The sequence below is a fragment of the Sporothrix brasiliensis genome (assembly GCF_000820605.1).
Source record: "Sporothrix brasiliensis 5110 chromosome Unknown Cont12, whole genome shotgun sequence".
Taxonomy (NCBI): Eukaryota; Fungi; Ascomycota; class Sordariomycetes; order Ophiostomatales; family Ophiostomataceae; genus Sporothrix; species Sporothrix brasiliensis.
The window spans coordinates 431,355-567,739 of NW_024467131.1; the positions used below are offsets into that span (position 1 = coordinate 431,355).

General features: G+C 54.3%; 35 protein-coding genes and 1 non-coding gene across 36 annotated transcripts in view; 22 read left to right on the forward strand and 14 right to left on the reverse strand.

Annotated features, from left to right (window-relative positions):
• Window positions 1-6,673: 6,673 nt before the first annotated feature.
• SPBR_03881 (uncharacterized protein) lies at window positions 6,674-22,487 on the forward strand (the record flags this gene model as incomplete). Its single annotated transcript, XM_040762169.1, has 11 exons — window positions 6,674-7,764; window positions 7,828-8,656; window positions 8,720-9,040; window positions 9,107-9,300; window positions 9,382-10,439; window positions 10,653-11,066; window positions 11,128-12,201; window positions 12,394-13,085; window positions 13,230-13,292; window positions 13,349-13,419; window positions 13,490-22,487. The coding sequence occupies 11 exons, from the start codon at window positions 6,674-6,676 to the stop codon at window positions 22,485-22,487; spliced, it is 14,805 nt and encodes a 4,934-aa protein (XP_040623305.1).
• A 184-nt stretch (window positions 22,488-22,671) lies between these two features.
• On the reverse strand, window positions 22,672-23,712 carry SPBR_03973 (RTA1 like protein; the record flags this gene model as incomplete). Its single annotated transcript, XM_040762261.1, has 1 exon — window positions 22,672-23,712. The coding sequence occupies one exon, from the start codon at window positions 23,710-23,712 to the stop codon at window positions 22,672-22,674; it is 1,041 nt and encodes a 346-aa protein (XP_040623306.1).
• Window positions 23,713-24,416: 704 nt separating this feature from the next.
• On the forward strand, window positions 24,417-26,722 carry SPBR_03914 (uncharacterized protein; the record flags this gene model as incomplete). Its single annotated transcript, XM_040762202.1, has 2 exons — window positions 24,417-25,900; window positions 26,026-26,722. 2 exons carry the CDS (start codon window positions 24,417-24,419, stop codon window positions 26,720-26,722), a joined length of 2,181 nt encoding a protein of 726 aa, XP_040623307.1.
• A 3,306-nt stretch (window positions 26,723-30,028) lies between these two features.
• SPBR_03894 (uncharacterized protein) lies at window positions 30,029-33,270 on the forward strand (the record flags this gene model as incomplete). The annotated part of the gene is made up of 4 exons (XM_040762182.1): window positions 30,029-31,889; window positions 32,108-32,769; window positions 32,809-33,186; window positions 33,211-33,270. The coding sequence occupies 4 exons, from the start codon at window positions 30,029-30,031 to the stop codon at window positions 33,268-33,270; spliced, it is 2,961 nt and encodes a 986-aa protein (XP_040623308.1).
• A 916-nt stretch (window positions 33,271-34,186) lies between these two features.
• Window positions 34,187-35,290, forward strand: SPBR_03967 (cyclin-dependent kinase; the record flags this gene model as incomplete). The annotated part of the gene is made up of 2 exons (XM_040762255.1): window positions 34,187-34,223; window positions 34,302-35,290. 2 exons carry the CDS (start codon window positions 34,187-34,189, stop codon window positions 35,288-35,290), a joined length of 1,026 nt encoding a protein of 341 aa, XP_040623309.1.
• Window positions 35,291-38,877: 3,587 nt separating this feature from the next.
• On the reverse strand, window positions 38,878-39,174 carry SPBR_04022 (uncharacterized protein; the record flags this gene model as incomplete). The annotated part of the gene is made up of 2 exons (XM_040762309.1): window positions 38,878-38,930; window positions 38,982-39,174. 2 exons carry the CDS (start codon window positions 39,172-39,174, stop codon window positions 38,878-38,880), a joined length of 246 nt encoding a protein of 81 aa, XP_040623310.1.
• Window positions 39,175-46,821: 7,647 nt separating this feature from the next.
• Window positions 46,822-48,180, forward strand: SPBR_03951 (cyclin; the record flags this gene model as incomplete). Its single annotated transcript, XM_040762239.1, has 1 exon — window positions 46,822-48,180. One exon carries the CDS (start codon window positions 46,822-46,824, stop codon window positions 48,178-48,180), a length of 1,359 nt encoding a protein of 452 aa, XP_040623311.1.
• A 5,704-nt stretch (window positions 48,181-53,884) lies between these two features.
• On the forward strand, window positions 53,885-54,685 carry SPBR_03996 (uncharacterized protein; the record flags this gene model as incomplete). Its single annotated transcript, XM_040762283.1, has 1 exon — window positions 53,885-54,685. The coding sequence occupies one exon, from the start codon at window positions 53,885-53,887 to the stop codon at window positions 54,683-54,685; it is 801 nt and encodes a 266-aa protein (XP_040623312.1).
• Window positions 54,686-54,874: 189 nt separating this feature from the next.
• Window positions 54,875-55,867, reverse strand: SPBR_03980 (uncharacterized protein; the record flags this gene model as incomplete). The annotated part of the gene is made up of 1 exon (XM_040762268.1): window positions 54,875-55,867. One exon carries the CDS (start codon window positions 55,865-55,867, stop codon window positions 54,875-54,877), a length of 993 nt encoding a protein of 330 aa, XP_040623313.1.
• A 2,207-nt stretch (window positions 55,868-58,074) lies between these two features.
• Window positions 58,075-59,859, forward strand: SPBR_03933 (uncharacterized protein; the record flags this gene model as incomplete). Its single annotated transcript, XM_040762221.1, has 1 exon — window positions 58,075-59,859. One exon carries the CDS (start codon window positions 58,075-58,077, stop codon window positions 59,857-59,859), a length of 1,785 nt encoding a protein of 594 aa, XP_040623314.1.
• Window positions 59,860-60,890: 1,031 nt separating this feature from the next.
• On the forward strand, window positions 60,891-62,004 carry SPBR_03965 (uncharacterized protein; the record flags this gene model as incomplete). Its single annotated transcript, XM_040762253.1, has 2 exons — window positions 60,891-60,962; window positions 61,039-62,004. The coding sequence occupies 2 exons, from the start codon at window positions 60,891-60,893 to the stop codon at window positions 62,002-62,004; spliced, it is 1,038 nt and encodes a 345-aa protein (XP_040623315.1).
• A 1,103-nt stretch (window positions 62,005-63,107) lies between these two features.
• Window positions 63,108-63,938, forward strand: SPBR_03993 (extracellular scp domain containing protein; the record flags this gene model as incomplete). Its single annotated transcript, XM_040762280.1, has 1 exon — window positions 63,108-63,938. One exon carries the CDS (start codon window positions 63,108-63,110, stop codon window positions 63,936-63,938), a length of 831 nt encoding a protein of 276 aa, XP_040623316.1.
• A 2,528-nt stretch (window positions 63,939-66,466) lies between these two features.
• On the forward strand, window positions 66,467-72,621 carry SPBR_03884 (proteasome activator subunit 4; the record flags this gene model as incomplete). Its single annotated transcript, XM_040762172.1, has 2 exons — window positions 66,467-72,496; window positions 72,559-72,621. 2 exons carry the CDS (start codon window positions 66,467-66,469, stop codon window positions 72,619-72,621), a joined length of 6,093 nt encoding a protein of 2,030 aa, XP_040623317.1.
• Window positions 72,622-74,411: 1,790 nt separating this feature from the next.
• Window positions 74,412-76,728, forward strand: SPBR_03913 (uncharacterized protein; the record flags this gene model as incomplete). Its single annotated transcript, XM_040762201.1, has 4 exons — window positions 74,412-75,467; window positions 75,557-75,638; window positions 75,735-76,568; window positions 76,682-76,728. 4 exons carry the CDS (start codon window positions 74,412-74,414, stop codon window positions 76,726-76,728), a joined length of 2,019 nt encoding a protein of 672 aa, XP_040623318.1.
• Window positions 76,729-77,571: 843 nt separating this feature from the next.
• Window positions 77,572-78,976, forward strand: SPBR_03948 (uncharacterized protein; the record flags this gene model as incomplete). Its single annotated transcript, XM_040762236.1, has 2 exons — window positions 77,572-78,122; window positions 78,187-78,976. 2 exons carry the CDS (start codon window positions 77,572-77,574, stop codon window positions 78,974-78,976), a joined length of 1,341 nt encoding a protein of 446 aa, XP_040623319.1.
• Window positions 78,977-79,030: 54 nt separating this feature from the next.
• SPBR_09261 (uncharacterized protein) lies at window positions 79,031-79,240 on the forward strand (the record flags this gene model as incomplete). The annotated part of the gene is made up of 1 exon (XM_040767387.1): window positions 79,031-79,240. One exon carries the CDS (start codon window positions 79,031-79,033, stop codon window positions 79,238-79,240), a length of 210 nt encoding a protein of 69 aa, XP_040623320.1.
• A 1,550-nt stretch (window positions 79,241-80,790) lies between these two features.
• On the forward strand, window positions 80,791-81,612 carry SPBR_03994 (uncharacterized protein; the record flags this gene model as incomplete). The annotated part of the gene is made up of 1 exon (XM_040762281.1): window positions 80,791-81,612. The coding sequence occupies one exon, from the start codon at window positions 80,791-80,793 to the stop codon at window positions 81,610-81,612; it is 822 nt and encodes a 273-aa protein (XP_040623321.1).
• An 811-nt stretch (window positions 81,613-82,423) lies between these two features.
• Window positions 82,424-86,802, reverse strand: SPBR_03887 (uncharacterized protein; the record flags this gene model as incomplete). Its single annotated transcript, XM_040762175.1, has 5 exons — window positions 82,424-82,680; window positions 82,710-82,927; window positions 82,967-83,409; window positions 84,244-86,186; window positions 86,328-86,802. The coding sequence occupies 5 exons, from the start codon at window positions 86,800-86,802 to the stop codon at window positions 82,424-82,426; spliced, it is 3,336 nt and encodes a 1,111-aa protein (XP_040623322.1).
• Window positions 86,803-89,674: 2,872 nt separating this feature from the next.
• SPBR_04000 (uncharacterized protein) lies at window positions 89,675-90,418 on the forward strand (the record flags this gene model as incomplete). The annotated part of the gene is made up of 1 exon (XM_040762287.1): window positions 89,675-90,418. The coding sequence occupies one exon, from the start codon at window positions 89,675-89,677 to the stop codon at window positions 90,416-90,418; it is 744 nt and encodes a 247-aa protein (XP_040623323.1).
• Window positions 90,419-91,604: 1,186 nt separating this feature from the next.
• SPBR_03930 (uncharacterized protein) lies at window positions 91,605-93,453 on the reverse strand (the record flags this gene model as incomplete). The annotated part of the gene is made up of 2 exons (XM_040762218.1): window positions 91,605-93,349; window positions 93,405-93,453. The coding sequence occupies 2 exons, from the start codon at window positions 93,451-93,453 to the stop codon at window positions 91,605-91,607; spliced, it is 1,794 nt and encodes a 597-aa protein (XP_040623324.1).
• Window positions 93,454-94,945: 1,492 nt separating this feature from the next.
• SPBR_04009 (plastocyanin-like domain-containing protein) lies at window positions 94,946-95,500 on the reverse strand (the record flags this gene model as incomplete). Its single annotated transcript, XM_040762296.1, has 1 exon — window positions 94,946-95,500. One exon carries the CDS (start codon window positions 95,498-95,500, stop codon window positions 94,946-94,948), a length of 555 nt encoding a protein of 184 aa, XP_040623325.1.
• Window positions 95,501-97,875: 2,375 nt separating this feature from the next.
• On the reverse strand, window positions 97,876-100,854 carry SPBR_03899 (di- and tripeptidase; the record flags this gene model as incomplete). The annotated part of the gene is made up of 1 exon (XM_040762187.1): window positions 97,876-100,854. The coding sequence occupies one exon, from the start codon at window positions 100,852-100,854 to the stop codon at window positions 97,876-97,878; it is 2,979 nt and encodes a 992-aa protein (XP_040623326.1).
• Window positions 100,855-104,997: 4,143 nt separating this feature from the next.
• Window positions 104,998-105,530, forward strand: SPBR_04011 (IM17 NEUCR Mitochondrial import inner membrane translocase subunit TIM17; the record flags this gene model as incomplete). The annotated part of the gene is made up of 2 exons (XM_040762298.1): window positions 104,998-105,066; window positions 105,135-105,530. 2 exons carry the CDS (start codon window positions 104,998-105,000, stop codon window positions 105,528-105,530), a joined length of 465 nt encoding a protein of 154 aa, XP_040623327.1.
• Window positions 105,531-106,043: 513 nt separating this feature from the next.
• On the reverse strand, window positions 106,044-107,342 carry SPBR_03953 (uncharacterized protein; the record flags this gene model as incomplete). The annotated part of the gene is made up of 1 exon (XM_040762241.1): window positions 106,044-107,342. One exon carries the CDS (start codon window positions 107,340-107,342, stop codon window positions 106,044-106,046), a length of 1,299 nt encoding a protein of 432 aa, XP_040623328.1.
• Window positions 107,343-109,043: 1,701 nt separating this feature from the next.
• SPBR_03975 (uncharacterized protein) lies at window positions 109,044-110,066 on the forward strand (the record flags this gene model as incomplete). The annotated part of the gene is made up of 1 exon (XM_040762263.1): window positions 109,044-110,066. One exon carries the CDS (start codon window positions 109,044-109,046, stop codon window positions 110,064-110,066), a length of 1,023 nt encoding a protein of 340 aa, XP_040623329.1.
• An 831-nt stretch (window positions 110,067-110,897) lies between these two features.
• Window positions 110,898-111,734, forward strand: SPBR_03992 (dienelactone hydrolase family protein; the record flags this gene model as incomplete). Its single annotated transcript, XM_040762279.1, has 1 exon — window positions 110,898-111,734. One exon carries the CDS (start codon window positions 110,898-110,900, stop codon window positions 111,732-111,734), a length of 837 nt encoding a protein of 278 aa, XP_040623330.1.
• A 311-nt stretch (window positions 111,735-112,045) lies between these two features.
• Window positions 112,046-113,886, reverse strand: SPBR_03931 (uncharacterized protein; the record flags this gene model as incomplete). Its single annotated transcript, XM_040762219.1, has 2 exons — window positions 112,046-112,680; window positions 112,905-113,886. 2 exons carry the CDS (start codon window positions 113,884-113,886, stop codon window positions 112,046-112,048), a joined length of 1,617 nt encoding a protein of 538 aa, XP_040623331.1.
• A 430-nt stretch (window positions 113,887-114,316) lies between these two features.
• SPBR_09459 lies at window positions 114,317-114,390 on the reverse strand. Its single transcript has one exon. It is a non-coding gene; the product is annotated as a tRNA-Val (tRNA).
• A 333-nt stretch (window positions 114,391-114,723) lies between these two features.
• Window positions 114,724-116,150, forward strand: SPBR_03947 (uncharacterized protein; the record flags this gene model as incomplete). Its single annotated transcript, XM_040762235.1, has 2 exons — window positions 114,724-115,271; window positions 115,337-116,150. 2 exons carry the CDS (start codon window positions 114,724-114,726, stop codon window positions 116,148-116,150), a joined length of 1,362 nt encoding a protein of 453 aa, XP_040623332.1.
• A 505-nt stretch (window positions 116,151-116,655) lies between these two features.
• On the reverse strand, window positions 116,656-122,271 carry SPBR_03885 (endosomal peripheral membrane protein; the record flags this gene model as incomplete). Its single annotated transcript, XM_040762173.1, has 4 exons — window positions 116,656-118,547; window positions 118,714-121,977; window positions 122,057-122,123; window positions 122,194-122,271. 4 exons carry the CDS (start codon window positions 122,269-122,271, stop codon window positions 116,656-116,658), a joined length of 5,301 nt encoding a protein of 1,766 aa, XP_040623333.1.
• A 557-nt stretch (window positions 122,272-122,828) lies between these two features.
• SPBR_04003 (ubiquitin-conjugating enzyme E2 variant) lies at window positions 122,829-123,543 on the forward strand (the record flags this gene model as incomplete). The annotated part of the gene is made up of 4 exons (XM_040762290.1): window positions 122,829-122,904; window positions 122,976-123,055; window positions 123,156-123,373; window positions 123,468-123,543. The coding sequence occupies 4 exons, from the start codon at window positions 122,829-122,831 to the stop codon at window positions 123,541-123,543; spliced, it is 450 nt and encodes a 149-aa protein (XP_040623334.1).
• A 736-nt stretch (window positions 123,544-124,279) lies between these two features.
• SPBR_03982 (uncharacterized protein) lies at window positions 124,280-125,238 on the forward strand (the record flags this gene model as incomplete). The annotated part of the gene is made up of 2 exons (XM_040762270.1): window positions 124,280-124,311; window positions 124,371-125,238. 2 exons carry the CDS (start codon window positions 124,280-124,282, stop codon window positions 125,236-125,238), a joined length of 900 nt encoding a protein of 299 aa, XP_040623335.1.
• A 1,768-nt stretch (window positions 125,239-127,006) lies between these two features.
• SPBR_04006 (uncharacterized protein) lies at window positions 127,007-127,647 on the forward strand (the record flags this gene model as incomplete). Its single annotated transcript, XM_040762293.1, has 2 exons — window positions 127,007-127,511; window positions 127,637-127,647. The coding sequence occupies 2 exons, from the start codon at window positions 127,007-127,009 to the stop codon at window positions 127,645-127,647; spliced, it is 516 nt and encodes a 171-aa protein (XP_040623336.1).
• Window positions 127,648-129,305: 1,658 nt separating this feature from the next.
• Window positions 129,306-129,956, reverse strand: SPBR_04005 (uncharacterized protein; the record flags this gene model as incomplete). The annotated part of the gene is made up of 1 exon (XM_040762292.1): window positions 129,306-129,956. The coding sequence occupies one exon, from the start codon at window positions 129,954-129,956 to the stop codon at window positions 129,306-129,308; it is 651 nt and encodes a 216-aa protein (XP_040623337.1).
• A 2,221-nt stretch (window positions 129,957-132,177) lies between these two features.
• SPBR_03954 (uncharacterized protein) lies at window positions 132,178-133,461 on the reverse strand (the record flags this gene model as incomplete). Its single annotated transcript, XM_040762242.1, has 1 exon — window positions 132,178-133,461. One exon carries the CDS (start codon window positions 133,459-133,461, stop codon window positions 132,178-132,180), a length of 1,284 nt encoding a protein of 427 aa, XP_040623338.1.
• A 1,915-nt stretch (window positions 133,462-135,376) lies between these two features.
• The window catches only part of SPBR_03957 (uncharacterized protein), a gene marked incomplete at both ends in the record, with an annotated part of 1,260 nt that continues 251 nt past the window's right edge, over window positions 135,377-136,385 (reverse strand). The window contains 2 exons of the mRNA XM_040762245.1: window positions 135,377-135,584; window positions 135,669-136,380. Of these exons, the coding sequence (XP_040623339.1) occupies window positions 135,377-135,584; window positions 135,669-136,380 (920 nt within the window). The remainder of the gene's footprint in view (window positions 135,585-135,668; window positions 136,381-136,385) is intronic.

The following is a 136,385-nucleotide window of genomic DNA, read 5'->3' on the forward strand; positions in this document are numbered from 1 at the left end:
GTTAATATGTTTAAGACGTGAGTTTAACGTTGTATTCGTGTTATTAATAATATCGAGCGTTTATAAATTATCGTAAAATATATTAACGGACGAGATATATAGGTTAAGTTCTTTAAAAAGTCTTATTTAAAAGTAGACTTCTTTAATACCTTATAAAAGGGCGAGTAGTTTTACTTTAGTGTTAAATATCGTAACAACTTTTTATTTACTAACTTTTTAATAAAGAGGAGTACCGAAGAGTTTAAGAAGGACGTCTTAAGAACTATACCTACCGTTAAAATCGTCCGTGTATAAGGAATTAGTGTAAAGTTTAAATCCTCGGTTAATAATATTAAGGAATATTAATACTTTATCCGTAGTATAGTGGATATATAATTATAAGTACTTAATTATTTCGAAATAATAAGGTAATAGGTTAAACGTAAAACGGAAGAGTAAGGAAATAATAAATATAATGTTTAGTTAAATAATAATAATTAGTTAAAGTAATCTACTAATAAGTTTTTAGTAAGAAGTTATCTCCCGTCGAGATACTTCGTTAGTATTTTTAAACAAAGTAAGATTTAATAGTAATAGTGTTTTAGTTTACGGTAGATTTATTACGACGGTGAGTTTTTTTACGTACGTTTTTTAAGATAGTTTTAAACTTAATTATATTCGAATAATTTATATTCTTAAGTAATAATTAATATTATCCCCGTTAATAATCTTAAAGTTACTTTATAAGTCGGTAATAATTTATTACACAACTTATTCTTTATCGTAATTATATACGATATTAAAATCGTTAATAAAGAAAAATAAAATAACGTTATCTCCGGTAAAGATATAAATATCCTAGGATAGTTAATATAATATAAATAAAACGTGTTAAATCTTAACGATAAAGAGATTTTATTATAAACGTTTAAAATAAGGTAGTTTATATAAAACTTTCTTAAGTTTTAACTATTTTTTAATACGGAAACCTAAAGGTTGTTTTATATAAATAAAGACCGGTAGTGTTACGTTTATATAAACGTTATTAATATCGTATTATTTAATAATTATATCCCGTTAAAACGCGAGTATTAAAATAGTACGAAGGGAGCGAATCGTTAAAGTGGTAGTATAAGTTTCTTAAAAGATATTTCTAAGTTAGTCTTCGTAAACGATAATTCGGACTTTAAAGTTTTATAAGATTCTAGTTTTATTAAGTTTGTATATATAAATCTATTTATAATTAATAAACTTTTATTACGGGTTTAGTTCGATAGTTTCTTACGAAACTATATCGTTATACGTTTTAAAGTGGTCGGTTATAGTTTATTTTTATTTTATTATAAATATTCCTTTTCGTACTTTTACGATTATTCTTAAAATAAATAGTAGGTTATTTAAGTATAATTAACCGGACATCTTTTTTATTTAAAGTTATTAATTATCGATTTTTTATATTATAATATATTAACGTTTTAATAACGTCCGTTTAAAGAACACGACGAAGTAAACGTGTTATTATACTTATAAAGACGTTTTTATAAAAAGTATAGAATCGGTAGTAAAGGTTATTAACGTAAAGAATAAAAACGTTAAATTAAAGAATAGTTTAAAGAATAAAAGAAAAGTTAAAAAGAAAAATGTAGTATATAAAGAAGAATTTATATTAAACGGAGTAAATAAGGATTAAAACGGATTAAATAAGTTTATAAACGATTAACGGTTAATAAGTAAATATTACGGTTAAGTAGTATTAAAGTAGAGTTAGTAAAGGAATAATTTTAAGGAATATTTAAAAAAACTTCGAGAAATAATATTTAAATAAAGTCGTTTCGTCGAATACGACGTCTTTTATAATAAAAATTTTACTATTAATAAAGTTTTATATACGGTAAATATTAAATAAGTTATAACCGACGAGGAAACCGATTTAAACTTTAAGATCGAGACGTTAAAGTTTATATTTTAAACGAAGGGTTAACTTAATAAGGTTATATACTTTATAGTTATAAACTTTTAAAAAAGATACATTTGGTTTCTCGTTAAAGAGAAGAAAGTATAGTGTTATCTAGTTATAACTTCGAAAAGGGGTTCGATTAATAAAAAAAGACTACCGTTCGTATAGTTTTTAGTTAAAAGGATAAAGGTATTTTAAAATAAATAAAGAGTGTACGAGTTTTAATCTTAATAGTTTTATTTATAGATTTAACTCCTCCGTTTTATTTAAAGGTGTATAAAGTAGATAGTTTTAATAAGACGTCTTACTACTTAATTTAAGTAGTAACCGTTGGTTTTTAAGAAATAATTTCTTGGTCGTATTTAATAATCTTTATCGTAGTATATAAGTGGGTAGTGATAAGACGGAAAACGTTTATAAGATACGTAATAATAGTTAAGGTTGTTTTGTTAAGAAGGTAATAATCTTATATAAAGTTAGTAGTTATATCGGTGATAAGAATATAACTTTTAAAGTTTTTTAATTTTTCGAAATCGTGGAAGTTAATTACGAGTCGTTCACCCGTTTTACGTATTTGTTTACGGTAGTTAGTTAATAGTTAGTAGATAGTTTTAAACAAGGTATAAGTGTCGTAAACATTTTTAAGTTTAGTAAAACGGGAAATATAAAGGTTATTAACACTATTAAAGAAATGACGTTATACTTTATCGTCGGGATAGTTAAACCGTACGTATTATATTTAAAGGTCGGTAGTTGTTTTCCGTTTTATCGTCGTAGTAAGTAAAAATATAGTAAATATTATTATAGTCCGTAAGGTGTTCTTAAAAATGTAAAGGTTATTTTATCGAGATATAATTTTAATAAAATGGTTATTATAATAAAAAGTTTTAGTTTTTATATTTTATAAAATGTTTTAATCTTTAAGTTGACTTATTAAGACGACGTTATAAAGAAAGTTAAAGTAATAGTAAACGTTACGTAGTTTTAAAGTAGTGGATAATATAAGTAAAGAAAGAGATAAATAAATAGTACTTTTACTTACGAGGTATATATATTCACCGTTTATTCGTAAAGGAATTAGTTTTATATTTAAAAAGTATTAAAAGTCGTGAAAACGGTTAAGATAATTAAAAATATAAACTAAAGCGTTAAAGTCGAAAAGAGTATAAAAATCAAGAGTATAGGTCTTCGATATTATAAGGATAAAGAAACTAATAGTAAAGATATAAGTGTTAGTCGGGGGGCCCGAGTATAGTTATAGGTTTATTGTAATATTCGTTAAATTTGGTACGGGCGGTTTTTTATTTAATTTTTTAATATTATTTTTAATATCTTTGATTTTTTAAGTGATGTCGGGTTTTTTAAGTTTAATAACGATATTAATAACGACACGTTTATTAAGTTTAAAGAATAAAGGTTTATTTTCCCGACGAATATACTAATACTCGGTTATATTATATCCCTTACGTTTATAAAGTTTATATATAGTACTTTTTTTACGTGGATTTTTTTTTTTTATTCTTAAAGGTAGTTACTATAATTTTAGTGTCTTAAATAGTAGTTAAAGTAGATCCGTGTAAAAATTATATTATCGGAAGAAGGTCTTGTTAAAGTCGAAGATTTATTATTATATCTTCGAATGTGATTTAGTTTACGGTAATTTTGTCGACGTTCGTAAATATAAATATTTATAGTTAGTTAGGGAGAATATCTTTAATGTACTTTGTAAGATCTTTTTATTATTATGTAAAGGATATTATTTAAATGAGTTGTTAATTACGGTATAACGTTATAATAACCTACTATTCTTTAACTTAATTAATAAAGTTTATTAATTTACGTAATATAATTAATATAGTTTTATCGTATTTATTTTAAATATTAACGTATAAACGGTTAAGATTAATATTAAGTCGTTTAATAAGATAGTCGAATTATAAAGTGGGATTTTTTATTTGTAAATTTTTTAGTACTATTATAAGTGTCGGTGAAATATATTCTAAGATCTATTTTTTAATATTTTTTTTAATATCTTACTAACGGTCGTAACGTTTTTATATTCGTTTAAGTACGTTTTTAATAAGTCTTAGTAGTTATTCTTATTTATCGTTTTATTAAATATATTATTATATATCGTTATTAATTATAATATTAATAAGATTAATTCTCCACCTTATTTACTCTTTAATTAACTAAAGAATAATTTTAGTTTAATTTATTATAATTATTAAGTTATCGTTACGGAGAACTCGTTAAAGTAGGGTTATTACGTTAAACTAGTTATTTTAGTAGTAAAATAATAAGTGTAAAAGGGAGGCTTTAAAAAGTTAATTTTTATAAATTTTCCAGTTAAACGTGTCGTTAAATAAAATAAGGTTATTAAAGGAGGGAATAAAAACGAGAAACGTAATAAAAAGGTTTGTTTATTTAAAAAAGACAGATATAAGGTTTAGGAAATGTAGATAAGCTTTAAGTGATACGAGTACAGTCGAAGGAGATTGTCGTAAAGGCTTAACAAATAAACGAGGAGTTAACAGTAGAAACGACAATATAAGGATTCAAGAAAATTAAAAAGTATCGGTATATAACTTAGGAGCTAGAGATCTCTTGTCGAGAAACAGTTTTAATGATTTTGACGTTAGTGCTAGTCAGATGACGGTAGAGGAGACTCTTAATTAGAGTAACGAGAAGAAAATGTGTGTTCATTTAGCTAAGTTTAGATCCATTTGTGTATGAGCAAGTGGGGTTACTAATCTAGTCCCACATAGTAGGTAGCTGGGCAGCTCAACAAAATCCCGCGACCGTTGTGTAAAAGTAAACTAAAACTATGTGGTCATTGCCCTAAACTAAAAGGTCGGCAGTCCACACATGACGACAACGATGCGCGCTATAAGACATAGCTAATCCTGGTTTGGATGTGGTCTTATTCCCTTCGGTTCTCAGTCGCCTGGACCTATTTCTTTGCAAATGAGAGGAGCTTGATGCTCAAAGTCGTGATGGGGCACCTGGGCACCAAATCCTGTCTCGGTATGATAGGAACGAAGATGGCCACAGTCAATATGTCTACCCATGTTGTTCCCTCTCGCTCTGCCACGTTTCTGGTTTACATTTGTGCCGTTTTCTTCGCTGAGTTTTATTTCCAGGCTGGCCTCTTATTGTCCTCTCTTCGTCTGGTTTGAGCAATAGAATTATGTTGTTTAGACACTTTATTTGGCGGCGATTTGAGAACGACATTCACAAGTCCCCGCCGCCTGAGCCCAACTCCCAGGATTTATTGATCGCTTGTCTCGCGACTCAAAAAACGACTCAAAAGAAAAAGCAATAAAAAGGTTGTCTTTGTCGTTTTGTGATATCCCACACCTCTTCACTCCATTCTCTTCTACATTTATTTTCGTAGCGCGGGATGCATCTGCAGAACCTTGCTGTCGGCATCTTCTGCATCACTATTGGCTATATGCCGTCGAGGCCCAAGCCTTGCTTTTACACCATGAAGCCACTACGGCCAAAAAAAAAAGAAAAAAAAAAGAAACGAAACGGCGTTTGCCTCTTGGCTACAAGATGGTAGCGGAAGGCGCACCCCACGCTAATTCACGCCTTCCTTGTTCACAGACAGGCCCCTCCTGGCCCGGTCTTCATCACGGTGGACCCCATTGCCAATGGTATTTTCGAGAGCAAGTGTTTGCAATTTCGACTAGTTCGATTGTTGACAACAGAGATGTCACGATCATTCTCTTACACGAGAACAAGAAGAGAAGACCCGAACACAAACATAATCGATACCCCTACATGGAGCGACTGTGGTCAGGTGCCTGACCACTATTTTGGTTCGGCAGGAGCGCTTCTAGAACAGGAAATATCTTTGTATGACCTTGCAGGAAGGAACAAACCACGCATGTTCCCCCAGAAAAGCAGGGCCGGCCCTCGCAGGCCATTTGCTGTACGTGCCCTTTCTTTGGGTTGCTCGTGACGATAGCCCAGATAGCATAATCGCAGCACGTATTGCAGCTTTGCAGCTTGCTCACATGCGTACAACGAGCCGAGCGAGAGGTCAGAGATGATTTGTTAAGAGCTTGCTTAACAACCCACAACTATGGTAGCTCTTTCCTAGACGAGGGAGGGCACCACTCTTAACAAGCGCGTCGATGTGCTCCTTCCCCTAAAGCCCGCAAGCCCGCACTCCGACCCCCCCCCCCCCCCCACCGTCGTACTTACCTCTGCAGTCGGATTTGCGACCCTTTTAGGGGCTCCGTAGCGCAACTACGCTCGGCTTGAGGAGAAAGGAAAATCGAGGAAGACAGCAACAAATGACATAACAAAAACATCACCGCCGCAAAGTGGCAGCCATCGTATTCGCATGTCAATACTGGACTTGGACCCTTCAGTGGAGTGGAACGTCTCCCAGCATGCACGCGCTCCTTTGGACATTCAAGATCCCCAATCCCCCACGCCTGGGAGCCTCCACCCCAAGCGGCCTTATTCCTGTCAAGTCCCCAAAACCGACTTCGTCTCGACGAACCGCGATGGTCTTGACATACGCCCGGAGCTGCAAGCATTAATGGCTTTTTATGTTTGCAATTTGAAGAAGTTTTATGGCGTTTTTCTTTCACCAGCGATATTGCAGCCTTGTCCCACAGCAAAGCGGCATCAACGCTCCAGTGCTTTCATTGGCTGGAGCTTTGACACGATTTGACAGCATAACAAACGCCGACAAATACCACCACAGCCAAATACATAAATATGGTAGACAAAAAACCTCTCTCGATCCTCAATCCAGAGCCCCGGAAGCTGCCTGGACCGGCGCTGCTTCATTTGCTTGTTTCCGGCGCTGAAGATGGCGACCGAACCGATGCGGCAGCTGCATCAGATCACAATGTGGCCAGAGCGCATGCCGAAGCCGTGTCGCAACCACTGGCGCTCGACTACAAAGCCCCGGACGGCACGCATGTGACGCTGTCATACCCGGAGCTGCACAACATTGCCCTTGTTCTTGCAGTCGAAATCAGCCGTCGGCTGGATGCTGTGGCAGATGTGTCGACCGGATCTGCGGTTCCGGCCACCGACGAGTTCGTCGTACCGGTCTTGATTCCCCAGGCGCCGGAGCTGTATGTCTCGCTTCTGGCCGTCCTCAAGTCCGGCGGTGCCTTTTGCCCAATCCAACTGGATGCACCACCAGACCGCATTCGCTTCATTTTGGACGACGTTGGAGCCGGTATCATCCTGACGACGTCGGCCATGGCGGCCAGGCTCCCTGAGGGCATCAAGGCGTCCTTACAGGTCATGCTTGTTGATGAGCTTCATCTGTTTGACGGACGATATGTCGGGCCGGAGACGTCGGAAACCCCGATGTCATCGGCTCGGACTGCTGGCCCCGATGACCTGGCCTACGTCATGTACACATCCGGTTCAACTGGCACGCCCAAAGGCGTCGGTGTCCCGCACGGCGCTGCTACCCAGAGCTTGCTCTCGCACGACCGCCACGTTCCGAGTTTCCAGCGCTTTCTCCAGTTTGCGGCACCCACGTTTGATGTCTCCGTCTTTGAGATTTTCTTCCCTTGGTTCCGGGGTGCGACGCTGGTCTGCTGCAGCCGGGCCGACATGCTCGACGATCTGCCGGCTGTCATTACCTCTCTCGACGTGGATGCTTGCGAGTTAACGCCCACTGTGGCGGGAAGTCTCCTGCAGAGCCGAGCCAACGCGCCCGGTTTAAAACTGCTCCTGACAATTGGCGAGATGCTGACAGAGCCTGTGATTCGCGAATTTGGTGCCGGTCCGGAGCAGACGAGCATTCTTTGGGCCATGTATGGTCCCACAGAAGCAGCCATCCACTGGTACGTTTTTGGCACCCTTTGGAATCGACGAAGAAAAGACCTATAGGCTAACACGACCTGTAGCACATTGCAACCGGCGCTGGATGGAACGGCTTCAGTGAAAAACATTGGGTTTCCTTTGGACACAGTGTCGGCGTATATTTTGGCCATCCCAGATGAAGAGGGTGACGGGAGTGACAAGGACGTCTGTAGAGACCCGCGACTCGCCCAAATGGGCGAGGTCGGTGAGCTGGCTGTTGGTGGCCACCAGCTGGCCCGCGGCTACATTAACCGTCCGGAGCAGACAGCCGCTGCATTTATCGACACGCAGCAATATGGACGACTGTACCGCACCGGTGACAAGGCCCGGGTCACCGAACAAGGCACGCTCGAGTGCTCTGGCCGTCTGTCGGGCGGCCAGGTGAAGCTGCGTGGTCAGCGGATCGAGCTGGGCGAGGTGGAGCAAGCTGTTCTCCGCACAGACGGCTGTCTCGGGAGTGTTGCGGCTGTGATCAACGGCATTCTTGTTGCGTTTTGCGACGTGGGGCCCAAGGCGTTCCTTGCTGCGGCATTCACTGGCTTGGAAGAAGCAATACTGGACTCGTGTCGATCATGGTTGCCTCGGTTTATGGTCCCAGGCGATATTGTTCTCATGCCCGATTTCCCTCGCTTGCCATCCGGCAAAGTTGACCGCAAACAGCTTTCGAATGAGTACACAGAGTTGAATACAGAGCAGGCCACCGAACCGCCACCAGAAGAGTTCGAGGACGACCTCGATTACACGCTGCACCAGGTTGCAAGGTCAGTTCTGGGCTCGACCATCGGCAACACAGTGCCTCTTGCTGCTGCAGGACTGGACTCGTTGAAAGCGTTTCGGTTTGCTGCCACTATCCGCGCCGCTGGCTTCCCTCATGTTAGTGCGGTGGACGTTCTTGAGTCAAGGACACTGGCAGCGCTGCATTCTCGCATACGACAGTCCACACCGGAAGTGTCAGACAACATCGAAGCACAAAATCAAGATTATGTAATAGAAGCAAGTGAGCTTTTCGCCGACAATGAACTGGTCAGAAGCAACTTCAAACTGGAAGATGTGGAGCGCGTGGTGGAATGTACCCCAGTTCAAGTCGCGATGCTGGCGGAGACGCTGGCCAACCCCAGGGCGTATTGCAACTGGGTCGAGCTTGGACTCCGCGAAAATACACCCCGTGAAAAGATTTTCAAGGCATTGGGTCATCAAATCAGCCAACATGAAGCGCTGAGGACCGGCTTTGCCCAGTATCACGGCCGATTCGTGCAAGTTATTCGCCGGTATGGGGCAGAAGGCCAGATACGAACGGTGGACCAGTTGCAACGCGACTTCCAGCTTGATACGGAAGAGAAGCTTCTGATGCCATTTTACGTGGATATTGCAGAGGCCGACCTCAACAAAGTCGGAGACATTCGTGTTTTACTTCACATGCACCACGCAATGTACGATGGCTGGTCTCTCGACCTCATTCTCCGCGATTTGAATTCCGCCTTGCGTGGCGAGTTCATATTGTCTGCAAATCACTACTCGTCCGTTGTCCAACATGGCCGCTCCATAACTTCCGCGCAACGGGAAGCAGCCGAGAATTTTTGGGCCGCGACGCTTAATAGGTTCCAGCCGAGCGCCCTCCCGGAGCTCAATGCAAGACGCGACGTTACGGGGCGAATCCTTACTCGAGAAACAGTACTGTCCTCGGTCGATGGCACACCGGTGGACAAGGCTCACATAGATCGCGTGGCCAATGCCGTGGGATGCAGCACACAAACTCTATTCCAAGCCGCGCTGGCGTGGCTGTGGAGTGGCCTTGTCGGCTCCCCGGATGTCGTTCTAGGAACGGTCACGTCGGGTCGGACCATCCCCGTGGACAACATTATGGATATTGTAGGCCCGTGTCTACAGACTGTGCCGCTCCGAGCAGATCTCTCTCGCATGCGCACAATCCGCGACCTCCTCCTGAATATCCACGCATCCAATCGCGCCCTTCTAGCGCACGCGTTCCTCCCGCTGCCCGAGATCAAGAAAATTGCCGGCATTCGTCCTGGCCAATCCCTGTACGATGTCTTGTTCGTATACCAAGAATCAATGTTCAGCAATGGAAATGAAGACGAATTCGTCCGTGAGATTGACCACAAAGACTACCTGGAGACAAAGATGCTCTGGGAGGTGGAGCCGCAGGCGAAACACGGCCAAAGGAATGGTACATTTCGAATCAGGACAACGTTTTACACTGACTCGTTTCCCCAAGTCCAAGTGGAAATGCTCCTGAAGCAATATGCTGCTGCTTTGGAACATATTGTTGCCAATATGAACGACACTCTCTCCGCAGTATACGCGGGGATTCCTGTAGCCTTACAATCCCGCCACAACCTCGACTACCGGACTTTTGACGGCCACCCTGACCTGGCCCAGCTCGTGCAGGAGACATCAAAGAGGTTTCCTACGAGGCCTGCGGTTTGTTTCGCCACATCGTTCAATGACGGAGAGAACGACGGCGAACGCTCGATGCAATATACTACTGTCACTTTTGACGAGCTCAACAGGATGGCCAATCAAATTGCACGCTGTCTTCGGAAGTCACTCGGCGCAAAAACTGGTGATGCTGTGGCGATTGTCATGGAGAAGTCGGTACTCCTGTACGCCGGCATTCTGGGCATACTCAAAGCCGGGTGTGCGTACCTACCTCTTCTACCAACGACACCGTTGACTAGAATACACACCATTCTCGAACAGGCCGGCGTCAGGTGTATTCTTTCTGATATGAGAACTACAAACGATCTCTCGAGTCTTGATATTTGTCCCGTACTGGACCTGCAAACCGCCGACCTGAAACTGTTCCCTGACGAAGACTTGGAGGGAGACGAAGCTATACCGGCTGACCCAGCGCGGATCGCCAACATTGTCTACACCTCGGGCAGCACGGGCGTGCCCAAAGGTGTCTGCGTCACCCAACTCAACATCTGCAGTAACCTCGATGTCCTGTCACGTATCTACCCCATCTCCCCGGAAATTGGCGGACGGCTTCTGCAGTCGTGCTCGCAAGCATTTGATGTGTCCGTTTTTGAAATTTTCTTTAGCTGGGTGTACGGCCTGTGCCTCTGTTCGGCTACAAACGATGTGCTGTTTGAAGACCTGGAGCGCACTATACGCCTCTTTGGCATCACGCACCTGAGCATGACCCCGACTGTGGCTGCACTGGTCGACACCCAGAATACACCTAGTGTTGAGTTTCTCGTCACAGCTGGGGAGCCGTTGACAGAAAAGGTGGCCAACATGTGGTCGAAGCAGCTGTTCCAGGGTAAGATATTGTACCTCATGCCTTCAACTTGCAACGGGATCGTATGATACTAACAGGACAGGGTATGGGCCTTCCGAGACGACAAACATCTGCACTGTGAAGAAGATGGCCCTTGGCGATACCATCCGCCACCTCGGGTTTGCTTTTGAGAATACGTCGACAGTCGTGCTTCGCATGGACGATGCGAGTGGACATACAGTACCTTTTGGGGCTGTTGGCGAATTCTGCTTTGGTGGCGATCAGGTCGTTGCTGGCTACCTGGGACTGCCATCATTAACGGCAGAAAAGTTCATTCATCACCCCGTTTATGGCCGGCTCTATCGCTCTGGTGACATTGGCCGTATGCTACCCGACGGTTCATTAATGATCACGGGCCGCGTTGATGACCAGATCAAGCTACGAGGCCAACGCATCGAGCTCAACGAAATCAACGCCGTTCTTTGCGCATCTCCAATTGTGGCCAAGGCGGTGACCGTTGTCACCCGCAAAGAAGACTCGCCGGAGTTCAGCTCTGACCAGCTAGTCGCCTTTTTCATGCCCTCGTCGACGTCGCCAAATCGCATATTCCGTGTTATTGATTCACGTCAAGAGTTTTCTGCTTCTCTTTTCCTCGAGCTGCAATCTCGGCTGCCAGTTTATATGGTACCGACATTCTTGATCCCGATAACAGACATGCCCCTGACACCAGCTGGGAAAGTAAACAAAGCTTTGCTGCTGAACACCTTCCGTAGCCTCTCTCAAGAACAAGTGTCCGCTTTTGCAAACAATTATGACACAGCTGAAGATGACGACGCCGCACAGTGGACGGATATTGAGGGGCAGATCTCTGGCATCATTGCTGATGTTTTCAAGCCTGATGCGCAGAGTATCGGCCGCTGGACGCCGCTGGCCAGCGTAGGCCTTGACTCGTTATCTGCCATCCATGTCTCTCGGCGTCTCAACCAGACGTTTCCAAAGTGCCGCCTTGCCATCTCGGACATTCTACGGAACATGTCCATCGCACAGCTGGCACAGTTGATTGCCGAGAAGTCGGCAACGACATCATTTACCTCTGATGGCATTGCGTCAACCGTTTCACTGGACGTGTTTTCATCAGATTTTATGTCAGAACTGCAGTCGAACCTTGAGGAGAGAGGTTTGTCTTCAACCAAACAAGCCATGCCGTGCTTACCACTGCAAGAAGCGATGCTGGTCTCGCCAACACGGGGCAAGACTTATGTCAATCGCATGCTCTTCCGCCTTGTAGAGAATGTGGACGTCATACAAGAGGCGTGGATGGAAGTCTGTGCTCGCCAAGATATTCTGCGTACATGCTTTGTGACAACAGATCACGTCTTGCACCCCATTGCGCAGGTTGTCCTGGACACCTATACGGCTCCCTGGCTGGATCTGGCTACATCTGTGACGGACACCCTTGACACCCTCGTTGAGCAGCACGCACAATCACTCCCCTATCCAGTCGACTCGTTCCACCCCCCAGTTTCTTTTGCAGCAATCAGGGACAGAGACACTCAGTATCTGTCCTTTGTCTGCCACCACGCTGTCTACGACGGAGAAGCCATGGGTCGTCTGTTATGGGAAGTCGAACAGGTTGTCCTCCGCATGAGCGGACAGGAAAATTCATCGGTAATTCTGGATACGGCGCCGAATTTCAGCATGTTCCTTCAGCAAGCGTTGAACCTTCCGTCGTCCACAGACCAATTCTGGAGCAACCATCTTGCTGGGTACAAACCGACTCTGTTACTTGCAAACAGGTCGGCCGTACCGGACAATGGTAGCGGAATCCTGGAGCAGGCTCTCGACATGCCTCTGTCGGCCATCCAGGATCAGGTAAAGCGCCTGGGCTGCTCCTTGTTGACGGCCTGTCAGGCAGCGTGGGCGGGTACTATGGCCATTCTCTTGCAGACGGATGACGTCTGTTTTGGCAACGTCTACAACGGCCGCTCTGTGCCAGTTGAGAATGTGGACAGTTTAGTTGCCCCATGCTTCAACACGCTTCCTATCCGTGCCAACATTTCCGTATTACAGTCCAACCGCGATTTGTTGTCCTACTTTCAAACCCTGAACCCGGACCTTCTCCTGCATCAGTTTACGCCTTTGAGGCAGATCCAAAGGCAACACAGTAACGGTCGTCGTCTTTTTGACAGCTTGCTTCTGCTTCAGCGACCATCACGACCACTCAACAATGATATTTGGACCCTGGAGCGGGACGACGGGGAGATGGATGTGAGTTGGCTGCGTTCAGAAAAGAGCATCTCGCTTGCATTTACTAACCACAACAGCTCCCAATGGTCTTTGAGCTTACGCCGGCCAATGATGAAGACAAGTTACGAGGTCGGCTTCACTTTGACAAGTAAGTTTAAGCATCCGACGACCTTTCCGCAGATTGGTAATGTCTAACAATGTATGTACATTAACTACAGAAATATTGTCAAACCAGAAGCAGCGTCAGTTGTTGTCGACCTGTTTGGCACTCTCCTGACGACTCTCGTACAGTTCTCGTCGTCGCGCATCCCAAGTCGCACAGAGCTACCTCAGTCTTTGCAGGACAAACTTGGCAATCTGCACTTGAACGTGGAATCGTTCGGGAAAGAAGCTGAAGAGAACGGGTCGGACGCCGTTCTTGTCCATGAAACCGATGAGATTTGGACTACGACCGAGTCGGCCATTCGTACAGTATTGTCCCGGCTCGCCGGCGTGCCTGCAGACAACATTCGGCGCGACACGACAATTTACCGCCTTGGCCTCGATAGTGTCCGCGCTGTGCAAGTAGCATCTGAACTCCGAAAACAAGGACTCCAGGTCTCGGCCGTGGATGTCATGGAGCACCCGAGCTGTGCAACCCTGGCAGCATCACTCTCACCACCACTCGTCCAAGTTACAGGAGCCACCACGACCTCCAACAGCTCCGAGTTCCGCACGCCAGACACATCTTCCGCGACAAACACTCCACCAAGTTCATCTCTGTCCGTTGCATCTCCCGGGCCCGTCGAACTACAGACAATAGACTTTACCACATTTCGTGCGGCTGCTCGCCCTGTGCTTGATAAACAAGGGTTCTACCTTGAGCATGAAATTGAGACTGTCTTGCCTTGTACTCCCTTGCAAACTGGGCTGCTCACCGAGTTCGTTCGGTCAAAGGGAAAACACTACTTCAATTTCATCACCTTCGAGCAGAAACGAGGGGACAAAATCCCGAGACTCAATGGAGATATGTGGCAAAAGGCGTGGAGGCAAGTTGCATGTTCGACCCCTATACTGCGGACAGGATTCGTAAGCAAGGATGGTGCAGCGGATGACGACAGCGACAGCAACAGCGATGATGCATTTGACGCCCTGTCTCCTTTTGCCATGGTCCAGATCTCTCCAGAGTCAATGGAGCACCATGCCCGCGTTCTTCTCGTCAATGACGGCCACGACTTTGATTTCAAAAATTGGAAACGCGAGGCAACGGTGGAAACTCTCACCAACCTTCAGCTTCCACCATGGCAAGTGGCTATTGTCGACGGCCGTGTAGGAGACGTTGTGACCTGCCACCTGGCCATCCACCACGCATTGTACGATGCAGCAAGTCTGCGGGTTCTTCTGGACGACGTGACCGCTTTTATACAGGCTGGATACGAAGTAAAGCGGAAGGAAACCCCATCAACAGAGCTGGTCGTCTCTGATATTCTCCACCAAGTCGCTTCCTTGACCGGTTCTTCGTCACCCGTAGCCGACCTCTGGAGAGAAAAGAGTGGTCAAACTGTTGTCAATAGCTTCCCTCTGCTGACTCCGCTCAATGAGTCCCAAGGATATGCTGTTCTGTCTCGTCCATCGTCGCGCTTACTCGACGAGCTACAGATGGCCGTGCGAAGTGCTGGATTCACCATGCACGCTGTCCTCCAGGCGGCATGGACGCGCATTCTGTCGTCTTACGTGGGCGATGCATCGGTCGTTTTCGGTGCTGTTCTCTCGGGCCGCAACTCCGATGCGACTGAGCGTGCGGATTTCCCGTGCATTTCCACGTTGCCGGTCGTCACCCAGAACAAGTCAAGCAATAGGGCGCTGGTTGAGCAGTTGATGCATGCAAATATTCTACTTCACAAGTCTCAACACGTCCCGCTTCGCCAGATTCAGAGATGGCTGGGTCAGCCTGATACCCGGCTGTTCGATACACTTGTCGTCTTCCAGGCCGCCGAGCGTGGCTCAAGCTCTGACAACTGCCCTTGGACCATTTCAGACGAGGAGGCCATTGTTGACTATCCAATTTCTATCGAGGCCATTCCGGAGGCAACCGATCGACCGCTGCTGTATCAGATCACATTTGATACCAGCGTCCTACCACGCGAGCATGCGACCATCCTTCTCAATCAGCTTGACGCTATCGTCAGCCACCTTGCGACCCATCCTGACGGTGACGAAGACGACTTTGTGGAACTGAACCCTGAACTCTACAGTGTGCTGCCTCCAACCGTGCGGGAGCTGCAATCGGATGTGAAGCTGCTGCATGAGTTTGTTGAACGTCAGGCTGAGCTGAGGCCAACAAAAGTCGCTCTGCAATTCGTTACGGCCTTCGACGAGAGCAGAGGCGGCGTTCCGGTTAGCAAAGAATGGTCTTTCGACGACTTGAACACTCGCGGTAACCAGGTCGCCAGTCTTGTGTCTCAGCATGCAGAACCTGGATCAATTGTGGCCATCTGCTTTGATAAGTGCCCCGAAGCCTTCGTTGCCATGTTGGGTATCCTCAAGGCCGGATGTGCTTTTCTAGCTCTGGATCCTGGCGCGCCATCATCGCGCAAAGAATTTATTCTCCAGGACGCGGGAGCACCGCTCCTTCTCACGGATGTGACCAGAGCTGCAGCGACAGTCTCGGATGGTGGCTTGTCTGACATCACACCGGCCGTCACGATACTTGGCATTGATATGGCTTCTCTGGATACGGCCAGCGATTGCGTGGCATTGTCAGGTGTCCGCCGCGCACCCGAGCCAAGCGACGTGTGCTACTGTCTCTACACATCAGGCACGACGGGCACTCCCAAAGGCTGCGCCATCACCCACGAGAATGCAGTGCAGTGCATGCTGGCCTTCCAAGAGCTATTCCGGAACCACTACGATGCCGACACGTCCCGATGGCTGCAGTTTGCTTCTTTCCACTTTGACGTCGCTGTCCTCGAACAATACTGGACGTGGTCTGTAGGCATGACGTTGGTCGGCGCTCCGCGTGATTTACTTTTGGAAGACCTGGCCGGCGCGATTTCGCGGCTCAACATCACCCACATTGACCTGACCCCAAGTCTGGGCCGCCTGCTCGACCCCAACGACGTTCCCAGCCTCTGCCGCGGCGTCTTCATCACCGGCGGCGAGCCACTCAAACAGGAAATGCTCGACCCATGGGGCCCTACCGGCGCCGTTCACAACTTTTATGGCCCGACCGAGGCCACCATCGGCGTCACGTCGTATCCGCAGGTCCCACGAAACGGGCGCGCGTCCAACATCGGTAGACAATTTCCCAATGTCGGTACCCTTGTCTTCCGCCCTGGAATACAGACGCCCATTTTGCGAGGCGGTGTTGGCGAGCTCTGCGTGTCTGGGACATTGGTCGGTCAAGGTTACCTGAATCGCGCCGAACTTACTAATGAGCGCTTCCCAACCCTGGATGGCGATGGAACTCGCTACCGCCATGACCATGGCGACCGTATTTACCGCACGGGCGATCTGGTCAGGATGATGCACGATGGCTGTTTTGATTTCCTAGGTCGTGCTGACGACCAAATTAAGCTCCGTGGGCAACGACTTGAAATTGGTGAAATCAACCACGCCATCCGCCTCGGCCTCGGGGCCAGCGTTGGTGATGTTGCCACGCAGGTGATCCGCGACGAAGACAACAAGAAGGATTTTTTGGTGTCTTTTGTTGTCGTCGACAATCCGGACGGACACAGCCCAGCATCCGACAGTGCTATTCTTTCCCGACAAGTCCAGGCAGCCTGTCGAGAGCGGCTCCCAGGCTACATGGTGCCAACCTACGTGGTTCCGCTGGCCGCAATCCCGCTGTCGGCCAACAACAAAGCAGATGGCAAAGAGCTGAAGCGTTTCTTCAACAGTCTGTCACCGGACGAGCGGATGCACACGACAGGCGCTGCAACAAACGGCGTGGCAGCGCCGACGACGGCGTCAACCGCTGCTCTCCGCGTTCCGCTTTCTGAACACCCGAGCGGCAAGATCGTTGTCCAAGTGCTGCACAAGTTGGGCCTGCTTGACCCCAATCACCACGCCCTCGCTCCACACACGAGCATTTTCGAACTCGGCATCGACTCTGTCTCTGTGCTACGCTTTGCTCGCGCACTCAGACGGGCAGGTGTTTCCTCCGCCACACCGTCAGCCATCCTTGCGCACCCCAATATGGGAGATCTTATCGCTGTGCTGCACGATGCACAGACGAAGCAATCTACCACGATCGGCTCAGTGCTCGAGGCCCGTCTACTGGTTGATGCTTGCCAGCACCGCAACCGCGCACAGGTGGCCCAATCCCTCGGCGTCGCCTCAGACCAGATCGAGTACATTGCACCCTGCTCGGCTTTGCAACAGGGCATCCTCTCTCGAGCCCGCTCTGGACCGGAACACCGAGACACGTACTTTAATACGTTCCACTTTAAGCTCGACAGCACCGTCTCTGTTGAGAGACTGCAGAGAGCATGGGCCACGGTCGCTGCCAGAAATTCTATCCTGCGGACGCGTTTTGTCGCTACAAGGGACGGCATTGTCCAAGCTGCTATGAAACCTGATGCCGTCACCCTTCCTTGGATGCAGCTGAATTTGGACGACAATGCAGACGTAGCCTCGGCATTGCAAGAGAAGTACATAGACTGGGTCGATTCCAGCCGAGGCAACGACATTACCAACCCAATACAACATTTGTCGTTTGCATATCGTGGAGCAAACACTCATGTTCTGCATATTTTCCACGGCCTCTATGATGCGACAAGTCTCGGTCTCGTCCTCGGTCAGGTTGCATCCGCGTACAAAGCTGAACCGAACCGTTTGCCATCATCGTCAGCGCCAACTTTCCTACATGCTCTGGTGCATGGACCACTCCGGAACCACAGCAGGAGCCGTCCATTCTGGGAGAGACACCTGAACGACCGTGGTCCTTTCCAACCCCTCCAGCCTCTAGCTGCTTCGAAGTCCGCTACCCGCGAAGACATTGGCGTTGAGCGCACCCTGTCCTTTGCCGATGTGGAACACATACGCGTTCGTCTTGGTGTGACACACGCAGCACTCGTCCAGGCTCTGTGGTTGTCTGTTCTGTACAAGAACGCAAACAACCGTGCCAGCAACGGCGTGGCCCTTGGCCTCGTCCTCTCGGGTCGAACTATGGATGACCTAGACGGCACGGAAGGTGTTGTAGGGCCCCTGTTCAACACCTTGCCGTTCTTTGCGCCGGCCGCGGAGCTCGAATCGTCTTTTGCAGAACTGGCCCAGGCGTGTCACGCGTACAACGTAGCTACGCTACCCTTTCAGCAGACACCGTTACGAGACATTCAAAAGTGGTGCTCAGCCGGACAGCCGCTCTTTGACATCCTCTTCTCATTCCAGTTTGGAGACGAGTCCGTCGCCGGCACGTCGTCAGCCACCTCAGACCTATGGACGCAATCTGAACCGGCCGTACATGCCGACTATCCACTTGCTCTGGAGGCGGTTTTGACGTCAACCTCGTCGTCGCCTACCCTCCGCCTGGTCCTTGTTGCAAAAGCCGGCGTTGCAGACAAGCCAATTCTCAATCATATGCTCGATGAGTTTGAATCTGCCTTGGAAGCCGTTGCAAAAGACCCGTTCTCATCAGTTATGAGGACCAACAATGGCGCGGTGCATGTCATGGACAACATCACATCCAATCCAACACCTGAACCAGTAACAAGTGATGCTTTCACCGCCGATTTGAGCAAAGAAACCTCTGCCCCATTTGCTTGGAGCGATACGGCTTCAACACTGCGGCGGACAATCGCTTCTCTTGCTGGCGTGCAAGCGGACACGATCAACGAGAATACCACTCTCGTGGAACTGGGTCTTGACAGTGTTGATACGATCAAGCTGTCAGCTCGCCTCCGCACAGCCGGTGTCCGTTTGACCAACAGCCAACTTGTCCGTGGACAATCGATTCTGACCTTCTCGGACATGATTGAGGCCGCAAACAATGAAGAAAGGGCCCCAAATGGGGATGTATCGGCCTCAAAATCCTCTGACGACACCACTATTGCATCCACATCAGAAGCGCTCCGCAGCTACTTCAACTCGAACGGTCGTGATCTCTCCAACGTCTCCCATCTCTTGCCTCCAACACCCATGCAGGAGGCCATGGTGGCCGACATGATTCAATCAAACTTTGCGCTCTATTTCAACAACGACATCCTGGAAATCAACCCAGGTGTAGATATCGCGCGCCTCAAAGCCGCGTGGGCATCTGTCGTTGCCAAACAAGCTATCCTGCGCACGGTCTTCTTCAGCATTGACAGTCCTGATTTTGACATTGCCTACTGCCAGGCTGTGAAGCAGTCCATTGACTTCATAGAAGAGTGCAGCGTTGTGAGCACAGCGGAGCTGGTCACCGTCGCCGACAAGGTTAGGAGACAGGCCATGCACGGAGAGGGAGAATCGGGGCTTTTCCAGCTTACATTTGTCCACGCAAGCGACACCAGACGCTGGTATCTCGTTCTGTCGATTGCTCACGCTCTTTACGACGGACGGTCCCTGGACCTCCTCCACCGCACAGTCGAGGCTACTTACCACCACTCCGACAACGCTGCACCTGTTTCACCTGCTGAGGATCCGGCTTACATTGGTCAGCTCGGTCTCATCCTGCAGTCATCGGGGGCACAAGCAGACGCTTTCTGGCTCGGCTTCCTCGAAGGCGCCCAACCTACATACGTACCACGACAAGATACGACGCAAACGCCAGAGAAAACCGTCGTCCGCCTTGAGTCCACGTCCTCTGTGTCCGTCACCGATCTGCAGGCCTTTGGCAGACAGCAGGCCACGAGTGTTCAAGTGATCGGCCAAGCATGTTGGGCCGCCGTGCTCGCATCCCTGACGGGCTCGCTGGACCTATTGTTTGGTGTTGTTCTGTCTGGTCGCCCTGCAGACGAGGACGACGCTACCGTTTTCCCGACAATGAACACCGTACCAGTCCGTGTTGTCCTGCACGGAACACCATCTGAGCTCCTCCAGTACATGCAGTCCAATATGGGCAGCATTGGCGAGCACCAGTACTATTCTCTTCGCAAGGCGCAGCGGGCCGTTAAAAGAGCGGCAGGCAGCGACAGCTCGTCAGCGTCAGGCATCTTCAATACTCTCTTTATGCTCCAAAAGCGTGGCAACAAAGAACTAAAGGATACAGAGAATCCGGCCATCATGAAGTCGATTGGAGGTGCTTCCGACGTGGAGTATCCTATCTGTGTCGAGATGGAGCTGGTTCACGACAACTCGGGGAAGGATACAGTGGTTTGGCGGACGGCCTGCGATACAGCCTATGTGTCTCGCCATGGTGCCGTTCGACTACTCCACCAGCTCGACGTCGCGCTTCGCTTCATGGTCCATTCTTCTGCGTCTTCTAGTACGACTAGTATTCTCGCGTTCGATGACAGCGGCGTCTCCATCTGCGGCCTCCCACCTTTTAAGCCAAAGGTGTCTAGACAAGCAGAAGAAAAGCTTACCATGAACCCTCCAACCGCAGAAGCCTCGCAGGAAGACTCTGGTGAGTGGACGGACGCCGAAATGGCCATTCGCGAGGTGCTGTCGGCTGTGTCTGGCACACCCGAGAGCGCCATCCAACGGACGGGCCAGACGCTCTACCATCTCGGCCTCGACTCCATCAGCACAATCAAAGTGAGCTCCTTGCTCAGGAAGACAAAGGGCATTGTGTTGGGCGTGCGTGCATTGCTGGCAGCTGGTTCTATACAAGAAATGGCCACCATGGCCACGGCCAGCAAAGAGGACATGCAGAAAACGTCTTTTGATAGTCAAACTTTGTCGACATCAAGTCTTTCGGCGGCGCATATCGAACAAAGTCTGCGCGCGGGAGGCATGTCTCCGGCCGATGTCGAGACCATCTTGCCTGCCACGCCAATGCAAGTGCACATGATCAGCGTCTGGCAGAACACGGGTGGCGACGTCTTCTTCCCTGCATTCTGCTACCGCCTCAAGCCGAACGAGACATCCACCATTATTAGTCTTTATCATATCCACAGTGCATGGGCAGAGTTAGTAGCGGAACTCCCAATTCTGCGCTCCATCTTAATGGCCGCCGCTGTCGATGCACCTGTTCCGTTGTCGCAGGCTGTCATTCGGAACAAGATGCACAAGATGCCGCCTTCTCTGGACGAAAGCAAGGTGGTTCATTCGTGGCCCGCGCTTGGAGACACATCAGCTCAGGCGTCGTTTGCTATTCTATCGGTCGCCCGAGAGGTTGATGCCGGCCAAGTCTCCTACCTCTTGACGCTCTGCATCCACCATGCTCTTTACGATGCCGTAAGTCTCGAGACGATTCTCGGGCGCTTCAAAGAGCTTCTTGTCTCTCCATCAAAAGGAAAAGCCCGGGCCACATCGACAGCTTGGGAGCAATCGCTTTCCCGTCAACTCTCCACTGCGACCACCGAGAGCAACACAGCATATTGGTCGAAATACTTTGCTGGAGCCAACTTACGATCCTCTGTTGAGATCCCCGGAAAAGTGCAGAAACGTGGCCGTGCCTCATTCTACCGCCGTTCCGCGCTCGACGATGTTGCACCACTAAAAGACGGGGCAGCCAAACTCGGCGTCGGTCTTCAGAGCCTCGTGTTTGCCGTGTATGCGAAGACATTGTCCACAAAGAATGCCAGCCAAGACGACGTCGTCTTTGGTGTCTACCTGGCGAACCGGATCAACAGCGGCGATGATGACAAACTGGCGGCGTATCCCACGCTCTGTCTTGTGCCGCTGCTCGTGCGGTCACCATCCACGCGCAGTGTGGCCGACATGGCTGCCCAGATCCAGGCTGACCTTCATGCCCTGGCCGCACCGCCTTCGCCGACGGCAGCAGCGCCGCTCACAGCAAGCCTCTGGGAGATTCGACAGTGGACGGGTGTCGCCGTCGAGTCGTTTGTCAACTTTTTGCTCCCAGACGATCTGGGCGCCGTGGATGCGTCGTCTGGCATCTCGTTGGAGCTTGTCGAAACGCCAGACAAGGCATCCCCGCCACCATCACCCAGTGCCTACCCGTCTCTCCACGGCAACCGCGTCCGGGAGGCTTACAAGGACGCCATCGATGTGGAAATGGCGGTCCGCAATGACACATTGGACATTGGTGTCTTTGGCTCGGCGAGCCGTCTTGGTGATGACGGCGGTGCCGAGAAGACAGTGCAAGCGATTGTGAGTGCTCTCCTGGCAGAGCTTTCAGACAAGGAGTAAATGCTGTGGTGGGTTGAGGAAAGGTGTCCTTTGTGAAATAAGGGTGCAAAATACGGGCAGTTTGGTTTTCATAGCGGCGTAAGGCGCATGCGTTGCGGGAAGGATTCTGTTTCTACTCGGTTTATTTTGTTTCTATCTATTTGTACATTTGCACCACCTCTGTTGTTCGACATTGTTTTGCAAGCTACACCCGCTCACTGCTCTCACCAGAACTAGGTCCATGGCCCCCACCGCGTGCTGCTTTCCGCATGTCTGCAAGAACCAGGGCGTCGCTTCCACTTCCATTTGAGGCGATGCGGGTCCTGCTGCCGGTGCCGGTCTGACGTGTCATGTAGCTCGGATGGGCCAGCAAAAAGACGATCATGACGGCAAGCATCAGCAGGCCGTCAAAGACGTAGAGGAACACCTCGTGGCGCAGGATGTACCCGTCGTTACCCATGAGGTATTCAATCACGCGGAAGACGGAGCGGACGAAAATGAGGGCCGAGGCGACGTAGAGCGCCGTTATCTGGCGCTGCCAGACGGTAGGTCCGCCGGGGATGGTGTCCGCCATGGAAGTGGACGGGCTGCTGCTGCTGCGGCTGCGACGGAGGAAGCGCACGTGGAACACGGCCGCCACAGCCACAAAGACGCCGAAAAAGACGAGCTGGACAAAGAGGCCGGCAAGGATGATGCGCTCGCCGGTGCGGAGGGCCGCGAGCGTGCCGGCGGCCTGGTAGCCGCCACCGCCAGCCTGCAGCAAGAAGGAGAGCACGTCGCCGCAGACAAAGACCTTGGTCAGCCAGCGCGGGGACACGAGGGCGCAGGATTCGCCGTGGACGTGCACGACGATGCGGCCGAGGACGATGTAGATGGAGGCGGCAAACAACGCGGGGGCGACGAGAAGCAGGACCGACTGCAGGATGTAGGGGCCGAGCGCCCACAGGTCGCGAGACGAGAGGATGCGGCCGATATAGCCAGCGATTTCGACTGCCATGTTAGCGACGACGTACGCGGAAGTGGAAGCGGCTGAAAGGGACGAGGCGAGCGGGTTGGACGTACAGATGCCTCCGAGGCAAAAGGGGATGAAATACCACGTCCGGCGGCGCATCGCAATGGCCGCGTGAAGCACGGTGAGGACACCAAACAGACCGACAGCGACCCCGGCCGCCGCAATGCTGGGATCGTAGCGGTACGGGACCCAGGCATTGGGGTCATCCGTGGATGGATGGTCGTTGGACGACATGGCGACAACGAACAGACCGATGCAGTGTTGTCTGGCGAATGCGAATGAAGTGAGAGCATCTTCTTGTTGCTTACTTGTCTGGAAACGGGCTGGCGACGTCTTTTATTGTTGGCGCCGGAACGGGGCGTCGGAACGGGGCGTCGGAACCGGGCGTATTGGACCGTATTGCTGTCCGGCGGTGCTCCGTCGAATACGGCCGTATTCACCGTATTCGACCGTACTCGGGCCGTATTGGGCCCTCTTCTCGGCCGTATTTAAGCTTTGAAGGACCCGCGTTTGGGCGCTAAGCTCTGGGGCTGAGCAGGGGTCGCATATGCGGTGAACGCGCTGTAATTATGTTGTCGCCGCCTGGAAGACATTCCAGCGTCCGTTGACTTTGATGGGCCAAGACACTCCTGACAAAACGTCTCACCGTATTCGTTTGCACAACGACAGACACGGGAGAATGAGAGAATGAGAGAATGAGCCAAACAAGTCCCGATTGCTTGTCGTCGTCTCTTCAGCGGCAAGATGACATCAGCAGAGCGGCCCAGCACGTCGACCACTGGCGGACGAAGAGCACACACCAAATCCCGCCGGGGATGTCTGAACTGCAAAAGACGCCATGCAAAGGTACAAAGCGACGATGGCGAATGAGGCTGGCAAGAGACTGAGACTGGCCTACTAATGTCTGACTTCAGTGCGACGAGAAACGCCCGACATGCATGCGGTGCCATCGCCTGGGCGACGCGTGCATGTGGCCGGCGGTGGCATCGCGCCCGCGCGCATCGCCAACTGGAGCGTCGTCGTCCAAGGCATCGACGCCCGAGACAAGGCGGCCGTCAGCAGCAGATGACCTCATGTCGGCCCTGTCGAGTCTGTACCACGGGTCAGAGGGCGCAGGACATCGAGGGGCGGGACCGGCCGGGTGGCAGGTCGCTGAGGTGGCTGCTCAATCGGCAGGTCAAGTGACAACATCGGCGACACCATCGGCGACAACACCGACACCACCGGCCTTGCCGTTCGAGTTTGATCTCATGGACCTGCGCCTGCTGCACCACTACACGATGCACGTCCACGCGACGCTGGACCCGACAGCCGCGCCCGTGCAGCAGCGCATCTGGCAGGACACGGTGCTGCGCCTAGGCTTCGACCATCCGTTTCTGCTGCGCGGCATCCTGGCCCTGTCGGCACTGCATCTGCTGCTGGAGGCACGCGGCGCGCCCGGAACGGACCGGCGCGGCGACAAGCGAGATCTGACGGCCCTGAAACTGCGGGCAGCGTCCCACGTGGACGCCGCGCTGACAATGTTCCGCCAACGACTCGGCCAGGACGGCCAGCTGCAGCTCCAGCCAGCCGTGCCAGGAGGCACAGGCGCCACAGGACCGGTGGACGGCGACGATGACGCCCCGAGTGCAGTGTTTGTATTTGCTTGTCTGCTGGTCGTGCACAGTTTTGCCCATGCGAAGCTGCTGGGGACGGTCAAGATGCCGTTGCGAGCCGACAACGACAGAGACGACGACCCGGATAACCCCGACGACCCCGACGACCCCGACGACCCAATTAGCGCCCTTGTGGCGTCCTTTCGGCTCATCCGCGGCGTCAACACGCTGCTGCAGCCGCACTTTTTGCGCATCCTGGCAAGCGAGGTCGCGCCGCTCATAGCCAACGCCATGCCGTCATCTTCGTCCTCGTCCGGGCTGACTGGGTCCGTCCACCAAGACGTGCCAGCGTTGGTGCAGCTGCACCAGTGGATTTCGCGCCCAGCAGACGGCGACGCGGATGACATTGACACGTCGTCTGACGCCCACGCCGACGCCCACGCCGTTGACGAACTGCACCGCATCGCAACGACCGTCGACGTCCACGCCCGCGCGGGCCATCGCGGCCAAGCGTCCCTGCTCGCCCTGATGCTCGTCTGGCCGGCGGCCGTCTCCGACGTCTTTATCGACCACGTCGCCCGCCGCCGGCCGCGGAGTCTGATTGTGCTCGCCCACTTTGCCACCCTCTTCCAAACCGGCGCCCTCGCTACCTGCTGGTGGATCACGGGCTGGGGCCGGGCCGTCGTCGAGGCGGTCGAAGCCGAAGTGGGCCGGGCCGGGCAGGGGCAAGGAAATGTGCATGGGCATGTGCATGACGAGAGCAGCAGCAGCCTGCTCTCGTGGCTCGCGTGGCCCAAAGCCGAGATTTTCAGAGAGACAAGCGGGAGGTGAAGCAAATATATTACAGACTGGTATATCTATGGTAGAAAAGGCTAAATGTGGTACAAAAGAGATGCAAAAGTACAAGAGAGAGAGAGAGAGAGAGAGGACAGAGACGGCCATTACTCTGCAGGCACCGCATAGAGCGGCCGCATGTTGCCCAGGCGGTCGCAGGGGCCAAACTTCCACCAGTCGGCGTGGAACCAATAGTGCACATAGCGGAACATCTGCACGACGATCCAGGGGATGGGCGGGAAGGACGCCCAGCGGCCGTCCTCAAAGTGGACGTCGAGGCAGGTAAAGAAGAAAATGACGCCGGTGGTGGCGCCGATGCTGGCAATGGCGTGCTTGGCGAGCTTGGCGCTTTCGGCCGGGAAGTCCTTGAAGCGCTCGGCGCCGTACTTGCGGAGGCCCATGAGCGTCGTGATTTCCTCGGTCAGGTGCTGGGTGAAGACGCCGCCAAAGGCGTCGATGATGGCCCGCAGCGCGTTGCCGTCGTAGACTTCTTTGCCGGCCGCGACGGCTTGGACATAGGCCGTGTACTTTTCGAGGCCGTCGTGGAACTCGTGGTGCTGCGCGACGTTGGTGGCCATGATCCCCGGCTCGCCGGCCATCTTCTCGATGATGGGGAAGAACTGGGTCTCCTCTTCGTGGTGGTGGACGTGCACCACCGTGGCCCAGACCGCGGCGTAGTTGGCAAACGCCTTGACTTCCTGGGGCTTGACGTGCGGCGCCTGCAAGTAGATGGCGTTGATGCCGCGGATGAAGCAGTTGTGGACGGCCGTCATCTCGACTGCCGAGTTGTCAAAGATGTCATTCTGTGTTGTTAGCAGCCGCAATCAACGCAGAGGACAGTGTGCACCGACAGTGTGCACCGACAGTGTGCACCGACAGTGTGCACCCACCTTTGTGTTGATGCCCTCCGGCCGCGGGTCCGGGATGAGCTGAAACGGGTGGTCGGCGTAGACGGGAGCCATGGCGGGCGTTGGTGAAAGGAGCGTGAAACGAAGAATATACCGAAAGACTGAAAAGACGATGTTGACAACAGACGTTGATTACACAATGCGGCGCAGAGCAATTCAACGTTTCTGGAGCGGCATCCATTCTTATTTTATGGCATCTGCTTCGCCGTACTCGTCGTAAGAGGAGGACTGCAGAGACAACAAGGCAGCTCCCCAGAGCGGACTTCGCAGCTTACGGCTGACAAGCGACAGGGTAATTACAGAATACAGTTGTCGAATAATATTCTAATATTCTGCACAGACTCGTACCCTGCTGAGCCCTGGTCCTCTTCTTTGTTCCACTTTTTGACATGGGCGTCCATTGGCCCCTGGCTCCATTCTCACTCTCACGTTGACAGCCCTCCGGTTAGACGACGGTAGTGCTGACATCACGTTGCCGACTGGAAGTCGCGAACAACACATCTTACTGTGCACTTCGTATCGTACTTTATTTCCTTCGTACTCGGTCGGTCTTTCTTGGCTCAGTCCCTGGTGCAGTCGCCCCTGATGCAGTCCTCAGCCTTACATTGTATGCCTGCAGGCGGTGCCTGTGTCACTCTGGTCACAAAGGATTCTGGCCGACGAAGCAAAGCGGACGTCGTGCAGCGACCGCAGAGGCCAGGCTGCGGAAGGGAGGAAGGGACTGTGGTTCGCCCCGGCGTAGGCGGCGACTCCCGCTGTGCCGTTTTCAGAAGGTTCTATGGAGTAATCACGGCAGACAGACCTCCTGCCTCAGTTGGACAACGACCTCTCCCTTTGCTAGCTGTTGGCCTCCTCTTGCGCTATCGCGTCCCTTGTTGTGTTCCGTATTTCAAAGACGTCCAGCGCTGGCCTTTATTGTCCAATCTGCCTCTACAAGATACCGTCAGCACACCTCGCCATCTCATCGTCTCTCGCCGCACTACTCCGTATTGCCGTGTTTGTGCCCACAGAGGCCATTTTGGCCACGTTGCGTTCCGCCAATCATCAGGACACAATTTCAGGCTGACATGGCGTTACGAAACGATGCCTGTGGGACGGCCTCTGGTTCTCTCGGCAGGTAGACGGATGGCCCGCCAGCCAGGCGTCTGGTAGGGCGGATCCAAGTGGTGAGAAAGTAGACGAAAACGATGTAAGAAAATAAGAGCGGAGGACGACGAGACTCGAGACAGACGCAAACTACCTCGCCGCACACCAAAAATAAACAGTACATTAGGAGAAACAAGGTTCTGGACTGGGCCGATGGGACAATGGAAGAGCGGCTCAGCGGACATGGACGAGAGCCATGCCATTGGAACGAGTGAGATTTTAGTGCGGCTGTGGGCGTGGGCTGTGCTTTTGCAGGCAGGCAAGGCTCGGCTGCAGATACTAGAGTTACGAGGTTATTTCTTGACTGACGAAAAAAAAAAAAAAAAAAAAACCAGAGCGCGGAAAAAAACCGCCGTGTCAAAATGGTACGAAGCAAGATACGCAGTATACGGCCCGTTGTATGAGTTTGTTCATGTGTTGTTCCTTTGGCGTAGTGAATATGCCAAATTTGCTGAAGTAATTTGTGCTGCGGGACGTATATTCAGTTGTTTTGCTATCTGTACGAAGTACAGAGTATTTCCAAAGGAATTACTATCAACGCAGCCGCATTGGGCTCTCTCTCTCTCTCAGCTCGTCCATTGGGCAGTCGTACTTCTCTCTTTGGAGGCTGCTGCGTCAGCTTTGTCAAAGGATTCGTCAGTCTTTCTCACACTGCTTTGGGACATCGTACTCCGCACGTCTTGAACGGTTGTGCCAAGGGTCTAGAAGAAATAAGAAGGTGGAGGCGAGTGAGCGTGAGAAACGGGCATTGTCAGCCGCAGGTCACGTCATCTTTTCTGACAAAAAAACATGTGACGATGAACGAGGCCAGAGGCAGGATACCGACGTCGACGTCGCCATGACCATATCGCCCGGGGGAGGGAGCTTCCGCTGGGAAGAGTCGTCTTGCACCTTGAGGACGACAGGAAAGGAGCCATCCAAGGAGATCTGCCATGTGCCGGTACAGAGGCAAGCCCATCGCCGCGTCCTGTCCAAATGACAAAGGCGGGAGAATTCTTCAAACACGTCGAAGCAAGGCTGTGCAAAACACCGTCGCATGAATGTCGTGTCTCGATGGCATGACAATCCATCACAAGAGCACAAGAGCAACAAACCCCCAAGTCACGGTCCATCTCGATCGATGCGTGATGTCGTCAGACAGTCTGGGGAGAGAGAAAGCATAAACAGTTTGCCTTGGCTGGGCCGAATGCTGAAACAAAATGAGGTTCAGTCGGTCGACCTTCTTTTTTGCTCGATGGTAACTGAAAAATCCAGATTCCCATCGCCATGCGGCCTCGTCATCTGCGACCGGCTAAAATGCAGCATGTTCGAAGACGACGTTGCCAACCAAACAAAACCGCCAAGATGGGCGGGCGTCGTCATTCTATTTTTTGCAGAGGTGAAAAGAAAGACGACGATCAGACGGCAGGCATGTGAATGCCATCTCGAAACAAAATACCAGAGAGTGGGAGACTGGATGGAGATGCAATCGTGACAGGAGAGCACGAGAGACGAGAGACGAGAGACGATAAACACCTGTTGTCGAATGCGTCGTGAAAATGTAAAATCAACGCCAAACAATGAAAAGCAAAAACATAAAAAAATAAAATAAAACAATCATACAAAGGAATGCAAATAAACTTTAAATTCAACAAGGCAGGCTACGTGCATCCGACAACGTGAATCTCCCCAAAGAACAGTTCCAGACGTCTGGGTTGCTCCGTCGTCACCTTCACTGCCGGCTCCGTCGATCAAACCGGGACATCCTTGATCGAGCCCTTCTTCCATCGTCTCGCCACTACACCAAAACTAGCGCATCGAAGTATCAATCGAATCGAAATCAAGCGCAAGGAGCCCAAGGAGCCCCTGCCGTCTGGCTGGTCGGCTGGTCCACGAAATAAAGTCGTCACTGTGCCTCTCAAAAAGGAACCGAAAAAGAAAGCAACACATTCGACCTGATCCTCCACCTCGCATCCTTGCATCTCCAGACCAAACTTTGTCACAAAGCGGTGCTTCTTTTGATCAAACAACAGCGTTGACCATCCCCAACTCTATTCCCACCTACCTCAGTCTCTTCCTCGGCACAGCATGGCCAGCACACTCCTTGCCCTGCTGGCCACGGCGGCCGCGGTGTCGGCGCAGGGGCCCACCAACCCGGCGCCGGCCACAAACTGTGCCGCCCTCAAAGCACCCGCCGTCGGCAATGCCACCGTCGTCTCGCTGCAAGCGGCGACCCGCAATGCCGTCCCCGTGCGCGCCACGAACGGCACCCGTCTGTCCGTGTCGCTGTGCGACGTCAACGTCACCCTGACGCACGGCAACGCGCGCGACCGCGTGCGCGTGCAGGTGTGGCTGCCGTTGGGCGGGGGCAGCGATGGCACCGCGTCGGCGTCCGCGTGGAACGGCCGTTTCCAGGCCACCGGCGGCAGCGGCTTCCAGGCCGGCCTGTTTGACGCGGCCCTGGGCCCGGCCGTGGCCGACGGCTACGCCGCTGCGTCGACCGATGCCGGCGTGGGCACGACCGGCAGCTTCCCCGTGCAGGCCAACACCACGTCGGCCCTCACGCAGCAGCTCTTCACCAACTTCGCCAGCCTGTCCGTGCACGAGATGGCCGTCGTGGGCAAGGCCCTCGTCGAGCAGCTGTACGGCAAGCCCGCCGCCCACTCGTACTTTACCGGCTGCTCCACCGGCGGCCGCCAGGGGTACATGGAGGCCCAGCGCTACCCGGCCGACTTTGACGGCATCCTGGCGGCCTCGCCCGCCATCAACTGGGACCGCCTGCTGGCCGCCATGCTGTGGCCCTTTTCCGCCCTGCAGCAGCAGTTCCCGCTCCAGCCGGACGGCTCCGGAACCGAGGTGCCGCCGTGTGTGCTGGATGCCTTCCAGAGCGGCGTGGTGAGCGCCTGCGACGCGCTGGATGGTGTGACCGACGGCATCGTGACGCAGCCGGGCGCCTGCAAGTTCGACCCGACCACGCTCGTCGGCAAGGCGGTCGCCTGCTCGTCGGCACAACGTGGCGGCGGCGGCGGCGGCGGCAGCCAGCGCGGCCAGAACGGCAGCGCCACGTCCGTCACAATCACAAATGCCCATGCCGCCGTCTTCTCCAAGATCCTCGCCGGCCCAGCGTCGCCCGACGGCAAGGCCCTGTGGTACGGCCTGCTGCCCGGCGCCTCGCCCACCACGCTCGCGTCCACCACGCAAAACGGCACCGCTCCCTTTTCGCTCGCCGCCACCTGGCTCAACAACTTTGTGCTCGCCCTCAACGACCCCCGGAGCAACTTTTCGTCGTTTGGGGCCTCGATGCCGGCGGCGCGCAATCGCCTCGCCAAAAAGAGCACCGACACCACTGCCGTCGCCAATGTCCAGGCCTACACCAACATCTTCCAGCAGTCCCAGTCCCTCTTTGACGTCCAGATCGGCACCGACAACCCGGACCTGCGCGCCTTCCAGGCCGCCGGCGGCAAGCTGCTCTCGTGGCACGGCCTGGCCGACCAGCTCGTGTTCCCCAACGGCACCCTCGACTACCTGCAGCGCACCATCGACCTGCTCGACGCGAACGCGGTCGACTCGTTTTACCGCGTGTTCGTCGCGCCCGGCGTGCAGCACTGCGGCGGCGGACCGGGTGCCGCGCCGTCGGATCCCCTGGCGTCGCTCGTGCAGTGGGTCGAGAACAACAAGGCGCCGGACACCTTGCCGGCCAGGAAGGCGGCAGGTGCAGCTTCCAACAGCACCGTCGCCACCAACAGCACCTCGGCCGCCATCACCCGCAACCTGTGCCGGTACCCGCAGATGATGGTCTACGGCGGCAGCGGCGACGGCCGCCAGGCCGACAACTGGAAGTGTGTCGCGGGGCCGAACCAGCAAGTCATTGCGCAGAAGACGGCCTCCCAGACAACGCCGCTGCTGGCCGTATCAAGCGGGGCCTCCAATGCCGTGTCCTTGAAGGCAGGTGTTGCTTTCGTCGTCCTCGTGCAAGTACTGTCCGCTGTCTTGTAGCCTTTTTCCTTTTGTGCCTTTTCGAGCTTTTTGTGTTGTGTTTGTTCTGCTTGTCCTGGATGACGGCTGATTTTGTCCTTTTTGTATACCAATAATGGAAGGCCCTGTTTCCCTTTTGAAAAAGTTTTTTTTGTTTGTAGCGTCTGCTTTCAGTCTCGCATCTGCTTTCAGTCCCGCATCTGGCGCACGTTCAAATTGACACGCTTGTTGCGCATCCAGCCGCGCCACGCCTCGTATCGCTCGTCCGCGTGCTCACCTGCCGGCCACGCGGCCAGCTCGTCGGGGCACGTGCCCTTGAGAACCTTGGGCACGCCGTGCCATGCAAACCGTGCGTGGCCCGACATGTAGACCGCGTCGCCCGACCGTATCCGGATGAGCACGTACGGCTCCTTGTCCGTGCCCTGCTCGGCCGGGCGGCGTTTGCCCTCTTCGAATTCGGCCGTCGGTGCCGCCATGAACAGCGCGTCGCAGCCCATGCTCAGGCTGATCAGGCCCTTGTCGGTTTCTTCCGAGACATCCCGGTGGATCATCATCGTGTCGCCCGGCGTGTAAAAGTTGACAATCGCTGCCTGCGCGTCGGTCTCCGGGAACAGGCCAGCCAGCAGCTGGATCAAGTCCGGCGGAAAGCTGGGCACCTGCTCCATGTCGTCTCCACCCGCCGTCTCTGGATACACCCGGTTGGTCCAGTCGTACTGTCCGCCCAGCGTCACCCAGTGCAGCCGCTTGTCCAGCACCTGCTGGATCGACAGCGGCCGGTGCACCGACGGGTCTTTGGGCGGGAACGTGCCCGGTCCCTGCAAAACATCGATGCTGTGTGCGTTGGCCGGTGGTGGGTATGTAAAAAAGGACGCCCCGTCCGCCGGGTAGGGCAGCTCGTAGTGGAGGTGCATGTTGGTCTGGTGGCGCCGGTCGGCGAGGTCGCGGTGCACCATGCGGTCCAGCAGGCGTTTCTGCACGCGCAGGGGCACGAGCTTGGGAACAATCAGGAGGCCGGGGAGGAGAGGGTGGGCGTATACAGGATAGTCCGCATTGGATTCTCCGTTCTTGCCGTCCTCCTCTTCGTTGTCCTCCATGTCGCCGTCGACGGGGCTCTTGTCGGCCAGAAACGCAGCAAAGGCTGCCTTGATACGTGTGGCCGGGAGCGTGCTCACCGGACGGAAGGACGGTCGGCCACTTTGTGCCCCATCATCCCCAGCCGGAATCTCGTCAATGTCCTTACTCGCCTCGATGACGGCGACCGTCGACTTGGCGTACGTCTTCCATTTGCTGCGCAGATACTCGGACGGCTGCTCGTGCGCGTCCAACGAGGTAATGTCGATGGTCATAACGGGTAGGCAGGAGGCATCGTCGAGGGAGGGGATCGTCTCTGTGGTTGTGGGGGTCAAAATGCTCACAACTAATGTGTGTTGGTGGTCGCCTGATTTTTGTGATTGTGACTTTTCGTTGCATGATTTAATTCCTATTTTTTAATGCCGCTCTCGACCGCCGCCGGTCGTAGTTGCCCCGCCATTCACTTGCGAGGGGCGCTCGTGGCACGATAAGATAAGAAACAGCCTAATAGAGAGACTGCCACACCAAAACGCGCTCCCGACGCGTCGGGCCAGGGCCAGATCCCTCCAATTCTCATTCGTTACAGCGCTTCATGCCCCTTTTCCCCCGCCACAGAATGCCGCTAAAACCGACCGCTGAACTGCTGTGCCACCCAGCACCGCCATGCAAGGGAGTAAATAAATAAATAAACAACACTGCAAAAATAGTACACCATAAGTTGGCAGCCACGACCCAGAGTGCCACGCCTTCCGATCTCGACCACTCTCAGATGCTGCGACCCTTGCTCCTTCCTCTCCACGCCCAAAACGACGACGACACGACGACTCCAGCGTTTCTGGACTTTTTCGACCATTCTGCCTCACGATCCTCCTTAACGACCGTCGACCACCTCCACTCGGCAGCGCGGCCACCGAGACACACTCGTTCTATCCGTCCCCCGTTAGTCGCCAAGGCCCAGCGCGTCCCCTCGTTTTCTTCTTTTCTTCTTTCTTCCTCGCCTGCTTCCCGACGACGCCGCCGTGAGAGACCATACAACTCGAGCGACTGTTAACGCCACGACATTTCATCCCTTCCGAACACCCATCACGACATGGCCCTTGGCCTCTAGAGAGCGTATCCCGCAGACCTTTTTGTATCCATTGTACTCCCTTGCTTCGTTGCACCGCCTCTCTTTTCGCTCCCGCAACAACACTCACCGCCATGGATAATTACCAGAAGCTGGAAAAGGTCGGCGAGGGTGAGTACAGTCCTCAGAATGGCGAAGACGGAACGGTGTGGGGATAGAGAACAGACGTCTGACTACCGTTCCATACAGGCACGTACGGTGTTGTCTACAAGGCCCGCGACCTGACGGCCGGCGGACGCATCGTGGCGCTGAAGAAGATCCGGCTCGAGGCCGAGGACGAGGGCGTCCCATCGACGGCCATCCGCGAGATCAGCCTGCTCAAGGAGATGCGCGACCCCAACATCGTTCGCCTCTACAACATTGTCCACGCCGAAGGCCACAAGCTGTACCTCGTCTTTGAGTTTCTGGACCTCGACCTCAAGAAATACATGGACTCCCTGCCCGTGTCCGACGGCGGTCGCGGCAAGGCCCTGCCCGAGGGCACCGGCACCCGGCTGCACACGCTGGGCCTCGGCGACGACATCATCAAGAAGTTTATGAGCCAGCTCTGTGCCGGCATCCGCTACTGCCACAGCCACCGCATCCTGCACCGCGATCTCAAGCCCCAGAACCTGCTCATTAACAAGGAGGGGAACCTCAAGCTCGCCGACTTCGGCCTCGCCCGCGCCTTTGGCGTCCCCCTCCGCACCTACACCCACGAGGTCGTCACGCTGTGGTACCGCGCCCCCGAGATTCTGCTGGGCGGCCACCAGTACTCGACCGGCGTCGACATGTGGTCCGTCGGCTGCATCTTTGCCGAGATGGCCATGCGCAAGCCGCTCTTCCCCGGCGACTCGGAAATTGACGAGATCTTCAAGATCTTCCGCCTGCTGGGCACGCCCACCGAGGACGTGTGGCCCGGCGTGACGACGTATCCCGACTTCAAGGCCTCCTTCCCGCGCTGGGTGCAGGACACCGAGACGCCCATCTGCCCGACGCTGGATCCCATGGGCCAGGAACTGCTGGAGCTGATGCTCGTGTACGACCCGGCCAGCCGCCTGTCCGCCAAGCAGGCGTGCAACCACCCGTACTTTGACGATCTCGAAAAGGCGCTGCCCGGCACGGCCGCTGCCGGCGCGCGCCAGCACACGACGACGGCCGCAGCAGGCGGTGCCTACAACGGCAGCGGATACCACTAGCAAGGGGTCCTCTGCTAAAAGCGTCGAGTCGAGAGAACGGACGCACGGTCAACCCCCTGACTTGTTTGCTTATATATCTTCATTGTTGCATGTTCCATTGTGTTGTCTTGCCCTTTACTATTTCCTGTTGTTCCTTCGTTTTGTTTTGTATTTTTCTTGCTTTTTACTCTGTCTTCACTATCAACTCTGGAAAGAGGTGCATTCGGCGTTTTTACTTCTCTTTCTTCTTTGGCATGGGAAGGGGTGGGCAGAGCGGGCGACAGACGACTTAATCCTCAAGAGCTGGAGAGATAAGGATCGAGAGCACGTCGTAGAAGATGAATTGACAAAAAAAAATCTTGCAAACCAAAACAACAAGGCGCACCTCACAGCCCGATAACCGCGTGCGTGTAACAACTTCGGACTGCATGCTTGCCACGACATGTGCTAGACACGACGTGGAGCCTTTCCTGTGTGCCAGAGAGATTAAAGAAGACGAAGGAGGACAACAAAATGCAAGCGGCTTTCGGTGCTCGACCTTGCAGTAGAGGACGGGCATACATGAGACCGTAGCGATGGTTCTTTGCAGGCTGGTGTTCCAATGAATTAAAGCAAAATAGAAAGAAAACAAAACCGTGCCACCTCCACCTTCCACCTGTCCTTTTTTTGGTCTCGTAGCGACAGGCAAAGGGACAACAGGCACTGTGCTACATGATATCTCACGACGATGACACCCGCTTGTCTGCACTTCCATCCGGCCTCACCCTTGCGCAATTGTTCAGAGTAGCAAAAAGGCGCCTCAACTGAGACGAACATACGCCAATGTCTCTCCACAGACACCAGCATAGGCGAACGTCAAAGAAAAGAGCGAGCCGTCGGGAGCGGCTGTTACTGCACACGACATACACGGCAGCCACAGCAGCCTTGGAAGTTACAGGAAGTTAAAGGAAGTTACGGGACGTTACGGATAGCACGATAGATTGAACCAGCCGTAGCTGTCGCGTATCGAAAGAAAAATGGCGCGCACCATATCCAGTTGGGGCTGCAAAGGGGCTACAGAAGGCCACAAAACCTCCTCCTCTCCACCATGCCTGAGGAATGTTGACCTTTTGCACACGCTGTCTCACCCGCCACATCATTTTTACCAAGAGCTAAACTTGTGCGTGGGAGGTGGGTGGCGGGCAACTAGAGACAGCTACAGAAACCAGCATTCCTTAGAGAGGGTGGAGCTGGGGGGGTGGCAAAGCGACGAAAACGTTCTTCGTATGGGGGGTGGGTGTCTGGTGTGTACGGAGGCAATTCACGTCGGCTAGACCACAGTTTTCGAGATTGAGTTGTGCATAGTTTTTTGCTGTTCATCGACACATGCACAACATCACGATGCAAGATCTTGATTAACTGAAGGAATAGCGGTAAAGACCGACAGCCGGACGACTGCGGAGGACAGACGTAGGGGCGAGAGACGAGAGAAATGCAACGTGGGAATAGATGGCCGATGCACAGAATCGCCTTGACGGCAGCCGGGATGGCCCTTCCTCTTATCCAAAATACGCGAGACAGTGCAGGAATCAACCCTGTTCACAATGCAGTGTGGCATTCGTGTGGTTCGTAGATTCTGTATTTGTTGACTTTGTCGGCCGAAGGCCAGCCTCGAAGACAGGATATTCCCTGTAGAGAGCAGGTTGTGCTTGCTACACTTTGCGACCTCGTGTTTCTTGAATATTTGCGAGGCATGAACGATCAATGACCGCGGTTTACCTCTTTTTTGATTTATTGAATATACCGAGACAACATCTGGGGTCCAGCAGTCTGGAGTCGAGATCGTACGCCCAAGTGTAAGGTTCTCATTTATGGTTTAAAAAAATTGATTGTGTTACGCTCTTTTGTTTTCATAGTTTGAATTTCTCAAGAAAATTATACTGTAATCAGAAAATAGTGGGTTTCGTTTTCCTTTCTTTCTTGTTTCTTTTTTTTCTTTTTTTTTTTTTTTAAAATTTTTACATTATTAACGTCTTCCTTTCGACTTATTTTAAATGCGATTAGAAAGACTCTCGCATTTCATTATGCTGAAATATCGAGCGGGTCCCTATAATATCTCTATTTGTCGATGTAATAGCTCACGATATCAACATTTGACAAATGAGACTGTATCTCCGTATCTCGACCTTTGATGCGTCGCCCAAACAGGTAGGTGGTAAACAAACAAATTTTGTCTTTTTATAGAACCTACTCACTCCTCCACGCCGCACGGGATGTGCCGCCTGCTGACCCTACGCCCTACATCAACACCGTTAATTACATCTTTCTTTCATCTACGACAAAAACCTGTGCCACATGTCGGCATACGACAGAACACACCAAACAAGACCATGAGCCCCCAACAACAACAGGGTTTGTGCTTCTGATTTCAGAGATTGCAGGCGGGTTGCTGATGTGTCGTCTTTCAGTGCCGACCATACCCTGCCCCTGTTTGTTATGTCTTTCCTTGTACTCTGTTTGTCTGTAGACTGTCTGGAAACGTCTGTATTTTTAGATCACCAAAGAAAGGAACAAGGATGCAGTTGGTTGCCCGAGCGGTTTACCGTGGAACCGATCTGGTTTGTCGAGACGAGTCCGTCGTACTCCGTACCGAGACACCATTTTACCTTGGAAGGCCGTGTTCAGGGTCGTTTGAAGGTCGCTGTGGGATATTTTCAGGACATTTGTTTATTTCCGGCAACGGCAGACTCTCCCGCAGCGCCTCCCGAAATTGGCGGGACTGTTAAAGAAAGTGTACAATGAAAGGCTGTTGACCATTTCGCTGTATCCTATGTGTCCCAAAAATAAACTCGCTCGCACATGCCACAGTGTACGCTGGGCAAAGACAAAGGAAATGTGAGCGGCAGCACGATGCGGCAGCTGTCGCCAATGAGAGGGCCTGCCCGCCACGCGATCACTGCCGCTGGCGCCTGCTGTTTTCCTTTGGCGCTGTGCCTTGGCACTCCGTTCTCATTTGGCCCTTGCTGACCATTCTTTGGGAGGCATCTATTTTGAAATGTATTCCATTGTTTTCTTTTCAGTGCTTCCTGGCGCTTGCCAGGCGCGCCTAAGACGGAAAGGATGTGAGCTATGAGAATTGTTCTTCTGGTGATGCTGGCCACGTTATGGCCGTTTCACGACAATGGTTCACATGGGGGGACAGGCCCTTCGCGGCTGGCTGCCCGTTTCGTGAAGCGCCGTGGTCTATTTCTGGCGACACTTTGTCGCTGTGCGCCTCCCACCACAGTTTTGGAGTGCGTATCGTAATTCACATCCGTGCATCGATGTGCCCTTGTTCTCGAAACCAAAACGGAGCCCTTGGAGGCGATGACGAGGAATCGTTTTTTCTTTTCTTGCATTGTCCTTGTTTTGAAACGGGGGTTGTTGACGTAGAAGCTGCGCCACAGACGAGGAGCGTGGACAGGTGCCAACGGGAGTGCATATTACATGACGAATACGGTCGGGCGGCAAGACGAAATGTAATGATTCTGTGTTGGGACTTGCTATTTTCCTTTCTGAACGTGATTCTCAACTAGATCGCTTTGCTTTCTTTGATATCAACCATGCTGTGACCTTTTCTTCTTCGTCTGCTATTGGGTCTCCTCGATCGTCTTGTAGTCCGATTCCTTGTAGCCCTGGTTTGCTGGGACGTTAGCGGTGGCAGCAAAACAACATGGTATGCCCCAGAACGTACTGTACGGCTCATATTTGGCCAGTTCATCCCAGTTCTTCTCCATGAGGAGCTGGGATGCCCGCTCCAACGAACCCTGTGGTAGGTAGATGCTGTGCTGGACGCCGTGGTCGTCGTTGTAGGTCAGGCAGTTGGGCTGGACCGACCGAGTGGGCCGAGGGATGTTGGCGAAGTCGATGGGGGTGTTTGTAGACATGTTGTAAAAGTTGGCGTGGAATTAATGTGTGATTGTAAAGATCTGTTGACGATGCGATGCCGTATTCCATTTTTGGCAACATCAACTGCGTGCTGCCTTGCCGTAGCAGTGACGTATGTCCTGTTTAGGCAGCCTCGCTCCCCTCCTTCCTTTTTCTTTCCCTCCGCCATCCCACCCTCGCACCTTCCCTCTTTGTGCCGTCTCCCTACGTCACATGAGCAGAACGCAATTCTGGACTGTGCATTGATCGAGCAGGATACAGTAAATTGCCGTCCAATGTCTATATTCTATCGTATTCCATATTGTTGACTGTTGGCAGAGTCTCGTGACTTGGCAGTCCCAGCTGTGTCGATGCGGCAGTGTTGTCTTGGTTTTGACCTGTGGATTCCAGCATTTACAGTAGAGGGCTAGCCTCGGCCTTCCACAGCCAATCACGGCTGGGCTGCCTCTGCACTTCAAATCCCACGGCAGCCACCAACGTCTTGATACTCGAGTCTGGTGGTCAATTTGTCCCTCGCCAAGCAGATGCGACGGCGCCACCGGCAGAAGAGCGAGAAGGAAAACAACACACACACACACACACACAAAAACGTGCGCCCCGACGTGTGGAGAGACAATGGGACAATGGACGACGTGTGACGTGATGCCTCGGAATAGACTCGTATACAAGCGAGTGCCACAGGAACCAGGAACGTATTTTGGACCTTTTGGATTTACCCCTACTCTCAGCCACCAGCGTATGCCGTCGGTCGGCTCACAAAACCATCAAAGACGACGGCGTCGATGACAACACTTCTCTGGCCCTAGTGCTGCAGCGCTCAGGAGAAAGACGATGCCAGCCGCCGCAGAGAAGGGCTGGCGGAGACAGTGCCTGTGTCTTGGGACCGTCTAGACCGTCTAGACCGTCTGGCCCAATACGTCGAGATCAGACGAGGAGCAAAAATGATGGCGAAACTGCCAAGTTTGATTGCTCTTGTAGTCTCGTGAAACTGCTGCTGCTGTGGACCTGACGAGGCACTCTGGTTGACAATCTACGACACGTCCCGTGACAAGACGGCCGAGACTGTCAGCAGGCTCCAACCCGGGATTGTGATGTCGTCACCAGACGGTCAACCGACTACCCGTTTTCCATTTCGCGGTATGCCGTACTTTGCACCCTCCTCTCTCTTCTCTCTCTCAACAAGAGGGTGGGCAAGCAATTTCGGTCTGCACGGTCATGCGCCAGACTGGAGGGTGGGTGTGCACTTTGACGATGCATTATCGTAGCAAGGGATGGTTTATGAGTATCTTACTTTTTCTAAAGTGCTTGCAGCTGGCGATGCTGTACTCGGTGCACCCTATGGCTCCAGCTGGTTTAAAGTGAGACATTCCGTCCAGAAAAGGACAATGTGCTGCGAGAAACTGCGCCGGCACCCCTCGTAGCGGCATTTTTGGGCCTTTGTAGTAGGGCATAGGCTGCACCGCGTTTTTCAGCGATCAGCATCCCTCTCGTGACTGCTGTAGACACGCCGTTACGGTCCATGTCGAGCACTGACGCAGGGCCCACAGCACCCACAGCACCCACAGCACCCACAACACAATGCACAACGCACTGCGCGGGGCACATCACATCACTTTGTCTGATCCTTGATGCCGGCCCTCCCCTGAAGCAGATCATCTACGCTTGTCTCTGCCTCTCTGCCCTCTTATCGTCGATCCTGCGCACTGGGCGTAAGTTGGTAGAGGCCTGAGGAGGCCTGCGACTAGCCGACGACAAAAAACCTGAACAGTTGCTCGTTTCTTCCGCATCAACTTCCGATCCACCAACACCAAGGACCGCGATACAGCATCTTTTGTGTTTTGGTCCTTTTCTAGTCTGTCCCTTTTCTTGTACAGCAAAACAGACCTGGCCGCCGAACATTTTCTCTATTCGCCCCTGTATCTGCCCATATCCCCCACTGAAAAATGTTGCTCTTTCCTTTTTCTGGCCATTTCCACCTGTCCACCAAAAGGACTTGAAAAAGACTTTCAAAAAAAGAAAAGAAAAAAGCAGCAAAACAGGTATGTCATGAAATTTGATGTCTTTCCCTGGGCGCCCACCTACGGCGCGCATGTGCAGGGTGCATGACAGGCCAGGGGGGCGAGAAAAAGAAAAGCAATTGTCAAAGTCGTTCGGCTACTTGCGTTTTCCCCTCTCTGTGTGTATCTTGGCTGTCACTTTCATTCCTATCTTTGCATCCGCCCCCCTGAAAAGCGATGCGGCGGCTCGGCCGGCAGACGAGAAACTGAGGGAGCCACGACGGGTTATTTACGTACGGACCAGCCGTCGGCAAAGCAGCCCACTGCAGTCCACTGCAGTCTACCGTAGTCTCGTCCACCGATGCATGTCTCCTTTTGCGGACGGTGCACAGCACAGGGACTACTGGGCTCTCTTCTTTCTTCTTGAGTTTTGTTCCTGGACCATACCCCTCGTCTCCGGCCGTTCCTGGTTCCTGGTGTCCCTGACTTGCCTCCCTCCCTTGGCTCACGATCCTACGCCCTCTCGATAGCCATTGTGGACTCTGTGCAGCCCTGCGTTTGCTTAGCTTTGGAATCTGGCCGATTTTGGCTTTTTAGCGGTGCCCGCACTTTGGCAACGTGAGGGGGAGAACAGATATTGGTACTTTGGAGACCGCTAATGACAAGCTGCGGGGCGACAGAAACCTATACTTCTCTACGCACATCTCGTGTGTACGCTCGACGGCAATCCCTTGCGTCAGTTGTTTGTGTTTTTCCGTCGTTTCTTTTTGTTCCATGATAAACGATATTCTCTCATGTGCTGCTTACACTCAGACCATACTCAAATACGCATAGGAAAAGGAAAAGCGCAGCTCCGTATTCCGTTGATACTGTAACACTCCGTATGACGAAACACGTCTACCCTATTATTATTGATATTATTATTGACGTGTATCTTATTATTACGGAACAAACGGCGGCCGGACGGTTTGTTTACCACGTCTTTGTTTCGCGGCCAAATGGCCCAGGGTCAAATGTCAACTACTACGATAGTCAGGGGCTACAAGAGGCGAAAAATATCTTGGCCTGTTGGCTGTCAGGCGTAGATTGGTGTCTAGACGATGACAATGGACTGATAGGTCCTTTTGCTTACCACTAGGCCGCCCCTCAAAATGACAAAAGCAGAGAGACGACGTAGGCAGGTAACTTGCACAGGAAGAGAGCACTGGTTCAAGCGATACAAGGCGTGGACCCATGCTCGCCACAGTGTTTCGTGTTTCGTTTGTTTCGATTGTTTGCATTTGGCCCGGTTTGGTACCACGTACGACATACCGTCGTAATATCGTCACCATCACTTGTTTCATTGTTTGGCCTCGTCACAAAGCAGAGCACAGCCAGCCGTATCGTCGAGCCTCTGTGCGTCCCGTTTTTCACCGACCTATTGATTGCCGGACGCAGCCGTCCTCTCTTTGAACGACCGGCCATTCCGGCCTCTTTGCTCCTTTTGGCTCGCACGCATCTACCAGGATGCACCACGTAAACATGCGAGGCAGCCTGGCAGCAAAGTCAGGCTCAAGAGACGGACCAGCAGAATTAACAAAAAAAAAAAAAAAAAAAAAAAAAAAAAAAAAAAACGGTCAAGATCTTGAATTGCGTCGTCGACTGACAGCCAATCGTCCAGAACGGATCGTTGGAGAGGATCGAGCAGCACGCACCATTGGCTCGAAGCGGGGTTTTCAGGGACAGAGGACAGCCAGTGAGTGGCAGAAAAGGGCAACAGGAGGAAGGGAAAGGGGCTCGAGGGGTTGCTGACAGGTGCATTTTGGTGCATTTTGGTGCATATGGTGCGTTTGCGCAGGTTTGAATGGGTTGCAATTGCCAGGGGGAATGGGGGCGGGCCTTGCGCAAAGCCGACGATCTGATCCTCTTTGAAGGAGAGGCGGTGAAAGGCCCCGTCGCCGCTTCAGGAAGCTGTGCGTCGTTAATGGGCGGATGGAGCTACCTCCGTACGAATTATTATCGACGGCCTCTGTGCGCCGCCATTATCGAGAGCTTGCACATGAAACGGGAAGCAACCAGAAGGCGAAGAGACAAACAGCGCAGGGGCGCTCAACCAATGACGAGCCGACAGTGGCTTTTACTTGCATCCATGCTCTGATGCCTCTACGACGTATCTGACAAGGCAACAAGACCTGCCAACGCACACATATGCAGCCTCCTTGCCATTCATTTCGCTCATTTCGGCGCATGTCGTCTCCTTTCTTGTTTTCATATCTCCCGTACTGCCTCGCCTCCCGCGAATTGTGCTCTTCCGCGTCTGCATTCCTCGCTGCGCGTGGGAGATTTCTTCCAATCTCCTATTTTGTTTCCCTTACTGTCCCTCAGACGCATAGGATAGAGGCCGTAGCCTGTTAGCGCTATTTCTCCCTCAAAACAACCGTCTGCCCAGTATTGGTGTCAAACGTCCAATAACGGAGTCTTTCTATGAATGAGTTCAACGGACCGACAGGCACTAGATCGCCGCCATACCAGCCAGTTACAATGATAGGCCACTAGAGGGAGGCGTTGGATGCTCGTCTTCGTCCTGCGCTCTCGTTGGCTGGCGTTGCCTTCCAACTGTTTCATGTGGTCTGGGCCCGCCCGTTTGGGCCGCCAGCAAAGAAGCTGGTTGGCGGTCCAAGCCTAGACTTGAACTTTGGTGGTGGCCTCTCTCAGCCAATCAAATTCCCAGGCTTGGAGTGTTGGCTGTTAGTTGCTAGAAAACAGCAGCCTCTCCTCTCTCCTGTCGTAACCGGCCGTCCGTCACGGCCATTCCTGCCCAAGGCTCCGTGTGCGCCCGTCAGAGAGACGTACTATTGCATCGTACCCCTGACCGGCCATCCAGAGCCACTCAACTTTTCGAAACACGCGCATCTTGGGGAGAGCGCATCGCTTTGTGGTCTCTTGGCCGTCTTTGTCTCCGTGTTATCTGGCCGTCCGCAGCTGCTCGTAGGCCGGCCCCGATTTAGAACAGACCGGCGCCTGGCGTTTGTTTCGTTTCCAGATGCTCGATGGAAAAGACAACTGCATGTTGACCGTAGTTTGTCTTTTCTTTCTTTTTTTGTTTTTATCTCCATCTCCATCTCCATCTCGCCATCTCCGCTCTGCCCTGCAAATTCATTCAATATTAAAGCCTCCTGGCCGGTCCCATCTCCTGGCATTCCATCTCAGCTCGATCCCCCTTTCTCACTACTCTACTCTCTTCTTTTGCTTTACTCCTCAATTTTTTCTTCATCCCTGACGACGGGCCCTGTGTTCTCTTTTTCGCTATCGTCTTTTTCTTCAAGTCGACTGGTTCCTCTTGTTTCTCTCTTTCTTTCTCCTTTTCGCGCCCTCTCTTCGTCCTCCCTTTCCTCGGGTCGTTCGATCTTCAGTGTCTTGCTCAACCTCCCTGTCGTCTCCCTTCCTTCGCCCACTATACCACCGCTGGCCGTCTCTCGCTTGCATTGCTGGTCACTGCACTCGATTCTCCTTGACGCTCTTCAACGCTTCTACAGCCCACGCCCACACATCGACAACGAACTGCACGATCTCCACGATTTACGCCTTGACGCTCTTACGCTTTACGATTTTTCTGTCGACGACTTCCTTTGCTTGTACGTCTCCTCGGCACATTCCCCTCCTTCCTGTTTCGTTATCCCTCTCTTCGCCGCCCTGCCATACCCATCCGTCTCTCGTTCCCGCTCCACTGGCCGCCTTGACAGCCCTTTCTCCGCCGCCCTTGGCTTAAACACGCTTGTCGTTACCATCTCGTGCTTCCTTCTGTCGTTCTGTCGCTTGTCGCCAGTTCTCTCCCTCTCGATTCGTCTCGCAATTCTAGCTTATAAGACTGTCCTCGCTCCCCCCAGCCGTCGTCTTTTGAACATTCCGCTTTCCTTTCGTTCTGCAGACATTCGAAGCTTTGTCAGAATTCCAATCACCTCCAAACCAAAGCAAAAAAAACCAGTCACTCACTCAGTCATTCTTTATTCAGGTTTTTTACATCTCCACAGTCAACGGTTTAGCCCAACCTTCTTTTTTTAGGCTCACACTCTTTTTATCGTCATTCGCTGTACGGATTACTGCCCCGTTGCACCTGCCTCTCATTGCTATTTTCAAGCTCTGTCCCGCTCGTGACTTGCTCTTTGCGTCACCGTTTTCCCCATCCAGCTGCTCCAAAACGCTCGTGCCTACCGCCCGCACCTGCCCCAATCACCCACTAATATTTGCTGTACTTGGAAACCACCTGCTAGAGGCCACAAGCTATTGTCACCAGCTTCCAGCTTCCTGCTATTGTCTATTGTTGCTCACTCGCTCTTTCCTCCATCTTGCCGATCTCTCATCATTTTTGTTTCCCTTTGTTCTTTCCCAATTTTGGGAAACTTTTTCAAATTCCTTTTTGCGATCTCCTTTCCGTCTCTATTTTTTTTGGGAATAGCCTCATCTTCATCTTGCTCTTGCAACCTCTCTTTTCTTTATCATCGCAAGCACTTCGCTCGCACATACTATCCTCAGTGGTTTGTGTCTCGGATACCCGCACTTGCATCACTCCTCAGTTGGCTTCTGCCCTCTCTTTGCATCTCCTGATTTTCTCGTCGCTCTCGACTGGAAAAAGCCTTTTTGCACCCCTTTTTTGCCTCTATTCCACATTCCTTGCGGTCCTCCGTTTCAAGGTTTCTGTTCGAACCTCGATTTACGGTTACTGCATTCCACGGCCTGGCTCGTCTCCCATTCCAGCACGTCGACCGCACAGCCAATCCCTGTGCTTCCCCGGACTTGCCCGCCCACCCAAGTCCCAGCAAAAAAGATCGACACTTGTCCCTCCGCCTCCCTTGCGCGGCGCGACTCTCTTTTTCTCCTGGCCTAGCCTAGCCTAGCCCGCCCTTTGGTGCTGCCCTTCTCCCTTAGGTGCACCCCCCTCCCCACCACCCCTGACCCTGAACAAAGCTTCCCGTTTACGGTCGACCTCAACCACTCGCTGGCACGCCCGCCGCGCCCGACCAAACCACCGCCAGCAACGCAACAAGAGCTCAGCCTCGTGGTTCTCAGCAGGCCCAGTCCCTTCCGTTTGCCTCTCCCTCGCTTGACCTCCCTTCCAAGCAAAGCACAAATTATCCACTCCCCATCGCGACACACCCCTTCTCACTGGTGCCGGTCCCACCTGAATTAACCTCGCCGCCACTTACACGCACACCCCCCTCACTTACCTTGTGTCTTTTGTCTTTCTTGTCCACCACAAGCAACGCAAAAGCTCCCTTGAAAATATATTATTCCTGGGCCACTTCTCAAATCTCATATTTCACATTCCTTTCCTCAAGAAGATCTCTTGTTCTTCTTGTTCTGTGTTCAGTCGTTTCTTTTTTTTGTTAGCCTTTTCCTTTTCATCATCTCCCAACCTTCCCTTGATCCTCTTCAAGAGTGAACAAGGGTTTCTTCATTCTTTGTTCGCATACATCGACAAAGATATATAGAAACGGGACTGCTGGGCTTCACGTTTCCAAGATTCGACTAAACCTTAATTTTCTCGGCAACTTTCGACAACGACATCGAATTCGACTTTCGACCTCGACTTCGATACTCCATCACGACAAACATTACGACATTTGTTTATTTTTTTCAAGCTAGAACGACTCCCCTCACACTCTTCTCACAATGGACTCGACACAGCTCAGTATGGCCGAGCTCAACGCCGCCGCCCTGGAGCAGTTTGTCTTCACACCCGTCAACCGCGACATGATCCGCTACCTCGCCGACGCCGCCGCCAACGTCATCCAGTGCGATCCCAACATGATGCCGCCCACCGCCTCCGAGGTCCAGCGCCGCACGCTACCCACCCCGCCGGGCTCGCCCTCCCACTCGCCCGCACCCCGTGCCGTGCGTCGTGAGGACGGCGGCCTGCCGTCTCTCGAGGAGTTTATCAGCCAGCTCGTCGTCTCCTCCAATGTCCAGGTCCCCACGCTCATGAGCACTCTGGTCTATCTCAACCGCCTCAAGTCTCACCTCCAGCCCATGGCCAAGGGTCTGCGCTGCACCACGCACCGCATCTTCCTGGCCTCGCTTATTCTGTCCGCCAAGTACCTGAACGACAGCTCTCCCAAGAACAAGCACTGGGCCAACTACAGCGTCATCACCACCGAGTTCTACAACTTCGGCTTCTCCCGCACCGAGGTCAACCTCATGGAGAAGCAGCTGCTGTTCTTGCTCGACTGGGACCTGCGCATCTCCGAGGAGGACCTGTATCACAACCTCGACGACTTCTTGGCGCCCATCCGTGAGGACGTTGCCGCACGCTTCGCTCGCCGCCAGCAGCGCCGCCTTCGTCAGAAGCTGCTGCTCCAGCAGCAGCAGGAGGAGGAGGAGCGCCAGCGCCAGATGGAGGCCCAGGCCCAGGCAGATGCTGCTGCTCAGGCACAGGCCGCCACGCGCCAGAAGCGCCAGGAGGAGGACGCCGCCATCTGGGCCGCCGCCACCGCCTCGGCCGCTGCCAACGGCTACCTGACCCCGCCGCGCCGCTCGAGCCATCTGTCTCTGTCGCTGTCCTCGCCCGCCTCCTCGTCGTCCTTGTCCCACAAGGTGGTGGCCACCACGCCCGACGACGCCATCCTGATGGCCATGCCGAGCCTCACCTACAGCGCCAGCACCAGCTCGGCCAACAGCTATGCCTCGTCCCTCAGCTCGTCGCGCTCGCACTCGCGCGCCTCGACGCCCCAGTCGCTGGTCGACCATCTGGACGCCGCCTACGTGCAGTGCAACAGCGAGGACGAGGTCGTCGGCACGCCCAGCAGCATCCGCAGCAGCCACAGCACCAGCAGCCTGGCCGGCTGCAAGCGCGAGCGCGCGCTGACCAACGGCAAAGACAGCAGTGGCATCAAGGCCGTGCCCGCGGCGTACCTGCCCTACGAGATCAGCATGGAGGAACTGCGCGAGATCCAGGACGGCGGCAACCGTGTCAAGCGTGTGCGCGGCATGCTGGGCCGTGTCTTTGGTTCCACTGGTGTCCTGGTTCGCTAGGTGCATTTTACTGTTCTGTGTTTTTTTTTTCTCGTTTTGTTCATTTCTTCTTCTTCTTATTCCCCCTTTTATTTGATTTTTATTTCATTTGTTTAGTTTGGGAAAAGCGAGGCGTTTCGAGATTGTTTTTTTTTCTACGTATTATCATCAAACCGAAACATCCAACTGCGCACGACAACCATAATTTTTCTACTCATTCTTGCATTTACACATATGGCGGATATCTTCAACGTTCTTTGTTTTCCCCCATCTCTTGTCTCTTATTCTCTATCATATCTTTTTAACTCTCATATGTTATCATTTCTTAAATCACACGTCATCAATATCATTATTTATCTCATACACAAAACGATCTATCATTCTAGAGGCTCGCTGCATAAAGACACTATGAATAAGGGAATCCAACGGGGGCATGGCACCCTGGATAATGGGAGAGCTGATTCCGGAGCGGAGTTGTTTTGCCTCTTAACTCTCTTTTATGTTTTCTCTCTCGAGGTCTTTACAGGCCGGTCGCAAACAAATTAGCACGGAACATGACAGGTCCCATCTAGCGTCGTCGCGCACATACGACGTTTTCTCTTTCACTTCGCCTTCTTTTTAATGCTACTTTTTCTACCTCTCCTTCCATTGCTACTTCTGGCAACCTCCTGGCCTATTCTGCATAAGTAGCTTAAATGCCCAACGAGCAAACGGCTTCACTAATTCAACAAATATTTTCTAAAATCGATTTGTTCTCAAAGATAATGTGTCGTTATACGTCGCTGTAGCCACCTTCGTAGCCATTTCGTAACCAGCCTCTAGCAACTCCCCTCCTTTCTGTACGCCGATCATATTCAATGTCGTGATATAACATGGCAACAAGGGACCGCGGGTCATGACTGCCCGTGCTTTTTCTGCGCCTGTTTGGTTGTCCGTCGTTGGAACTCCGCCCCGCCCACGAACCGTCCGTACGGGACCGAGATGAGAGCTGTATGCATACCCGCCCCATCCACAATTTCCTACCTCTCCATTAAGCGTTTCAGCCTCCCCGAACAGTCGACTTGTTGTGCGTGTTTATTTATTTTGAGGTGTGCATTTCTTGTGGTTTTCAAGTTGGCCGTGTTGACGGCCGCAGAAGAGGTCGTGTTGACAATAGACAATGATGTCGTGTCACATAATGTCAATTTTTATTTGGGCCACGACATTGGTCTGATTTAATCTGATCTATTTTTTCTTATTTTTTTTCTCTCAAAAATACACATTACATCCGCTACTATGTTTATGATAATATCGTTTATTGAAAACCAGTTGCCTGTTTACATTTATCGGAAAATAAAAGCAGTCTAACAACAACCATCAACTGTGGGGTGAGGATAGACAAAACTAACAGCTTACATCAAAACAACAAGCCCGCGGGGAGGAGTGCGGGACAAAAGATCAAAAGTTGGAGCAGCCATAGGTCCTTTGGTTCGATGTTGATGGCGGAAAACAACAGAAACCAAGAACAAAAGGCCGCAAGGTGTTGTGGTGGCCGGAGACCCAGCCCAGGCTCGGCTGCGCGCATGCTTGAAGGTGTTTATGATGATACGTGCTCTGGTATTGACGACGGCCTGGTCCAGGCCAGCGGGGGGGAAGGCTGCGCTGGCCAACCGCCGTCCACTCACAACGAACAGGAGGGCTGTATCCAAAACGCGTGCCGTCGCATGAAGGTCGATAGTGGTTGCAGAAGGGGGTGGACGATCGTGATTGGACCAACCAACCTTGCACGCACGCAACACATGAACACCCAGACAGTGGTGTGCTCTCATTTGACAGTGTCCTGCAAATCATCCAAGCCCAGCATCTCCAATTCATTAACCGTTCCCTTCTTGATGGTAGGCATAACAAGGATGGCCGGCGGGTCATTGATACCATGATGGCCAGCCCACCCCCTTTTCCTTTCCTTCTCGCACAGCCTAGGCCTACTTGTCAACGCTCATCAATGTGAAGCGACGGGAACGAGGCTGCTGGGAAGAAAGCATACAGAGGGCACCTTTTCATGTTCATTACCACTCTCGGGTTTAATGGCGCACCAGCACACCCAGCAAGTACACCCTTTCTTTTGTTGTTGTTCGCAGCCTCGTCGTAACTCCCCATCCTCCTCCGATCCTCATTTCTTTTGTTTGTTTATGCCTTGAAAAAGGGCAGCGTCTGCTTTGTCGAGAATAGAGACGAAGCCGCTTCCTCTTTTCGTCCTGCGTCGTCATCTTTGTTCTATCTTCACACCCCCTACGCAAAACGGTCACCTTGCCTTCAGTCCCCTGCAACCGTCGCACTGGCCGGTAGTTGTTTCTCCTCATCCTTTCTAAAGGATGTGGAAACCCCACTCCAATGTGTCGTTTTCGTCGTCATCTCGTGGCTCAAAAGGTCACCAACAAGGCAGCAGTGCTCTCAAGGGACCGTTTTGTAAGCCCTTCGCGACGTGCTGTTCTGCCTTTCAGCCCGCCTGCACGAAAAGCCGCCCGCCTTGGGCCATTCAGGGCGTCGCCCGTTCTTGTTTTCTCTGCAGGGCCTGTCTCACGCAGGCCGACATAGCCTCGCCCCCAGGCCATGTGTTGCAACTTTGCCCGTCTTGGACACGCTGGGTGTTCCAGTCCGACGCATGGAAACGGTGGATTTGCAAAAGAAAGAAACAAAAGAACGTACAGCCTTTGCAGTCCTCTTCCTGCACTGCGCCACCCAAGCCAACACTGATGCCTCATGGCCGTTTTAAAGCGCTGGCCTCGGCCGCTCCAGGCGGCTGTCGCTATGCGCAAGACCGCCAGAGCGACCCGTGCAAACGGCCACATGCATACCATACGCCTGCCCGCAGCGAACCTACTGCCCGGGCATCACGAAATCCGGTGGAAAACGAAGGCGACGAGGCAGGGCGCAAATGGCGACCGACGATGATTATTGTCGGGTACGCCCCTGCAGGATGGGGATACAGAAGTGATGCATCTGCAAGGCAAACCGGCCAGATGAAAGACGCCCACAACCGGTCGAGCGTCAAGCCACATCCTATGTCTGGCGAGGTAGAAACAAACCGCGTATTCTGGTAGGGTAGATGGACGGCCAGCGTTAGCCTTTGCCAAAGCCACTGTAAAAAGAAAAGCCAGGTCGCCTGTAAAACTGCCCTGGCGTTTCGCGCCTCGCCGACCACCGCCCGCCATCTCCACGCCGAATGTCATCTCAGTGGACATTGGTCTGGCCAAAGCTGCGTGGGGCAGGGCACCTTTCCGCATTCAAACGGCACGAATAGCGCGTTTGCTACGTAGGCACCCGTTTTTATGTGGGCGGTGCACCTATTAGGAGCCCTAACTACTTTAACAAGTATCTTACTTGTCTTTGCAATGGATTTGAGTCCAGAATTCTTCTCGCTTCAACTCCTCATTCTTACACACTGCGGTTCAATCAAGATGAGAGAACAATCACTGGTCCTTCACCGCCTTCACGGTCTTACTTACCCTCATCTGCGTCTCAATGACCACACCCTAGACGACAACTTGCCCACCTTCCAAGCTCAACCCGAAAGCAACCGTTTCTGCCCAACACCTACAACGAATGTTGGTGCCCTTGGCGCTCTTCCTCTCGAGCTACTTCAGGAGATTCTCTACCAACTTGACGTGCGCACTCTCACCGATTTCCGACGTGTCAACAGGCGAGCGACAGAGCTAGTTGACTGCCTCCCTCAATATAAAGCGATCATCACTCATGCACGGAATGCACTGCGCGGGATTCTAAGCATCGATACTGGACGGTGGATTACTTGCAGAACTCTACACGAGAAACTATGCACGCCTGGATGTGAACAGTGTGGCGACTTTGGCGGTTACCTTTTTCTTCTCACCTGCAAACGGGTCTGTTTCCTCTGTTTGTCGCATGATAGGCTATATCTCCCACTGCTGCCCAGACATGCCAGCCGAAAGTTTGGGCTGGACCGCCAGACCATCGAAACATTGCCTCGCATGAGAGTCATAGGTGGCACATACTCACCAAACATGAAGAAGGTTGCCTCGTCTGTCTTGGTCGATTATGAATCTGCTCTTCGTGCCGGCGTTGCATTGCACGGGTCGTTGAGCGCCATGCACAAATACGTGTCGGACATGGAGGCCCAAGAGCTTCAAGCCTACAATGCAAAGGTGGCAGCAGCGCGGCGGTCGGGATCCATCACACGCCGCACGCGACAACCGCGAACAGCAGATCCTTTCGATGGACGGTCAGGGAATCCACTTCGATTTGTCGCAATCGCTCGTGTGCCGTGGTTGAGCAGAGCGTCGCAGGAGGTGGAATGGGGCTTTCATTGCGTTGGGTGCGAGAAGTTCAGCCGCCCGCCTCTTCATTACAGACGGAAATTCATAGCAGCCTCGTTCGAAGACCACCTAAGACAATGCGGAAATATCCGAAACAGAAAGCATCATTTAGACTTGTCTTGAAAGGGACTGGAAGAAACACCCAGTGCGCGAGGTTATGCGATGCTGGTCAACATTAAAATAACTGTCAACACTATTTACCAAAGACCATGGCGCTCTTCCCTTCCACCCGTCCCTTCCCCCCCCTCCTTCAGCTATGTCGCACTGCTATCTGATGTTGTTTAGCGACGCATTTCGTCCTTCCCTTGCTTTACCATATGCTTTGAACACATATGCAACGAGTCTCCAAGTCGAACTTGAGTGACTGGGGTGCACTTAACATTCGTGCCCAGTCTCTCCTGGCACTGGCGAAATTCTTCTTGTTTCTTGCAGCCGCATGTGTAAAGGCGATAATCTTGTTCACACATGTTGCCTTAAGATTTCGTTAGTCAATCTACGTCGATGCTGTAAAACTTTCTCATAGACTCACAAGTGTCGAGGTTGAGAATCCGTACTGGATGTATGGTTGGAACTGGAAATTCTGGGCCTCGGTCAGTTTGAGCAGGATACAATGGGGTTGGGTCTGAACGCACGGTGTTCTTCGGGGGGGCGGAAGATTGGATAGCAAACTATGGATCAGGAAGACTTTGGTTTAGGACGGGAAAAAAGAACTTCGATATGCCACGAGGCCCTTGAGCGAAACATACAGTTATATATACTCAGAATACGCATCTCCTTGACCAATCTGGCTTCGCCAGGAAGCGCTCGCTCCGCCTGCTACACTCCTGTCCCTTTCCATAGTACGAATTATATTGAGCACCAAGCGCTTCTTGGAGTCTCATCATGATGGAACAGTAGTAACTCGATTCGCTGTTGTGGAATCTCTGAGGGCTTGTGGGGTTGGGCGTTAAGCGAGCCGCTGTCACAGTTGGTACTGAACTGTGATTCCTAGCATACGCTCAGAGGGAAAAGGAGGTACTAAGACCCATAAATTTCCTCTTTTGCCTGGATTTAAGGTTTTTATTCGTCAATTTGCTAGCGCTGCATTGCCAGTGGTTGCAGGTTGACATCTCCGTAAAATGGTCCACAAATACCCGCTTTTTCACGGCCCCTCCTTCAAGCCCCGTAGCGTGGCTGGGTTACAACGCCGTAAACAGTATTTTATAGCGGGTTAAGCCGTTAGAGGCATTGTAAAGCTACCATAAGCCTTATCAACGGGGTTCTGCTTTAAAACCTCTCAGAAATCTTTGTTTCCTACCTTTTCTTTCTACCTCTTTTCCACTTTTCTCCCTACCTCTCTGTATCTGCAAAGCTGTTAAGGGTTACGGCTAGTCCAGTTCAAGCAATTTTCCGCCATGGGGGACCATTCCCCTAACATTCAGTTGCTTCAAGCAAGCGTTGATCCGGAAGACGAAAGCGAGTTCCGTGTTCTTGTCGACAACAAATTCGTGAAATATATCAGCATCGACGCTGGCCTGTATGACAGTGACGAGATGTGCTTCGGGCCTGCTCTGATCTCTCTGCTGCCACCGATTCCACCCGGCGATTGGAACAAGGGCTGCATCTCCCGCCACCCCACAACCGGAGACCCTTACTTTGCTACCGTCTCCAGAGCACATCTCCCAGGAATCACAAAGACCTGGCATCCCACTCGGGTCGACTACCTGGAGCTTCGCATGCAACGAAAACTCCGCTCCAACGTCTACGAAGCCACCTGCCCTCGCTTCAGTTCGGTGGTTATCGCGAAATTTGCGCGGTTTTCCTGGGAGGTGCCCCAGCTCGAGGCGGAGACGGAGGCATACGAATGGATAGAGGGCCACCAAGTCGGTCCTCGTTTTCTCGGCCACTTGACGGAGGAGGGGAGAGTCATTGGGTTCATCATGGCCCGCATCCCCGACTGCCTTCACGCCACGGTGGACGACTTTCGTCTGTGCTCTCTCGCTTTGTCCAACCTGCACGAGCTGGGGATCAAGCACGGGGACATTAACAAGCACAACTTTCTTATTCATGACGGGAAAGCGACCCTAATTGATTTTGACAATGCCTCACGGGCAGCCAGCGCCGATGAGCTGGAAGACGAGCTTCAGGAGCTGCGGGACAAGTTGCAGGATACGTCTGGGAGAGGGGGACGGGTCGTCGAAAGTGGCCCAAGTTGAGTTTCTTGGCCGATTTTATGGACCGTTGGCGTGAACAGGAGGCAGAATATACACTACCTGGTTGTCCCGTAATAAAAGCATAGGAGAGAGGCGTCGGAAAGCAAGAATTACATTTACGTTATATACGGTCGTCAAAGAGGTTACGAGGGACGGACCTTGTACTTTTGAGATTGATGTCCTTGCTTTTGTTTATACAGCTGTCTGGTTACCACTATGTACAGACTGTTGTGGCCTCTCTCGCTTTCCATCTGTCGTTGTCGCCGCCGGTTTGGCTGGGATCGGCTTGATGCGCGCCCACTCCTCAATGGTCAGCAGCGGCTGGTCAATGGGCAGCTCCTTGAGAACGGCATCCATGTCGACCACGAACGGGTCTGTCGGGCTCTCGTTGTACCACGTGTACGCCTTGAACATTTGCGAGACGATCCGGTCGACGTCAATCGTCGCCCGCTTGCGCATCGCCGCGCCCATGGCGCCGCAGAAGTCGGCGACGGTCTGGTTGACGCACCGGAGCTCGACGCCCCAGCCGCGCGACAGCTTCTCGGCCAGCTGCGCCAGCCGCACCGTCTCCGGCCCGCCAATGGGGATGTTGCGCCCGGCCAGGTGCGGCCGCTGCATGGCCGACACCATCACCTTGGCCACGTCCATGTGGCTGCTCCACGACGCCCGCAGCGACGGCTTGTGGCAGTACATGAGCGTGTGCGCGTCGCGGATCGGCGGCAGCGCCCAGCCCTCCAGCAGGTTTTCCAGGTAGCACACGGGCTGGATGCTGATCACGGCGAGGCCCTGGGCCCGCAGGTCGGCCCGGATCGTGCGCCGGTCGTCCTGTGCCCGGATGTCCTGGCTCTCGTCCGGCACCGGCATGCTCGTGTTGAACACGGTCAGCTGGACGCTCGGCGTCGCCTTGATCGCCTCGGCAATCACGTGCGCCCCTGCCAGGATGGTCTCGGCCTTTTGGAACGACGTCGACGGCAGGTTCAAAAACACAATCTCGGCGCCCGCGAGCGCCTGCGCGACGCCGGCCCGGTCGGCAAAATCGGCCGCCGCCGTCTCCACGGGCGTGCCGTCGACCTCGATCGGCTTGGGGCTGCGGCTGACGGCGACCGGGTGGTGGCCCGCGCGGACGAGCTCGACGACCTGGGCCTGGCCCTGCACGCCCGACGCGCCAAAGACGACGACACGCATGGTGGGTGTTGGCGTTGGGACTGTTGGAGGAGTGTCGATGAAGTGGATGGTGGTGGCGGATATGTGGGTAGGACGGGCGTGTATCATAGATGCCTGCTTGGCTTTCCTTTTTCGATTTCTCGGGCACGGTCTATTGATTTTCGACTTCAGTTACAACATCTACGGCGCTTTCTTTTGCACGATGCGATAAACCGACGACAGCACCGTGCCCTTTTAGACGTGATGCGGGTGACATCGGCAAAGATTATCCGCAGCCGTATGGCGGGGAAGGTCGTTTCGAGAGCGCTGGATGCAGGATGAAGAACATCGGGAAGTGTAGATGCGGAGACGGAAATCTTGTGTCGAAAAGAGAGATGGCCGGTGAGCCCATAACACAGGCATTAAATCAAGGCATTAAATAAGGCATTACATAAGGCAACTGTGTGGAGGTGGACGCTGCATGGTACAAATTGAACGAGGCAAGAGCGTCCAGCACAAAGGCAAAGACAAGTGCAGGAAGGTGCGCGGGGTGCGCCGAGACTGCGATATTGCGAGATCGCGAGACAGCGGCACCTTGACAGGCGTTTCCTACAACATGGACCTCTCTTGTCCTGGATGTTGTGGTCCATTGAACCTTTTGGCAGCGCCTGCAGCTACATTTTTCTGTCCTTCTTAGCTTGTCTCTCGCTATTGCCTTTGCTCGATGTCCTCCGCTCTCTGCCGGAGTATCTCTCCACCTCTCGGAGAATGTTATGCTTGGATGCCAAATAACCAATCAAACTACACAGGATGTCGTCCAGTAGAGGCTTTGGGGAAGTGGAGTTCTTGGAGACTTGGGGACGCTGTATGTACAGTCTCCAGCACGCTTCTGGGGATTGCCTGGTATCGGAGCTGCCGGACTTTCCGTGTTTGCTTTCCGTCCGTGGTTCTTTCCTCACGACGTGTGTGCTCGCTCTTTCCTTTTGTGTCGTCCTGTCCATCGCGCCCCTTTTCTCAAGAGTCAATTTGCATCCCTCAGATTGCACTCCGTATTCACGGCTTCTTATTCCTCTCCGTACTCTCTGTGGCGGCCTCAACATCCACCTGTGACCACGTTTATCTCCCGAGTGCAACGACTGATGCTCCGCATATGCCCAGTTGCTTTGCTCTGTCGGAGGATGCCGTCTCTTGCCTTTCCTTCTCCTCACAGCTTCTCTTCGAACTTTGTGTTTACTGCTCCTCGATCCGTTTCTTTGTCTTCGCTCTCCACTCCTGAATCATTGGCCTCCGCAGGCACCCAGACACTAGCGGCAGACGAGGCAGAGTATTACGGCCTGGCTCGTCAATGGCTCGTGGCTCACCGTCCCCTTCCCCACTTTGTCTTCTTGTCACCAACAGACAGCACCAACAGTGCCACCAACCGGGAAAAGCTTATGCGGAGTGCGTCCGCAGAGCGAATCAGCAGCGCTCATTTTGGGCGAAGCGGCATCCGTTGTGAGGCCGATCACCGCGTTGAATCTCGTTGACCTTGCTGGGCGATGCAATTTCCCTTCCACGCACGACCTGTCTCCCAGCAAAATCCTGGACTACGAACCAGCCTGGCGTCTTGGCGTTCAAGTCGACACCTGATGACCTTCGTTTGCAAGAAACAAATGACATGGAAAAGCAAAGGCAAGGACAATATAACGATACCACAAGAAACTGACACGACGTGGACTAGCGGAGGCCGCACTAACAAGCACCAATCCACCGGACTCGGAGCGCGCTATGGCCCTGGCGCACGCGATTGAGTAAAGAAAGGACTAAAACGAGGATGGCACATGGGCGTGGCACACGATTGATATTCCCTCCCGACACCTTGCTACCTCCACCGTTCTCCAGGAAACGCTATTCTCATCCCCCAGAGTTACAGAGCAGGTAATGTGGGCAGCGACGGGTTCCGCCCCCATGGGGCATCCGTGACGACCCAGCCAGAGGTGATTCCTTGGCAGCGACTGCAGGCCCCATCAACGCGGACGACATGATCCACGGACAAACGAAGGGCGAGAATGGAAAACAGGTCGCGAGGGAACGACGGATATAAAGAACAAAACGCCCGTCACCTAGACGTGTACGCTGATCTTTTATGTTCCATTTTTGATTTTTTTAATAAAAATTGTTAATCTTTCCCCAACCTGCCCTTCCTCCTCTCCCACTACCGTCCTGTCGACTGCCCCAACCCTCATCACTCGACAAACCTCACACTCACCATGGCCATTTCTCCGGCCGACCAGTACGAGGTCTCGCCGGCCACCAAGGACGAGGCCGACATGGACGTCCACGAGCAGCGCTATGAAAACATTGATGCCGCGCCACTGGCGTTGGACGCCAGCGACGGCAAGCTGACCAAGGAAATCATCCTGGCCTACTTTGCGCTGTGCTGCCAGATCAACGCCTACATTATGACCCTGCTCGTGCCGGGCGCCATGCTGACGGCCATCAACGCTGACCTTGGCCCCGACAACAACTATACCTGGATCACGCTCTGCTGGCCGCTCGGTGCCTCCGTGTTCGTCTCCATTGGTGGCCGTCTCACCGACATCTTTGGCCGTCGCTACTTTATGATTACTGGTGCGCTCATCTCGATTGCTGGCACGCTTGTGGGTGCCAATGGCAAGAGCATTCCCATGATGATCGTCTCGGGCGCGCTCTTTGGTGTCGGCAGCGGCTTCCAGGAGCTGTGCTACGCCTGCGCGCAGGAGATTGTGCCCAACCGCTATCGAGTCATGGCCGTCGGCGGCCTCGACGTGTCGCTGGCCTTGGCCTTTTCGAGCCCCGTCGTGGCCTACGCCATTGCCGGCTACCACCCCAGCGTCGGCTGGCGCGGCGCCTACTGGTACCTGTTTGCCTTTCACACGTTTGCCTTTGTGATGCTGGTGCTCTTCTACCGGCCGCCCGACTACAAGACGAAGCACCGCGAGGACGGCAAGACGCGCTGGCAGCTGTTGGCGGAGCTCGACTACGTTGGCCTGCTCCTGTTCTTGGCCGGCGGCGTGCTGTTTCTGCTGGGCATCAACTTTGGCGGCCGCACCTACCCCTGGAACTCGGCGGGCTGCATTGCGCCCATTGTCGTGGGTTTCTGCTGCTTCGTGGCCGTCGGCTTCTGGTGCGCCTACGCCGACCTCAAGTACCCGCTGTTCCCGCCCAAGCTGTTCAAGCAGGTGCGCGAGTTCGACATGGTCATTGTCGTGTGCTTTGTGGGCGGCATGCTCTACTACAGCATGAACGTGCTGTGGCCGCGCCAGTCGCAGGCCTTTTTTATTAGTGCCGACACGCCGGTGGTCATGAAGGGTGTCTGGGCCATCATCTTCTCGTGCGGCACCTGGGTGGCCGGTCTCGTGACGGTGTTTGTCTGCTCGCGCCTGCACCACGAGAAGTGGCAGCTCGTCGCCTTTACCGTGGTGCAGACGGCCCTCATCGGCTCGATGGCCTCGGTGGGCTCGGACGACGAGACACAGGCCATTGTCACCGTCGTCATCACGGCCGCCACCATCACGCCGCCGCAGCTGCTCTCGTTTACGATGCTGTCCTTTGGTCTCGCGGACCAGCGGGACCTGGGCGTCGCGGTCGGCCTGGCCGGCACCTTCCGCCTCTTTGGCGGTGCCGTCGCCACCGCCATCTACACGGCCATCTACTCCAACCGCCAGCTGCAGACGCTCCCCGGCTTCATGACCGAGGCCATCCAGCAGTCCGGCGTGCCCTTCTCAGACGCCCTGCTGAGCAGCCTGGTCAAGGCGGCCGCGACGAACACGCTGGCGGCCTACGAAAAGGTCGCGGGCGTCACGCCGGAGCTGGCGGCGCTGGCCGTCAACGCCACGAAGCAGTCGTACGTCAAGGGTTTCAGCCTGGTGTACTTGGTGGCGATTGCGTTTGGCGTGCTGGCGACGGGCGCGGCGCTGTGCACGGTCAGCACGGACCGGGCGAAGAAGAACAACGAGCGGGCGGTGGTGATGATGAACGAGGTCGACAAGTACCCGACGGCCAAGGCGGTATGATTTTGTGCGGTTCGACAGCTTGCCTTATAGTCCTAGTCGAGATCAATGAATGATATCCACTTTCCAGTATTCTGTATTCAGTGGTCGCCGCCGTATGCAGTTGGACCATTTACGGTTCATTGCATGGAGTCGGTGGATGATACGCTGCAATGACGTCCATTGTGCAATTAAATCTACTTGAAAATCGACTTGATTGCGGCCGTTGTTGACTTGTTCGGTGACATAGAAGCTGACGAAATCTACGGAAGTAGGGAAGCATAAACGGCTGACCAACGATCGACGACCACGGTTCGCACCGCCAATGGGAGCAGAAATAGCTTCGCGCGGGTTGCTTTGACAGGCTGATGTTTGTTCCTGGGCCTGTGTGACTCTGGCGCGCGTTATCCGCGTGGTACAACAGGTAAAGGTATTCACATACCTTGAAAGTGAGTGCCTTGAGGAGAGGGCAGTTGAGGGCACGAACAAACAAATGTATTGCTTTTCGCGAGGCGACCCCTAGACCTACCCGTTCGTGAAAAAGAGCAACGTATCGCCCACACACCCTCTTTCGTAGACCCCAACTACAAGATATTTTAACAAGATGTGGGCGAGAAAGGATGTTAAGAGCTCGACGTTATTTTAACCCGGGTCGTATTATGAAGCCGGCCGTGCACTAACAAACAGAAACGCAAAGTGCACTTTTCCAGGCCGTTTTCCACATGCACGAAGCAATAGGCAGCAGCACAACCTGCAAAACGAGTGGTTGTCAGGCCTCGAGAACATGGCGGGGGTTGGGGGGCACTGCGCAGTCCTGTCCAAGGGATTGGCCTGGCACGGCAACTGAGTACGGCGATGGAAGACCATCATTCTGGAGAATAAACACGCAAGAAAATTCGCTACCTTCTTCAGCTTGCAACGCAAGGCAGCATCAGCTTGACTGAATAGAGCAGGTGACATTTCCGACGGAATTCGTAGTAACATCCCAACTCCTTTGGAGCGGAACTGACTTCCAGGCACACATCTTTCTTACCAATACAACACAAGCCGCCAACATGGCACACGACGAGACTATGACGATACAAACTTGTGAGACCTTTGATCCGGCAGAAAAAGCCCGACAGCTTGTGAGTTGTTTATCGCAAACAAACACGGGCTGGTTTATGACCCAGCTGGTTAATTGTTTTGTGTTGATGACCTCAGGAGACGATGATCGGTTGCGGCATCTCCGGCATCGTCCACCTGACGCCGTGCGGCACGATGGTGAAAAAATCGAATGCACAGTGGCGACATTCGCCCGCGATGCGGTGCAAACAACTACGCAATGAAATTGCAATCTACAAGAAGCTGCCGCAAAACCACCCGCGTCTAGTACGCTTTTGTGACTCGTTTGACGACGGGGCCATGGACGTGTGGATGACGCTCGAATATATGCCTAACGGAACACTTGAGGAGTATCTACGCGGCTATAAGAAATTTGGTGGCGATGATAAGTTTAAGTTAAAAGGTGAAACGTATCCCGATTTCGAGGCCCGTATACGTCGCCGTCACGATTCCCTTACCTTGCGCCAACGCGCCCGGTGGTGCCTCGAGGCCGCCGACGGTATTGTCCTACTACACGCCTATAAAGTCATCCACGCCGACATCAAACCCGAGAACATGGGCGTCGATGCTAACCTCGGTGTCCGCATCTTTGACCTGGGCAGCTCGTCCTTGGGCGACCAGCCCGCGCTCGGTCTCGAGAGCACGCGCTACTTTATGCCGCGCGAGTCGTGGGACGTCTACAGCGTGACGACCGACTGCTTCGCGGTAGGGTCCAGCATCTACCACATCGTCACAGGCTACCGGCCGTACGACGCCATGCCCGACGACGAGGTGGCGGCCCGCTTCGAGCGGCACGAGTTTCCCGACCTCTCGGGGCAGACGACCGAATACGAGGCAAAGTACGCCAAGGACGGCGACACCGTCGGCGTGAGCCCCGTGACGGGCCAGCTTCTCTTTGCGGACACGATTCGCAAATGCTGGTTCGGCGAATTTGCCACGGCGGCGGATGTGCTGGAGGCGCTGAAGGAGGAAGTCGTCGCGACGTTCAGCGGCGACGACTTGGCTTTCATCGAGGATGCCAGCGGTTTGAAGGTGCGGGTTGACGGTGCCAGGCAGGAAATTTGACGGGACATCTACGGTTCGTGTGCGGTTCTGAAGATACGTTAGGGATACGGTATAGTTTTGAATTCGGTAGTAGGATGGACTATCAAAGCACAGCGTTTGAAGAAAATAATAAGGGGGAGCTGAAGAAATATATAGGCTGGCGAGTACAAGTGGGTTCCGGCATCCCGCGTCTCCGCCTCTCATCTACTCCCCGGTAGATCAGACAGGCGACAGAGCCAGCATCATGAGTGATAATATTGGACAGTACTATAATTCACTGTCACTCGGAGATCTAGACCGCCACACTGGAACCCGTCCTTTTCTAGGACCCAAGAGATTATTACCATGAGCCATGTAAGTCTTCTGAGTGTCAATCGGCGTTCCATCTCGGATGCGCTTATGTCTAACCGTAGTGTTTGATTTGCCGTGCTATTGACGCCGTCTCGGAGTGGTGTCGACCGATAATCATCGCCGTTCACTGGCCTCACGTGTTTGCTCATGTGTGAAGTTTCGTTAAAAAAAGAATTAAATCACTGCAACCTGATTTCTTCCTGTTCTTCCTGTTCTTCTCTTCTATTGTCGCCACTCCCTTCCTTTCCTGGCTGGGCCACGTTGTTTCATGGCCAGGGCCCCGGCCGGGGCCGCCGCGCCCAGCGACCGACGTCATTGTCAGCATTTGCCCACCAATGGTTACGCGCCGGACGCTTAACGCCAATCAAGACGCAACCACGGGGCCAACTGCAACACAAAGCCTGTTTTTTGTAAAAGGTATGTGAACGACGTCAAGAAACCAGGCTCCCAGGATGTTGGAAGACAAAAAAAAAAAAAAAACAGAAGAAGAAAAGAGCATGGCAGACAAAGACTGCGCAAACAAGGACCTTGTTCGTCTTTGATGATGCGGTCGATTGTTGTTTGTATCCACGACAAAGACGACATCCGCCCTTATTGTTCTATTTTGTTCGTCCTTTGGACTGTCCAAGGGCGATCTTTGAATTGTGATTTGACATGCCTTCAATATAATCCACAGAGTGCCTTCATCTTTATTCTCCCACATCGTCGTATTTCTCTCACTATATCGACCGACCTTTGCTCCCACATCATCAACGCACTTACGACAATAAAAAATGATACCTATACGACACACGCGGCACATCGCAGTCACACTGTTGGCCGTCGCACTCACGCAGCCGACTGCCGCCTCAATACACCCAACACAAACAGCCAATGGTACAATACGCGCCACACCAGATCCGCTGCCGCCGGACCAGATCGCTGCCCGCAATGCCGCCCCAGATGCGGCCACGACCGTCACCGCCATGCCCAGCTTGCCGAGCAACGCACCCGAGTACACGTCCGACAAGCTCTTCCAGTCGGCCATTCTCAACAGCACCAACTTCTTTCGGCGCGAACACAATGCCACCGCCGCCACCTGGAACGCCACCATTGCCCAGTTCGCCGCCAGCTACCTCGACGGCGACTCCGACTGCACGTTTGCCCACTCGGGCGGGCCCTACGGCGAAAACATTGCCGTCGGCTTCCAGACCGTGCACGGCGCCATTGACGCCTTCGGGCTGGAGCGGCGGCTGTACGACTTCAACCACCCGAGCTTCAGTGAAGCCACGGGGCATTTCACGCAGCTGGTGTGGAAGGCGAGCACGACGGTCGGGTGCGCGCGCAAACTGTGCGGCGGCGCCGCAGCTGGCATGAAGAACACGGGGTGGTTCCTGGTGTGCGAGTACTGGCCACGGGGCAATGTGATTGGGCAGTTTGCGCAAGAGGTCGACCGGCAGACGAGCGGGCCGGGCGCTGACGACAGTGACGGCAACGGGGATGGAGAGCCGTCGGTGGCTGCCGGTAAGCCGTCGATGGGCGGCGTGGCGGCCGCCGTCGTCGTTTTTGTGATGCTCACGGCAGCCTTTGCCAACGACGTACGGCTGACCGTAGCGGATGCATGACGAAGGGTCAGGTAGGAGACGACATACGACGCACTGTACGGAGTACAGAACAAGTCACATAGACGATAGAATGGCGACATGACTGTTTTCACTGTTCACCGCTCCCAGAAAGTACTCCTCTTCCTCCGTAGTTCCCGAACTCTGTCCTCCTCACCTGCTCACCGACTCCAGACCCACAATCACAAAATCAATGCCCATGTCATCTGCATGAATTCCAGAGCATAGAGGAATGCCCCGTAACAGAGAATAAGCCGCTCTTCAACAGTCGGCGTGCACAGACGACCAGCGAACAGTCCGCCGGGACAATACGTTGAGCGACAGCCATTCACAACCCACACCTCTGGCACCCTGGCTGGTACCCTCGACGCGGACTTACGTCTTGCCACTGACCCCCGCACACGGGTCCGGTCTCGGGCACCCACAGGACCTTCCGTCTCACACCACCCAAACCGTTCTCCGGCTCGTCATCCGTATCGTCCGGGGATGACCAAGTTATGCCTAAATTGTGGGGGATGCGACCGAAACAGACAAGAATGGACACGTATGGACGAGCTTGGACACGTATTGGAGGGCGTGCATATGCGCGGCGGCCTGAGCCACGGCCTGTTAGCTCTGGGCTGTTCCTTGTCGTGTGTTGGACCACGTCTGGCTTGTCGTCGAGCCTTTCGAACTTCAGTAGTTTGTATTCATTTAATGTTTTGGAAAAGTCATCCGTCGTAGTCTCTGCTTCGCTCTTTCCTTGTTTGACGTTGTTTGTGTCCCGTGTTGTGCATGGCTACTTCCTCGTCTTCGGACGCTCAATGGGCCGTGCATTCCGGAAACACCCACTCAATTTGCACTCTTAACAATTCCCTGACCGATACAGTAAAGTGAGATAGGCATACCAACAAGCTCTGCCAATCGCTGTCTTCGTCTTGCCAAAGGCAAAGACGCCGTGGAACAGTGCAGAGGTAGCAGCACAGGAACCGGTCAAGAGCGACAGGTTGGACGGCAAGACCGCCCGGCAAGAGGTACCCACTTTTCGAAGCCCGTCGTGACTGCCCTGTGGTTCAACAGCCTCTGTGCAGCAGCATCGCTCCTGCTGTTTCTTTGGTGGGAGGTCCGTCAAGGCGCTCGTCTTCCCCTTACGGTCTTTCCTTTGTTTTGCACTTTTGCCCTTGGCGTGTTGGCATCTGTTTTTGCACCTTTTTTGCACCTTTTTTGCATCTCTCGCCTCAAATCTGCGCATCGCCAGTCGTGTGTCCTGGGCGTTCACAGCCGCCCTGCCCACAACACATCATTCACTATTAGACCCCGTTGGTTATTTCAGTGCGTATTAATACCCTCGCCCTGTCTTCTTGATCTGTCCCGTCCATCGTCGACAACAAGCTGTGCCCCTTCCTTTTAGTCCTTTGATCATTTTCATCATTTCTATTTGTCTCTCTTTTGTCATCGTGGATCCTTTCTGCTCCCGTTCTTCTCGCCTCCTTTGTCTCCAAGTCGCCATCACGGCCCCCGACGTTTCAAAGTCAAAAGCCGCTAGTGCGCGGGCTTTTCTTATTGCGGAGCCTCCCACATGAGCATGGCATAGCTCAGCTCCGTCGCCGCCATTTGCCTTTTGCCCTTTTGTGCCATTTCTGCCTCTAGCTAACGATATCCCAAAGCGCAATCCGCTAGGCAGATCATCTCTTACGTTGGTCCGAACGCAACTGGCTCTGTGCCTGCCAGCAGAGAAAGCTCACGCACACAAAGCAGCCTGCAGCAACCACCCATCGCCCGGCCTGTCACATCCCTCGATTACGCAGCGTCGGCAGCAGCCTGCGTCTCACTTTGATGACGGCCGTTCTCACGAACCCATCTCATTGTCGCAATTCCCCTCGCTCCGTCTGTTGTTGAAGCCCCGGTAATCTCGTCCCCATCGTCGACGTACCGCGCCCCGAAGGCATCGAAACCCTGTACGTCACCAAAAACGCATCCCGTTCTTAAAGACGGGCGCTGCCATTGCATTGGACCCTGGCTTCCGTCGCTGACCTCCGTCATTTTCTTCGTCGTGTTTTCTTCTATTTCTGCATTGATTGCTTGCTTTCGAATTTCGCAACAGCCATCTACCTACCATCGCGCCTGGCACAAGCTACGGCCCGTTGTGGATAGTCTTCGAACGGCTCTCTTGTTTTTGTCTTATCGCTAGATTTACATATTTGCTGACCCTGTTACGTTTGGCCCGACTTTCAGCCTCGCCGCGATCCCATCAGACGACGCCATTTCACCGTCTCTTCATCTCCTCCGTCCACTCTCCTCCACCCACAGTCTTTCTGAGACGTCATGCCGATGCGCCCGCTCGAGCCAAACCTCCATCGAAGCCTTCGAATCTCGAGTGCCGCCTAAGACTGGACCGACACCTCCATCCCGACCTCCTCCTCGGCCATATCCATTATCGAAGCCATTTTGTTTCGCCATCGAACGACACGACCCTCGATACTCCTTTCCTCCTCATCTCGCTTCTCCAGTCACGCGACTGGAAGCAATCGAGTCCGTGTCCGTCGCTCACCATGGACGAGAACCTCGAGGCGCACTCGCCCATCCCGGGCTACTTGGCCGCCGCGGCAACCTCCTCCCATGACTTCCTCGCCGGCCACTTCTCCGTCGATACCATCTCGCGCGCCACGTCGCCGGGCGTGCCCTCGTCCGTCACCCCCGACGACGACGGCAAGAAGCGCTACCGTCCGCGCACCTTCAGCTACTTCAGTCAGCTGCCGTACCCTGTCGAAGACGAGTCGGAGCGCGACGCCACCCTCAACCTCATCCTCAAGAACCTCTACATTGCCATCAAGGCCGAGGACTTCACGCCAGGTGCCTTGCACTGGACGCGCGAGCTGCAGGGATGGCTCAACCTCAAGTTTGAGATGACACGCGAGCAGCGCGCCAGCCTCGCCCAGCTCTACTACCACCTCGCCCTCGCACCCGGCCTCGAGACCACCGCGACCGACCGCTTCTGCCGCATGCTCATCACCCTGACAAAGAAGCGGCACTACCTTCGGCCCGGCGAAGACCTCACCCTCGACTGGCGCCCGCTATGGAAGCAGCTCAAGAGCATCACCCTGCCCAGCGAGACGGCGGTGCATCAGTCGGTCCAGGCCCGTGTCTACAAACAGGTCCTGCGTCTCTGCCTCCATGCACAGTCCTACCTTGACCCCAGCGACCGCCGCGAAATGCTCGACGAGATCCTGCCCTACTTCAGCACGTCCGACATGTCCAACGCATTCATCGTCATCGGCTTAATTACAATCATGGTGCCCACCGCCCCAGCACCGCCGACGGCCTACATGTCGCAGCCGTCCGACTTCCTCCCCACCTACTTCCACCTCTGGTCGCTCGTCAATCGCTCCAAAGCCGTCGACGTTTCCTTTGTCGACATCTTCTCGCGCATGTCCCGCGATTACCTCACCTACCAGCACGTGCCCTTCACCGCCCACGGCATCTTCACACGAGAGCAGTCCAACCTCATCTTCACGGCCATCCTGCGCCTCACCGAGATCCCCGTCGGCCAGGCCAATTCGCCCTACGTCTCTACCCTCGACTACTCGTCCGGCCTGGCCGTGTTCCTCGACAAGGACCGGAAAAAGTACCCCGTCCCCTACATGGCCGCGCGCTGGATCGTGCACGCCCTGTCGCCACTGTGCCTGGACACGCAGGACGAGGATGCCGGCGCGACGCCCGCGAGCAGCATCCTCACGGGCCTCGAGGGCTTCTTGGAGTCCATCGATACCTTCTTCCACCCCTCCAACCAGGGCGCCTGGACCAGCTTCCTCGCGCAGTTCACCCACTACCTGGTCGACATCTTTGTCAACCGCTGGAACCGCGAACAGAGCGGCGAACTCGACGTCCCCGTCGACCGCCGCCTGACGCCCGAGGTCAAGCGCCGCTTTGTCCTGGCGCTGCGCGACGTCACCTTCATGGGCTTGTTTGCCAAGAGCCAGAAGACGGCTGGCTACTATTACGTCACGCTCCAGTCGCTCGCCTTCTTGGAGCCAGGCCTCATTCTGCCTGGCGCCCTGCAGCGCTTCTATCCCAGTCTGCAGGGGCTTGTGGAAGTGCACCGGACGACGGCCAGTTTGTGTGGACTCCAGGTGATTGCACACACCATGTCACGTCTCAAGGGTTTCCGCGGCCACATCACCGCCCTGCTGGCGCTCGCCCTGCCCGGCATCGACGCCAACGATCTCGGCAAGACACAATTGACTCTTGCCTTTATCCAGACCGTCGCGTACAGCATACCCTTTGCGTCGCTCGTCAACGACAAGGATGCCGACAATGGCGTCTATGACACCGGCCTGGCCATGGAGTGGGTCCGCGGCGAGATGGAACGCTTTGAGCGCGAGGGCCAGGACATCGAGCTCGACTACGACAAGGAGCTCACCGACGAGGAAGAAGCCCGCATCGTGCGCTCGTCCACGGCCGGCTTCGGCGAGTTCTTGAATTCTCTGCTGGGCAAGATTTTCACCCTGGTTGAGAACCTGCCGGACCTCTCGCACTTCCGCTCTGGTTCTCCGGAAGACCATGTCATCAACTCGCTGCCGTCCGCCCTGACGCCCGTCTTCGCCGCCCTGTCGCCGGAGCTGTTTGACATGGCCGTCGAGAAGATTGCCGCCTTCGTGGCTTCGCACGTCGTGCACCAGGCCCGTGACTCCATGGCCTGGATCGTCAACGCTCTGTGCCGCGTCAACCCGGAGAAGACGCTGAAGGTGTTCATCCCCATGCTCATTGTCAACATCCGCAACGAGATTGACGACAACAGCGCCGCCTCCGATCGCAGCAGCGGTGCCGACGTGCTGCCGCGCGACCGTGCCCTGGTGTGGTACGTGAGCATCCTGAGTATGTGTGTTGTCCACGTCGGCAGCGAGGTGCTCAAGTACAAGAAGGAGCTGCTCGACATTGGCGAGTACATGCAGGACAAGTGCCGCGGTCTGGCTACCATCCACATCTCCAACTTCGTGCACCACCTGCTCATCAACCTGACGCACACCTACCCCATCGACAACCAAATGTTCGAACCCGACGTCATCAAGGACGGCATTGGCTTGCAGCACTTTGGCCACATTACGGCCCCGTCCGACCTCACCATCAAGTGGTACCGCCCCGCGCAGCCCGAGGTCCAGTTTGCGGCGGAACTGTTCGAGTCCCAGGTCATCAGCGCCAAGGAGAAGATGGAGGCCTTGATGAGCGCCGAACCGCCTGTCAGTCGCAATGGCAAGAACAAGGAGTGGAGCGACGAGCTGACCCGCGCTCTGTCACGGATTCGCCAAGTTATCTCGGGCGTCTCGCCCCTCTTCGAGACAGCACGTGCGTCGACGACGACGACCGACGGCCGCGGCGGCCCGGCCAAGAACGACGACGTCGAGATGAAGGACGCCGCCGCACCCCCTGCGACGGCCATTTCGAGCATCGAAGGAAATGACGAGGACACGGCGATCGACGAGGACGTGGATCCGCTTGCCGAGGTGGCGTCCGACGACGATCTGAAGCGCGAGTTCTCCTACCCGTACGGCTACGTCCTCGACCGCAAGAGTGTGCTTTTTGAGCGCATCCACGAGCTCCGCGAAACAGTCGGCTACCTGCTCGCCCGAACGCACCGCTTCCTCGTCGCATTCCAGGAAGACGACGTCGCTTGCTTTACGGAGCTGTACACCACGTACCGGACCTTCATTACGGATGTTGGCTTTGAGCGGACGTCACGCCCGCTCGACCGGCTGCTGCGCCTGTACCGCTCCGACATTGCGTCCTTCAAAATCAACGGTCTGCGCAAGGCGTACCCGCGGCCGCTGCTCGTCAAGCGCGCCGACGCGTACCAGCTGCAGCGCGTGAGGTACAACACGACCTACCGGTTGACCAGCCAGCTGGACAAGCAGCTTATCAAGGACCTCGCCCAGTCCTGTACGTCTGTGTATGCTGATGTACGCCGTGCCGCCCAGTCTGCGCAGGAGTCGTCGCTCAAGGTGCTGATTGGCAGCCGCCCCGTGGTGATTCCCATTGTCCTGCGCACGCTCGAGGAGTCGCTGGACAACAGCGATCACGACCGGATCAAGGGTGCCATGTACACGTTGCTGTTCACGTCGCTCATCAAGACGCTGATCCGTGACTGGCGGTTTGCCCCGACGCTGATCCGGCTCTATATCCGGTCGGCCGACGTTGACAAGGCGTCGATCCAGCAGATGGGTGCGAACGCGCTCTTCCCCTTGCTCGATTTCGGCAAGGCGTTTGAGCGCATGGTGATTGTCAACGAGGCGACCCTCGCCACCATCACGCCGGCCAGCAAGGACGACCTCGGCGACAGCGCCGAAAAGATCCAGAAGCGGCACTCATTCATCTTGGAGCGGCGCCGCAAGGTCGAGCAGAAGAAGGCCGAGCTCGGCCTCGAACTGATTGAGATTGCCGCCAAATCCCATTGGAAGGTGGCCAGCCGCTGTGCCGTGTTCGCCAATAACCTGTGTCTGCGTTTCGACACGCTCGCCCCCGCCGCGTTCATTGAGCTCGCCGCCAACGGCGCCATCAGCCAGCATCCGACACTGCGGGCCGGCTACCAAAACGCGTTTGCGAACATTTTTATGTTCTTGGCGCTGCGCGCCTGCTACAAGAACGACTACCGCAACTACCTGCTGGACAACGAGCGGACGGACAACCGGCTCGAGATCCAGGTCCCGGCCACGGGCGGCGATGCGGCATGGACCAAGCAGTACCTCGACTCGTTTGCCATCCAGGCGCCGGAAGCCAATGGCCACGGCCCAGCGACCAGCGGCGGCAGCAGCGGCGATGCAGACAGCACCTCGTACTTTGTTGACTCAGACTACCCTGGCTGGCTCGTGTGGGGTAAGTCGTTTACGGGCTACAGCGCCGACCCGACCATTGTGGCGAACCGCTTCGATGCGGTCGGCACGGCGGCCCGCAAGCAGATTGGCACGATCCTGACCAAGGATTGGCTCAAGCAGTACTTTGACTACATGAAGCAGGAGCCGCGCGATGCCAACGCCGACCGCTTCAAGGTGCGCTACGTGTCGATGTTGTCGTACGTGTTTGAGCTCGTGCACAGCGGCGTGGCGGCCGTCACGTTTGACGAAGTCAAGGAGCTGGTCCGCGGTGTCTACGACGATGGCTCCGACCGCCACCAGCATCGGGCCACTGCGGAGATTGTCGCGGCCCTGCTGTCCGTCGGCCCGGACGAGCCCAAGGCGTACCGCGACCGTGCCTGGGCGTTTGCGGGGCCGCTTCTGCTCGACATCATCAACGACAAGCTGACGCCCGAGAATCTGCAGTACTGGATGACGTGCGTGCACATGATTACGGGGATCAGGGACCCCCGGCGGGCACGCGAGCTCGTCCTGGGCCTGGGTTCGTTCCGGCTGGACATGACGTCCAATGCGGCGTTCAAGGAGTCGTCCAAGGTGACGCTGCTCGAGTTCTTGATTAGCGATGCGGGCTGGCACTTCCGCGGCGAGAAGCCGATTGTATCGGACATGCTGGCGCACATTGACCACCCGTACAAGGCGGTGCGGGAGGCCATGGGCCGGGTGCTGGCGACCATTTTCCGCACGCGCTACCACGAGTCGTTCCCCAACGTGGCGGCCCTTCTCGAGCAGAACAAGGCTGCGTCGTCGGTGGGCATCCGCCCGTACCATGCGACGAGCGAATTCTCGGCCATTGTCACGGAGGTGTTCCAGCGGCTGGAGGCGTGGCGCCACGAGCGCGTGCCCGGTCAGCAGGAGCAGAGCAGCTACACATCCGGATCCAAGACGGTGCTGACATGGCTCGACTGGATGCTGTCGTCACAGGAGTGCACGGAGCTGGTGCAGTTCTTCCCGGAGCTGTTCATCGACCAGCTGCTGCACATGATGGACGTCAAGGAGGACCCGGAGCTCATGCGCCTCGCGTACCACGTGTACCGGCACCTGCCCAACATCCCGCTGCGCGAGGGCGAGGACGACGCCTTTATCCGCAAGCTGATTGACGTCGGTCGGTCGGCGCCCAGCTGGCACCAGCGCCTGCGTGCGCTCATCAACATGCAGGTGGTCTACTTCCGGCGGCTGTTCTTGAGCCGCCCCGCCCAGCGCAAGCTACTATTTGACGCCGTCGGCGACATGCTGGCGGACGCACAGCTCGAGGTGCGCGACTCGGCGGCGGCGACGCTGGCCGGAATGATCCGCTGCTCGCCGGCGTCGATCCGCAACCCCATCATCCAGTCGCTGATGCGGCGGTTCAAGGAGCAGCTCGCGGCCAACCCCATGCCGAAGCGGAAGCGGTCGGTGGTCTCGGCGGTGGCGGGGATGGGGGCCGAATCCGCGAGCGGACGCGAGACGCCCATTGACACGAAGCGGCAGGTCATTCGACGACACGCGGCCGTCTTGGGCCTGGGCGCGCTGATCGAGGCGTTCCCGTACGCAACACCACCACCGTCGTGGATGCCCGAGGTGCTGTCGCACCTGGCGACGCGGACGGCCAACGACCCGGGCGTGGTGGGCAACGCGACCAAGTCGATTCTGTCCGAGTTCAAGAAGACGCGGCAAGACACATGGATTGTGGACCAAACAGTACGTGCCTCTCAGCCCCCCCACTCCCCGGACCTATTGCTACCAAATGCTAACCGTTTTAGTACTTTACCCCCGAGCAACTGGAGGACCTCGAGGGTGTTTTGTGGAAGAGCTACTTTGCATAGAGAGCTACTTTGCATAGACGTGCTATTCTTGTCCCGTAATCAATTTTGTAGTATTCGTCTGTGGCATGTGTTTATTTGTGTTTATTTTTATTAATTTCTGTCTTTTTTGTTCCGATGTCTCCTTTTTGACTTTTTGAGTTGCTACACCTGTCTTTCTAGAGGAACCATTCACAAACACAATTTGCATGGGACAGAGGAGAAACGATACGATAGACTGCGATTCGACTCTTGCATAATAGTCATTTTCTTTAAATTTATTGTGTTTGCATTCAAGAAATGTCCCGATATTCTATTCAAAATTTTCTTTGAAAAATATTAGGCCTCCTCTGACAACTACGTCATGGTGCAGTTGTTGCCGGGGTGTTGGGTGCAAATTTTTAGCGTCTTCGGCAGCCCAACTTTAGCGTCGTGGGTCTATTTTTACAGGGGCTCAGGGGCATGAGGGTATCTCTCTCACACACAGACATTGAACCCCCGTCGAATCCTTCTCTTTCGGACCGTGAGGCCCATTGTGTCAACGATCAGCGTCGGTGTTATTTACGAAACAAAAACATTTGTGGTTTTGCCGTATCGCCTGATATCGCAGATTGGGCACCGTCTACTGGTCTGGGTGGGACTGTAAGGCTCTGAGGCTCTCTCTGGCGGCCGGGGGCGCAACGCTTCACTTCAACAGCCCAACGCGCACTAATCCACCCGCTAAATCCATATCCAAGATGCCTATCGAAAACCTATCGTTAGGCCTCCAGGCACGTCACCCGAATGGCATTCGCCACCGGTTCGGCAAGTCCCATGTCCCGTCCACTGTTTTGGCCTCGTATCTGTCCTTTGTTTTGTTTTGGCCCCTTTTCGCATCGACTTTGGGTAGGCAACCCTTTGACACGAGAGAGTGACACCGTTCAAACATGTTCGAACATCAGCCACTCAGCTTGAGGCAGCCAATCGAAGAGAGGCTGCAGGCGTGACTGCGCCGCATCTGCGACGCACATAGAGTCCACGAGGACGTCGTCCAGGCGCCCTCCTTTCGATGCAATCGTAGGCGTGACTGTTTGATGGGCGCTGCGTGCGGTCTTTGTTGAATGGGTAGGACATGGCCAGCGCTCTGCACCTCTACTTGCAAACTGCTGCAACCAAAAAGCATGCTGCAGAAAGCGGCTCAACAGTAACACAGCGCTCCACCCGCAGCGTGCAGCACACACGGCACACCCCTGCACCTTCCTCGCTCGCTCCAGCTGGCCTTCCCCTCTCTGGTGGCTGCCCCTCACTCTTGCCCGCGGTCGCAGCTCCTGCTTTGGGCTCTGCATCGCTCTTTCCGTGTCGTCATCGGACCAGTCTCTGGGCTGAAATGGCAACTGGGTACGTGTGCGTCGTACGACTGCGCGACCACTTTTTCCCCTGCCCCCTTTCTTTCATCCGTCTCCTACTTTTTTCTCGAGTGGGCCGTCAATGTTCTATTATTCTTCCACCTGTCAATAGAATCTTGGATTTGAAGCCATCGTTTTACAGATCCTTTCCCAACTGGCCTGCATACCTGCTTCCTTTTCTTTCCCCTCTCGTGTGCTGGGCCATCCACACCAACATTGCAACTCAGATATTAGCGACGCACCTCAGTGCAAGCCTCGTCTCAGCCAAAGCAGCCTTTCAAGCACCACGAACGAGCGACATAGTAACGAATCCCTCTATTTCCCTTTTGAGTCCCACGGCCTTTACCGGGTGAAACTGTCATCTGCATCTGCCCGTTTTGCTACTTCATATCCACGTCCCACAAACAACCCTGCCACACGACAGACATCATGTCGCGAGACCTCGATCGTCGTGATTATGAACGCGACCGTGTCGTCTACGAACGTGACCGCGACCGCCGGCGAGACGACCGGATCCGCTACGAGGAGGACGACGAGTATCTCGCCTACGACCGCCGCCCTGGTCCGGCACCGACTCGTCTCCGTGAGCGCTCACCGCCCGGCCGCCGTGAAGAAGTCGTTACGCGCGAGCGCCGCTACATTGACGACGACCGCGACGATGACAGCCTGATTCTGCCCGCCTCGGCACGCCGCCGCCCGGCCCCACCGGCCGTGATCCCCGACGACTTTGAGCGGCGCGAACGGGTCCGCATCCGTGACGCCGAGGACAGCATTGTGGGCAGCAGCGGACCGCCGCCGCCACGGCCGGGCCGTCTGATCCGTCGCCAGTCGAGCGTCGAAACGTTTGACCGCCGCCCGGCCCGCCGCAACTACGACCTGGACCGCGTCGACGCGTACGACCGCCGCCCGCCCGTCAACGTGCCCATTCCGTTGCCCATCCGCCGGCGCCGGGACAGCTCGGCCGAGCGGCGGCAGCAGGAGTACGAGCGCGACCGGGAGCAGTACGAGAGAGACCGCGAGCGTGACCGCGAGCGTGACCGCGAGCGTGAGCGGACCGAGATTGAAGAGATTCGCATCGAGCCGGGCCGCCTGGAGGTGGGCGACATCGACATTGAACGCCGCCGGCGCCGTGGGTCCTATGAGCGGCACGAGCGAGACTTTGAGCTGGAACGTGCGCACGGCCACGACGCCATCCGCGAGCACGACCGCCTTGTCGAGGAACGCATCGTCAACGAGCGACATAGCGGGCCCGTCGTCGAGACGAGAATGTCTCGGCCCCGGTCGCCGTCGGTGTCGTCGCAAAGATCCATCTCCGTGACGTCTGTGCGGTCGCAGTCGAGCGACGGCGTGACACTGCGGAGCGAGGGCAGCCGCAGTGGGCGCGCGCCGAAGAGCGAGTACCCGAAGAAGGGCAAGACACGGATGCCGGCGCGTCTGGTGTCGGAGAAAGTCCTTGTCGACCTTGGCTATCCATTTATCAAAGAGGTGCGTTGTTTCCCCCCCTCCTCCCCAAGCAGTCTGGTCATTCTGAGCTGTATCATGGTCGACGGGAACTAACATTCAACTCATTACAGGGCAACACCCTGGTCGTCCAGGTGGCTCTCGGTCAGGACAACATTGATGACGTCCTCAAGCTGAGCCGCGATTACAAGAAGAGTGAGTCTCATACCGATGTTGCCTTGTTTCATGTCCCTTTCTATTTTTTATTTCGTCCATTATTATTCGCCTGGCCGTCTCCTAACATGCTTCCAGACGAAGTAGACATCGTCGAGACCAAGAAGACAAAGGTCAAGACATCGAGCGGCACCGTTGTCGAAGAAGAACGCCGACGTGAAGAGGTGGTGATGGCTCCGGAGCCCCCACCCGTGCAACAATACCAACCGCCTCCACCACCTCCACAGCCACCGCAAATGTACCAACCGCCGCAAATGTACCAACCACAGCAGGTGTACTACACGGCACCGCCACCGCCTACGGTCCAGTATGCCCCCGCCCCTGCCGCCGTCCCAGCACCCGATCCCGTCGAGCGCTCACCGGCCTACGGAACAACCAACATCCACATTCGCGACGTCTCACCTGCACGCAGCTATGCAGGCCCCTCGATGAATGAGACGTCTGTCGCCTTGGTCCGGACCAGGTCCCGGTCGCGCTCTCGCGACCCCAGGTCATTGGCGTTGGCGCCCGTCGTCTACGACGCCGGCAGCCCTGCCGTCGAGGTTTCTGAGGAGCCTCTGGCCGTCGCCATTGTCGACAACCGCCACCGCAGCAAGAGCCGCCATCGCCACCGCCACCGCCACTCGCACTCCAGACACCGTCGTGCACGGTCGCATTCGCACGGCGACGGCGCCCTTTATGCGCACTTCCTTGGCCGCCGCGACCGTGACCGCGACGACCGGTACTACGACGTCACCGTCGACGACCGCTACTACCGTGAGGAGCGCGACTACTACGAGCCCGTGTCGTCCTCGAATCGTGACCTCGTCCGGGCCGAGCGCCTGAGCACGGGCGAGCTGGTGCTGTACGAGGAGCAGGTCGAGCGTTTCGAGGAGCCGCGGAACGGCGTGCGCATCGAAAAGGACAAGAAAGGTAGGATGGCCATCAGCGTGCCCAAGTATCGATAAAGATAAAAAGGTCCGCTGCCCTTTTTTCCTGGTCAGACGTTTTCAAAGGGCCCAAGAATCCACAGCTAACACATCCAGGTCCACCGCCGAAGCTGATGCGGGCCATGCTGGCCACGCTGACGTGAGCGAAGCTCTCTGTACGCCGTAACGGGGATGGTTCTGGCGATGCACTTTTGGGAATATATGGTTTGTTTTTACGGGAGATAGACTACAGACAGAAAGTATTTGGAAACGAATATTGGAATACTCGGTTTGGCTGATGTGTTTTCTTGGATACGATTTTGGGCGGATCTTTTGCTTTTGAGTGGATCTTGACGTGGCCTCTTGTGTTTCTGTGGGTATGGCCCTAATGACGAAATGACTGTTTTCACGTTGATTTCCTTCTTCTCTTGCCTCGCTATTGCACAATACATTATCCGTTATCATCGCTGCTTCGTCGCCATGTTCTCTTTAACCTTCGGAATTGGCGACTCCGTCCACCGTATTTGTCTGCTTTGAGGCTTCACGTGACGCTAGCGGACAAGAAACCTTGTCGATGATTCCACACAGTGATCGCCGAGCACCCCGCAACGCCCTAAAGCTGGGGTAGAAGGCCACCCAAGCTACGCTTCACATGCTCCTGCTTCTCTCCCACCGTGTAAGTTGCCTCTGGAGACGCCGAATTGGAGGCATTCCACAAACCACAAAGCACTTGGTCTCGTAAAGTCTGCCACTGTATTTTTTCAGTTTTTCAGTTTTTCAGTCTTCTTCTTGCATCCCTTCATATTGTTTTGGCCTTTTGTATCTTGCGTCTCTTCCACCCATCTTGGACGACCCGGTTACCTCTCAGAAACGGACGGCACAACGATTGCGACGACATCTACCGGCTGGCTTTTGTTTTGCGCGGCACAATCTATTTCAATATCGGCAAGCGAAGCCACTTCAACCGAAGGCCACATTTGCTGCCAAAGGCATCTCGCAGCCCAAGGATGACCGCGGGAGAGGCTGCTCCTGCTCCTGCTCCTGCCGCAGGAGGAAGCGGCTTGGGGCCGGGGACTGGCAAAGGGTCGTTCCTGCCGCCGCTGTACCTGCCATGGGTGCCCGCTGCCGTCATGGTCGTGGTCGTTGTTGCCTTTTTCACGCATCGACGGAGGAGCATAAGGAGCCCACATAATCTCGGGTTGGCTGGTCAAAAGAGCGAGAGCTTGCTGCCGTCCTTTCTCTCCTCCTTTTCCAACAGTGGCAGCAACCGTCCAAGGCGCCATCCACGCCGACCATCATCGTCATCCTGCATCTCATCACTAGTAGCAGCCGTTGCGTACTTTGCAGCCACTGCAGCCATAGTCGTCCTCGTCCTCGCAGCCATGCACTCGCTGCGTCAGTTTGCGGCACACGCTGCGGTTGCGTCGTCTGTCGCCGGCGGCCTCGCCTTTGGAGCGCCGGCCCCGGCATCCTGGTCAGGCTCGGTTCCCAAGGCGTCGACCTGCGACGCTACGAGTCAATGGCCTGGCTGGAAAGGCATCCAATATGCTTTTATCTTGTAAGTCAGTCGTCCTTCAGACCCCCCATGGTCTGCCCTCCACCAACACGCATGTCTCCTCCAGTGGCGACAGCTACACGCAGACCGGCTTCAACTATTCCATCACGCCCACGCCGTCCATTGACAATCCGCTGGGGAACCCGCCGTACCCGGGATGGACGTCGTCTAATGGACCCAACTGGGTCGGCTTTCTCTCCACCAAGTACAACGCCTCGCGGCTGCGGACGTACAACCTGGCGTATGGTGGTGCGACTGTGGACAGCGACATTGTCCAGCCCTACAGGCCCACTGTCTTGTCCATGAAGGACCAGGTCCACAGCGAGTTCCTGCCCGGCTACACCAACCATGGCAACAGCGACACGGACGTCAGCGAGACCCATCCGTCGGCACCCGACGCACCCGCGTGGCAGGGTAACGATACTGTGTTTGCCATCTGGATCGGCATCAACGACGTCGGCAACTCGTACCACCACGGCGTCGACGGCGTTAACGGCACGACAGAGATCAACAGGCGCATCTTTGAAGTGTACGGCGACATGGTCGGGATGCTCTACAATGCGGGCGGCCGCAACTTTGTGTTCCTGACGGTCCCGCCTGTCGACCGCAGTCCGCTCACAACGGCCGGCGGCGACGCTGCTGCCCAGGCCCTCGAAAAGGCCGACATTGCCGCCTTCAACAGCCTGCTGAAAGACGGCCTCGCCGCCGACCTCAAGTCGCAGCATGCCGACCACGCCAATGTCTGGGTGGTGGACACGGGCCTGGTCTTCAATGCGGCCATGGACGACCCGGCCTCGTTCCCGCAGACGGCCGGTCTCAAGAACACGACATCGTTTTGTGCGGCATACGGAAAGTAGGTCCATGTCGTCCCATCCTCCTGCCCCCCCCCGTTCATGACACATAAACGCACAATGCTAACCCAGAATGTCAGCGGCACGCCGGAGCCTGACACGCTCATTGAATCATGCGGCGTGCCTGTCGACCAGTACTTTTGGCTGAACAGCCTCCACCCGACGTACCCCATCCATGATGTGGTCGCCGAGCAAGTATCCAAGGCGCTCACGGCTGGTCCAAACGTGTGTTCCAGTGCAGGGAGCACCACCAAGGACGGCAGCACGTAGGTACTGCTGCTTTGCATCCATGGATTCATTGCCTTTGTGTTTGTAGTGTGAACGACCCAGAACAGGGTTTTCATAGCGTTCATAGCGTTTGTGATTTTGAATAGGCAATTCGAATTGTATTACTATTTAGCCACTGTTTCTGTTTACCTTGTGTAGTGATATGTCTAGCCATGCACCTTGTTTTGCTGCTTTCGTGTGAGGGCCGTTTCTGACTATTTTACATTTAATAATATAAAAGGTAATGTGAGTATATGTAGAAATATATTTCATCGATTTGATCCATTTGGGTATTACCTTTTTTTTTTTTTTTTTTTTTTTTAAAAAAAAATTCTTTTACCAAAAAAGAGATATATATAGATTTTTCTATGAAATCTATTGAGCTATAAGACACTGTTTAGTCTAGACAACTCTTCGTGCTAGTTAAAGATCCGTTACCTTACCAAGTGAGACGTCCTGGTCATCGCATGTAAATACTGCTTTTTTTTTGGTACAGACCTGGCCGATATTTTGAAGTAACTACCTTTTATACTTACAAGAAACAAGAACCAACCTTAGGTCTTTCCTGATCTCTTCAACATGTTAAATCTTCAATTCCACCTCTTGTTCTCGCCATCGTAAGGTCGGCAGATATCCAGGAGGTCGAGTACCAGCGTCCAGTGTGGCTAAAGTGTGGCTTTTGTACCTGGCCAGATTCAGAGGTCGTCGTTTTGGGGCTGTAAAGAGCGCACCCACCCGCCAGGTCCCGGCGCAAGTGGTGTTTGGGCGTCTAATTACTGGAGTATTACAGGCCTCATTACGAATTACAGGAGCCATCGAAAAGCGCACTGGATGCGACGGTACCAGCGCTAGCAAAATTGCAGGGAAGGAACACGTGAGAAGAGAAAACACAATTTCCCCACTCCTTTTCACCCCGGTCGCTCCTGTTAGTCTGTGTCTTGCTAGAATTGTGCCTGGCGCTTGCCCATTGTCGCGATCTGACTTTGCGTGAAATGAAGCTTCCTTTTTGCCTTTTTACCCTTTCTCTCTGACCTTGTTTTTTGCAGTCTGCGACACGTTCTCTCCACGACACGCCCACTCCTTTGCGTGCGTCTTGAGACTGTGTTTGTTTGCAGCATTATCATTCCCTCATTTTCCCGCAACAATGTCTGTGGTCACCGAATACTAGGCTCTCGAGAGGCCCTGCGTTCTCTGTTTTTCGATGCACTTGGAAAAGGCGCAATTCAAACAACTCGACTAAACTCGACGACACTCGTGCGCATCGACACTCTCTCGACGAGATTTTCTGTTCTCCTGCTACCGGCCTGTCTGCGAACGGCGCTTCACACGTCCTTCGAGCCAATCGACCCGTTATTCGCATCTCCTTTTACCGGGTTTCACGCTCTTTTCCCGCTTCCTTGTTTCGATCTGTTTTTGTCACTCCTTTCACTTGCTTTTCCTGTCCGAGCCGGATTCTTTGTCGATATCGTCCTTTTTGTCATCCACTAAGATCGTCTTTCGTTTCACTCTTGGCGCAATACTTCGACAATCCTCCCCCATCTACCACGCTCACCATGCTCTCTTCCATACGCACCTGGGCCTCGGTCCTCACGGCCGCTGTTGCCGCCTCTGCTGCCACCTCGTCGGTCCCTGTCACACCGCATGCCAGCTACTCTTCGTCCATTGGCGTCCTCGGCTGCAAGGTCAACACCAACCGCATTGCCTACTGGCCCATGGCCGTCGACTGCGACAACATTTGCGTCTCGCTGTCCTACCAAGGCCGCCAGGTGTATTTGCTGCGCGTGGACCAGTCGGGCGGTGCGCACGATGTCAGCTACGACGCCTGGAACTACCTAGTCACCGGCAAGTCGGCAACGGCAGACCCCACGGCTGGCGGCGCGGTCAGCATGGACACGGAGAACGTCGACGCGTCCAAGTGCGCGGGGCTCATCAGCACGTCCGGGTCCAAGCTGCCGCTGAGCGCCTCCAACAGCATGAATTTCCTCAACAGCTGCCTCGAGAAGCAAGCTGCCGGCACCGCCAACTGGGTCGCCAGCAACTACGTGCTGTACAACATCCTGGACCCCATCTGCACCTACGGGTACAACGAGGTGTGCACACTGACAAACTGGCCCGACCAGAACCAGGCGACGTGCCCGGACACGCTGGGCGACCCCGTCTCCCTGACGAGCCAGCCCGTGTACAACATTGAGTACCCGACGGGGAAAAAGGTGCTCGCGGGCTCGTCGGCGGCAGCGTCTTCGTCTGGTGCGACGCCAAACACGGCCAACGCGGCCTCGTCGGCTGGCTGCACCAACATCTTCCAGTGCCATCCGCTGCTGTTCTGGGCCGTCGGCCTGTGTGCCGTGCTGCATTCGTTCTTTGGCAATTTATAGCTTTTTTGGATGATGTCATGTTTCGATGCTTTTCTTTTTCGGTTTTCGTTTTGCGGTCATTTATTATTTCATCTTGCGTTTGGATATCCCCTATTGTTGATCTCTTTTCACTTCTTTCACTCCTTCAGTTTCTTTCGTCTCTTCATTATTTGGCCTCTCACACTGGCTGCCGTCTGTCCTGAACAATGCTGCTTTGGCCATCTTTATATACTTTATACATTTTGTCAGGATACCAGGCGATCCTGTGGTACATAATCGCAAGACCTTACTTTTTTCGATTGAAATACTCCAAGTCCATTGCATTCTCCACCGTTGTGACGTTGAAGCGCAACCGACAGCCTCACCCAAATCTCATTGGACCCTGCTGTCTCAGTGTCTTATCAGCCTTTGCGTCAAACATTCAACGTGGGTTTGCACTCTATGCGCCACGTTTGTCGCTTCCGTGCCTGGAATTCCAAGACTGAGAAACCTGTCTCTGTCTTTGCCGAACATACATCAAACACGAAGCGCCGAGTATTTTATCATACACTTAGAGTGACATGCTGCCGCAAACCCCCAGCAGTGTTAACGATACTACACGCCTTACAGATGTCGGATTGAACTTTTAGCTCCGAAACTTACTTGGCTGGCTTACGGGTAGCGACATTCTGCGTGGCAATCCCGCCATTCTGGGCCAGAGCTCCAAAACCGGCGCCTTTTTCAAACACGGTCCTTTGCTTCACAACACAACACGCATACGTCGACAATGGCCTTTCGGGAAATTCCCACGATTGACCTGGCATGGGCTGACGACCCGGCCCGCCGACAGGAGCTACTCGCCGGACTGCGTCACGCGCTTGTCGACGTCGGCTTTTTGTATGTCGCCCACCACGGCGTGCCGGACCAGACAGTGGACGACATGGTCAAGGTGTTGCCGGCATTGTTCGCCCTGCCCGACGAGGCCAAAGACGCCATCAACCTGCGCAACTCCCCACACTTTCTGGGCTACAGTGCAACCGGCGCAGAAACGACGGCGGGCCAGGCGGACCGACGCGAGCAGGTGGAGTTTGCGACGGAGCGTACGGCGAACTGGACCCCGGACAAGCCAGTGTACGAACGTTTGCGGGGTCCGAACCAGTGGCCCAAAGCAGGGGCAGTGACCGTGCCCGGAACCAACCGCGACATTCGCACCGTCGTGGAGGCATACCTGGATGCCCTGACGGCGTTGGGCGAGCGCTTCCTGCAGCTCGTCGCCGAGGCGCTGGACCTACCACCGGACGCCCTCCAGCCGTTTCTGTCTGACCAGCACCGCCTCAAGCTGGTGCGGTACCCCGGACTGGAGGGCTATGACGGGGTCCGAAGCAAAATCAAAAACAAGGTCATGGGCGGCGTCCAGGGCGTCGGCCCGCACAAGGACTCGTCGGGCTGGTGGACGTTCCTCCTGCAAGCCAGTCCGCCGCCCGTCGGTGGGCTCCAGGCGCTCAACCGCGCCGGCCAGTGGATCGACGTGCCCGCCGTGCCGGGCACGTTTGTGGTCAACATTGGCCAGGCCTTTGAGGTGGTGACGCACGGCGTGTGTCCGGCCACGACGCACCGCGTGGAGGTGCTGCCGGGCGCGCCGGAGCGGTTCAGTGTGCCCTTTTTCCAGGGCGTGCGGCGGGACTTGACCAAGGCAGAGGCGCTGGGGCTGCGGACGCACTTTGAGACCACGTTTCCGGAGCGGTTTTTGGACGCAGGGGCGGCCGCACCGGCTGGAACGACCGAGATGGCCGAGTCGGCGGAGGGTCGCCAGATTGACTCTGCGTTTTTACGTGGCCGCTACGACACTTGGGGCGAGTCACAGCTGCGGACCAAAGTGCGTAGCCACCGCGACGTGGGCCAACGATTCTATGCAGATGTGTACGACAAGTACATTCACGACGAGGGCGTGGAGGCGGACGCGAAATGATACGGACGATTAAAACTTGAGAATGGGTCGTAGCTGTATTGAACTAGGAAGGAAGCCATCGTCGAGCGGAGCATAGCTTTGGATACGACAGAAACGAGACAAAATAAAACAGACAAAAGAAGACCAACATGAAGCTACAATATTCCAAAAAAAAGTATAAAACACCAAAGAACAAAAAATCACTGTAAAACGTAACAAATGTTTGAAAATGTGAAATGAACGCATGAGACAAAGTACTTGGTCGTACCGGATGACCTGGGTATCAAAGACATTTGCAAAAGAGCAGATTGGTACAAAGTTTAGTAAATCAACTACGGATGTCTGCGGGAAATTCGTTAGTCCGGTTTGCAATAAGTATGTTACCGTGCACACAGGTGTGACCACAGCGGAAAACGATTTCATCGTGTTGTGTGTAGGGCGTGAAATATGTTGTTATTTTGGGGGGGGGAAGGGGGGGTCCGTTGCTTACCGTGTGTGCGTGTGACATCAGAGACGAAATTCAATCCTCCTCGGATTCATACCGCGAGCGTTCGTGAGAGACAGTCTCTGCCACGAGAGGTTGTGTTGGTGGCGTGGTTGGCTCTGCGTGTGAGATGGCAATCCTTGCTAAGTCGCTCTCTATGCATGACGTTTGCTTTAATGGAGTTAGCGGTGTACGGTAAAAGAAGACATCAAGACAGGCCTATTGAGACGGGAAAGCTTACTGTCATTTGATGTGCCCGAGAGCCCGACAAAGTATTGTCTCGTGGTGTCTCAGGAGCCTCTCCGCTCCGTAGTTCACCAATGTCGGTGTCGAGAGACGCGAACCTGACTTCCAAACAGAGGCTTCCCATGTAGTTTCGCTCCCACAACTTGCGCATTCTCACCAGCCAACACTCCCAGATCCATCCAAACGGAGAGAACACGGCATTGTTGCTGCCGAGGCCATTGTCCATCGCCGCCTTTTGCACACGTTGGTGTGTGAACCGGCGCACCTCCTGGAGCAGGACTTGGTCCACGAACGGCAAGCGAGGGTTCAGGTCCAGGATCTCGTTGTAGTAGCTGCAAAACAGATGGGGCAGGTACAGAACGTCGTAGATGCAGTAACGAACGAGGCCGCGGGTGTCGTCGTTGGGATCGAGTGGGCCCTCGGAAAATTCGTTGGCCTTTGGATTTGACCGGGCGGCGTTGCGGAAATGGCACCGCATACGTTGCTTCTGATCGGAGAAGCGCCCATATGCGGCCGAGCTGATTTGGAACTTGCGCAGGCGATGGGTAATCCTGTCACGCGCCTTGCCGAGTTGCATCTGCTCAGCTGGACCGCTTGGCCCGCTTGGCCCGGCCTGTCCGGCCTGTCCGGCTTGGTCAGACGGGTCAGGCTGTGCAGGCTGTGCAGGCGGCTCAGGTTGGCGGTAGTTGCCTCGCAGATTCGCTTTGAGGATGTTGACCAGGCTCATGAGCCTGTAGTGGTCGTGAAACTGATGACGGCTCTTGACGGCCTCTGCATCTGGATCCGTCCTTCCTCGCTCGGTCCTTCCAATTTCTCGGCTGGGTGCCAGGACGGCCTCGCACAACTGAATGTCAAAGAGGCCGCGGAACTCAACGTTGCTGGGAGCCTTCAGAGTCCCACATTCACCAAGCGGTGGCTGCGAACCATCTGCCTCGGGCACTGCGTTCGTCGTGCTCGACGTTCCCACCGCCATCGGCTTCTTGCCTTCCGCTTTGGTCATTGTCCTCTCCCTTTCCTCGTCCGCCATTTCCGCTGCCTCTGTTCCCGTTACCTCCTCTTCCCTACAGGCACGTGGCGAGCCCGGGCCGTCGCCCTCGTCGTCCGCATGGCCATAGCGATCGAAGCGGATGCCATACACCGCATCGAGGCTGACGGCCGGCATGTGCGGCGCAAACATCAGCTTGGCCTGACGGCCGTCCTCCATAATGCGGCGCAGGGACATGTCGCTGTGGCCCTCGGGGTGCGTTTCAAACGCCGCGACACCCAGCGTTTTCACGTCAATGACGCGCGGCTGGCAGGCGGCGAAGAGTTCGGCTGTGAAGTAGGGCCGCAAGGCAGTCCCCCGGGCCCGGTTGGTGTTGCCCAGCTTGGTCCGGTTGTTGGCGATCAGGATCGGGTCGTAGCCAGGCCCGTTCAGACGCAGCTGCATTTTGACATCGGCCTTGACGGTCATGGCGCAGATGTTGTCGTGGGCGCTGCCGACCATGACGCCCTGGAAGCCGAGCGAGTAGACGTAGCCGAGCTCGGGCTGGGAGTGCAGGAGATCCGCGAGGTACGTCTTGAGAGCGTCCTCGGTGTCAATGACCGCGTTGCTGTCAATGGGGACCCCGTCGTCCTCGGCGGCGGCCTTGACGGCATACTGCAGCCCCCTATTTTCTGGCAGCCTTTCGTTGTCCTTTGACTTGTTCCTGTAAACAGGCTTTTTCTCGCCCTGGCCACTTTTCTTGCCATTGCTGCGGCGGCTGGGGCCGCCCTCGTTCGGCGGATGGCCTTGCCGTTGGCATTGATACCGAGCCAGATCGACCTGGTGCACCGTTCGCTGTCGTGGCAAGGGACCCGGAAACATTGCCATATATGCGTCACCGCCGTACACAGTGAACGGCGCTGCCTGGGGCGCACTATGAAAGTAGGGGTCCATCGACAGACCCAGTGCCGGACCTTGAAGCAGGGGTGGAGGCCGTCTAAATGGTATGGCTGGAAGAACCCAAGCTTGGGACTGGGGCGGCATGGGTTGCGGCCATAGATGGTATATTGGGGGCATCTGTTGGTTGTAGATGCAACCACCTGACAAGACCATACTGCCCATGGAGGAATTTCCGTTGCGGCGGTCCATGGGCGGGGCAACTCCATATGGCTGGATTTGGAAGTTGTGCCGGTCGTTGTTGCCATTGCTGTAGTTGCTGCCGTTGTGGCTATTGTGGCCATTTTGACCATTGTGATAATTGTGACAATGACGATTATAACTATTGCTGCCATTGAAGCCACTGTAGCTATTGTGACCATTTTGACCATTTTGACCATTTTGACCATTAAAACAGTTGAAGCCATTGTTGACATTGTTAGAGTTGCTGCCATTGTTGTAGTCGTTGCCATTGTTTTGGGGGTTCCTTCCCAAAGTAGGGTGAATACGGTTGCAGCTGCCGTTCCGGGCATGGATGCCGCCATTCGTGAAGTAGGAGTTGTCATAACTGGTGTGTCTGCGGTTTCCATTTTCGGTGCCAAAGCGCCCATTGTTGGCAGGGGCCCCGCCGTGCAAATAGTCGTTGTGGTACATATCTGTGCTGGAGATGGTAATGTGCACCTTTGTAAGACCTTCTGGCGAAGATGACAATTTGGTGGATCCAAAGATATCTCCTCGAAAATCGACCAGATTTGACGTTGCTTCGTAGTTTTGCAGAATTTGGCGGAGTTGAGAGTCTCATGAAAGTGATAGTGCGCTTGAACGGGCCGCTCGTTTTGTGATTTTCGATGCGGATGCTGTTGGGGAATATGGAATAGTGGAATCGGGGAGATGCAAAGATGAATTAAGATATTTAAAATGGGAGGGTTAGTGACACGGGAGACATGCAAAGAGGAATAAGATTTAGAAAAAATGGGAGGGCTACCGGCACTGGAGAGATGCAAAGAGGAAATAAGATTCAGAAAAGTCTTCGGGCATAGCGTCTCCCCCCCCTCCGTTGTTCTAATCTCTCGTTATATATACTTATGTCATCAACATCTCGAGAATGTATTGTGGCCTATCGTTTTGTGACCGGAGAGTCAGTTGCTCTCCAGACTACAGCCGTTTTACAAATCTCCCAACGACCGGCTGACATACACAACCCCTACGTAGTCCCAGCCACAAAACGAGTAGGTATGGGGGGGAGGGGGGGGGGGGGGGGGCGAACTGGTAGGCTGTGGTTCTTGGCCGTGCGTCGGTTAGTCGGAATAAACTGCACATCTGTCACTTGCCTCGGTGTGCTGGCTGAGGACGAAGGGCGCGAAAGTCGTCTAGCCCGCGGTTTAGGACAAGGAAGAAGATGTACTTCTCGGAAAGGCCAGCAATGGTGCATATGTTGGCTGAAGGAGAAATCACTATGGTTGTCGGCTGTAACTTTTGCAGACTGTGTATTCAAAACGTCCATCTCGGAGATGATGGTTCAGTGGTTTATTCATGATGACGTAGCAGAGAGCATCACCTTCAGGCTGGAAAAAACACCCAAGTCGCATTTCAACCCTTCTAGAGGACGGAAAACCATCGTGGCAAGGGTACAAAATTGAATTTTGACGTTGAGGCATTCTGTTGTTGGCCTTCTTCTTCGTCAGACTTTTGTTCACTTTCCATTTGTGTCAGTGCTCCACTGTGTTTACATGGCAAAGGAAATTTTAATATTCCGTAGTAGGGAATTTGGGGGTCTGGTTTGTGTAAGTTGACTTTTGGTCCGTGTTAGTGACTTGTAGTAGGAGCCGACCCTGTACTAGCGCCATACGGATGTTTGTCGCGGGTACTTTGAACTAAGCGAGTTTGTGCGGGATAAAGAGGTACCTCGCCGTCAACAATAATTTCGACCCTCCGAATGCTTTTCACCAACTCATAAGACTTCGTCTTTTTCAAGTCTAATTTTGTTAAAAAACGGATATTTACAGATACGTTTCCTTGTCATCTCCTGTTCACCACAAAGTCGTCATGCTTGATAGTTGTGAATCTCCTATGTGTTGCTATTATGACCGTTACCTCTCAGATTAGCGTTGGGAGCGTACCACTACTCTTTGACACGTTCGAGTTGTTGGAGATATCAAGAAATTACAACGGGAAACACCACCTAATATAGGTAGGGCTTCACCTTGAGGATCCCAGAGACGAACGTTGTACTCAGCACACAGGGTGGAAGAAAACTAGATATTACATTTACTGTCAGCTGACCTGTCCGCTGTACACAGGCAAAAGCAATGTTAGTCATACCGCATGGAGTAATCCGGATATACTATGTCGGCGGCCCAAAAGCGACGGCGTACATTCGCCCATGGCCTTGATGGCTTATTGATTGGTGCTAGTGGCACGATTGTATGTCGTAGAGTCGAAAGAATTTTGCTCAGCTCTCGCCCACTTCACCCTCCAGTCGATTTGGGGCACTCTGATGTTGATCTTTGGAGGGCAGTAAAAATATGCGACGCAAGGCCACCGAAAACAACTACAATACACAGGTATCTGAATATTACAATCGTAGAGATGCTGGCCCGGCTCAGTCTATGCCGTGAAGAATTCATCTGCTGAAATTAAACTAAAGTTATTATTAATCTTGTACTTTTTATTCATTTTGTTAATATTTCTTTACATATGCGAATTTGCATCGTATGGTAATCAGTCTTTGGGTGCAAGTCTATATCATAGGCGTGGGGAAAGAATCAGAACGACTACGAATTACTGTCTAAGCAAACATAGACAGGGGACCAAATCAGATAAGCTCGAAAGATCAGTACTGATGGACCCTGATTCCATTTATCGATCTGCGCTCCCATTGGCCCACGCTCTTCTCGCACGAGAATTTAAGATTCCATGCCAAAGCGCAACGTAAAGCACATACTTTTTTATACATTAGCTCTCCCACGGCAAGAAATCACGTACTCCCGTTCGAAGGCGATTGCTTCGACGTGTGTCGCCTTGATTTTGGCTTGGCTCCGTGTACTTGACGGCTTTGATCACTGCGCCCCAGATGAAAATGCGGGGCGATCCCCCCCGCAATGCAGGTGCTGTTGATATTTCAGCACAATTTAGCCAATGAGCAACCGCTGCGAGGCCTCTCAACGGCAGTTCACTGGGCACCACAGCGCTTGCGGTACTTGTGGCAGCCTCTTTTAGGCGACACGGGTGGCGCCCGACACCCCAGAATAGCAGGGAAATTAGTGGGGCAGCGCGTCTGTGCTCCGTTTAGTGACCACGACGGCCAAAAGAGTCATCCGGAGGGAACGTCTCGTGGATCACGGCGCTGCCCATCGCGACTTTCTTGACATACAAGGGACGTGCGAGAGGGCATATAAATTGGCTAGGGCAGAAATCGACGGCACATCGTAGCAGCACGCATCGTCACGAACCGTGGCAAGTCTCCAACCACAATATTTCCCCCCCCTTTCAATACCCTTCCTTCATTTTCGACAATCGTTGCGCCATGGCTGATGCTCACATCCCTTCGGGCCCGGTTGATACGGTCCCCGAGAACCTGAAAGCGCGCATCAAGGCCTCGTACGATGCGATCGCGCCCGTCTACAACAAGTGGACTGTCGACCACTCGCCGGTGCGCGTTGCGTACCTCGACCAGGTGACGGCCAAGCTGCGGCCCGCTGGCTCGACGGACAAGACACCCTTGCGCGTGCTCGAGCTCGGCTGCGGCGCCGGACGCCCGGTCACCGAGAAGCTGCTGAGAGAGCTGGGCCCGGTGCACGTCACGGCCAACGACATCTCCACGGGCCAGCTCGACATGGCTCGCGACGCGCTGGGCGAGCACGGCGAGAAGGTGTCCCCCGACGGCACGAGCACGGTCGACTGGGTCGAGGGCGACATGATGGCGCTGGCGTTCCCGGATAACTCGCTTGACGCCGTCGTCGGCTTCTACAGCGTCATCCACCTGCCGGCCGCCGAGCAGGCGACGCTGCTGGGCCGCATTGGCCGCTGGCTGAAGCCGGGCACGGGCTACTTTTTGGCCAACTTTTCGGACCGCGTCATGCCGGGCATGGTGATCGACAAGTGGCTGAAGCAGGACGAAGGGTGGATGTACTGGAGCGGACTGGGGATGCCGCAGACGGAGGCGGCTGTGGTCGGTGAAGGCGGCCTGACGTTGGAAGTGAGCAAGCTGGAGTCGGACGATGTCGACGATGTGGACTTCCACTGGGTCATTGCTCGCAAGCCAGAGTAGGAGTGGTCGGGGACGTCATTTGTCCGGATGCAATTATGGACAGTAGCTTGGATGATGATGTACGCATTTCCGACAGCATCTCATGAAAACGAAAACAGCTCATCACTCGTAAAATAATGGATGGCACTGAGAGGCAGGTGCCCCTCTCCCTTCCTTGGTTGAACCTTCCTCTGTCGACCGCAGCTCCCCTGGTGGGGCGCCTACCTATTTCGGTTGTTTGAGCCTACCTCGTGTTCTTCTGTTTATTGCTTTAGCCTCCTTCGCGTCTTTCTCCTTTTTCCTCCTCTTCGTTCAACGACCATTTTACAGCCCCCCCCCCCCCCCCCGGGAATCATCTCAATCATTTACCACTGCTGCGACCATGTCGACTGCACAAAAGGCCACAAGAGCCGCCCAGACATGACGACGTCGAGGATAAGTGGTTCAAGTCAGCCCCGCCATTTCTTGTTTCGACAGAGGAAAAAGAAGTCGCCTAGACGAGGGGACAGACACCAGCTTCCACGATTCTTTTGGTTGCCACCGGCGGAAGCTGTCCGTTCCGCAATGGCGGCGATCGTAAACATGACATTGGTGAGAATAACGACTTGGAACCAGTGCTACCATTGACCTCAGCGGCCTTTCAGTCTGCTAAAACACCAAATACACCGAGGACAGTGAGAGAGAGACCCGCGTGCCTGGCATGAACATACCCTGCAAGGATGGCAATGTGGCGACACTCGGGCGGTGACTGTCAGACGGAGGCAATGACGGTGTGATCATGCAGCAGGTCTCCATGTCAAGCCCAAATACTGTCTGAGCTCATCTTTAATACGCTAACGCAACCATGACGAACATAGTTGAATTGTCCTCCGCGATGTCGCACTGCCCATGTCCGCTCGCCAATTCAGCATCCCACACTACATAGCATAGCGATGCACTGAGATCAACGACATCGTCGAGCCGTTTTCGAGTCGGCGGAGTTGTCGGGGCACATCGGCCCTGAAGAAAGCAACTAGCAGTTTTCACAGTCACGAGCGTTGCGGTGATCACGATGGTGTAGAGCTCGGAACATACAACAAAACAACATAATGTTGGGGGTAGCAACAAAGTACTAGCAACCAATACTTTACAAACGGTCAGTTGTCACGTCCCTTGTGTCTCTCATCGACTTGACATGACCATTTACATACAATTAGTTCCCTCTCTCCTACATGGTTGGAGGTTTCGGAGGGACCGACTGTTTGACTGGCGGCAGGGCTAGGATCTTCTTGGCAGCGTGCTCTGCCAGAATGACAATCATGGCCGACGGGTTGCCGGTGATGTGGCCGGGGAAGACCGAGGCATCAACCACAAACACATTGTCCGTGCCGTACACGCGCGTGTCGGTGTCGACCACGGCCGTGCCGCCCGCGCGGCCATCGTCCACGCCCATCTTAGCCGTTCCGATCCAGTGGTTGGAGCAGCGTTGCGCCGGCTTGGCGGGGATGCTTGCCACATAGTCGGCGACGGTCACATTGGGCGCAGGGCGAACCCAAGTCAGATTGGCCACAGGCGACAGTGTCTTGACCAGGTTCTCAATACCGCGCACAACGGCCTCCTTGTCAAAATCATCGTGCAAGTACGGTGGCGTCGAGACAAACGTGTCCAGCCGCTTCGTGATGGTCATGCGGCCGCGCGAGACCGAGCCGGTGCCCAGGTACTGCGTGATGGTCATGCTGGTGTTGCTCGCACCCTCGACACGGGCTTGCCACTGCAGATGGCGAATGACGCCGTCGGTGCCTCGGATCGTCTCCCAGAACATGGGCCCCAAGTTAGGCGCCGCCTGTGCAAGCATACCCGTGCGGTTGGCCAGGTACCTGTCCTCGTCGCTGACAACGGGCGTGTCCCAGGCGGCGTAATAGTCGTAGAAGACGACGTCCGGGTGCGCAATCTCGATGTCGGTGCCGACATGGTCGTTCAAATTGTATCCGACGGGAAGATCGATCCAGCTGTCTTGGCCAATCATCGTGGCACCATCCTCTGCTGAGTTTTTAACGATGTTGAGCTGGTCGGCCGGACCGATGCCGCTGCGCAACAGCACTTTGGCCGATCCAAAGGCGCCCGCCGACACAATCACACGGCCCGTGCCGGGCGTCAGCTGCACCACTCCCGCATGACCACCACTTCCACCGCCCAGAGTCGTGCACTCGATCTCGACGCCCGTGGCGTGTCCGCCCGTGCGTACCAGCCGCCGCACCATTGTGTTGGGCCACAGGGCAAACTTGTCCGGCCCCCGCTGGCTGGCCGAGACCAAGTACGTCGCCAGCGGACCGCTGCGCTCGCCGCCGCTGTACATGAACGTGCTGTGGCCAAACGTGTGGTTTTTGAGCTCGGGGTGCTCGTTGGGCACAATCTCCTGCCACCCGGCCGCCTTCAGCCCGCCGCCCAGCATGTCGAAGCCCTCCTGCCGGTACAGCTTGCCGTCCATGGACGGATGCGTGGTGCCCGGGATTCTCGAAAAGACGGTCGAGGTGGCTTCCGCCATGTCGTCGAACTTCCAACCGTCGGGGAAATTCCAGTTCCAGTCCTGCGGGTTCGGCTTCCACCACAGGCCCGAGTTGACGGCCGTGCCACCGCCCAACACACATCCCGCCATCTGGTCCACGTCTGTGCAGGCGACCCCGACCGAGTCGTGCCAGATCTGGTTGCACAGGCCGGGGACATCAAATCGTGTCAGGTTCGTGTTGTCGAGCCACTTGGGCTTCATCGTGCCGCCCCACCGGCCAGTCGACACAGGACCCTTTTCGAGCAGCAGCACCGAGTGGCCGGCTTCGCTGAGACGGTCGGCCATGGGAATGCCGCCGGCGCCGCTGCCAATGACAATGTAGTCGTACGTCTTGTTGGCGGGGACGGCGTGGCAGGCAGGGGCGGTGCTGTTGCCATCGCGAAGGACGAGGGCCGACGCCGACGTGCCTGGGAAGTCAGTATCGTGTCGGCACGACACACACGTGGGGCTCGACAAACTTACAAAATGACGCCACGGCCGCCGCAGTGGTTAGTTTGCTGAGGATGGCCATGATGAGAACGGATGCTGGTGCAAATGGTGGGCTCAATGGTGCGCTTGCGTCAACGCATAGGGAATCGATCCTGCTCCGACGGCATGGACGAACCTACGACGTATTTAAGGGAGCCGATAACCCAGTAAACCGGCAACCGGTGACCTCTCCATCCATCCCCTCATCTTACCCTGCTTCCATATTGGCTTCGTCCAGACTTTTGCTTTGACCCCTGGCTCCTGATTGCCGACCCTCCCTCCGTAGTCCCGGGGGCGTAGTGGAAAATAGATTAGACAGAGTGGTCGAGTCGTGTTCTCCGTTTAATACTTCCGACGAACAAACCGTTCTTGCGCCTATTCTTGTTGGCGACCGTTGCCGATGCCTAGGAGTTTACTCTATGTGCTTGTGGTCATTTCACTTTTGATACACTAAATATAAAGTGCCGTGGCCATTTCGCCTTGATAATACCAAGGACCTGCCAGAAGCTTATCTTTTGTTTCCGTTCTGTATCTTACGGGCAGCCGTCCGCTGATTCCACTAATAGGGCTTAACGGAATACATACGTGGGGACAAGTCTGGGGAAAGGGAAGGGACAGAAGCGGGAGGAGAGTGCGAGGAAGTTGAGAAGTAAGGGAACAGGAACAGGCAATAGTAATCTGTGGACGATGGCGGACGTTGACGTACGGGACACCGAAAAGGAACAGAGAAATGGAGCACATAAGGAACCCCTCTCCGCAATCTACAGCATTAAATCTCCGCTCCAGATTAGCCGTTGAAATGTATATTTTGATTTCATCTTGGCATCTCCGTCCGGAGAAAGCAAATAAACACAACTTTGGGAAACATCCGGATAAAACCATTCATTGTCTCTCTCAGCCTCTATTTGCCACCAACAGTCTTCTCTGTCCGCCTCGCTAAACTGGATAGACACGCCACACCGAAAGTTGCATGAAACGAAAGGGAAAAGGATGGCAGCAATCAGTGCCCAGTATCGACGGCGCCCTTAACATGGGTAATATATATCCCAGTCTCATGAGCGCTTATTTGGCAGGAGAGAACGTTGGTCGACAAGAATCGATACGGCAGTTCGTCCACGTACTGTTTCTCTCGAGTGTTCATCCAGCCGAGTGTAGATGATGGACAGGAACGTGTTTTTCTGCAAGTCACGCGCCACTGGATACAACGGACGATCATTTTTTCCAGAAAAAATATTGATTGGTATAGTATGCAAAGCGAATGGCTGCTCTGAAGCAAGAATGTATGCAAAAATAAAAGAAGAAGAGAGCGAAGACGAAGATAAAAGACCATCAAACAATTGACCAAAGACCAAATCCCCACAAGGTACCCAGGATCCCCAAATCCGATTCAAAACGCCAAAAGAGCCCGTGCCATGCAATCCTGTGCTATGCAAATACCATTGTTTCCGTCTATTGGGCAAAGGAGAGAAGAATGAAATTGTAAAAAATAAATAAAAAGGAGAGCGCCGCCGTCGTCGCCACATCCTCTTTTATCTTTAGAAACCGCTCAGGGGGTTGGGGTTGGGAATGACATTCTCGGCTGGGTTGATCCACGCCGGCACCTCCGAGACGCCCGTCAGCGCCGCCGCCGCCTTGTAGGCGGTCAGCGTGTTGGGCGTGTCAAACTTCTGGTTGATGACGCCGGACATGCCCGCCTGGCAGTGGTTGCCCTTGGTCTGCGCGCAGTAGTACCAGATGGGGTTGCTGTTCTGCACGACGATCTGGAAGACGTCCGGGCCCTGGCCCGAGGCGACGGGCTGGAAGCCGGAGAAGAAGCCGGCGCCGCTGCTCAGGGGCCGGCAGGGCGCGCCGAAGCTGGACTGGGCCACGGAATGGTTGGCGGGCAGGTAGTGCCACTCGATGACGTCGCCCACCTCGGCGACGACGTTCTCGGGGTCAAAGTGGAGGCCCGCACGGCCGGCGACAACCGTGTGGGTAATGGCGCGCTCGCCATTGGTGCGGGAGACGAGGTTGCCGCCCGTGGTGGCCGTAGGCACAGCTGAGGCGGCCGCGGCCAGGAGGGCGACGATAGAAGCAGTCTTGGCGAACATGTTGATTGTGGGGTGATAAATGGAGAAGGTGGTGGAGTGTTATGTGTTGGTTTTGTTGTGTTGTTGAGAGTGGTGAGAGTGTTGAAAGTGTTGATTGTTGATTGTTGCTTGTGAGTAAGATGTTGAGAATACGAAAAGAAGTTGTCGATTTCAATGACCAAGTCCTCGACTTTTATAGACATGTCCTCGTCTTCCAAAATACGCCCATTGCTCGTAAACAGCAAATTTCCACGATCTTACTCAATCTCACCGTGTGTTATTTTACTTTGTTAGCTTCCTTTTGGTGATATTTTTGGCATGCAAGCCTCACATCAGCATCGTACGCTTCGCATCGCTATTGAGCCACCATCCGTGTAAGTGGAAGGACTCGACTGTGGCTAACAATCTACCAAGCGTGTCTTGGTGCGACGAGGAGAGACTGGGGCTGGACTGGACAACGGAACGCAGCCATCAGGACGGTGGCTCAGCCCCTTTCGGCATCTGACATGCCCGCTGAGGAGCGTTGCATTTGTCCGTCTCCCATTCTCGACCTTGTGGGCTGTTTGCGTTGCATCCACTCAGAGCCCCAGTTAAGAATAGCCCAACAGTGTGGCTCTGCTTCCCCGAGCCTCCAGTCACTTGTTTCTCCACAAAACAACCTTATTTCAGTTTCGCCACGACTCTGTTTCTCTGTTTCCTCTTTTCGTCCGTCGCTTCCGGATGCCCTCACCGTGCTTCTGACTGTTTGTCAGCTTGTCAACTGCCAGTCCCAACTGCCCGGAAAAGCAGCAATCCGAGAGGATGAGCCGCAGTCGGCTGCCCTTTGCTTTCTTATTCTTCGTTTACCGTATTTTCACTATTTTCTTGCCGTCCCCTACCGTCCTCCTTCGACAGCCTCACGGCCACACTTGACCAACACATTGCTCGACAACACATCCCGGTTGTATTTCTAGCTGGTCGCCACGCAGACACTGCGCTAGCTCACCTGCCGTGCTGTGTACGACGCAGGGGTGAGTGTTGACAAACGAAACATACCATCGTACTACACGTGCCACAAACGGCAACGCGTATTCCTCCGACAGAGGAATAGACACATGCTATGACACTAAGTCCTGAGGCGTGAGACGCGAGATGAGAGACGTGAGATGAGGATGAGGGAAGCCACTGCAATGTCCTTTTAGACGCATAATTTGCATACCCTGTCCAGTCCGGCCAATTTCGCCAGAGAACAGGGACAGAAATACACAGCAGCCGTACTTAGTGCATGGTACGATGTATACGACGCAGGATCCAGCTGGTCGGTGTCTTACAGACGCTGAGGATCAAAAGGCCAGGATTCGCAGTGACAAAATGTTACATAGTATTGGAAAATGAGAGAACCGTCATTTTTGCCCTACTCTCACAAATACGAAAGTAGACAGGGAGTGGTGAGAATACAACTATTTAGTAAGAGCCAGCGAAGAAGACGGAAAATGGAGAAAGACCAAAAAAAAGGCGAAAAAGAGAAAAAAAAGAAGAAAAGAAGAAGAAAAAAAGAAGAAAAAAAAGAAGAAAAAAAAAGAAGAAAAAAAAAAAGAAAAAAAAAAACAGAAACAAGAGACAAAGTAAATGGGGAACGTGGAACGTCCTCTGCGTGTCACGAGAATACGACGTCCTTGAGCCACTACTCATCAGCGAACCCCTTTCTTCATTACTGACTTGAATATTTGAAGTGAAGTAGCGGCAGTGACATGGGGAACGGCGGAAATAGGACAGAGCGCGTCTTGGGCGTGAGACACACAACGAGCACAGACCTGCCATCAACTTTTGACAATGAGCACAACGCACGTCTGTAACAAAGCCTGGCCACAGCCTTGGCACAAGGACAGAATCTTTGTAAGGTGACCAAAAATAAACAGACCTGCAAGATCGTGCCCCGTGGGAATCGAAAAGACACTACCTGGCACTCGGTATGAGAGAGGATATGGCCTTACGGGGGTCAGCAGGCAGTGCAGAGTGCCACGACATGCGCCGGCATGCGACGTGCGTCTCGTGCATCTCCGAGACCTCAAATTTAGTCGCAGCTCCATGTTTGTAAAGGCAAAGTCACACAGCGCGTTGTAAGCGTGAATGGTTATGCAGACAACAGCAAATAGCACCAACTCTTTTCATTATGACGACGTTAAACTCGCAATTAAACCACACTGATTAGCTTGACCGATTTCCGTTGTTTGTAGGGGATATTCCATTTTACTCGTATGACAAGCACAGCCAAACGCCAATGCGAAAATGTTGCACGATGGGAAAGAAACAAAAAGAGACACTCGCTATCTTTTATCCGTTACTCATACCGTCTTTCCTTGCGCAAAAACGAAAAGAAAAAAACGAAAAGAAAAAAAAATGGTAAGTAATGCATTCTACAAGGTCTCAAAGACCTGTTTGAAAATAGCCCGACTCTTGAGCAGGTTGACGACACGCAGGCGTTCGTTGTCGAGATGCGCCGCATCGCTGGCCTGGCCACACGGCAGGTGCGCGGCGGGCGCGCCAAACTGTTTTTCGAGGAACCGGATCGCGGGGATCGAGCCGCCTTCGCGGATGTAGAGGGGGCGGCGGGCTTTGTAGACAGGCGACGGCACGGCAGTCCTCGCCGTTGTGGCCGCTTCGGTTGCCGTCTCGGTTGCCATCTCGGTTGCCGTCTCGGTTGTCGCCTCGACATTTTTCTCCTTCTCCTCCTCCGGCTCCACCGCAACAACCGGGCCGTCCATCCCCCATGCCTTGATAATGGCCGCCTCGAGTGTCTGGAAAATGTAATTGTCCGGGTCGCCCAGCCAGGGCTCGGCCTTGTTGTCGACGTGCACGGTCAGCGTGTTCGTGGACTCGAGCGCGGCAAACTCGCTCTGCAAAAACGCCTCGAGGCTCGCAACAATGTCGTCGAGCTCCTGGCCCGGCACCAGCCGAAAGCTAATGTTGGCACACGCGTGGCAGCTGACCAGGCTGCCGTCCGGGCCGGACACCTTGTAGCGGTGGATAGTCAGGTTGGGTTCGCGCCAGCGGGACATCAGCCCGGCCTTCAAAATATCGGCGGGCTCGCTCGTGTCGGGGTTGCGCTGGACGAGCATGCTGGTGATGGCGTCGAAGCGGGCCTCTTCTTCGGGGCGAAGGGGCAGGACGCCGTCGTAAAAGGCGGGAATCATGACGCGGTTGCGTGGTCCTTTGAGCTTCGAGAGGACCATGGTCAGGTCCGACAACGGCTCGGCCATCATGTAGGAGCCGTCGACGCCCGAGTGCAGGTCCGGGTTGGCCGAGTCGACGCAGACGGTGGCGTGCAGGACGCCGCGCAAGCCATACGTCAGGCACGGGGTCTCGTCGTCGAGCCAGTAGCTGTTGGCCAGCAGAATGTAGTCGATGGGACCAATCAGGGCCTGGTGCTCGCGCACCGTCTCCTGGAAACCGCGCGACCCAGTCTCTTCTTCGCCCTCAATCAGGAAAATAACGTCCGACTCGAGACTCTTGGCCTGCAACAAGTCGGTCACGGCATACAGCGCCGCCATGATGGGCCCTTTATTGTCACTGACGCCGCGGCCATACAGATAGCCGTTGACGCCCTTCAGGGCGAACGGATCCGACAACCACTTGCCCTTTTTCGTGTCGGCGGCAACGACGTCGTAGTGGCCGTAGAACAGAATGCGTTTGCGCCTGGTTTCAGACGTGCCCTCGTGTACCTCCTGCTGCTGCTTGCCCGCAAACTTGGCATACACCACCGGGTTGTGGGCCTTGTCGCGGGTCTGCAGCATCTCGACCTCGCCGCCCAGCTTCTTGAAGAGCGAGCAGAGGAACGTGGCGCCGCGGTGGCAGTCCTCGGCAAATTCGGGCCGCGACGACACCGTCTTGTAGGCGACAAAGTCGCGCAGGTTCACAATCATGACGTCTTCCGCCGCTGCGACAGCGGCCGAATCGCCATTGGCAGCCGTCTGGCCATCGCCCAGGGCACCCGTGCTGCAGCGATCGCCCACGCGCCAGATGCTGACGATCTCATCGTTGGCGCCCGTAATGTAGAGGCGGGCCTTCTTGTACGTTGTGGTGGCCGAGGCCAGAACCTTGCCGTCGTGAGCCTGCCAGCGGCTGATGCACTGGTACTTTTGGCTGACGCTGACGGTCTCGGTGGACGCAGAGGCAGACGAGGACGACAGGTCGTCGGAGGAAGCGCCGCCGTAGTGGACAGTGTTGTGCTTGGCGGCAAAGCCGTTGGCAGAGGCGCTGATGAGCGCGCCCCAGTTCATCTGCAGCGTCATAATGGCGCTGTTGTGGGCCTTGATGACGCGCAGGCGCTGGCGCGTGTCCAGGTCCCAGAGCTCAATGACGCCGTCCAGCTTGCCACAGTATAGGAACGAGCCGTCAATAGCCAGTGACAGCACGGATGCGCCGTCGTCATGGCCCAGCGTCATGACCTCGCGGATCGTGCCGCCGGTCTCGTCCATGTCGTCGCTGTCGTCCGCCTCCTCCTTGTCGACATGTCCAGCACCGCCCTCGGCGACCTGCCCAATCTTCCACACCTTAACCGTGCCGTCGCCGCCACCGGAAATCAACACCTCCTCGTCCACACCCAAGTTATGCGCCGGCCCCCGCGCCATCAGCATGCTGTACACGTAACCATAGTGCGCAAACTGGCGGATGGCGCTCGGGTGTACTTCGAGCACGGTCTGAGCACGTGGTATCAGACCCCACCGCTCCTCGTTGCGGCGCGGCGTCGTGGTGCCGCCCACGGCCTTGGAGTCGAAGAAGCGGTGCTGGCGCTTGTCCGGGTGGTGAGCCGATTCGGGGGTGACGCGGCGGCGCGGGTCGTTGACCTTGACCCACTGGATGGTGGTATCTTGGGCGCCAATGTAGACGGTCTGGTGCTGCACGGACAACGCGACACTAAAGATGTCACCGACGTCGTAGGTGCTGTAGATTTCGTACAGACGCTGGAAGGTCGTTGGGGACCAGATGCTGATGGTGGCGTCGCCAGCAGACGAGACGAGGAGGGGGCCGGGTGGGAGGGAAGAGGAGTCTGTCGAGGGGTTTGTCGAGGAAGTGGAGGATGTAGAGGATGTCGAGAATGTCGAGGATGCCGTGCCGGCTGGCGACATGAACAGGCACAGGACGCTGCGCTTGTGGGCTTGGATGCGGGTGACCTGCTGGAAGCTGTCGAGGGACCACACGAGAATCTCACCATCGTGTGTGCCGGCAAAAACGTACTCGCCGCTGACGGCAATGGCCAATACAGAGCTGTCGTGCTTGAGGTCGTGAAGCCGTTCGGGGGGAGAGCCTTGCGTGCCACCCTCGCCGTCGGCCATGGCCAGCGTCGCCGACGACGACGACCGCGGCGCGGCCTGCGGGGGGACGACGGCCGGCATGACGGCTGTGTCGAGGTCGGTAGTCAGTTAATGCTGGTGGCAGTGTGACAAAGACAAAGAGATCGGGGATTTATAGAGAAAGGGGAGAGAAGAAAAGGAAAAGTTGTGTGTCTAGGGGAGGAACGTGCATTAGGTGACGGCAGGTGCGATGTATTGCAGTCAATCCAATTGGGGAAGCTCGTTTGACGATGATTGGCAAATGCATACGGAAAAAGCAGAGTGGAGCTAGTTGAAAAAACGGCAGAAACTGGGTGAAAATAGGAAGGCACACTAAACTGAGACAGCTTGACAGCGAGTCACAGGTGCCAGACCGCCCAAGATGTGCCGAAAGCGAGGCAAGCACGACCAAGAAACGGCGCTAACACAAGTTGCGCCAGTGCTGTGGTTGATCTCGCCATGGCATGACAGCATGACAGCATGGCAAAAATGGCAGGAGCTGCCCTTTGTCATTAGCAATTAGTGGGGCGTCTGGACCACTGGGCCACTGTTTCCCCCAGACTCTGGCCATTCCTTCCCAGAAGGTGGACTTTGGGGAGAGGTGCCGTGGCGCTTGCTGTTTTAGCGGCCGTCCCACGGGCCGTAGCAGTAGGTGGAAGTCGAAGTAGGGAATTAAAAAAAGGACTGTGAAATTGAAGGGCAGATGTTGGGTTTCTCCGTTGATCCTCTTGCTCTCCTGTTTCTACTCCACATATTCGTCAAGAGTGGTGACCTGAACAAAATGCAGGTTCCGTGCAAATGTGACGAGACGAGTATGGGGTGACTGGAGTGAAATAGGGGATTCCTTAAAGGAAAACGTAAGAGAAAAGTCACGAGACCAGCATAGAATGAACGAAACAAAGAAGAAAGGACAGACATCCAAAGTCGCAATCTTCACGATAGCAAAGAAAGTGGCAGAACTCACCCACATCCAGTATTTCGCCGCCGTCGGCTAGTTGCCGTTCTCGGCAACTCGGACAGCCTCGAGGCATTTGCCAGCCGGCTTCTTGTTTTCTGTCTAGGACCGCCAGGGGTGTGGAAGTGTTTGAGTTTGTCACTGTGGTCGTTGTAGACGCGGTCGTGGTGGTGTCGATGCCTCTTCTCAGAACCCCCACGCCTCGTCGCAGTCCAAATCCTGGCCGCATGCCAGCCGCGGCAACGGCCACTACTTCTGCAGCCGCCATCTATGGAAGGGACAATCTGGGAGATTTGGGTGACTTGGGTGATCTGGGAGAGTGTGATCTGGGAATTCTCCCTGTGTTGTCTGAGTGTGGTATGGTGTTTATCTGGCGATGTCGACTCGGAGACGATGAGGTAGCTACAGCAAGGCCGACAAATTCGACAGGCAAAAACGGCGGTCGCCGTCTTTTGTACTATTCTCGCCGCACAGTGTCACCGGTCACGGTGTCCTTTTACCTTCTTTCCTTCTTCCACTTCTGCCCTCTTGTCTGCCAACTGCCTTGTCCGCCTTCTCACATACGGCCCTGGTTGCTTTGATTGTCTTCGGTTCAGTGTGCCGAATGACGCAAATCAACATACAATGGCATCATAAGAAGAGAATTAGGAGGTGAAGAGAAATACACATAAGAATAGGTAGAAGAAAAAAATATTTCAGGGGAAGAAGCGGTAAATCAAGAGACACGAAAGACGGAAGCTTGCATGGAAGCAAAAGGGGATGAAGCAAGGGGAAGGGGACCAATAAGTCGAATTCCGGAGCAGCTCGGATCTGTAAATTAATAAGACAAAAAATGTGCGTGAGACAAACAGTGTAAGTCATGAGAAGCGGGAGTCATGGGGCGGACCCAGTAGTATGTTGTAAGACTGCAAGCGGGAAGGAGTTATGTGTTTAGGGAAAAGTGGACTCTCTTTTCTCTCCAACAGGAGCTGCATTCGCCAGAAAGACGGTGAAGAGATCAGATGTCGTGTTCCCGTCTTCTCGTTTCCTCATGTCTTTGACGCATGTGTTGTTTTGCGTTGCTTCGTTTGCATATGTCCCCTATCTAATTTTCTTGCGCACTTTTCTCGCTCGGCCAGCACCACTTTGCTTTACCGAGATCGGCGTTTCCGTCTGTGCTGTGAACGATTCTGTGAATTTCGCTGTGATTTGAGCTGCATTACTTTCCCCTCTTCACGCATCCGTCACATTTTCAGCCTTGCTTTGTTTCTTGGCAGAGCCCCGTTTTTATTGGACAATTAGAGCACAGCAAAAGAAATTCAAAATGTCGAAAAGTAGGAGAATAGAACAAAAGAAAAGAAAAGCGAAAAATACACAAACGAAGGAGCCAACTAGTCGAAGAAAACGGCGTTCACTCAACCAACCGCAGTGTCCTTCACATTCGTTGCCAGGTTATTCGCTCAGGAATCCCGTCGGTCATGCATTTGGTGTGTCACAAGTACCAATGCAACGCACCCGATCACCGCTGACGACTCTTACTTTTGTGTTACCCACGACTTGTGCCTCTTGTCCCGCTCGCGAGCGACTGTAGAGTATGGACCAGTGCATGCTGTGGGTGTGTCACAGAATAAAGAGTAGACTGTGCTGCGCGACATCTTCTCCGGCCCCGTTCCAGTTCAGTATGTACGGAGTATTACGTACTCCTTTGATAAGATTATCATAGGCCATAACCAAAGCTGTGCGTGATAAATATCGCAAGCAACACAGATTTGCGTTATATTTTAGTTTTTCTCTCTTATTTTTATTGCCTTAGATAGATATAGTTCAACTTTATCTACCGGTGATTTCAGTCGTCAGTTGCGCCTTATTTTAAACCCATCCTTAAAACAGACAAAATAGAATGCCATCACTTCCACTGCCTGTCCTTCGTGTTTCCCTTTGCGTGTTAATGTTGTCCCACATGCTGGATATCAGTCAACAAATAAGGCTGACTAAAGTGACAGAACTCAGAAGCTTGGTACTAAACAGTTCCATCACAATATGAGTTTTTTCATCTATGTGAATTTGCATTTGAGCCACCAATATGATGCTTGTCCTTCTATGAAGTTTGGTTTGCCATCTATCCATTCCGTTGGGCTTGCAGATGTCAGGCTTCTCGGGGCAAGCTTCGTGCACGATGAATACATTGTATAATCAAAAGAATTATGAGGAGTCACGGGATGTCACTCAAAGGTGTTAAGTAGGATCAAATATCTTTATTCTATGAGAGTACCTCAGGCTGTCGATTTATTTAGTCTCCTATTGGAACGTCATATTCGGTGGGAGCTTGGTACACGACGTGAGGTGCTCACTGACGACGCTCAGGACCGTGTGTGAATCGTCACAATACGTCTATTGGTACATGCCACATACAGCGGTTATTTCTCCCTTGTTTTGGATTTGGCAGTCAAAGGATGATTTCTTCATCACAATTCTATTTAGAATTTTATCTGCCATAAAAAAAAAACCTGCAAAAAAAAACATCCGTGATTTAAATAAATCCAAATATTAGAAAATGTAAGAGTATCGTATATTTCACTTCCTTATTTATCTCAAACCGAAAATTCGTCTAGGACAGTTCGAAGACTGACCTCTATTTAATCTACGATTCTTTCACATAACAAAAATGCAGTGACTGATCACGTATCTCAGCGAGCAGCACGAGCATCTCGACTGGATATGATTACATAATCACAAAGGGTGACATATCACGTGCAGATTGCTGCAAAACCTGGTGAAATTTTCTCTAACCGACGCGTGGCGGGACACCCCGGCCGAAGAAAACGTAGAAGGGCGAAGAAGGTAAGAGTGCCCGCCAATCGTTGTTCCCCGTAGCCAAAAAAAAAGGCAAAAAAAATAAGGCAAAAAGAGGCACGCTTAGGTCTGTCGATTTTTTCTGCCAAACGCAACCCGCACGACGTCGAGCGACCGACTACAACGACCATACCACGACCGCGTACTTTACCCACTCATACTCACCCCTTCTGGCCACGACGCTTGTCAACAACGACACTTGCCAGCGACGACCGCGACGACCCTGACGACTACGACGATTGCACCTCGGCGAAGATTTTGTCGTCTGGGATCGGATCTCTCTGTCCGTCCTCGCGAACTCGCAATCGTACTCGCCCCGATTCCCGGTAGTTGGTGCTTGACGGCAGCACAGTCTCGGTCTCCTCGACTTCGTCGACTTTCCCCGGCCGTCCTTTGTCTTCCTCCCTACACATCTCACAATGGATCACGGCCGCGATCCCTGCCCATATGTCATTCTCAATGACTTTGGTGGTGCCTTTTGCATGGGTGTATGTACGACCAGTAGTGTGTGCTCTATCGTACAGAAATGGACCCTGCTAACTGTCTCTGTTTCTAGGCCATCGGTGGCACCATCTGGCACGGCATCAAGGGCTTCCGCAACTCCCCGTACGGCGAGCGCCGCATCGGCGCGCTGACGGCCATCAAGATGCGGGCTCCGGTGCTGGGCGGCAACTTTGGCGTGTGGGGCGGCCTGTTCTCGACGTTTGACTGCGCGGTCAAGGGCGTCCGCAAGAAGGAGGACCCGTACAATGCCATTATTGCCGGCTTCTTCACGGGCGGCTCGCTGGCCATCCGCGGCGGCTACAAAGCGGCGCGCAACGGCGCCATTGGCTGTGCGGTGCTGCTGGCGGTGATTGAGGGTGTCGGCATTGCGTTCCAAAAGATGATGGCGGGTGGCACGAAGCTGGACTTGCCGGCGCCGCCGCCTCAGCCGGAGAAGATTGCTCTGTAGGGGCCCGAACGACACCTACGACGACGACGATCCTTGGATCACGATACGACGATCCACAAACATATACACCACACTACTCCCTCTTTCTATTTTGGCTTGACTCTGGGTTTCTTGGGTGTTCTTTTCTTATTTTCCCTTTTTTTGGTCCTTCGTTCTCGTTTCTTCTCTTTCTGTCTTTATGGAGAGGCTTGTCGATATCTTGTCTCATCTGCATTCTTTCATCTCCTTTGCATACAACGAGGACTGGCGTTTCAACGGCAATTTTGTACTAAAAATAGACCGAGGGGAATGGGAAGACCATGTCGGTGACGCAGGACAGGGATATACCATCTTCGCTCCATCACGGCGCACCGGTTGTGTTGGACTACGTTGACACCATTTTTATCGTTTACGTATCTTTCACACACAAAATACATATAATTAAACGACAAGCACAATCTGCCTAAACAATGCAGGGGCATTCGAATCGTAACATCCACGAGGCCGTGGCATTATATCATTCAGTCACATTCTTCACTCTTTGGCCACTTCCAAACCAAGAGGTCCCGTGTACAGCGGAATGGGCGACGCCTCGTGGCCCCAGCCCGACGGCTTGGTCTTGGCAGCGGCAGCACCGCCGGCGCCGACGACGATCTGGCGCGCCGTGGCCACAATCTCGGCGCCGCGCTGGGCCACCGCGTCCTGCAGCGCATCGAGCTTTGCCTGGAACGCCGCGGCATCCTCCACGTTTGCCTCGGCCAGCAAGTCCGTGAGCTGCAGGGCGTCCTTGATGGCCATGATGCCCCCCTCGCCGCGGAAGGGCGTCGTCGGATGGGCGGCGTCGCCGATCAAAAAGACACGCCCGCCGTGTGTCGGCAGCGTCGGCAGCACGGCATCGTAGAGGCACAGGAACTCCTTGGTGACGGCGGCCGGCCCGCCGTGGCGCACAATCGCGACCTGCGCCGGGTCGAAGCCGGCCTCCTCTTGGTACTGGACGACGGCATCGTATTTCTGCTGCTGCGTCGCCGTCCGCAGCCAGTGGTTTTTGTTGCCGTTGACGGGGTCGGCATACGACGGGTCGCGCATGTACTGGAGCCAGTAGAAGCGGACGGCGTCCTTGTCGGGGGCCACGCTGTCGACGCCACAGAAAAACGTGCCGCCGGGCCGGATGACCAGGAACGAGCTGAATGCTATGCGCATCAGCCGGGCTGCCAGGCACTCGTTGCCGTCGGCGTCCGGCGCGGTGTAGCGCAGCGTCGTCTCGCCGCCCACCATGGCCATGGGCAGCGGCTGCAGCGTCTCCGCGTTGCTCACGCCCAGCACATGCTCCCGCGTCTTGCTGAACGTGCCGTCGGCGCCGACCAGCAAGTCGCCCGTGGCCGACGTGCCGTCCTCGAAATAGGCCGTCACCGTGTGGGCCGCGCGGTCTTCGTCGAACCGCGTCAACGCCTTGCCCCACTGCACATCCAGCCCCGTCAGCAGCAGCGCCCGCAGCTTGCCCCGGTTGGCCCGCACACAGGGCGTCTCGGGCGTGTCGGTGACGCCGATGCGCGCGCCGCCGGGCGGGAACAGGACGACCTGCGACGGCAGGTCGAGCGGCAGCAGATGGTTGGCGTCGCGAAGACTGGGCACGTCGTCGGGCATGAAGCTGGCAAAGTCGTCGTTCATGGACAGGCCAATGGCCCAGCCCGGTTTGCGGGCGGTGAGGCTGGCATCGCGCTCGAAAATACTAAACGAAATGCCCTTTTTGCGGAGGAACTGCGCAAAAAACAGGCCGCCCATGCCGGCGCCGATGATCAGCACATGGGGCGAGCGAGGACCGGCGGAACCCATGACGAGGGGCTGGTGGGGAGAGAGTGTGTGCAGAGAAAGAGTGAGAGGCTGACAAACAGGCAGCTGAAGCTTGGAGGACTAGCTCACGGACAAGGGACGGACGAGAGAAAGGCTCGGAGCGGAGAAGAGTCTTGGGACGGAGACAAGGGAAGTCAAGAGAGAAGAGAGAATGTGGAACGAGACGGCGACGACTGTTAACGAGATGGGTAGAGATCTTTGAAGTATACTCTTCGTTCCCTTTGCTTCGTCTCGCTTCTCCCTCTTTCTGTCATGTCCTCTTGACGCCATTGCATCTCCGCCCGCATAAAATGTGACTGAATTACGAACGCAAAAGACACACACTTCCGAGAGGACACCGAAGATGACCTGACAGGTCCTGCATAGTAAACCAAAGGACCATTCACTGCCACAGTTGCAGAACTGCATCTCACAAATGGCCATGAATGGAACGAGGGGTAGGCCCGATGTCACTGTCCAGGGTGTTTGCGGTGCCTTCTGCTTGTTTTGGCTAGGCAATACTGGGTCGGATGCATGGTGGAGATGTCTGAATGGCGAGGGGGGATGAGCAAGGAATGGATAAAGAGTGGGCACAGCTGCAGGCCGAGTGGTCAGCATTGGCGAAGTAGGCAGTCGAGGCAACTCATGCAAGGTGGGAGACAATATCAAGACGTGGACACACGCAGACATCTCACGACGGAGGAGGGGGGGGGGGGGCACGGAATTTCGAAAGTGGTTGTGTTGTGACGTTGGACTGATTATTTTCAAAAAAGGAATCCGACAACTCACGGTGCATTCTATACCGCTGTCAATGGCCAGGAGCGGATGGACGGTCAAGACTTGAGGCGTATCTATATAAACTCGTACAGTTGTACGACGTATTGTATATGGTACCGTGGCTGTGGTTCGCCTCTGGTGGGTTGTGGTTGTTGTGGCTAAGTGTGATGCATCTGTTGTTGATTTCGGATATTGTGCATTTCTGCTTCCAATGAGGCCAACCCACCTGGACAATGCAATTGTTTGCGGGTTGTTCCCGAGTTTAGCGTCTTCAGCGGACTAGCGTTCATTAAGACGAGATCCTGCACAGTTGCGGCCTGGCCTGTGGTCCCTGAACGGAAGCCACTTAGGACATTACCTACCTCCTTAACATGGCCCCCACGCTCTGCTGTCCTGGTGGAACCTTTTATCCGTCGGCGTTTTGCGTATTTACACAGGTGCCCACTCACTGTAAACTACTTATTATCGGACAATTCCCGTCGCCAACTCTCTCGTCAATCGTCGACTTCGCATAACGGCTAGCGGCGGCATGCTCTCTGCTCATTCGGCTTCAATGCGTCCTTGCCCCAAACTTACAATACTAACTGTCTCCTCACTTTCCGTATTCTCCGATCGGGTCGTCGTCTCGACCGGCTGCTGAAACACCGCCGAGGCGGCACTTCCACTGGAAAAACAGCGCCTGACAGCGCCCCCATCAGCGCCGCGCCTAAGCCGATCTCGGCAGGCAATGGCGCGATTGAAGGGGGAAGGAGCATAACGGCACGACGCATGACAGGGCAACGGCAAGAGCGACCGCAACACCGAAACCGTAGATAAACGGCCGACCCCTCCTTCCATAGATCTGTTACTTTGTAGTCGTGTAGTCGTATAGTCGTGAATCTCATTGCCGTCGTTGTTTGAGTCGCGCCTCTCACCACCACAACTGCCATGTCTCGCCCGTTTGCCGTCCCGCCGCCCGGCGTCTGGGTCCCTGCCGTCACCCTCTTCGACCCGGATACCGACCGACTGCTTGCCGACGACCAGGCCCGCTACTTTGCCCACCTCGCCTCCACCGGCATCACCGGTCTGGTCGTCTTGGGCTCCAACGCCGAGACCTTTCTGCTCACCCGCGACGAGCGCCGCGCCACGCTGCAGACGGCCCGCGCCGCCGTGGGACCGGACTTCCCCATTATGGCGGGCGTCAGTGGGCACAGCACGGCCCAGGTGCTTGAGTTTCTCGAGGACGCGCACGCTGCCGGAGCCAACTACGGCCTGCTGCTGCCGCCGGCCTACTTTGGAGCCAAGGCCAGCTCGCCGGCCGTGCTGGCCCGCTTCTTCGACGAGGTGGCCGCCAAGACGCCGCTGCCACTGGTCATCTACAATTTCCCCGGGCTGACGGCCGGTGTCGACCTCGACTCGGATGCCATTGCCGACCTGGCCCGTCGTCACCCGGGCGTTGTCGTGGGCGTCAAGCTGACTTGCGGGTCCGTGGCCAAGGTGACGCGGCTGGCCGCCGAGCTGACGCCGGCCCAATTTACCGTCTATGGCGGCCAGGCCGATTTTCTGGTCGGGGGGCTGGCGTCGGGCAGCGGCGGCTGCATCACGGCCTTTGGCAACGTCTTCCCGAAAACAGTTGTGCGCATCTATGAGCAGTGGACAGGCATCTCGGCCAAGGCGCCGGCCACGGGTGCGCCCGAAACAAAGGACACGCGAACCGCCGACGCGCGCGAAGCCGACCGTGCGGCCGCCCTCGCCCTCCAGCACAAGGCTGCCCTCGCCGAGCGGCCCTGCAAAAGCGGCATTGCCACCACAAAGTACGCCGCCAGCTACTTCACTGCCCCGCTGGCCGGCATCCAGGACGCCGAGGCCAAGCTGCGGCCGCGCCGGCCGTATCTGGAGCCATCAGACGCGGAAAAGGCGCGTTGCCGGGAGTTGATGGCTGACGTGGCCGCGATTGAAAAGTCGTTGTAGGCCGCGAGGCGACTGTCCCATGGGGGATGTTGGCATTGTCTCCTTCACATTTTTATTTCAGCAGCATGGAGCCCGAGCTCGACGACAACAATGCCAACAAATTCAATCCCAGCGTGCCGTGGTTAACGAGAGGCCACACGTGCAGATGCCACAGCTTAGAGAAGAGATGACGACGCAAAACGATAACGACGCAAAAACCAGCATAACCGCACGACTAGCCCAATTCGTCCAGGTCAAGCCAGACAGACGAACAGAGCCCGGCCTAGTAAAGTAGTAAAGTCAGCACAAGCATGTCCAGTCCAACGGCTACGGGACAAGTGCCAAGCTCCAAATGCAAAGCCGACCCCCCCACTCTACATCGGCCTTCTTTAAGTCCGGACGCTTTATCCCGTTGGCCCAGCTGGATTACCGCCGACTCTATGTTCAACAAATGGGTAGTGACGAGAGGAGAGGAAAAAAGGAAACCAAATTAAGAAAAGGGAGAGTGGACCAGCTGTTGGCCTGATTCAGTCGGCACTGGGAGTGTGCGTTTCGGGTTTGGGCAATTTCATATAGCGCGGTGTGCGATTGTATAAGTTTGGCTGCATCTGCACATCTGCCGATGTCTTTTTTTTTACATGTGGCTGGATTTGTTTTATTTGTATTCTCTCTCTCTCTCTCTCTCTGCACAGTAAAATCTTGTCTTTCATAGCTTCAAAGTTGGGTATATCTTGGCGCAAACACACTTGCTATATCTGGCTCTTGGAAACAGAACGTCGGCCGCTCCCTCTCCCACCATACAACCAACCCTCTAAACAGCAACCGACATCACTAACACCACAAAAAACCAGAATGTCTTGCCCTGATTGTTTCTCTGGCTCCGTCCACGAGGGCAAGCCCCGCGGCGAAATCGTCAAGCTGCAGGGCCTTGACGCCTACTCTGTCGGCCCGGCCGATGGCCGCACCCCAAGGGCCATAATCGTCATCATCCCGGACGCCTTTGGCTGGGAGTTTGTCAACAACCGCCTGCTGGCCGACCACTACGCCGACCGCGGCGACTACAAAGTCTACCTGCCCGAGTTCATGCTGGGCAAGGCCGCCTCTGCGTCGGCCATTCCCATCATGCGCTCCGCCATGAACAGCAGCGCCCTCATGAAACCGATTCACATCGCCCGCGCCTTGCCCGGCATGGTGCCCTTCCTCATGACCAACCGCATCGGCAAGTCCTATCCGCGCGTCAAGGCCTTCTTCGAGGCGCTGCGCATCGCCGAGGGCCCGGACGCCAAGATTGCCGCCGCCGGGTTCTGCTGGGGCGGCAAGCACGTCCTGCTCATGTCACACAACGTCACAGTCGACATTGACGGAAAGCCCACGCCGCTCCTCAACGTTGGCTTCGTCGGCCATCCCAGCTTCATGGAGGTGCCTGCCGACGTCGCCGACACCATGACGGTGCCCGTGGCCTTTGCCGTGGGCGACCTCGACGCTAACCTGCCCAAGGACACGGTCGATGAGATCCGCAAGATTGTCGAGGCCAAGCCGGCGCCCGCCACCGGCGAGGTGGTGGTCTACAAGGACGCCGGCCACGGCTTCTGCGTGCGCGCCGACTCGTCGCTCAACGACGTCGCCAAACAGGCGCTGGCCGCTGAGGAGCAGTGCATAGCTTGGTTCAACAAGCATCTCGGTCTGTAGCCGCCTGGGCCGAGCGATGCTACCTCTGTAGTGACTTCTCTTCTTAGGCGTGCGACGTTAGCGGTTGTCAAGGTGTTCTCTGTATCGTCTGCTCGTATAAATTGTTCATATACATCACCAAATTGCGCTCTGCTTTTCTATTTTTGACTGTAACTGCAAGTGGCCGCCCTTCTTCTTCCCTTTTTTTTTTTTTTTTTTTTTTTTAAATACCCGACATGTCGTTTCGCAATTCAATGCCTGTATTTATGTAAAGATCTTAAATTGAGTCATTATATTGAGAATCCGTCACTCATCCACGACACCGAGGCGGCTCACTCTGGCCAAGAAACTGCATATGTCGGGTCTTGTACCATGTCATAAAGTGACACCGGATCGATCACGCGATCGCGTAACTCAAGATTTCCTATGACGCGCATATACGGTGCGAGGCGGTTGTTTCTGGGAGACAACATCTCTGGCAAGACGCGATGCTCAACACGAAGCGGATACGGCGAGAACAGTGCTGCCGATTCTGCCCACAGGGATTCCAATTTGGGCGTCCACCACGTTGGTTTCTCGTCCCACGTTGTCAGCATCGTGATGACGGGGCGTGCTGCCGCCGACCGCCGCGTAGACTCAAAACGGAACAGACAGCCATGCTCTTTGTTGCCATACCACAGTTCTAGGATCTCTAGAGCTGGCAGATGCGTGATCATTTCGGCTGCCAATCGAACAGCACGCGACCCATATTCAACTGGTTGGTTGGGCGCCAGGCAAATGTCGGTAAGTGCGAGGGTAGCGAGGCGAGGCCAAAAGGCGCCGGTGATCTGCGATGTTTGGTCCGTTGCTGTGTCCTTGGCCGCCTGCAACTGCGTCTTGGCACTTTCAAAAATGGTCGTAGCGTCCAGCACGTACGACAATGCGACATGTTCCCGGAGACGTGTTGAGCGAACAATCTTCTGCACATCTGTGGAAGCCTTTGGCAGAACCGGCCCGTACGGATGGTGAAACTGCCTCCACGTGAGATACACATTGATATCCATATACACAGACAGGCTGCGGAGGCCGGACCCCCACCCACATTCGAGAATGGCTTCACCGCCACAGGACCTATGTGTTAGCTTTGGAATTTGAGCCACTCGATTCTCCATTCCACCTCAGTCACCACAGCCACAGAGTAGTTACACGTACGTCCGATGCTCTCCGGCTCCCACACCTCCATGTGCGCCCCGTCGAGCCCGTTGGAGGTACAGGACACAAGCGTCTGGAAGAGCCTCTGGTCGATGCCACGGTAAAACCGACGACGCATCAAGAGCTTGTGGACAATCTTGACCGGGACAACGTCCACGCCCCCAATTTCGGCGCTTTGGGAGTTGTCGAGCTGCTTGGCGACCCCTGCTTGTGTTGGGCGGGCAAGCTGCATGGCATGGCCGAGAGGTTCACCTCCCAGAACGCGGCCGATGGCGGAAGCGGCACCAGCGAGGCGCTGCCTCCAGTCACCCGCTTCCCACCCGTGAGTATTGTTTGGAAAATCACGCTCGCGGGCCTGATACCGATCGTACGCGGTGCATCTCTCGTCCATGTCCTCGACTGCGTCATAGGGGTACTCGCGGTAGTGTCGAAAGTTGCGGATCGTATGGTATGGGTCGCTCCACGAAGACGAGCTCAGCTCCAAGGTCAGTCCGGCTGGTCCTTGCCCGTCCTGGCCACTCTGACTATCCCGCCCATCCTGTCCGTCCTGGCCGGTGGGTGTGTCGTCCCACGTGGCGAGCACCGCCATCAACGCTGACAAGGCGACCACGAGCCGCTCGTCATCCCGCTTCAGGGCCTCTGTACTGGGCAGCGTACTGCACTGCGAACAGTCGTAGTCATCCAGACGGCCGTGGAAATGCAGATGCCGAATGTAGCCTAAACGCTGCTTCTTGCGAGGGCCCTTGACCAGGGCTACAAACCGATCAACCTCATCGTCCTCGATGAAGAGTCGGCGGAAGGTGGCCTGTTCAAAGAACGATTGCCAGTCCAGAGCAACGGCGGCAAAGGGAGCGAGGCTGACCGGTTTCTGGCTTTTGTCGAGCTGCAGCTTCCGTGTGCGACGGTCGTCTTCTGCATCTTTGGCCACGGAGCCCCAGATGGCCAGCTTGATTTCGGTCGGCAGGCGCTGCCAGGACGCCATGGTGGGGGTGGCCGTAACCGGCGCTGGTGCGTGACGGGAGATGTTTGAATGTCAATGATTACTTGTATGAAAGAGAAACAACAATGGCAAAATGCTATTCGCTTAAAATCGAATCGATAAAATGAAACCCCTTGACCGTTTCGTTCTTGCTTGTGTTTCCTGTATTTTCGTGGATGAGGAAGGCGTAATGAAGTACTCTAGGAAGGAGCGACTGCTTGCCAAAGAACTTTGTCAGCGAATACGCCTCAAAGTACGCCTTGGAGAATGCCTTGAAAATGTGAGCCTTATGGTATTGCACGTGGTTTGGGTTGCTTTTTCCAAATAGAAGGATTTATTTCTGTCTTGGGACAAAGGCGATAATAAAAAAAACATAATTGTAAAATAAAGTAATACGCCCGGTCTCGGGCAGAGAAAAAAAGCAAAAAAAAGATGATCGAACACGGGATCGAACCGCGGACCTGCGCCGTGTTAAGGCGCCGTCATAACCAACTAGACCATTCGACCGTCAATTGTTGAGAGATTCTGTTCTAGTTTCGTCTATATTCTCCGCGCCTTATTTCTACGGGTAGACCCACTTTTCGGACCATTGACGTATTGTGTCGTTGCCTTTTTCTGCCGCCCTGCCCAAGCGAGACCGCGTGCCTTTTTCACTCCATCCCCAGCTACTAAGAGCTACCCAGCAAATCGTCGGAGCTCAGCATTTCTGTCTAGTTTTGTCACCACACTCTGCTTTTCACCACATCGGACTCCCAACCACACCACCTACACGTTGGCTCCAGCTCTCCTACTGCGCGGCTGATTGGCGATCCGACTACTCACATCCCATTCAGAATTACAATGGCGACGGCAATGACGCGCCGGGCCCTGGTGCCGGCCCTCCGCCGTGGCCCTGCAGCCTTCCAGTTCGCCTCCACTTCCTTGACTTCGTCTTCGATATCGACTGCAGTAACACGAAGCATCATGACAATAGCCGCGCGTGGCTCTACGGCACAAAGCACATCCGGCACGAAGAGTCCAGCACCACCACAACAGCGCTCGATCAACACCTCGTCGGCGCCCCTGTTGAGCGCTATTGGTGGCTTTGGCAGTGCGCCCTCGGGCATCCCGGCCGCCTACTTTCAGAAGCCATCGCTGCCGGCCAACACGATTATCCGCTTTGTGCCGCAGCAGACGGCCTGGATCGTCGAGCGCATGGGCAAGTTCCACCGCATCCTGCAGCCCGGCCTGGCCGTGCTCATCCCGTTCCTCGACCGCATTGCCTACGTCAAGTCGCTCAAGGAAGTGGCCCTCGAGATTCCGAGCCAGAGCGCCATCACCGCCGACAACGTTACGCTGGAGCTCGACGGTGTTCTCTACACCCGCGTCTTTGACGCATACAAGGCTAGGTATGCCGTCTCCACCCACAAATCCCTCCCTCCCTCCGCTCCCCTTGCCTATGCTAATTGACCAGTTATGGCGTCGAGGATGCCGAGTATGCCATTTCGCAGCTCGCCCAGACGACCATGCGCAGCGAGATTGGCCAGCTCAGCCTCGACCACGTCCTCAAGGAGCGCGCCGCCCTCAACACCAACATCACCGCCGCCATCAACGAGGCCGCCCAGGCCTGGGGCGTCACCTGCCTGCGCTACGAAATCCGCGACATCCACGCCCCCGCCCCCGTCGTCGAGGCCATGCACCGCCAAGTCACCGCCGAGCGCTCCAAGCGCGCCGAGATTCTCGAGTCCGAGGGCCAGCGTCAGAGCGCCATCAACATCGCCGAGGGCAAGAAGCAGAGCGTCATCCTGGCGTCCGAGGCGCTGCGCGCCGAGAACATCAACCGCGCCTCCGGCGAGGCCGAGGCCATCCTGCTCAAGGCCACCGCCACGGCCCAGGGCATTGCCTCGGTGGCGGCTCAGATTGCCCAGGGCCGCGACGCCGCTCACAGCGCCGTGTCGCTGTCGGTGGCCGAGAAGTACGTTGACGCCTTTGGCAAGCTGGCCAAGGAGGGCACGGCCGTCGTGGTGCCGGGCAATGTTGGCGACATGGCCGGCCTGATTGCCACGGCACTGGGCGTCTATGGCAAGGTGGGCCAGGCCACAGGGGCGAACGCGCGTGCCACCGCCCAACAGGTGCTGGAGAAGGGCGGCGTGCTCGAGGGCGAGGCTGTGGCGAACCGCGACGCCGAGGACGCGGCCGAGCTGGAGGGCCTGGATCCGGCGGAGCGCAGCAAGTTTGTGCGCGACCGCATTGTCGAAGACTTTGATCGGCACACGGCCGACCGGTAATAAGAGAAGCGAAGCGGTGACGGGGCAGGACGGGACTGTTGTCGCGCAGTGTATGTAAGAGCACGTCGGAGTCGCAGTGGTTTGGCTTGTCTTCCGAGTCTGTATCAAATTGTGTACTATACATATGTTGTAGGGACGGATTGTGTGCCGGCGGATGTGTATTGCATGGCGTTTATTTCCATCTCTTCTTATATCTTGCGGATGAAATGGCAAACCAGAACCAGGGAAATACAAAATTATAACAAAATAGAATAGAACGCTCTCGTGACTCTAGTTGTTTTCTAGAACGCCTTGCACACTAAAGAGGACAAGAATCATATTTCCATGTCGTAGTATTAACGCTCATAGACGTTGCTACAGAACCAAAAAAATAAAAAAATAAAATAAAGACACCGTCTATCCAAGCCCGTATTCCAAATCCGTATTGGCTACTCCGACAGGAAGACGATAAAAAGAAACGAAATAGGTAGCAACAAAAGCCATAACGAACTACGCTAATTGGAAATCACACACCCAACTCCGTCCCGACCGCGTCAAGGGCCTCGCCAACCAGTGCCAGCGTCTTGTCGTCACCGGCCGTGCCCGCCACCTGTGACGCCTTGACGAGCAAGGGGTACAGCCGCAACAGGTGCTTACGTGCCTCGCTGTCGATGCCATCGAGATCTGGAATGGCTCCAGGCTCCGACTTGAGGTCCACAAGGCACCGCAGGATCCGGCTCAGCTCGCGCCGCTGCGACAGTGGCTGCGGCATGTGGCCCCGCAGGGGCTGGTCTGACACGTACGACCGGATGGTCAGGGCACATCGCAGGATAAGGAACGGGGCGGCTGTTTGGGCGAGGCGGATGTGCAGGGCGTGCTCGCTGTCGTTTGCCGCGCCAGACCCAGGCGGCGGGCCGACAGTCATTGGTGGTGGCAGACGTGGCGTTGGTGGAAGCACGACAATCGACGGCTTGTTGTGCGAGTCATCGTGCGCCGCCACCAGCGAGAACAGCTCGTCGAGACAGGCAAAGCTCATGTTGGCACGCTTGGTGGGCGGTGGATCAATGGTGCGGCCCCGGCCGGGCTTGTAGAGACTGCTGAGATAGCTGGCAGTACCCGAGTCACCGTTGGTTTGCTTTCGGCTATAGCTGTGGCTGTGCTCGCCGTCGCTTGGGTAGATTAACGCTGCATCGGCCGGCACCGGAGGGTGAACAATGGATACGTGGAAGAGACCCTCGACATAAGCTTTGCGTGCCGTTTCGGCCACCGCGCCCGAGCCTAGTGACGGAATGATGAGCTCGCGGAGGCGGTGGAAAGCATCAATGTCAAACTGCTGATCGTCGGTAATGACACGGTCGTCTTGCGGCGCTTGCTCGTGCTGCAAGTCAGCACCAATAATGCCGTTCGCGATCACCGCAATGGTGTCCCAGGCCTCCTGGAAGGCAGCACGCGGCACCGACTTCTCCTTGAGGTGCGGGAGCGCCGTCTCCAGAATGGCAAGGGCGGCGTTGACAGCGGCTTTCCATGGCTGCAGGCTCTTGGTGGTGATGGGGAACTGGTACTTGAGCGTAATGGGTTTGGCGAGGGCCGCGAGGGCTGTGGTAAAGGCGCCGCTGGCGTAGATTTCTTGGCCGTCTGCGTGTTGTGTGACGAGATGGTCCAGGATCGCCATGCTGTCCTTGGACATGGCCACAAATGTGCGTTTGCGCTGCGGCATGGTGTCGGCCACATCAAAGGCCATGGACACAAACTTGGCCAGTTGCATGATCACGGCCGCCGCGGCGCCCGGAATGTCGGTCCGTACGACCTTGAAGACTTCGAGCACCTGGGCCTGCAGGGCTGTCATGTACTCGATGTCGTTGGCATAGCCACCCGGGCTACCACCACGCACGGCGTCGTGGAGGAGGGCCATGGCCTGCTCCGTCTTTGCGAGGTCCATCTCAGCGCGCATGAGGCGCTCAATCTCAAGGAAGGCATTCACCCACGACACGAGGCACTTTTGATTGTCTTCGGCCCTTGTGCTGGCGCGGTCTCGCTCCTTGTCCTTCTTGTCCCAGTCGGCAGACAGCACGTCCGGTGGCGCTGGGATACCGCGAGACCAGAGTTGCCAGGCCAGGTCGACAGCCTTCTTATCAAATGACCAGCGTGTCCGCCCGTCGCTCTTTGCGAGGATTCCAGCGAGGCTGCCGAAGACAGCCGTGCTGACATCGAGCGCCCTGAAGTCGAGCATGGCGGCAAAGTGCTGGAGCAGATCTTCCCAGAGCGACGAGAAGACGGCGTGGGAGGCGAGCACGTCCAGATAGTTGGCCAGCAGCTCCGACACGCCGTTGACAATCACGACTGCCGTCTCGTGCCACTCTACCGGCGTGGACTTGTGTGTGGTCTTTTCCGAGGCGGATCGCAGGCGTCCCTCGGTGGCTGAGAGGAGTCGGAAAATGACCGAACGGATACACACAGCCCACGCCTCGGCAGTAAGGTTGTTGCCATACGCATGTATGATGCGGAGGAGAGTCTGAACGGCACCTGAGGGGGTTAGTGTGCGACAAGGTAACGTGGGTCAGAGACTCGAGAGACTGCCACTTACTGTTTCTCAGTTCCAACCGCTGGTCGGTGGTAACAGCCGTCAGGCGCAGCAACAAGAGCATCCAAAGGGCCGCGCCCGAGCCTGGGTGGTCCGTGTCGTTGGCGAGCTTGACGAGTGCGTCATCGCTGGAGCCGCCCTCCATGGCTGCTGCAATCGACATGGAGCTGCTGCGGCCGTGCAAAAAGTCCGAGATGGCCCAATAGAATGTCACGGTGGTGAGGGCCACGTTGAGGTCATCGCCCTGGGAGCAGAACTTGTAGAGGGTGTTGACGAGGTTCAGGTAACAGGTGTTGGGCAGGGCCGACAGGAAATCGGAGCAGATGAGCTGCAGCGAGGCAAAGGACGGCTTGATGAGGCGGACGGAGCGGGTGGTCAGGATGCCTTCTATTAGGTCGCCGTCGGCCGACGCAACCGACACCGACGGCCAAACTTCCATAAACAGACTGTCGATGACTTCAAAGACGACGTTCCACCCGCTGATCAGGGCCTCGCCGCTGTCTTCGAGCAAGCCCTTGAGGCCATCCAGGATGACCTTGTGGATGTCAATGTCGGTAGCCGCCGTGGTGATGGTGCCGGTGCGGTCAGGACGTTGCAGTGGTAGCAGCGCGTCGCGCAGTGCCTCGAGCAGGCGCAGCTGCATCCGGCTGCGGGTGATTTCCGTTTCGGCGGCGATGGCGTTGGCCGCCTCCAGGACAATGCGAACCAATGTCTCCGCAGCACGCATGCGCACAGTGGCCGTTGTCGAAGCTGAGCCAAGCGTCGCCGACAGCTCGCCTGTGAGCGGGATCCAGCCAGACACGTCGGGGGGATTGAACAACAGCCGCTCGAGGTTGATGGATGCAATGTCCCCGAGCTTGGCCAGGACGAACTGGTCCTCTTGGGAATGGCTGGATGCGGGCGCCGTCGTGACACTCATGACGCGCTTGTGCTTGACGGTGGGCGTCTTGAGGGACGGAGATGCAACATGTCCAGCTGCCGCCCTTGACCCACTATCCTTACGCGGTGTCGACTGCGGCGATGGGACGGCCTGGGCAGCCTGGTCACCATCCGCAGGTTCAGAGGCTACGGCCGTTGGTGACTCTGTTCGCTTCTCAAGCAAACTGCAGATGGCGACGACAAACTCGACAAACGCCGCGTTGGGAAAGTCAATGGTGCTTTCAAAGAGGCGGGAGGCGGCGGTCTCGACCGCCTTAATCTCGCTGCCAAAGTTAGATAGAAGCATATTGGCCTCGGCCTCGGCCTGCGGGTCTGCTGCGCGGACAACGGCAAGAGTACGACCGGCCGCCTTGCCGGACGTGAACAGGACAAAGTCGGCCTGCTGCAGGGTTTCGAGGACAATCTGCCAAGACGACTCGAGGGTCGGGCCGAGGGCAATGCCTAGATTCAACAGGGCACGCAGACAGAGCAAATTGCGCGTGTTGATGCTGGCCGTCGACAAGTCCGCCGAGGATTGTCGTGGCTTCTCGGCCGTCGAGGACTGGCTTACCAGACTGTCGACACTCAGGAGACCGCGGGCATTGCTAAAGAGCGTGTTGGGTGTGTCGGCGCCAGCCGACGTGGGTGTCATGGGCCGGGCGCCGGCGTTGTGGCAGGCGCTCAGAACATTGGGCGGCACGGCGGCCTTGCCCAGCGTCGTCAAAAAGGCATCGCGCGGCGTGTTGAGTTGGAGCAGGCCGGCGACGTGCGTGAAACGCTGGAAGGCGCGGACGAGGCCGTGGTAGTACTCGGAGTCGAGGGCCGAGTACAGGAAGGTGGAGCAGGTGGCCAGAATGGCCGGCCAGCAGCGGTCGATCATGTCCGCGTATGCCTTGACCTCGGTATACAATGGATGGTCTTTGAGAAGGAGGGGGTTCTTGGGGCCTGGATTCTTGCGGGCCGAGGCCGACCGTTCAAGGCCAGGCGCCGAAGCAGCGCCAGTCGGTTCGGTAGGAGCGGGTGAGTTAGCGCGGCCATCTTGCTTAAGCGCTCGCTTCTGGCTGCGGTTCTCCCGGGGTACCGTCAGTGGCAAGATAAACTTGGCTAGGCCGTCAGACAGCGACGTGATGCAGGCGAGGATGAGGCTGAAGATGTACGACTCTGGAATGGTGAGCGGCTCCGCTTTGTCCAGCTGGTCGATGCAGGGCGTGCGAATGACACTCCACTGGGAGCTGATGCCGGTGCTTGCCGACTCGGTCATGGAGTTGGACGTGACAATGCCAGACATGCCGCTCGCTTCTATAACGGCCTGTTCGGCTGATCCAGCCCCGTTGTTCGAATACCCGGCCACGGGAATGGTCGACTGATGGCCGAGGCCAATCACGCTCGGTTTTTCGGTAGACACGCGGACGAACGTGGCGAGCAATTCCTGTAGAATGTCCTTTGCACCCTCCTTTGCATCGTACAAAATGTAGAGCTGTCTGACCAGGGCCGGATCAGAAATCAGACCCTTGAAGGCCTCAAGGCACAGCACGCGCTTCCAAGGGAGGGCGTCGTGGTCCAACACGTGGCAGAGAGCAGCCAGGGCGTCACCGCTCTCGTCGGCCAGCAGCGCCATGTGTCGCCGCAGGAGTGTAAATAGAACGCGTACCAAACGGACCGCCGTCGGGAAGTTGGGCTTGCTGACAATCCCTCGTGTAAGGAAGGGCATCAGGCGCGTCCGGAGCACGTGCGTCTGCTCGGGGTGGGACGTGAAAATAACCGGGTGGTTTGTGAGGACGGACTCAATCAGTTCGAGGCCAAACGTCGTCGACAAGCTCGAAAAGCGCAGGTGTTCCGGGCGCCCGGCCTCGGTCAAGATGCAAATATCGTTGAAGACATAGTAGGCATCGAGTGCGGCCTGGTGGAGTGCCACTGTGCCATTCTGGACGGGCGCTTCGCCGACGGGCGATGTCTGGAGACGGGCCTTGTCCTCGGCAGCGACCTTGTCGAAAACGGCAATGAGCAGCTGCTGGAGCGTGGCCGATGCGGTGTTGTTAACGACGACGTTTTTGCTGGCGTGGAGAACGAAGCAGATGTTGAGAGATGTGATGAGGAGGTCGCCCGCGATGTCGCCGGCGTAGTTTTGGAGGAGCGAGGGCAGGGACTGCAGGATGCGCAGCTGCACGTCAAGGCCGCCCGAAGACGCTTCCCGCAGTGCCTGCAGGACTTGGTCGAGCCGTGATCGTGGTACGCCTTTGGCGGCGATGAGACGCTGGAGACACACAATCGCAATGCTAGTGAACTTGACAGTGCGTGTGCCGCACGCGATAATGAAGGGGTTCACGAAGTTGGCATGCTGGGCGAGTTCTGCGCAGGGAAACATTGTTAGCTCCGCATTGAATTGCGGTGGTCAGACTTTGTTCTCAAGTTCGTCGTCAATTCGTACCTGCGCCTATGTTCGCCTCGGAGCTGTCGCCGAGGTTCTTGAGCTCTTCAAGAGACTTTTCCGAGGCCTACACCGCACGGAGAAACAAATCAGTCCCTGCATGTCCTCAAATAATCATCACCGCCTCGTCAACGAACCTGTCTCAAGTCGTTGTGCTTTCGCTTGCTCTCTTGGATCAGATTGCCAAGCTCCGCCGTCAACACCTGTGCGGTCATCTTTGTCTTGCGGCTTCAGCAGAGGCTTTCGACATAGTGGGACGCTGCGGCTCGGTAGAACAGATGGAGCGGTAGGGTGAATATGGGCGGGTTTGGGTGTCGTGGGCGAGTTATGTGTATCGATTTGGTAACCTGGTTTGATGTGCTTCTCGAAGCTCGTCGCGGATGCCGTTATTAGGGAGCCAAGCTCCTGGCCGCACCTGCCGCTGTATTAAACGGCATACGTAGTCGAAAGCCACCCAGGCAGGCCGCATTACGGCAGAAATGCACACCGCCTTTCCGTATGAGGAAACTACAATAGGCGACCCTGCCCCAATCGACCCCCCACAGCCCCTGCCAGTTGCGTAGCGTGCCCAAGAACCCCGCTATGAACCTAGCCCCATCACAGCGGCAGAAACGGGCCATGAGTGTTTGGTCTCGCACACATTCACCATCGTGACTTTTAAAACGACTTCACGCGCACAACCCAAACGGAGACAAGCAGCTTTCCCTCTCACACACCACGCATCGACTACACCACTTGCCGAACAGCCTGCTCCCTCAAACCGATTCACAAAATGGCGACCGCACAGGTTCCGCGCAACTTTAAGCTCCTCGACGAGCTGGAGAAGGGCGAGAAGGGCTTGCATGGAGGTGGGTGGCTGCTCCGGTTCAGTCTCTGCTGATAGCTGAATGCCGGGGGAAAAGAGATGCTGACATTACAGGCGTTTGTTCGTACGGCCTGGAGGATCCCGAGGACATTCTCATGACCAACTGGAGAGGCACCATCTGGGGCCCACCACACGTGAGTTTCAACCGCGACAGGCGGCGCAGACAGACATCGATGACAAACGGATCGTGGCCATGGATGTCCCCTCTCCTACATGCACGGGCTGACTGTCTAGGGCAATCACGCAAACCGGATCTACGAACTCAAGATGCAATGCGGCGAGCACTACCCGCAGAAGCCGCCCGTGATCCACTTTGTGACCAAGATCAACCTACCCGGCGTGGACGGCGTCAACGGCCTGGTGGACAAGAACTCGTTTGACATTCTGCGCGATTGGGAAACGAGTCCAAAGGAGCTGCTCAGCCTGGAGGCGGCCATGATGGCGATACGGAAGTATGTTTTTCCCAAGCAGATCGCGGAGGCAACAGATGAGTGGAACACAGCGAACAACGCCGAGACACCCGCTAACCCCGCGTCTCTTTTTCAGATGCATGGAGAAGAACAATAAGCTGGCACAGCCCGAGGAGAACGTCCGCTACGACATCTACAAAGACTTGATCTAAGGACGCGCGCGGACGTCTTTGCGGCGATTCACGTTACCGCTGGCCACTACGCCCGAGTTTATTTAATACGCTGTCCGGAACATTGACAACTGGAAGGGTGGAAAGACAACCAGTTGGAGGGGTGGACGAGAGCTGCGCCGCGGTCGCTGGCATGTCTCCCGTTTGAGGTTCGGGTCTGAGGAGCTGTTGCTTGACTTTCGCTGGAGCTGGGTTGGGATGTTGGGTTTCCTGCAGGTTATTCCTTCCTTTCTTTCTTTTTCATTGTTATTTTTCTATTTACACTCATCGTTAGCATTTGAATTTTCTTTCATTCAAAAGTCAAGCCGCCGCCATCGCAAGTTATGTGCTAAAATTGTGTTTGTGGTTCATCTGATACTGGACGAGGCTGTAAATTTTGCACGTGACCTGCACTTGAAGCTCTGATCAAGCTCTTTTTGGCGAATTTAGTGGTCTAACGTCACAAGTTTTCTGCACGCCCGGGCCTCAACCAATTCCACCTCACTCTCGTTCCTGCGCGCCTCCGTGAAATCCAGGACGCCCTTCTGCTGCCGCCAGATGAATGCCGAGCTTCTTTGTTCCGGCCCGCAGCTCGCGGCATCGCACAGCATGTACGTGCAGCTTCCTGTGACATTTTGATTCTGGTTCTTCATTCGACCCTTGGTCACTCACACACCCTCAGGCTTTGCCCTTTATAAGGCCCTCGTTAAGAGGGCGCGACTTGTTCCACTCCCTGATCATGTCGCGTATCGCACACCCGACAAACCTTATGTGCATCCGATCCACCGTTTTGTCCGACACTCCTTCCAGCAGAACCGTGCCGACACCAGCCCGCGGCTTGTCTTTGTGGCGCTGAACGCGGGTTACAAGTTCATCCAGCTCCTGGACGCCGCTCGGACACCTGAGTCGCCTGCACACAAGTCGATTGTCTCGTACCTCGAGCGGCGTGCCCCGCCCACACGCCCCCCCAAAGCTCTGCGTGGCAAGCTCGAGCGACTCGAAAAGGAGCGTGCCAAAAAGGAGAGAAAGGCCGCCCGCGAGGCCGGCCTCGACACAACGGGCGACACGGACGAGTTTGGTCGCCCCCACCATCCGCCGGTCATTGTCCGCCGCCTCCTCCCGAACACCGAAAAGGTCTCGCACGACGGCATTCAGACGCAACTCTACGAATACGTTCCCGGCGCGCCCTCGCGACCGCTGTCCGCCATCCCCGGTGGTGTCCGCCCCGTCCCCAAGTTTGTCACAGAAGCTACCGGCATTCCCTTCCTGCGCTTCGGCAAGCCGCAGCCACCCATCCTGTCGCGCGCCATCCGCCTCAAAGGCAAGAAACGGCGGCGACGCGCCCAGATTGCCAGCGCACTGATCCGCGACGAGATGCCCTTCGCCGGGCAGGAAGACACGTGGGAGGCGAACCTGATTCGGGCGACCATGGAGGAGGCGGCCGCCCGCAAAGCTGCGGGCGAGCCTAAATCAGAAGCGGCGGCCACCTTCCTCCAAGACGTGGCAGAAGAGCCGACGTACCGCAGCTCCATTGCCGTGTCCATTGCCTACCTCAATGCGCAGCTCAATGTGGAGACAGCGGACATGCTTGCACGGGCACGCGGACTCCTGGGGATTGTGGACCGTGAGCGGGCACTGGCTGAGAAGGAGGAAAAGCAGCGTCAAGCGGAGATGCAAGCAGGTCCGACAACCGAATAAATTCTAGACTCTGGGTTGCACATACGGAGTACGGATGAAGAGGATCATTTCTGGCGCTTTGGGTAGCAATGCACCGTCGTCTCTTTTCTATGCATTTTTCGATATACCAGTTCAGCGAAGGAGAGCAAAGTCAAACTACGATATGAAGACAATGCGGAGTTATTAAAGTTGTTAAAAAGACAGTACATAGACCGACAGAACAACAGACAAACAGACAATATACGTGTGTGAGCCATGTTTAGTAGGACTATGACATTATTCAACGCTCCTAGCCCGGGAGGTCAACAAAATTTGTGCTAATCTGTTTGAACATGACGTGCCGCGCATCGATTGACGAGCCGATGAAGTTCCTTCTCGGCCGTCCCCGAAGCAAAAACCTATGCAGCCTCGTCGAAGATTGTTGGGCAAAATTATCTCCAAGGCAGCTTCAATTTCGCGGTTGATAAGCTTTGCGGAGCTAGTCAACACGGTAGAAATCCGCGTTGCATTCACTCGAATCGGTGGCAAAGGCCTTGTTTTCCTCTCATCGTTACCAGTGTGGGATTCCTCCCCGATTTCGGTACATTCGGCGTAGCTGTTGTAAATCCTCGTTGGTTTCTTGAGCCACAAGTCTTTGTCTCCTTACATGAAGCGCATCATCGTCCGAACCGTTTCTACAGGGAAACCATCAATATGGATCGTGCTTATTTTCGCTTCCTACACGATTCAGACAAACAATTAGTGATATTCCTTAGAATCCTTCATACCACTGTTCACCGAAGACGTACTTAGAAATGGCCGACAAGCGTTGCTCTCAAGACGGGCGACTAGGGAGAAATGACTGCCTTGTGTGCCTTGAACGTTTGACTATCGGTCAATCGTTTAATCGCTACACACTCAAGACGAGAGCGGGGAAGTCATGTGCGGGAGAGGCATGTTGGGCGGTCGATTCTGTTCCGAGTCTCAACATATGAAATAATACTTAAGGATATTTGTCCGTGTAAGGGGTATATGAGTGACGCAGCATAAGTTCGATATGGTAAATGCGGAATCTACTGCGTTCTGCTGACAGTGAAGAGAAGGAAGAGACGGATGCACAGGATATTTGTTGTAATGGCTGCTACAAATGTAAACATATGTTATGTACAATTCACAGGTAGAAAGAGGTGAAAACGGACATGGTGGTTGTGTTGTACTTTCCATATTGAATGGCGAATGCTATTGTGCGAATATGCACGTGAGCGTTCCGACATTTTCATTTCATATCATTCACAAGGAATAAGCGGTAAGAGCGACTGTCCGCTCCTACTCAAAACTGAATACAAAAGTAGAAGTGCGTGGCCTGCTTTTTACCGTGTGAATCCTCTCACCATATCATAACCTTGACCTATTTGGTATCCTACACAGCAGTGAACGTGCTTTAAGCCAGCCTACAATCCCAATCAAGCGTCCACGTCGAAAATCCAGACAATGTCTATTGGACATAACCAGAAAATGGCCAACATCGTCTGGCCAGCCCATTTGAGCTCCCTAATCGACACCGGAGCCTACAGTGACTGCACGATCCGGTGCCAAGGCCGCGAATTCAGAGTCCACAAAGCCATCATTTGCCCCCAGTCACCCGTTTTGGCTGCTGCCATCAATGGAAACTTCAAGGTAGAAAAAGACTCGGCAGCCGGGTGGCTATTTACATTGAACATTTCAACATTGTTACTAAGTGTCACCTCCGCAGGAAGCACAATCGAACGTTGTTGAGATCGAAGCCTTTGATCTGGATGTCTCCGAGACCATGATCCAGTTCATGTACGGCAAGAAAATTGGCATCCTTGGAAGCGAGAGTTCGTGCGATCAACAAATGCCAAACGAGACTGATACGGAAGATTCCATACCTGCCGGAAAGCCGCCACGGTCAGACCTCCAGGATCTGATGCGACTGAGCACCATAGCCGACTACTACGACGTTGCCACCTTGCGTGCGCAAGTCAACTTGGAGATTCGTGCCGTCCTCAGCAACGCATGGGTACCTACCGATTTCATCGTGGCAGCCAAGATGGCATACGCCGCGACGCGCGATGTCGAGCTGCATAACGTATTTGTCGAGTTCGCCGCGAGAAACATGGAGAGCCTCTGGATACATTTCGACAAATTCGTGGAGCTTTTTCAACTGCCCGGTTTTGTTGCAGAGTTCAAGAAGCAGAGTGGCAACTTGTTCAAACCAACGGCGACGGAGTTGCAATTGCTGCGGACCTTTGCGGCTGACATGGAATCAGCGTTCAATGGCAAGCAGCGCCGCTGTACAACACTTGATCATTATGTTGCTTTCAGCGGCAAATTGACCAATATTGTCCGAAAATTCAGGGTAAACAAATATAGAAAAGGGTACTGAAGAATCGTCCCCCCTCCCCCCCTCCTTCCCCAGACTGCATGTAGTGGAAGATTATTATGGGCTCCAATAATGGCAATCTAAGGGGTGGACTGTGAGAATGGTCTGTCGGGTATTTACGACGAGCGGATTAACTTTACTCGTGTATCGTTGATTTTTGCAAGACTACCTAGTCGGCAATAGTATTTCTTAGTCACCTTGCACTCCCGCCGTAGTCAAAACGTAGTTCTCTCGTGTCTTCTGATATGTTATCTCTTCATGCCGATGTGTCCATTCGTACACGAGGGCATTACCTTTCCTCTTTTGTTGACGGAGCTGAGCTATAATACACCGAGTTGTGCGTATATTCTTTCTAATCCTTCTCCATTGTCTTCAGCATTATGGTGTTTGATTCGTCCTTCTTTAAAAGTCGTTGAACCATGTATCTCCAAATTTTAGCCTGCGTGAGTCCACTTGTGAATCCACTTGTGATCTGCAATACCCAACTGCCGTCCGTTCGAACGAAGACTAAAAGCGCAACAAAGTGTTAAAACATGTCGAGTGGGTCACTTTGGCACTCGAAAGGTACTCACAGGGCGCCACGTTTCATCCTTTTGAACTGTATAGTGTGCCTATTTACCTTACCCGTCATCTTTTAAAAGTGCCGCCACAAGGCTGTAATGGTAGAGTATTAGTGGTTCAATAGGGCTAGCTTTGTGGAGCTCAACAACCCAAAGTACAGGAAATCGCCTTCACCTGGTTTCGCTCGCTGTACAAACGTACCTGTTTTGTGTTGCAAAACGGACGGAGAACACATTGAGAGGTCACTTTCTTATTCGTACACGTGATGTGTCACTCTGTTTAGACCTACATCGTGATGAGGTAGGTGCTGCAATGCCTTGATGCACGAACGGGGAAGCATGAGACCCGCTTTAGTCATTTCCAAGTAGCACCACATACTTCCGAGCCTCCACGATTTCAAAAATAAAAATAGCTAATAATAATGTTTCTAATTCTAATAATAAAATTATTATTTAATTTTTTTTTTTTTCATATTTTCTGTTATTGAATTTCAATTAGATAATATAGCTATAGGCATTCAATCTCCCGCAAAAGGTTGTCAAAGTGCAGTGTTCTGTGGAGTGCCTTCAGTTGTTTGTCAGCAAAGCCACCATCGTCACTGGATTAAGCAAGGCAAGTAAGTTAAAGCTGGAACGAGGAATCCTTTTTTCAATTTGTTTATGTTGCGGATGCTCTCTAACGAGAAGGCACCTGCATCGGCGACCCGGGCCACACAGGAAGCCAACACGAAAATTATTGAAATCGAGGCCTGTAACGCAGATACGGTGAAGAGAATGACCCTGGGTGCCTCGAGGCTGTGGAGACCAGTTATGATTAGATGCGTAATTTTGAGCTTATCCCATGCAGTGAAACAATTACATTGCATTGCTTAAAACGTAAAACTAAGCTCCTGAGTTTGGACGGCGATGCACAAGACAGAAAGTAATCATTACTCCTGTAGAAGTAGTATCTCCTGTTCAACGCGGAATAGAAACATTAACTTTCAACTTGAGAAGATAAGACAGCGAAAAGTATTACCCGAAAAAAAATAAAAGTAGAAATCTGCGGTTTTCACCAACGTGTATATATTGGCATGGACAGGGACAGTCGAAATGGCGTTATCGTGGCGAGACCAGTGGAGATTTCGACTTGCAACGGCAGACGCCTACGAGTAAGCACACATGCCAATGTTGGCGAGCCGAATGTTGCCTTCGCCACCCGGAACCGCGTTGACGGAAAACGAAATCGTCGTATGCCTGCCCGATGCCGTAATCTGCACCACCGGCGCCTGGATCCACGTATGGGTGCGCCCAACGTGTAACTGGATCGTCTCGACGACCACACCGTTCTGGAGGACGGTGAGGGTCGGGTTCTTGCTGGCGGCCAGGATGAAGTAGCTGAAGGAGATGTCGTAGACGGTACCAGGAACGGTCGTCACGACGTGCGAGATGGCTGCCCAGATGTGGCCGGACTCAAGGTGAGCACAGCTGACACCGTGGGCGTAGCAGTTGGGGTTCACCTCGGCATTGCCCGTGCCGGAGACGGTCCAGGCAGGTGGAAGCCTTTTGTTGGAGAAATCGCCGTCGACGATGAAGTTGCCGGAGCAGGTGGCGCTCGCGCTGGCAGACGACGAAACGGACGAAATCGACCAGACTGACGAGACAGTCGACGAGACTGGCGGCGACGACACCGACGACACCGACGACACCGACGACACCGACGACACAGACGAAGAGACCCAAGACGGCTTGCATCTGGAGCCCTTGGCGGCGCCGACCCAAGTCAGCCCGACGGCAAGAATGAAAGAGGCCTTCATAGTGGTTTAGGTGGTATTTGTCTTGTCGAGACGCTTTGGAGTTGGTTGTGATTGCCGCTGTTGGTCGGCGAAATAAGAATAATTTTAAGAAGAAAATATGGATTACGGGAGACGATTTTACAAACATACGGCAAGGGGGGCAAGTGCGCCCTTTTAAAACGGGGTAGCCCTATGGCAATTGTCACCGTCACACTCAAAAATACGACGTTGGTGAAAACAAATCAACAAAAAAGTTTAAAACATGTGGCACTCGATCGAGGGGATAGTTGTCTGTTGTTGTTGTTGTTCACCCCTTATTATCAGCCGCTCGGAGCCATTCGCGATCCAGTACAGCGTAAATATTGGAACATGTCTAATTTCGAAAACAGCCACCGATGCCCTTTCCCCAACCGGAATGGATGGGATGCCCATTGGCTCAATCGGCGTCAAGGAACAGAACAACACAAGCGGCGGGGCCAGGGAGCCGGGAACGGGGGTATGCATACCCAATGTGAAGGACAAAGGCGTCGTCAGACGAAACTGGCATGGAGTTAGGGGAGCACAACGGCAACGGTGGAAGATCAGAAACAACGGCGACAACTTTAATGTGTTGCTAGTTTGGGTCGGTGGGGATACCAGAAGAGAAAAGGCGAAAGCGGGCCAGATTATTCAGGGCTTGATGCTGAAACGGCGGACGACGATGGTCGGGTATATTTGGGCTGGGTGGGCTCGAATGCGCAAAGTGACCCAACGCAACTGCCCAAGCTCACCGAGCCTAAGAAATTACATGCCGGCTGGGATTTGAATACGCTACCAAAAGGTTCCCAACTCAATGTCCATATTTGAGAATGGCCGAGACATGAATCATTATCATGGAGCTTCCCATATGTGGCCTATGTGAGCACCAAGATAGTGGCGATGTCGAAGCGGCGACAACAAAGTTGAAGACGTTTCGCATGCATGTCGACGCACCTCGGATGTTTATTGTTTCGTGCGTACCCCTGCTATGAACTAGCGGTATTCAAATGCCTCGGTGAACACACGGCCAAGTGCTCCGTAAACGAAACCACATTCATCAACGTATGTGAAGGACCGTATTGGCCTAGACGAAAGTGCCATTTTTGATACAACCATAGCAAGGGATGACGATGTTTTACCGAATATATGCCGGTATTGCCATTTTCCAACTTTCAGACACAAACATGACCATCGTAGAAGTCGGAGTTGATGTGTTTGTTTTGTGACGTCGTGTATATCTCCGGTGCAGCTGCTTGTGTTCCGTGGTAGACTTTTAGAACATACCCAACATGTGTACCGGCATATGCATCGATGTAGTTCTGTGGCATTGACAGCGTCATGTTGCATCGGTACACAACTGTTTACTGTTTTTAATGTGTCGAATAAAAATGGGTATAAAACGGCTACATTGAAGCGGTTCGGAAAACCAAACAGCACCACCCACGCTGGTTTGAATACGACATGAAGTACGACTTGTGTAGCACAACGTTTTTAAATTAAGCAGCACATGTCGGCATTCAATAATAATATATTTGTGCAGAACGTGCATATCACATTCCAGAAAGGACGCCACCAACTGTACTACACGATCTGGTCATGTGACTGGAACTGTGATCACCCAACACTCGACAGCGCATGCGCGGCCGACCCGCTGAGTTCGTGTGAAATGATTGGTTGGGTTTGTTTGGGCTTGGTTAGACGGTACGTACTGATCGCGATTGATACACGAAGGGTTTGGCACGAAGATAGCAGTGAGATGTACCCAGCTTCATCATTTAGTGCGCATTGTAACCAATATCCCATCCTTTCGTTTAGTTAGTTTCACTCGCTCGCGTGCGTTGCAGCCGAGAGGAATTGGCTGCACGACGGTGCTGGACCACAACTATTCGACTTGATTTCCGCAATATACCAATGTGGCATACAACAGCCAGAGTCCTTACTCAGACAGACGATATCATCATACCATCGTAAGGTTTCAAGTCACTGGGGATGAGTCTGGATCGCTCAGCTGGCGTACGTCACTCAACTTCAATTTTGAATAGTATTTTTCAATTGTAACAACTTTAACCATCTGGGAACACAACGATGCGAGGAGTAAATTTTGAGATACGTAAGCAACCATAGTAGCTTTGTGACAAAACAAACGACTCAGAAAAGAAACACAGCGAAAGGGATTATCGAAGTAAAGCCATATCCACTCCCGCAACACTCATAAACCAGCCACCTAACGCAGTATAGAACGCCTTTTCTTTGGCTTGGCTGTTTCCAAGGCCGTAAACTCCTTCCACACTTTTTGGACGTGCTTGTCGTTCTGCGCAATGTGTTTGAAATACTCTTCATGCCCGGACAGGATCGCGGCGACTTTGTCCATGATTTCGTTTTCTGCCGCTTCGTTGTCCAGATGCGCCTCGAAAATGGCCGCAATGATGTAGCTGTGAAAGCGCGTCAGTTTGGGACCCTGCTCAGGCGTGGGCTCCACTGTCTTCTTGAAGTCGTGCCTGGCTACCATGTAGTCCCATAGACGGCGTTGGACCTTTTCGAGTTCCCAAACATTGCTGACGGTATTGCGAGGATCTTGAATCATGGCTTGTTCCCATTCGAACCGGTGCCACTGCAGACACGTCTCGCCATTGGGCCGCGGCAGACGCAGCGCATCCACGATCCCGTACACGGCGAGCTCGGCGACGGTCAGTCGGTAGTGTACAATAGCCTGTAGGTCCCAGTGGTCGTCCTCGCTTCCGACGCCTCCGCTGTCCGGGTCCGGCGGCAGCGTGTTCTGTCCGGTCATGGCGCATCGATCCATGAAATAATACAGCATATGGTTGTAGCCACCATTCTCTTCACCGGGGCATTGCTGCTTCATTAATTGCACAATGTTCTTGATCCGCTCTTTGAGCGCGCTGCCGTGCAACGGTCCAAGTCCAGCGCCGTCCTGCGAGTGGCTGCGACTCCGTTGGATGGGCAAGGCTGCATTGATGGACCGGATGGTCGGTTCTTTCTCTTGGTACCAGTCCAAAGCTTGGTGTCCAGCTTGAGACGGGCCTATCTTGGCGAATTCTGGGTTGTTGGGCGACGGATCTAAATTCGATTTGGACTGCTCGCTGCCGGTGTATGGGTAGGTCTCGAGTCTGGCCCACCGCTGGGCAAACGATGCCAGCTGGATCGCCGTCGTCTGGTTCCAGGACAGACCCCATTCATCATCCTGGCTTGAAAAGGAGAAGCGGTGCTGATCAACGAGGCGATGCCTTTTGTTGCAGGCTCGGCGGACGGACCGACAAAGCTCAATGAATGTTTTCGTCTTGAGCTTTTCAGCCGACGTATTGTCCAGAGACATTAGCTTTGCATCGGCGTCGGTTCGGTCCTGGTCGGTGAGTTGTCCCTCCACCTCGTCTGTCGCGGACTGGAGCGTGTCGACAATGGAACTCGCAAACACAGAGCCAGAGTATCGCGAAATACTTTGGGATGCTGTCCATGACAACGATTCCGTGTCTGCGCGAGCAGCTGTCATAGTGCTTACATTGATGTCTGGTGACAAGCTCCATCCACCAGAGTAACATGCCGTCGTGAGGAGGCAGACAGAAACGTAAAGGTTTAAAACACCTTGGAGGCGCGTAATCGATACCGTTCGTGCCTGTCTTCCGTACCCAAACACAAACTCGTGTCCTTCCAAACCATGGCTACAAACAATGATAAGAACAGACCCGAAGGTCTTTTTGGCTGTCTTCGTGACGTTCGCAACATGACGTAGGAAGACGTCGTCCATATTAGAGCCCCCGACAACCTCGACAGGGGTAATCCTGTTGTTTTCAAGGATGTCGTCGCTGAGGACAACCTTTCTGTCATGGTAAGGGTTCCCGTGAACATACTTCCCGTACTTGTCAACAAGTGCCTTAGGGTCCTTAATACCGCACGTGTCAGTTCTCCATCAGTTCTCTTCCCATTATCTTTCAGTTCTCTTCAGTTCTCCATTTACTTTCATTTAAACCCCCCTCGATGTCAAACCTCGGTTCTTACCGCAGCAGTTAGCCAGGTTTGGCTGGCTCCCAGTCCTTTGAAAAGGATATTAAATGCAAAAAGGTCGGCATAAAACCACCCATCCACATTGTGTCCCGCCCTGTGTAAGGGAATAGGGCAAGCTGCGAGGATATGCGTGTTGGTAGAGATGCGCGGTGGTGTCGACACAGGAAACGACAGCACAGACCAGTTCGGGTTGCGAAATATCAAGTCCTTTTCCATCCTGTGCTTTCTTGTGAGTATCGGTAAACTGATCTCGGGGTGACAAATTGCGTAACGACGTTAAAACTAGGTCGAACACTCTTGTGAACTGTATGGGAGCTGGCGACAGGAAGAAAAAGAGGAGAGGATGGAAGCAAAGTGTCAGTCGTGGCGAGGACGTGAAGGAGGACGAGAGAAGCGAAGCTGAACAGACACCTGAAAAAAATGAACCTTATCTACAATGTTGGAACATCACATGACATGTGGTAAACTGCGCGACATAGGCGCAGGTGAACGCGGTCATCGTATCATTCACTGATGGAAACAAAACTTACTAACACGGACATGACTGTACATCATACTTGCTAGTTCCACATAATCAACCAACAGGTTAGCATTTTAAATATTCACTGTAATTTAGTAGAAACCTTCGGGAAATGACAAATCCTCCAGCCTTGGCAATCATAAATTACAGCAAACCTTCATCACGAAATTGGACGATCGGTGGTTCCTTGGACCTTGAGTATAATGTTGCTGGTTAATCAATACACGAATTGAGTAAAAGTAATAAAATAAACAGCTATGTTATATAAACAAAAAACTAGTCTCTTAGAGGACAATAGGTGCTTTAGACTGCCTCTCGTAACCCGGATCTGTCTTCGGTGGCGAACCAAGCGAGGGCGTTAAAGAGATGACTACGAAAATGAGTTCGTCAGATTCGAGGCATGTTTGAAAGTTGAACAGTTTTATTTTGGCAGTCACTTTCACTACACGAGAAAGCAATAGTACAAAGAAAGTCAGCGTAATTTGAATATGTAGAATGCGGAAGTATTATCCGTATTATCCATCAACCGGGTCACCAGTTCGCAACCTAGTTCGACGAACTCCCTTTTTCCCATTTGCCTCTCACCGTCTGTCTCAAAGACAAAGAAGCAACTACGGAAGAACTCACAAAATAAAATAAAATAAATACATGGAAAAAACCTCCACAGACAAGTGCAAAAAAAATAAAAAAAATCTCGTGGCCAGCGGGACGACAAACGAGTAAAAAAAAAGAGGAAGCGAGGACAAAGAAGCACAAACGAAACAGAAAACGAGACAAAATGACAGACACTCATACGCCCAGCGAAGAACAAAACCCAAAGACTTAACAGTACCTGCTTTAGAGACACGATCTTGCACATCAGAGCAGTGGGTGCATCAACCTGCTAACGACGGCTATGACGAAACTTTCGCTTCAGAGTCTGCCGAATAGAATGGTACCGACGCGCCGACACCAGCACCTCGCGGCTCGACCGGGCGACAGACGTGTAGTAGCTTTGATGCCGATTGAGAATTTCGATGACCTGGTCCATGATGGCATTTTCGGCAGCCTCGCTGCCGAGGTGTGCCTCGAAAATGGCCGCAATCACATACCTGTGGAAGCGGATAAAGTGCGGGCCCTGGTCGATCGTGGGCGCCAGCATTTCGAAAAAAGAGCGCTTAGAGAGGTAGGACCACACCCGCCCCATTCGGACGTCAAGTTGTGCTCCGTTCGCGGCCCTGTTCCGTGGATCCGCTACCATGCGGTTCACCCATGCGTTGCGGTCCCAATGCAGACAGTCCTGGCCATTGGGTCGAGGTAGTTGCAATGCATCCACAATGCTGTGAGTTGCAAAATCCGACGCCGTGGTCCGGTACTGCACGATAGAGAACAGGTTCCAGTTGGCCATACCCATAGAGCTGCCCTCGATGCCATCGTCGTCGTTGTCGTCGTCGTCGTCGTCGCTATCGTACTCGAGCGTACTACGGCCGGACGCGGCACATCTGGAATAAAATCCATCCAGCAAGTGCCAGTAACCACGGAGCTGGTCTCCTGGACACGAGTTCTTCATGTCATCCACAAGTCGATTGATGTGTCGGGCCATGGCGGCATCCTCTATAGACCCGAGACCGGCATTTTTCTGCAGTGGCAACAGCCACTGGCTTGGCCGCACGGGAAGTTCCGTATTGACGGACCGGATTGTTGGAACTGTGTCCGGTCTTGGCTGATTGTAGCCTTGGTGGTGCTGTCCTGTCCGTGTCTGTGCCCCAGCGGTCGTGCCTCCGCCTGTGCGCGAAGGGCCAGCTGCGCCAAAGGATGGGTTGCTTGGCGACGGATCCAGATTCGCCTTAGCTTCTTCGCTGCCGGTGTAAGGGTAGTCTTCCAGCTTGGCCCAACGGCTGGCAAAATCTGCC